The following is a 143,224-nucleotide window of genomic DNA, read 5'->3' as shown; positions in this document are numbered from 1 at the left end:
GTGTTATTATTTTCCTGGAGAAGCTTCACAGAGAAAGATTTCGGTGGAGGGAGAAAAAAAAACCAACAACTCATGTATGTGAACCGTGTGGGATAAATACGACCCTCAAAACTGAATTAAATGCGATCATTACGTCAGGTTTTAAGTAGAGTCGCACGTGTGAATCCTTTGCCATGTTTGTGTTTCATCTTTATCTGTTTGCTGCTGATGGAAACTGCCATTTTCAGCCGCTTCCTCTTTTATGACAGAGCTCACTGTGGTTAGTAATACCACCAACCGCTTTCATTTCCTGTTTGCTGACCTTAAAAGGTGACTTTGATGTGCTCAGTACAATAATCTGAAATTAATGGATGTCATTATTTACTACTTCTCAGGCTTGCTGTTAGTTTGCCTGTGACTCTCGGTTGGCTGGTGCAGGGCGTATGTCTCAGAGCGTGTTGTTCAAATTTAGACTTGTTTGTTGTTTGGCAAATACACACGGCTCTCCACTAGAGGGAATCATATCCGTGTCATGTTCTTCAGGAAAAGATAACCACAGACTATATTTAAAAATATTGAAAATTGAGGTCGATGTGGAAGCGCCTTAAGCTGCAATACCACCGAGTGCCACTAGAGGTTGGCTCCAATAAGCCTCCATAGACTCCTATTCAACTTCTCATCAAATTCTAAGTCAATGAAATTTCTCCACCAGTTATCTCTGTTGTTAGCTAAAGTCGCTCCTTCTTATTAGTTTTCTGGCGGTCCATCTGAAAACAATCCGTCATTAATTCGAAAATAGGCCTCAAAGACGTGTCTGTTTGATTGACAGGCCTGTGGTGCAGTCAGTTTACGGCTATCGGTGGGCGGGACGTCGTATTGTCAGGTTTCCCATCGGATCGAGTCAGATCCCCCGCTCGCCCCTCCCCCCAGCTCGCCCAAATATGGTCACTTCCTGCTCCAAACCGCTCCGAGCGGACATATTCTGAATTTGAGGCTTCACAACGGCTGTTCACAAACCAACCGGCGACGTCGCTGCTGGTTGCCGCTCGGTTCCCAATCAGATCGAGTCAGATTCAGCGCTCGGTTCTCAAAAAAACAAGATGGCGGCGGCTGAAATGACAAAACTCGGGCTTCAAAACGGGAACTTACAAACCAAACGGCGACATCACAGTTGGTCGGACTTCCACCCTCTCAGGTGGAAGTCCATGAGTTATGACACCCCTCCTTACTCCTAATGTGCACTTCAACAGCCTTTCTCTAATGCCGACGGTCACGTGACCTACCTCTGTTTACATACGCGTTCTTCTTACGTGTACGACACCTTCTCCTTCGCGGACGGTTGTGATGCTAACAAACAGCTGGATTCTGTTTATTTCTCTCCCTGTTCCTCTGTGTTTAATAACTAATCTGCATCAGGATGAAGATATTTCACATTAAAATTTCTATCATAACGTCCACGATGTGTGAAATATTTCCGCGTTGCTTCTCTTGCACCCGTGTTTCACAATCACTGAATAAATCTGCAGGCATGAATGTTTGATGTTTGAAACACAAGCAGACTAGAACGGAGCGCAGCAGATTTAACTCCCGAGGCTTCTTCCCGCCAACTTCACTCATTTCTGCCTCTTTTGGACAGACGGGCCGAAAACGAAGCGGAGAGAATGACGACCGACCAGCTGAAAAAGTGCCTGAACATCCAGAGAAATCTCCAGAGAAAGTGAGGAAGCAAAAGCGCGACTCCGTGACCCGGGGAACTGCGGCGTCGGCATAAAAGCATTTCACACAGATCGCTCGGTTTCAACCAGCAGCAGAGCCGCGTGACTATCTGTAACTCTTGAGCTCTCTGCGAGCCGCCACTGAAATCAATTACCCGCCGCTCGAGCCGCTGAACGGCCCTCCAGGTTCACACTCCAACACACACTGTAGCCAATTCTCTGTACGCTGGGGCACTGCAGCTGCTCCACACCGACGGTTTATTTAACACCTGAAATCGGTGGCCAGAATTAAATTGGCCACCGGCCACCAATCTTGCAAATTGCAAGATATTTCTAAGAAACTTACGGTGGTACTAATTATAGGGAAAATGGAGACAACTGCTAGCTGCTACTCTTCCCTACAAAGATGAAATGTTTTAAACTACAAACAAAACAAACAAAAAACAAAATACCAGAATTTGCCTTTTTTTTTTTTTTTTTATCTTTTGGACTTGTAAACATGAATTCTTCGTAACTGAGTGTTTTATGCCCCACGAAAAAGGGCATTAAGTCAATTTTAAATAATACTGGAGAGAGAAAAAAAAAAGGGTTAGGGTTTGCTGCTACATGCTAACTTGCCTAGTATACGAATGGAGAAAGCTGCTGCACTGCCTGATAAAGGCAGAGAACTACGCTGCTGTAATTGCTGTAAATAATAGATCATCCAAAAAAAATTTTATATTTTGGCTACTGGGCCGGTAAAACACTGATCTACTGGCAAAATAGACCAGTGGGGGAAAACCATTACAATGGACAATGGTGTGTGTGTGTGTGTGTGTGTGTGTGTGTGTGTGTGTGTGTGTGTGTGTGTGTGTGCGTGCGTGCGTGCATGTGTGTGTTCGTTCTCATCCTATTAGTCTTTGCAGAGATGGAGTCTGACATTTAACCATGTCACAGCAAACCCCCGAGCACAACGGCTACTTTCTAACAGGATAACATCCTTATTTGTTTGAACCCAATAGAATTGGATTATTACACACACACAAACACACACAAACACACACACACACACACACACACACACACACACACAACTGTCTCCATCTGGTCGGTCCTTTTCTATCTCTTATTCGTTGTTGTTTTTTTCACACTCGTCTTTATATTCGGCTCATAAAGAGAAACAGGGTACTAGAAGATAATGGCGAGCGGCGTCAGGACCCACACTTGTTAGTTTTAGCCACACACTTGATATAAAGATGGACGACATGACTGTTCTAGCAGAAATGAAATCACAATATCTACATCGCCCCCATCTGGCTGGTGTAGGTGATAAGCCCCGCCCCCTTTATGTGAAAAAATGGAGCATGATCAAAAGTTTCAAAACTAAAAGAAATGAAATTTACTGTCAAAGCAAACACTTATTATCAGTTGATGTTTATTTAGTTTCAAGATCAGTTTATTATCGTTCAGTGATTTGAGGCTATAGAAAGAGTGTGTGTGTGGTCATGATTGACAGGGAGGAAGCGGTGACGTGGCGGCCATCTTTATATACTGTGTACGTACCCAATCATGTTGGACAACGAACAACGATTTGCCTGTCCAATTTATTTAAAAAAAAAAAAAAAAAAAAAAATCCAATAAGACATGGATTGTTATATTGGGTTTCAAGTACTAAACTACAATGTAAAATAAAAATGGTGATAAAAATTAATTACTACTTATATATATATATATATATATATATATATATTTCAACTCCTGATTGTGGTAATATTTATAATTAATTATAATTTGTAATATATATATTTATATCTTCTTTTATTGTCCTGTATTTTTACGGTGTGTCATTTTACTGGTGTTTTGCATCACATTTGCCATTAAAACAAGTAAAATGATATTTAAAAGCATGAAAGTGCTTTTTTTAATTTTTTTTTTAATTGATTTTGCAGTTACATGCAACTAGATAAATAGAAACAGTGAGTCAGATGTTTGCAAAGCACAGAATAAAAACAGTGAACCAAAAAAAAAAAAACCCTCAGGAAATTCATATACCGTGTGTTATTCCTGCCGCAGCTCCGTGTCGGTGAACTGTGTCCAATAAATCCCGGCGCGTCACTCTGGATCTCGCCCGTCCACTTACATCCACCACACGTCGGCTCGGCCTCCTCTCCCTCGGCCGCCCCTCCGCCGACACGTGTCATTTATCCCGACGAGCTGTCCAACACGGAAACAGCGGAAGCTGTTGCCCGAGGTGGTGGCAGCCGGCGCGAGGCGAGGAGGTATCGGAGAGCCCCGCACTGAAAACATCACACATAAATGAAGAAAAGGCCACTGTGTAACTGCGTCTCTGTTTCTTCTCTGCAGAGGCTGCCGTGTATCCAGAGGCCACGTGTCGCTGCTGACCTCTGACGCACGAACAGGTATGTTTTTTGAAGATTTTGCCGAGAAGTCGGGGCAGCAGAAATCACGCAAACGGCCTTAAAGTTACAGTTCAGCTCTTGTGGAAGAGTAAAAGTTACAGTACGGTCCATAAGAAGCTGTTACTGAATACCAAACCATCAGGATTAGTCGTTAGATATTGATTAGTAATAAATAGAAATTTCTTGATCATTTTTATGGGGATATACTATTTTTACGTTTCTTGCTCAATACATTTGACCATTTTATTATAATCTATTTATTGGGTGTTGTGTTTTGAATTTAGGTGCTTTTTTTTTTCTTTGCGTCTTTTAGTGTCGATATTTTTAAGCTGAAGGCAATATATTTCTGGGTTATTCGTACATTTATTCCATTATTGTGAGCGCAATATTTCAGTAACGCCTTGGTAAAACTTCTTCAAATTTGGTACAAATCTTCTGTTGGACTCAACCATGAACTGATTAAAGTTTGGGGTTCAGAGGTCACTCTGAACTCCCGTCCGTCCCATTCTTGTAAACACAACTTTATAACCGATTAACAGAAGGGGAGACTGTGACCATATTCCACATGTGGTCAGATCCTGAACGTGTGACACTAATCTTTGGTGTCCACCTTGAAACTGTGCTGATTGTAGAGATTTTCTGTGTCGGGTTGAACGTGTTAGAAGCATCAACCTTTTGGAACCTGTAGCTTCTTTGCAGCAACATCCAGATTTGAAGCATCGTCTGCTGTCATGGCAAAAAACTTAGTGTTCTATCAGAATCAGATTTATTGGACAAATTTCTTCAAAGTCTTGACTACATACAGTGGGTACGGAAAGTATTCAGACCCCTTTAAATTGTTCACTCTTTGTTTCATTGCAGCCATTTGCTAAAATCAAAAAAGTTCATTTTATTTCTCATTAATGTACACTCAGCACCCCATCTTGACAGAAAAAAACAGAAATGTAGAAATTTGTGCAAATTTATTAAAAAAGAAAAACTGAAATATCACATGGTCATAAGTATTCAGACCCTTTGCTCAGTATTGAGTAGAAGCACCCTTTTGAGCTAGTACAGCCATGAGTCTTCTTGGGAATGATGCAACAAGCTTTTCACACCTGGATTTGGGGATCCTCTGCCATTCTTCCTTGCAGATCCTCTCCAGTTCCGTCAGGTTGGATGGTGAACGTTGGTGGACAGCCATTTTCAGGTCTCTCCAGAGATGCTCAATTGGGTTTAGGTCAGGGCTCTGGCTGGGCCAGTCAAGAATGGTCACAGAGTTGTTCCAAAGCCACTCCTTTGTTATTTTAGCTGTGTGCTTAGGGTCATTGTCTTGTTGGAAGGTGAACCTTCGGCCCAGTCTGAGGTCCAGAGCACTCTGGAAGAGGTTTTCTTCCAGGATATCTCTGTACTTGGCCGCATTCATCTTTCCTTCAATTGCAACCGGTCGTCCTGTCCCTGCAGCTGAAAAACACCCCCATAGCATGATGCTGCCACCACCATGTTTCACTGTTGGGATTGTATTGGGCAGGTGATGAGCAGTGCCTGGTTTTCTCCACACATATCGCTTAGAATTAACGCCAAAAAGTTCAATCTTGGTCTCATCAGACCAGAGAATCTTATTTCTCATAGTCTGGGAGTCCTTCATGTGTTTTTTGGCAAACTCTATGCGGGCTTTCATATGTCTTGCACAGAGGAGAGGCTTCCGTCGGGCCACTCTGCCATAAAGCCCCGACTGGTGGAGGGCTGCAGTGATGGTTGACTTTGTGGAACTTTCTCCCATCTCCCTACTGCATCTCTGGAGCTCAGCCACAGTGATCTTTGGGTTCTTCTTTACCTCTCTCACCAAGGCTCTTCTCCCACGATTGCTCAGTTTGTCTGGACGGCCAGGTCTAGGAAGAGTTCTGGTCGTCCCAAACTTCTTCCATTTAAGGATTATGGAGGCCACTGTGCTCTTAGGAACCTTGAGTGCTGCAGAAATTATTTTGTAACCATCGCCAGATCTGTGCCTTGCCACAATTCTGTCTCTGAGCTCCTTGGACAGTTCCTTCGACCTCATGATTCTCATTTGCTCTGACATGCACTGTGAGCTGTAAGGTCTTATATAGACAGGTGTGTGCCTTTCCTAATCAAGTCCAATCAGTTTAATTAAACACAGCTGGACTCCAATGAAGGAATAGAACCATCTCAAGGAGGATCAGAAGAAATGGACAGCATGTGAGTTAAATATGAGTGTCACAGCAAAGGGTCTGAATACTTATGACCATGTGATATTTCAGTTTTTCTTTTTTAATAAATTTACACAAATTTCTACATTTCTGTTTTTTTCTGTCAACATGGGGTGCTTAGTGTACATTAATGAGAAATAAAATGAACTTTTTTGATTTTAGCAAATGGCTGCAATGAAACAAAGAGTGAAAAATTTAAAGGGGTCTGAATACTTTCCGTACCCACTGTATATTATACTAGTCTGGACAGACATGGAGGGAAACTGACACCTGACTGGTTGGAGGAGGGAAACAACCACCAGGTGCTAGTTCTTGTTTTTTACTAGTATTTAGCGGCTCTCAAACCATTTTTATTGTATTGTATTATATGTATTTGTATTTTTCGGGTTCTGTATTCTTTCCATAATGTTGTCAGACAATTATTTGAAGAATCTGAGCTTGTCAGTGGCAAAAAAACAAGTAGTTATAGTGGATGTACATTAACGGGAACCAATTGCCCCCAAAGTACATTGCTGCCTGTTTCGTGGCTGCCGACTGCAGCGCTCTCGGTTAATTCTGCACCGTTTTCAAATATTTTCATCCTCATAAGTCAATTAGAACCAGAATGACGGGAAATGATGGGTGTCCAGGTCGAAATAAAACTCACCAAACTTTCCCTTTACAACTGGCTCGGTGTTTATGAAAATGGGACAAAAATTACACCATTACACCAGATGTTTAATTGGGATCCATTTACAGGCTCCGTCTGTCTGCTAATATTTGTGTCGGAGCCTTCACTTAACGCCTTACTGGAACATCACCGTGCCAACCGCACATTCATGCCATTATTGTGCCCTCTGTATATGCGTGTCAAGTGGCACAACGCTTCGGTCACTGTACATCACATCTGAGTGAACTGCTCATCACCTGGGAGGCAAAGTGCTGTGAATAATTCAGCGAGATTACATATTGATGCTGCCCGGCCATAAAGTTATAAACGGGTGTATGGGCATTATTTAAAATTATGTAATGGAAAACATTCTAAACAGTCCTTCATGTAAGTCCCAGGAGGTGAGCCGCAGTCAGCGTGTGTCACAACAACACAGCAAGTACATGTTTGCTGACCTGCCGCTACACTTTCGTGCATTTCATAAAAAAAAAAAACCAAGATGCACATGAACACACGGGGGGGGGGGGGGGGGGGGGGTTAATGTTTGCAAAGACGGTAATACACCCATCAGTAAACTACAGGAAACTGTGTCGGTGTCACGTTTTTCCTGACCTCGGCGTGAAAAGTACACGCAGACGTTACCGAAGAAGATTCGAAGAAGGAGGTCATGTGATGTGTGCTTAAGTGTGGAGGCATGGTTAGGGGTGGACAAGTCGATCAAACCCGTAACTTTCACCCAGAGTTCAAGTCCGTAAGAGAGCAACACAGATTTCTTTTAAGTTAGGTAAATACGTTGCTTCCATAACGTAGCGTATTTCTAAGTTGTGTAACGTGTATTAAGTAATTTACATGACGTACGTAATGTTGCTTCCGTAAAAGGACTTTTCCTAAAGCTAACTATCTGGCTTTCATTGACGAAACCTTCTGGACCTTACTTTTCAAACCAAACGTGACACTGACACGATTTCCTCTAGCGGACTGAAAGGTGTACTACACGCTTTTACACGCAGATTTTCCGGCTGTTTGGTTTGTTACAAAAACCAGAGATAAATTAATGATAAGAAATTGGTCGTTGGTGAAAACTGCAGGTTTTCATACCAAAGTACTTTTTACAGGAGAGACAGCATTGATGAAATAGTGACCAGAATCAGATGTGAGATTTTAATTGGCTTCAATCTTCAACAACTAAAAGGTGCTTAAAAAGGCTCACAGGAACAAATAATACTACTGGTTTAAATGCTCGTGTAACATGTGAATTTAATATCACATTAATCTCGTTTCAATTCACCACCTCACCATTTACGATATCAATTTCCCCAAAATGCCTCACAGGAGTGCAGTCTCCCGTCAAGTTCCTGACTTGACGACTAGGTCTATTTTTTTGTATTTACAGTCTATGATAAATGGCCACAAACTTCTTTCAGCCTTCAAGTCTTAATAATGCAGGAAATATGACCACCAGTACACTTGTCGGAGAACCTTGAAAAAAAAAATTAAAAAAAATTGACATTTTATTTCCTGTGAAAAGTTGGTGCTTATTTTAATGGGAGTCAGTTGGAGCCTGGATCTGGCAGCTGTCTGCTGTGGTTTCAGCCTAGAGCGGTGGTAGCGCCTGATTGGTTGTGACCCGGGCGGGGAGGCAGAGACCAACCGAGGTGACTGGTATGTCAACACCATTGGTGCCTCTGATCGGACTCCCGACATTTCACTGAAAATGTTCAAACATCATAAAGTCCACTCGGGCGTCAAACGACCTCATGCTGCGCTGGAGACAGAAATATTACCTTCATTTCTTCATATTTAGCATGACAGTTTTACAGCTCCGAGGCATTCTGGTATTCGATTTTGAATGTCTTTTTTATGATGCCATATTAAGCCTCAGCCATGTGACAGCTTCTATTTCTGTCAGTCATGATGTCCATCATCAATCTGTTTGACTGGACAACAGCTCAGTGCCATCAAAGGGGACATGTTGAGGACACATCATCATAGTCAGACATTTACACAAATGAAAAACTGACTTTTATTCTAGTTGTACTGTAATGTCACACCCTGAAATATAATGTCAGATTTCTTTCTTTTCTACAATATCTGCACAGATTACAACAGCTGCAATTAATATTTTTTATAACAATGTTTGGGATGAAGTGTGAATGCCAGCTTTTTGTCTAAATATATGTCATTTTGGGCAAAAAAAAAATAAGAAAAAAAAATAAATAATCAACTGTATAAGAAATGTCTGCAGTCTCCAGGTCTAAAAAGTGAGGCCAATGCCGAAGTGTAATACCTCTGAGGGTCACTGGCTCCAAAAAGGCTCTGGCTCCAATAGACTCCCATTAAAAAAGCATCAACTTCTCTCCTGAAATACAAAGTCCGTAAATGTTTTCCAAAAGTCATTATGGTGTCATTAGATAAATTCCCTCCTTCCGATCAGCATTCTGGTGGTTCTTTCAGAAAATAATTTCAGCATTCATTAGATATTAGGCTTCAAACATAGCTACGTCTGTCTGATTTGATTGACATGCCTTGGGTGGATGCCTTTGCGTTTAATCTAATAATTCCAAAGATTTTCATGCAAATTAAGTAACCCAGTGGTGATTTAGCTTGTGCTCCACTGATTAAAGTCCTTAAATAATCCATATATCCAATTGAGCAATCTCTGTGTCATTGGCAACATTACTGGGAAAACAAATCACCAGTTGTTCCTGAGAAAGGGGAGGCGGAGCTAACGCAACAGGCTCACTCTTCAATTATCGACTGACCGAAGTCACCATTTGGTAAAAACTAATGAACCATTTAGCAGCTAACGTCTCATTCTCGAGACGGTGGAGACCAAAGGCGGGGACAAAATTAATTGCCATATTTGACATGATTGATCCTATTGCGGGTTGTGGAACTATGCAACTGTATGTAAACAAGTCCACCATATTAGTGTAAAAGGTGATGGAAAAAAATAATTTATTGTAGTTTTAATGTATAGCTACATAAAAATATCTCCCCGGCTGCTGGGGACTGAATGTCCTCATCCGTAATTACACCAAATTACACCTCTTTAACACCTGTCATTATCTTTGAGTCATCTGTGTGTTTCCACTGCCAGAAGTAAACAACACATTTTTCCTTTTGGCTCTCTGACAGCTTGTAGTTCACAGGTTTTAAACAGCAGCTAATATTGTTAAATCAATTATCACCTTTTATATCGCCCTTACACTGTTTTTCTTTTGGTAAATGAGTTGGTGTAAAGGTGATAACGGGATGCCGACACCACCGCTAGCGACACCAAAAGATTTTCCTCTTTTACCTTCTTCTTCATATCCATATTGTATCTTATGTTGTGGTCAAAGGTCGTCGAAACAGACTGAGATAATTGCCCTAAAACACTCGGACAGAAAGCAGCGATGTTAAATTGTCTGATTCCATTATTCTTTGCTCTGTAAGTGCTCACAGTCAATCCCACCCACTCTCCTCTGAAACAACAAGCCAGCGCCGGCAGTGCTTCGATTCAGTCGTCTCAGCATGTCCTTTATTCAACCCTTGATATGCAGCATATTTCAAAAATAAAAGCATAACACAACAACACAGGAGCAGAGTTAGAGGAGGAAGAAGAAGATACAAGGCAATACAGAGAGGTACTTTGATCACTACTCCAAACGTAAAGTCCAACTGAAATCACAAAAATCATCAAGTAAAAATGTTATACTCAACGTGTCTGAAATTGGTATTCAATTTTAGCTTTAGCTACAACAAAATGTCACGAAGAAATCAATCACGGCAACTTTCGGTGCAAATTTGTGGTTTTCATTTACTGCAAACCACCTTTTACGACATCATTTTAAACCCCTTTCTATAGCGCCCCCTGGTGTGTGGACGCTGGCATCTTCAGTTTGTCTACATGTGAAAGAAGTTGCCTGATAAACAAAACTAAGATCTGTATCACACAAATTGAGCTCACAGAATTATTTGTGAAATTAGAGGTTTAGGTGCCTCTGGGTTTAGGTTGTATTTAGTTAAAATATCCTCCAAATCCCTTTTTTATTTTTATCGCAACTGAGTGCACTACGTGTACTTTAAAGGCCATTTAAAGACCCTTAAAAACAATTATTTTACCCCTAAAAATAATTTACTATCATATCGCAACAGGAAAAATCATTTAGTTAAGAAATTAAATGTTTTTATAATTTTTGTTTCTCAAATAAATTGTGCAAGAAATGTCTTATATTTTCAAGCAGACAGATCATTTAAGAAAGATTTTTGAGAAAGTGACAACTGTTGTGTGGACCACAACGTTTAGCATCTAAAGTGACCAGTGTTGACATTAGCAGGTCAGTTTTTAAGCCCTTAAGCTCATTTAGACGGCAAACTTCAGCACTATTCTGCGTGTGGTCGTCCTGTTTCTTACGTATAATATTTTTACAGGAAGGTGTCAAAAATTAAGAATATTCTATTAACTCAGATTCTGAATTTTTCGGGGCAGTGTTGATTTCCCAGAGCAGAAATCTGCACACTCAGCGCAAAAACAACATGCATTATAATTTCAGTTGGACTTTAAAACGACAAGCAAGAGCACTGCTTTACGTCGAAGCGAATACTGTACAAAAGCTCGACTGCGGCACCAGTCTTATCTTACACGTGTACACGGCGGCCGGATGCTTCAGTCAGGCCAATTTCTCTCGGCTTTCGAAAAGAAAGAAGAGTATTTGTACAAAAAAAAAAAAAAAAACATGCAGCTGCAAACTCAGGCACCCTCGCAGTATTCACACAGACACAGTCAGATCAGTCCAGAGTGAGGACGGAGGCTCTTCATCAGGGATTCTGCTCATTGTCGGGGTCAGAGCCGAGTTCACTTTCACTCTGGATATTGCTTTGGCAGGGGAGCACACCGAGTAGCATACGAAACTCTCTGCCCCACCGCCTCCGTTAAATATGGCAAATAAATCACAGTCGAGGTTAAAACGGGTAACTGCAAGTTTAGAAAATGCATATTGAATTCCCTTAAATAACAGCCTCAAAGGGTGTTTAAAAAAAAGTCTCCTGTTGGGAGGTTCATCCATCGATTTTGGCATCAATTTAATGGATTTTTTTTTTTCTTTTTTCTTAAATTGGTTAATCCAGCCATCAATTTTCCGATGTTTATCTGAGTCATGGCCCGGATGCATTGTGAATAAGTGAAATAAAAGATCCCCTACAAGAGACACGAAACATTTGCAGTCATTTTGATTGAGTATGTGGTGGTTTTTAGAGTCTTTGCAGTCATTTGGAGCCCCTTTAAGGCAAATTTGAGTCTCTTTTGTGGTGGGCTTCTGTTTCTGGGATCATTTTGAGTACCTCTGTGGTGGTTTTGCGCTTTGTTGTCATGGTTGTGCATGTCTTTTTGTGGTAATTTAGCATTTCCCTGACCCGTCAGCTCCCAGTTCTGTGCCTTGCAGACATGTTCTGGGTATTATCGTCCTAAGCAGCTACAAAATACTAATAAAAATGTGACATAAATGTCCATAAATTAATACATAATTTTAGCTAAATGTTTGCAGGCCTTGTCGTTGTTTCCTGCCGATCTTTGGCTATAAAAACATCCCAGTGCATTCTCTGCCGTATTTTAAATGCTTTTTAAAAGTCTTGAATTTAATTAGTGAACACTGCAGAAAACACAACTTGAGCTAAAACCCGAACAACATGCACTGACTCCCTGCATCATACTTAGTTTAGAGGAGGAGAAAAAAAAAAAAATCAACATTAAAGGAGAAGAAAGATTAAAGGCAGTATAGGGGGAAAGTGAACGGCTCCAAGTATCTCATTCACATGTAGTGTCTCCATCTTTCATGCAACCTCGGCTGATTTAAAAAAAAAAAAAAAAAAAAAAAAAAATCTTTCCTGCTCTAGTTTTCCCCCCATTAAAGCCTCCCCTTTAATGAGCAATCCCAGGCAGAGGTGTAACATCCAACGGTTCACAGAGACTCAAATACACAATGGGGGGGGGAATGAACCCCTATCCATCGTACACGTCCCCGGGTCTCAGCTTTATATGGAGGAAGAGCTAAAGAGAGGAAAGGAGGCAGAGGCACAGAGACGAGGACGTTCACGTTTTGCCTGATCTCGTGTTCCTTCGGTGCCCATTTCATCTCCGATAAAGGACACTTAGTGATATTTGTTCTGTTCCGGTAAAACCCTCGGGCAACTGTCCTCTACTCCCATGCATTCACACCGACTGCACGCACAAACATACACCAATCGCAGTCATGTCTGTACTTTAAATTACTGAACATGGACCTCTTGACATCCGTTTCAAAATACAATCAAATCATTCGTCTTCGGAGTCACTGAATACACAATTACACTGTATTCTTAAATAAAATTAAAGATAATTGATTCAGCCACTTGACTGTGGCTTTCTGAAATCTCTTTTGTATGTCGGTGCGGCTCTGACTCAGCTATCAGAGGCACCGGATGCAATTTCCCCCCTTAATGTACAAGTGTTCATATCGATGCCGCAGAAGGCCAATCCTGGTCAAATTGCAGAAAGTACACAAATAAGGAAATCAGTTCTGGTAAAGATGTTTCTGTCCGCCGGCAGTTCAAAAACATGACATGTGTTTCCACCTCTAGAAGAACGTACCCTTTGTGTCCCTGCACAGTATCCTCTTGAAGGCCTTCCGGAAGTCGTTGTTGAAGATGGTGTATATGACCGGGTTGAGGCAGGAGTTGCAGTAGCCGATCCAGAAGAAGAATTTGAACAAAGGATTGGGGATGCTGCAAGTCTCGGGGCACACCGCCTGGAGGGAGTAAGAGAAGAAGAATGGGAACCAGCAGATCACGAACACTCCCATCACCACAGCCAAGACGAAGGTGAACCTCTTCTCCCTGTTCACCATGGCCTTGCGCCGGGATGTGGGCGTCCCCTGAGCCCTGGGCGTTTCCTCTGGTACCAGTTTGGTGCCAGATGGCGTGGCCACAGTGTTCTTGTATCTGCAGGCCAGATTCATCACCTGAACTTTGAACCTTTTGCTTTGGGACAATCCCAAAGTTTGCTCGTCAGGCTCGTTTCCTTTCTCCCTGCCGTCCTCTGCCAGAACACCTTCCTCGCCGGTGTCCAGGTCGGCGTCAGAGCCCAAGCTGGAGGTGTTGTCGGGAAGCGCTTCCCACTCTTTGTCGGGATGTTTCTGGGACTCTGAGTGGGGAGCGGCTGGGAGGATCTGGCTGTCGCTCTGCGGGACTGAAGGGGATTTTTCGACGGTGCCCGAATGAGGAGGGTGCTCAGCGGTGTTCTCAGCTGGTTTTCGAAGTGATGACAGCGTGGAATCGGATCCAGACTTTGTGGTGAGGACTTTTTTTTGCTGGCTGGCACTCACACCTCCTTGGTCCCCGTTCTGTTGCGACTGCTCGGATAGTTTCGCGGCGGGATCGGCGGTCGCCACGTTGGCGTTTCCTCCTGCCACCGCTTTCTGCTTTTGTCCAGACGGGCCACGAGTGTGATGCTTCGCGATCTGATAAATCCTCACGTACACCAGAATCATTATAACACAGGGGGCGAAGAATGAGCCGATGGTGGAGTAGAGAATATACCAGCGCTCGTTGTTCAGTTCGCACGTCTCTTCGCCTCCTTCGCTCTTGTCGAGGGTGAGAAGAGGAGGGAAGGAGATGACCGCGGAAATTAGCCAGACTATGATGATGGCCGTCTTGATGCGTACGGGAGTACGTTTGGCCCCGTAGGACACGGGCCGGGAGATGGACAGGTAGCGATCCAGTGCTATCGCGCACAGGTGCACGATGGAGGAGGTGCAGAAGAGAACATCCAGCGCCAGGTAGATTTCGCACCAGATGGAGCTGAACGCCCAGTAGCCCTGCAGCTCGTTCGCCAACGAGAAGGGAATAATCAGAGTGGCGACTAAAATGTCGGCGGCAGCCAGCGACACCAGGAAGAGGTTCTGAGCCCCCTTGAGGGAGCGGGACGTCAGGACGGCAATGATGACCAGGATGTTCCCGACGATGGTGACGATCATCATGCAGGTGATGGCGATGGCGAAGGCTGCGGTGGCTTGAGGGGTGTAGGGCGAGGTCCTCGCGGTGCTCCGGTTGCAGGGTCGGGTGCCGTAGACGAGGGTGATGTTCCTGTTGGGGAGTCCGCCGAGCTCCGACAGGCAGGGAGCGTCTGGAGCCGCTGCCATGGTGGTGACCGGAGGAAACTTTCTTGAAAGGTCTCTTACAGGACGTGAGACAGCAGAGGGATGTTTCTGCGGTAAACCATCGAGAAACTGACCGAGGGGCTGGATGGTCCCAGTCAAGGTGGCGCCATGTGATCTTTACATGGAGAGGGAGATTTACAAGAAAAAAGACACCTTTTAAGACACTGAAATATCAGTGCAACCAATCGCAGTTAAACATCTGACCTGATCCGTAAAGAGTATACTTTATGTCCATTTATCTTTTTTATCTATTTCCGACACTGTAGAACAATACTAATGACATCACAACTATAAGATAACACATATGGATTTATAGTGAACAAAAAAGGAAATTAAGTTTTAGATTCTCATTCTTTTGCTTTGTTAACAGCTTTTGCACTCTCTGGTACTGAAATTTACTTGAGTATTTTATTTTTTCTGCCACAATTTACCACATTAATCTGAGAAACTTATGAAATACTACACATTGTCAAAGATCGAAGCAGTGCTGGTGAACCTCTTTGGCTTGTTATAGTAAGTAGTGTGTAGTTGTCTCGTTTCCAACCCGGTATTTTTCAAAGGCAATGCAATGCACCTGTTAGGTCTATGCAGTGGCGATTGTTTTCCTCAGACTTAACTATAAAAATACTCAATTTTAAACAGCCACTAAGGCACCAAGGAACGCACTTCAAGCAGGGAAAAAGGTCCATCGTCCATCTAAGCGTTTATTTGACCATTTCTGCAAGCAAACATACAGAAACAAAAGCATCTGCTGCCTCTCTTACCCTGCTGAAAAAGCCTTCGCTGTGCCACACCAGCCAACCAATTAATGTAGATTCACCTGAAGTGCCTAAGCTTCCCAGTGCCTTCAAAATAAAAGTATAAAAATTACTCAAACTAAACTAAAATAATGGTACTAATAATGTAGTCAAACAAATTCATCTATCCTCTTCAAACAAAAAAGCCACAAAATAAATAGATATGGGTTTAATCACTAAACACAACTAACAGCTGCAACGCTAAGACGAATATCTCCAACAGTCCACTAGAGGGCTCAAGATTAGCTACCAAAAATCACATAGTTTGGTTTTGGAAAATATTGTAGTTTGTGTTCAAATAAGTAATTTTACGCTAAAAAAAAAAAACGTTTCGTACATCATGTTATGTAAAATAAATACGTTTGCTGTGTAAGTAAAAAAAACAAAAACACGAGGCTTCCTCGCGGACTCGAATCCGGATCTCCTCTCTGATAATCTCAGTTTTGATACTTGGACTTTATCACGATTTGTATCATGTCGTATGATCTCGTTCTTTGACCGTGGTCATACATACGTAGGTAACGCTGACATGGTGCCCCCTAGTGGACGGACGGCTGTATTACACATTACACGTTTCATTTGTCTCGAGAGTTGTTCGCAGTTCCTCCAAAGGCATGTTTTCCCTCTAAACTTCTCTAATGGAAATAAGAAAAAATTATCCAACATTTCACAAAAAATAGAAACAGATTTGTGTATCCGAACTTTGCTGTTTTCTCATTTCCTCTCAGATTAACCATCTCACGACCATTCGGATTTATGGAACTATCCATTCACACGTAAATGATTCCGTTTTTATTAAGACAACAGCAAACAAACTCAGTTTGTCTTTTGCCAATTTGCTGGAAATTCATATTAACCTCTAAATTTAGGTGGCAAATAAAATATGAATAAAACAGCTATTTAACGTTTACAGGATTCTTTAAGGGAGGTTTTACCTCATCCAAATGGATGATTTATGAAGATAATGTTACGTAACATAAAGCTCCTTGAGAATAATCCTTGGTGTTAGGCTAATAAATTAAAAATTATTTCGCTTGTTATTTTCTGCTGAGTCAGCTCACAGATTATCTGGTTTGCAGGAGGAGACAGAGAGGCAAATTAAAGTGTATTTCTGCTTTAATAACCACAAAGTTTGAGCTGATTTTTTTTTTTTTGTGTGTGTGTGTGTGTGACAATTGTGTGGTTTTGTTGCTTTATGGCTGTCAGATGGGCAACCTGTTCTTCCTCCTATAAGAAAATCTTACAAGTCAGAGTCTGCAGCTCTTTCTCATTATTTAGTCGTTAGGTTTGTGCACTTTCTTCATTTTATCCAGTGGGATTTATTAAAACAGACTTTATTTTCTGTATTCATTTCATTAAGTGCAGCACAAATCCAGATGTTTTCTCTGCAAACATGTGTATTTAACATGACAGTAAAGAGAACCTCTCCAACACCTCACCATAAATGTAAATTAATATCAAATACTTACATGTAAGATCTTCACCTCAGTAGCGTCATTCGAAATAAATAACTTTAAAAGTTTTAAAACATGAACAGGGAGAATTTCAAAAAGAAAGTATCCGGTAATGCGCCGCTGGATGTCCGCCAGACGGAGGCAGAAAAGTCCGCTGTGGACGCGTCGATCTCCACACTATAAAGATCCAGTTACATCTGAGTGGAGGATGTTCAGAAATAAAGGAGATGGCTGTTAAAGTTATTTCTCCAACAACAGTAGAATATATCGGCTGATGTTATCCGCGTGCAGAGGTCTGTATAGTGCATCCCGGTGTCGGTTCGGACCCGCCTGGACTCGGTCTGCTTGCAGTGGGAGATGTGGAAGGAACTAATGCGGATGTTTCTGCGACGCGCTTCTTTACGCGCAGGGACTCCACAAACTGTCCACACACCGGCTGTGCGCTTCATTTGCGCGCTGGGAACCAGGTTAAAGGTTAAATTTGTGTGTGGAGCAGGAGGACGCGTGATGTAACCTTTGACCGTGTCAAAAACATCAGATAAAAACTCCTTTTAAAGGCGTTTTTATTTCATTTTACTGATGAATCTGGAGCTGAATAAAAAAAAAAAAAGAAGAAGCATGTGACAGTAACAGTCCTGTTGTTACTCCTTCAAATATGGTGTAAGGACTGGCATTGTGGATTTATATATCAAGGATTTGTTAAATGTGAGAAGCTGAACTATGTTTGAGCAGCCAAAGTGTATAATTCACAAGAGGAGGCAGTGTCAATGTCACGCTTCGCCTCCTACAGGCGTGAAAAGTGCAGCATGTATCCAACTTCTTTTTTTTGCAGCCATAAGTGACAGTAAATGGACACTATGCCCCACCCACCTTTAATGGAAACCTGACTGCACCACAGGCAGTTTATGAATCAAATCCAGGAATTTCGGGACGATTACACACCTGGAGTCTGAGAGTTTATTTCATATGTACATAGAATGATTACAGATAAAACTCATTTGACCGAATGTTTTTCTTTAATTCTGCTTCACAGCAGCTAAAAGACTCTTTGTAATAACTTTCCTTTAGTAGTTTAGTTTATTAAAAACCTGACTTTTATTTTATTTTTTATTTTTTTACCATTTTAATGCCTGAAAGCGATGCCAGCATAGTCCTGCATATGTAATATAATGGAAATGTATGCATATGCGGGCTGGAGGCGCCTCTCTGTGGGCGGAGACACTCAGTCAGGATTAATGCTCTGGTGGCGACTGTGTGGGAAGTTTGTGATTTGTTTGTGTGTGTGGCAGTCAGTCATTTACGTACGTCTGAACTCATCACATCTGCTCGCAATAAACTGGAATTAGAGAAATAATCGGACTCCCGCAGCTCTTTTTCTCGCATTCTGGTCGTTTTCTTGTTGCTTTCACGCAGAATTTAAAAGTCACCTTTGGTATACGACGCCTTATGCACGACCTCAGATGCACGTGTCTCAACTATGTATGAAATTACTGTTCAGCGATTTAGGAATTTAAAAAGAGTGGAAAATTGCAAAGAGCCGAGCTGCATGTTGTATTCTATTTTTTTAGATGTTCATACGCTTACTCGTACTCTTGGCTGCACCTGGCTGATCTTTGGTGGATTTCTGGATCGATTAGGAGAAAATGTGAAGTGTTCAGACTGTCAAATCATTTTCTTAACAAGTAAGCAAACAAGGTCGATGAGAAGGTTTTTTCAGGAGGTTAAATTATTTACCACACACGTATAGCAATAATTTATCCTGCAGAATTAGAATTAGATTTGAGGAAAAAAAATTGTTGATGGATATCCTACTGAAACCCCAAATTACAAACCTATATTTAAATCAAGCCTTATTTTGACCTTGAAGCTGATGTTACAACAGACCTATGAAAAAAAATCAAAGATCTTTAGTTGCACAGATGGGAACTGGAGTCCTTCCTCTGACCCTTAAAGTTGGTAGATTTGAAACGTACAGGATTATTACATTACGACGAGTTAAGAACATCCATGTTGTACGTTTAAAATCCAGAAATGTTCCGCTGCCTACAGAATAATAATGACGGGTTTATGCGGTTTAGTTTTAATATTTATAAGTCAGCGACCTTTGTAGCTAAAGCTTGGAGAAAAAAAAGGCAGGAAGGTTTATTTTGTAAAATCACATTTTTGAAGTTACTTTGGCTCTTTTTGTTACTGTTGTTATTGTTAATAATGGTGTCTTGTAAACCTCTTTTGGCTGGTCATATTGTTTATGCATATATGTTAATCAAATCAAGACTCAATCAGTACAAATTTAGCATGTTGGTTGTAGAACGATGCTGGTTTTGATCAATCGAACACGTGCTGAAGTGAGCAGCACGAGTTGCAACCCGGTAAACGTGAAACAGCCACGCTTTGGCATGTCTAAAGCGTGACATTTACACGTTTTCCTGTGGTCAAAAAAAATGAAACCTACTGCGTGCGTAGAGTCGTGTGATTTACAGGAAAATGAAACTTAGAGAGGGAAGATAAAACATCGTTGCGGTTAGGAAACAAAAAACAACTCAACAAAACCGTTGTCACCTGACTAATGCCACCAAGCCAACCCTACTGCCTCTTAATACCGACAAAAAAAAAGTTATTTGTTGCCTCTGTTGCGGGACCTTGGTCACATGATCCCGCGTCACATGACATTTTACGTGCTTGTAAGTTTCACGCTTTCAAAACGTATAACTGTCCCGCTTTAGACAGGCCAAAGCGTGGCCAGTTCAAGTTTTTTTCTGTAGTGTCTATTTCACGCTTTGCCGTGATACCGGATTGGAGGGTTTGATGGCAGTGATGTGGAGCGGATCACTGGATCTGAAAGCAGAGCTCCTCGCAAGCGCTGCATGAAGGCGTCTCAGCATCACTCTCTGTCTCTTCTGTGTGTGCCGAGGAGGATGAAGGATGAATAGTTTAGTACAATCCAGCAGGGTCAGCTTATCTCCGAAGATACTCATCTCCAGAGGGGTCGGTGTGAAACCTCGATCTCGCTGTGCTGACTTCAGACACCGAAGCAGCACTGGGTCCAGTTTTTAACTTCAGATTCTTTAAGACTGCTCTGAAGGAGAGGTTCGACATCGCCTCTCGGACCGACGGACACATATTCGTCTGCGGTTGCAGTTCACTGAGGGCTGCTGGGAAATCGCTCTGACATTTACACCTGACATCAAGCGTCAAACAAAAGTCAAAACCGTGAGGCTGAGAGAACAGAGACGTCCGTTACTGTCGAGGTGAGTTGACAGAATGAGGACGTGGTGTTATAGCCACCTCTCTGACGGACGGAGACGCGATGTCAATCCTCCAGAAAACTGCTTGACCAGACACCAGAGATAAACTCTCCCTCCGAGCTTTAATCATTCCTTTTGTTGTCTGCAATGTGTACATTTTATTTTCCAACGTAAAAGTCAGGCCGGTCACTTTACGAAACTCCATTTGCCACGTGTTGTAGATCCAATTTTCAACGTGTAAAATTATCGTTTTTCTGTCCATCAATCTGCACTCCCAAGTTTTCGATTTTTTTTTTTTTTTTTGGTGCAAATTGATTGAAAATCTAAAGCTGAACTCTTTCATTATTCACACTAGTTCAGTACTTTGTAGAAGTGTCCTTGGCAGCACTTCCAGCTTCCAGTCTTCTTGGTCTCCGCAAGTTTTGCTCACCAGGATTTGGGCTGTTTATCTCCTTCTTCCTGCGGATCCTTTCACCCGCCATCTGATTGTATGGGAAGAATCTGGACTGCCATCTTCAGGTTTAAGTCTGGTCTTTGCCTGGTCCACTCAAAGATATGTCAGAGACTCGTCCTGAAACCTTTCCCACCCCTCGGCTTTCGCTTTGGGTCATTGCGGTGCTGAACGATGAACCATCGTCTCAGTTTCAGGTTTCTGGAGCAGCTTTTCTTCAAGGACCTCTATGTATTTGGTTGAATTCATCCTTCCCTCAGTTCTGAGCAGCCTCCCTGTCCTTATCGTGATGCTACCGCCTCCGTGCTTCTCTGTATGATTTGGTGTCAGCAGGTGATGATGCTGGAGCTATCTTTGGGCTCTTGGCCTCCTCCTTCATGCTCAGTTTGGTCCGATGTCATGAAGAGTCCTGCTCGTTCCAAACTTCTTCAATTTTACATTTGAGGCCTCTGGGGACACTCGGAGCTTTAGATCTGGCTTAGGTCTGGTTTTATACCCTGGATCTAAGAGTCACCACAGTTTTATCCTGCAGGTCTGCAAAGCATTCGACTGTTCGACCTTTTGATACACAGATTTGTGCCTTTGTAAACTCTCTCCAGTCCCTTCAGTTTGCCTCCAGTTACATTCTAGACTTATCTCAAGGATTATTAAAGTAGACTGGATGAACCTGATGACAGTTTGCAATCACAACAAAGAGACTTTTGTAAATGAGAGATTTGAGTTTTTCATTTTTAATAAATTGACAAAACCTTCAATAAAAGATAAAACATTTTTACTTTTACATTATAACTGACACTTCAAATCGTTTCAACCTAGTTTAACTTTGAACTTAAAAAAACACAAGTTCCTCTGTTGCATGAAAAATGTGAGCTTTCTGAACAGAGTTTTGAAAATATAAAAGTTCAGTAACAAGTAGAGTTTTGTTGAACTGACGTGTAGATAACGTGTAGTTATCTTTTTATTTTGAATAGTTGTACTGCTTTATTGAGTCCCTGTTGAGCTCGTTCACATGGAGTCGTCTTTGGCCCGTTTAAAGAGACTCATTAAACCGCCTTCACTTTGTGAAAGTCGCTGCTCTATAACTGCCACAAACATGCAGTTCATTTCTGGTAATGAAGGCTCCGTGTGAGACAACCGTCCCGCGGGACAGACAAGTGTATCGTGATTAATTTCACCTGTCACTGCAGTCAGTTAATGAGGGACAGAAATAGCATAGTTTCAGCTGCTTGAACAGTGAAGACGACTCCATCAGAATTGGGTCTGTACATGTTGGTTTATTGACGAATGGGTCACTCTTAGTTCAGTGTAGGTCTGCTGTGTGCTGGTGTTACAGAGCCCTCTGGTGGTGGTGTTCAGGTGCTGCAAAGGAGCCAGGTGGCGCTGCAGTGGTGGGGGGCTGAGAAACGAGGCTCTTGTGGCCCCCTTGGGCGTTGCTTTGGTCAAACAGAAGATGGGCCACGTTAATATCGTACTCTGTTAGAACGGTTGTCTTCCTTCTCGTTCGGATGTTTCAGGTAATCTAGAAAAGAAGGAAAGAGAAGATTATCTATCTTTAGCTTTCAGGTGCAATATATACAGGACATATGGGGCATATTAAGATACAGTGAGTCTGAGTACAGAAGTTAAAAGGCCTCCCATCCCTCCTTTTGAAGACAAGACTTCAAACTAGAAAAAAAAAAAAAAAAAAGAAAAACGACGATAAACCCATGTTTAGGTTCGTCCTGTGGCGTGGCGTCGTCCACCTTGAGGTTCGTCCGATCCCGTTGCATCTGGTACCATTTGGTGCCGTTGTGGTGGTTTTGTGCCTTTTAATTGAGTTCTTTACTCCGGCCCCCTTTGTAATGTACCCAGTAGACTTGTTCAGTAATCTATCCATGGCTGTACTGTACGTTCAGTACACAAACAAATCTGCCACACTAGCAGCTTGGCTCCGTTTCTGTCCACATTAATTGTGGTCACATTTATGAAGTCGTGAACCTGTTTGCTTAAGTAATTCTTTTTAAATGGGTGTTGGAGCCCGAACGTACCACAGTTGTAGAGATGTCGAACTTTCTTGATGTCCATCTTTGTCATTTTAGCCCTCTGTCCCATTTCTTTCTCATGTTTCTTTGAGACGATGGTGGGAAAGCCGTTTGATGAGAAAAACCCACTGACACAGGAATGAAAAACATTAAAAAAAAAACCATCAAGAACCTTTATAGGAAAAAAGAAAAAGCCTTGTATGTTTTTTTATTTGGGACTCTACCTTCCATAGTGCAGGATGGAAGTAATGTCGTACGGCAGATTGAAGGTTTCGCCTCCATGTTTTGCGAAGTTTTTCTCCATTCCTGAAACAGCTGACATTTTCACTGACTCAAACAATATCTGATGGAGTTATTTTCAGGAGGGAATTTATTTAATGAAATCATAATGACTTGTTGAAAACATTTACTGACTTTGTATTTCAGGAGAGAACTTGATGTTTTTTTTGAATGGGAGTCTATTGGAGCAAAATTTTTTGTTGTTGTTGTTGTTGTTGTTGTTGTTGTTTTTTTTAGCCCTAGTGGCCCTCGGTAGTATTGCACTTTAAAGCACTTCAGCATTGACATCACTTTACAGACTCTAAGACTACGAACATTTATATATACAGTCTCTGGTTTTATTACTTCTGCTTGGTCAGTGATTATTTTTATTCCCTCCCCAATTAATTTAGAATTTGAAATCAATGACAAATATTTGTTAGTGACCCCTTTTTTGTTCGCGCTGAAAACTAAATTACAAAAAGCATAACAATTCAAAACGAGAACAATGACAAAGTGTTTGTCAAATCAAAGTGACCTGCAGTCAAAGTTTAAATGTTGAGTTAAATAACTAAGAAGCACTGAGTATTTTATCCCAACCTCTCCTTGAACATTACATTACATGATTGTTTTGTTTGTTTTGTTTTTTTAAACAAAAGATTTCAGCATATTCATATATTCTAAAAAGGGATTTTATTTTCTAACTATTATGGCTCCGAGCATTAATATAATTTCTCCTGTGTGACTTCAAGCAGACTGTACACACGACCACAGAAACTTTACCTGGCATGATGTTATGGGACAGAACGGTGATGTACTGCTCGCGGTCGGTCCTCGTGTGTTCGTGGTGGAAGCCCACAGCGTGAAGGATCTCGTGGATGATGTTACCCACGGTGCACGAGGGCCCGATAAACATGGGCTGCTTGCCGCCTATGATGCCCACATATGACGCACAGCTGGAACAAGACAGTTGAAGCACGCTGAGACTACAGAGGGCGGCAGCTTCATTTTACAAACCACCATTGTTGGAACTTCATTTAGAAACAAACCGTTCAATGTTGTTGCACTTAGCCACGCCCACTGGTCACTGATTGGTCTGCCCTTCACAGTGGCCTAGCAAACCTTAATGCGAACAGGGTTTCTAGACTATAATTACAGCAAAGACGGAAGTTGTGAGCGATAGGGGTGGGGGGGGGGGGGGGGGGGAGCAAGCCTACTAACAGGCGGTAAAAAAAAAAAAAAAAAAAAAACCCCGCTTTCGTTCGCAGGTCTCAAGCTGGCAGATTCTGGTTTCTCAAAACTTGCGTAAAGAGGGATACCAGTTTCTGAAATCTGATGTCAAAAAGCTTTGAGGGATGGTTTGTTTTCAAGTTATCCCACCATTGTGCATCCAGCTTTAGATCTAAAAACCTAAACCCACCCTTCAACCTCTACGTACCCTCTGCTGACTTGGAAGATCACGTAGTCTCTCTCAGAGGTTCGCTCGTGGAAGGACAAACAGGTGTGTTTGGACACCGTTGCCATGGCAGAGAGGATGTCGTCCATCCGACTGGCTGGAAAACACGCCAAGTAAAATACAGATCCCCCGTCAGCGGGAACATGGGCCGGCGCCTACAAGTTTTTAATCTAAACGCAGACTTCTTACCTAAACTGGAGCTGATGACGTACGGTATGTCCAGTGTTGGCCACGTGTTGCCCATGGTGTTCCTGTCACTCTGCAGAGGAAATAAGCACGTCATTTAGTCAAAATTTCTGCCGTGAACAAGGTTCACGAAGGCAGTTCTGAAAGGTAAAAGACGTCCCAACCCCGGTAATAGCAAGGTGTTCGTAATAAAGTGGCCAATAAGTGTATAAATGTCTCCAAACGGACTCCCACGAGTCTCCGACGAATAAAACCTCATTAGTTCAAATTGAACGAGTGTGGCTCACCGGCAGCAACAAGTCTCCCTCCGACACCGTGTGGTCCTTCGACATCAGCTCTGTTAGAAAAAGGAAGAAAATATTAAATGCACTAAACTGCTGGACTCTCACTGTGGTTACCGAAGGTGGCAGACTTAAATACTTTATTGGAAGTGGAAAGTGATTACGGTAAAAGTTTATTTTCCAGAAAACGACCTCAACAAAATTGAAAGACTCCGGTGTTCAGATGGTTGTTTGATTCTACGCGTTTAAGTTTGTTACTTTTACCTTGGAAGTTAAAATGCATCATTTTATTGGCGTCCACTTTAACTTTTCAAGGCAAGATGGTTTTATTCATTTGCACAATAAATGTACAGCTGCGAACCAACAAATATTTCCAATACATCTGACAACTACTTTTATTTAATAATTAATTGTTTAGGGGTTAAAATGACACAAAATATTGAAAAATACCCAGAATTTAACCCCGATTTCCCTTTTTTTTTCTCTAACCAGCAAACAAAGACACACAAATTCTGAGTTTATCATCACACAAAACTAGAAAAATGACAAAGTCATCTTTAAACATCTGGAAGGAGGACATTTTTTACATTACAGAAATAATATTCAAATCCATTATCACAGCTGTTGCCAGTCATTTTTTTTCTCTCCATGTCAGCTCCAGAGTGCCGGTGAGTTTCTAAGTAAATATTGATGCCGACATGAACGCTCAGTGAGCACTTTATTAGGAACACCTGTGCAAACCGAAACAGCAGTTCTGCCATAAATTCTACAATTAAGAGCCTTCTTACGTTATATTTTATGTTTATTTTAACAAGCGATTTATGGATTTTTGTTGGAGACGAGAACAATTCTGAGGAAGGTCGTGAGAAAGTTGCTTCACTGTTTTCAGATGTAGACGCAGTACGATTTAATACTCGGTGACCCGATGAACCTCCAGGAATCTTTTTGTTGACCTCCTAACGTGCCGAGCGCTTCTTTAGTGTTAATTTATTAAATGTAATTTCTCGTGTAAATTTTTTTTTTATAATTTTTGTACTATAATTTTTTTCATTCTCCTGTTGAAGAATATTTGCTACTCGGGCAGCAAAAACAGTTTGGCCCTGCAATGGTCCAAATTCAACAGGCCACAAGGATTCATTTATCCCAGGTACAGAATAAGTGACGCCCCAGAACCGACCCAATCTCTTGCAGAAATTCAGGTCACCACACAACGTCCACTGTCGGTCCGACTGCGAGTCTGTGTGTCAATTTTGCCTGAAGTTCACACACTGGAAAAACTAAATCTGGCAACCATTACTGGACCAGAGCTACTGCCAGAACAGAGCAGAGTGTGCCGACACTCAGCCTACAATCTGCACCAATCACCTGTGTACCTGGTAGATTTAAAGTTTCCCGTGATTGGTCAGAGAAATCAGGACATAATGATTGACATATTTCACTATTTCTGACAATTCAAACACAAAATCAATCATTTGTAAAATAAATAAATAAATAAATAAATTAAAAAAAAGTAAAAGTAACCGTCAGGTGTATTAATAATGAAAATAATTGTTTGGTTGCCGCTTCACAGCAATTCTGTGATGAATTATTACAACCCTGCTTGAAATTTTCTGTGAGATAACTTCACGACAAACAGAATATGTAAAACAAAACAATCAGGTCAAAAAACCAGAGTCCCTCCACAGAACAGGATGAAACGAGGGAGAACATGATATTCCTGGAAATTGCAAAGACTAAAGTGAGACTTTGGGAGGTTTTTGTTTAGGGGGGGGTGGGGGATCCCTGAATGTCCTCCAGCTGGAGCTCCAGTCTCATTTAAGGTGTTTTATAGTCCGTACAGGGAGGGCGCAGCTGTATGTCTGACAGAATAATAAACAGTCTGAGCTCACCTTCCAGAGTCTCTGGGTTGGACTCTATGTAATGCACCGCCTTGATGAGCGCTTCCTCCAGAAGTGCTGTGGAAAAAAAAACCCACACACATTTATCAGATTCAAATGCTTGTGAATGTCCACATATTCATCGATGCAGGTTCCAGTCAGAACAAAACCGTACCCGAGTTGTCTTCGTGCAGCGGACCGGGCGCCACTGAAACACAACAGGAGAAAAACGTGGTGTGTGTGTGTGTGTTTTATTTTGTTTTCCACAGACTGAAAATGTGTGAGATTCTGACTCCTTACCATCTTTGAAGCCTCCAGCAAACACGAGGAGCGCCACAAAGACCAGATGCAGCATGTTTGTCGGAGGTCAGGAGCGACTGAGGGGCCTCGCATTAAGTGAAATCAGCTGTGAGCCGCTGCAGTCTTTTTTTTAAAAATTCAGCTCAGACGAAGCTGTCACCCTGATAGATATTTACACATATAAATAGACTCTTTACATGATATAATCTAATAATTTATCTTTATTAATACAGATTATTTTTAATAATTCAGAGTGATAAAATATTCTCATAAATCTCAGTTTTTCTTTTCCGTTTTGTTTTTCTGCAGCTCGTCTTCCGGCCTCCAGGGGCAGTGTGCAGCAGTGAAGAAGAAGAAGAAGAAGAAGAAGAAGAAAAAACGAAGAAGACGGAACACTTCCGGGGAAAACACAAACACACGGGATAAAAACGTCTTAAGGTAACGCTGTTTTATTTGCTTTTTGATTCTTTTCAAACGACACTTTCACGAAGTGGTTTCTTCTCTCCTCTACTTTTTCTTCTTCGTGCTCCCTGACGTCACTGACCTGCTGTATTTTAATAAAACGACGCGTCACGTGTGGCGTCCCCAGGCAGCAGCTAACGACGCTAACAGTGACCCGCTGAAGAAACTCTGTGGTTTTAAACAACTCAGACTAGTTTAAAACGTGTGGTTTAATTTGAATTTAATGGACATTAAATGTACTGTTAGATCAAAGACGTAGGACAGAAAACTCACCGACTGTTGGACTCTTTCAGCTCAGTTTAACATTTCATATGAAAAGTTTTATGTTTAAAATCAACGCAGCTTCAACAAACTAGAACTAAAACAGTGAAACAAAGAGTCCTGTTCATTTAAAACACTGTTTAAAACCTCACGTCAGGTTTATGAAGCATTTATTCAAATGCAGAACAGTTTTTAATATGTTGATTTAGCTCACCGGACCAGGTCTACATTAGAAACCACTGGACTTCTCAAATCCGGATTAGATTAACAACGACCATAATGTCACTTAGATTTATTCTTTTACCCAAAAAAAAAAAAAAAAAAAAAAAAAGAAGCAGATTTCCATGATTTTCCCATCCAGACAGCATCAGACCAGGTCCAGATCCAAAAACCACTTCACCTGGACCCAGGTTGTTCTAAAAAAAATGTCATCTGGATCATAATTTTCCAAATTTGGTAATCCCGCGATTTACAGATGCTGGAGCGAGCAATCTGTATTAAAATTGACGAAGAACCCCGAAAGTTTCCTTCTGACGGTCGTTTTTCTTCTTCAGTCGTTTGTTTGCAGCCATGACGAGGTGGGCGAGAGCCAACAACATCCACAAACACAAACCATCAGAGGCCACGCCCTGGAACCAGCTCAGAGGAAGAGGAGGAGGAGGAAGAGGAGGAGGGGGCCCCCCCGAGAGGGACTACCTGAGGAGGACTCAGCCCGGCGACTCCGCCGTGAAGAAGCCGAACCGTAAGAAGAAGGAGTACGTCGGCGAGGACGTGAACGGCTTCATGGAGTTCCTGCAGCAGAGCGGACGGGCGCCGCCCAGAGGCGGCGGAGGAGGGCGGAGGGAGGACGAGCGGCAGCTCCGGGAGGAGGTGGAGGTCGCCCTGAAGAAAGACCAGAGGAGGGAGGACCGCAGGGTGAAGAGGCAGACGGACAAGAAGAGCAACATGGTGAGAGACTGCAGCTTCTGTCCTGATGTCACGAGCGGGAGGGAGATAGTTCTCTGACTGACGTTCTCTGATGTTTTTTGGACGTTCTGTGATTATTTATTTTTTACGTTCTCCAATTTTTGTTTTTATGTTCTCTGATGTTCTCTGATATTTTTTGATGTTCTCCGATATTTTTGGACGTTCTCTGATTATTTATTTTTGACGTTCCCCAATTTTTTTTGATGTTCTCTGACGTTCTCTGATATTCTGTGATATATTTTTGTTCTCTATATTCTCAGATATTTTTTTATGTTCTCCGATATTTTTGGACGTTCTCTGATTATTTATTTTTGACGTTCTCCAATTTTTTTTTTATGTTCTCCAATTTTTTTATGTTCTCTGATATTCTGTGATGTATTTTTGTTCTCTATATCCTCAGATTTTTTTTATGTTCTCCGATATTTTTGGACGTTCTCTGATTTATTTTTTACGTTCTCCCAATTTTTTTGGACGTTCACTGATATTCTCTGATATTTTTTTATGTTCTCTGACATTCACTGATTTTTTTTTTTATGTTCTCTGACATTCTCTGATATTCTTTGATATTTTTTTTATGTTCTCTGATGTTCGCTGATATTTTTTGATATTTTTTTATGTTCTCTGACGTTCTCTGATATTTTCGACGTTGTCTGACGTTCTCCCCCGTTTCTCTCCTCAGCTGTGTTTTAACTGCAGGAAGCCCGGTCACGGTCTGACTGACTGTCCGGAGGCCGACAGAGACGAGGAGATGGGTCGAGGGATCTGTTACCGCTGCGGCTCCACGGAACACGAAATCCACAAATGCAGAGCCAAAGTGGACCCGGCCCTCGGTAAGAAACCTTGACTGGACTCGCATCTGGACTCGCATCTGGAATCGCATCTGGATTCACATCTGGACGTCTCTGATCCGGTCTTTAATTCTCCTGTTTTGTCTCTCAGGCGATTTTCCGTACGCGAAGTGCTTCATCTGCAGCCAGACGGGACATCTGTCTCGCTCCTGTCCCGACAACCCAAAAGGACTTTACGCACAAGGTAAAAAAAAACAAAAAACCTCAAGACAGCCGTGACATCATCACATCACGACGTCATCGATAATCAGGGATGCATTAATCCGACGAGGGGTTTGGTCCGTCATTAATTACTGACGACTCGGCTGATTCCAGATCTGATCTGCTTCTGTGATGTCTTTAAAAAAAAAATAAAAAAATTTAAAACTGCGTTCCTCTCAGACGGTTCTGATCCGCCGACCCGTTCTCCGCGTTCCTGACCACTTTTCTTCTGTGTTCTCAGGAGGTTCCTGTCGGGTTTGTGGATCAGTGGAACATTTTCAGAAGGACTGTCCGGAGCACCAGGCCGCAAGTGAGTGACAGAATAACGTTAGCTTTATTTAGCAGCGATGCCACATAAAAACAACAACAACAGCAGCAGCATCATCATCAGCTTGTATTTTAAAGAGAGAAGAACTTGGGGGAGGGGGGGGACCGGCAGTTTTTTCTGGTGAAACTCCACCTTTGCATCTCTCAACATTTAGTCGCAACTTCTTCACTACAAATCTGTACAAATTTAACCGTCTTCTAGGAGGCCAGTTTCCACCTCCTTTTTAAAATAGTTGTTCATGTAACCGGTTTAGTATTTTTTTTCTGGTCATCTTCCCATCAATTTGTCTCCAAAGCGCTTTTCTTTTTTTTTTTTAAATTATTATCCAAAAACATTTTATTCCTCATTTAAAGTCTCAGCAGCAAGAAAACGCAGTTTTCACCCTGAATTTATGGCGGAAGAATGTTTAATTAGATCATAAAGATTTTCATAAATGTTCTATATTCGCATGCAGGTGAATAAATGAAGTGATTTATTGTTCATAGATTTAAAGTTACGAGTGTGCCTGTGATTTACAGACGCTTTTTGAGCAGTTTATAGAGTCGGATTTGATCATCTGTCCGAGATCATCTTCTTCCTCCTCCTCCTCCGACCGTCTTCTTTAACGTTTCTCCGTCCCCTCCAGCGAACTCGGTGACGGTCGGCTGGTTGTCCAACAACATGAGCGCCGACCACGAGGAGGTCCACGTTCCGGTGAAGAAAGCCAAACCCAAGCAGACCAAAGTGGTGACGTTCTGATCCGGAAGAGGGGGAGGAGGGGGGTTAAGGGGGGGGGGGGGTATCCTGCTGGTCTTTGGAGGACCTGAACCTGGACTCCGATCAACGGACTGATTCCTCCTATTCCTCAGCTGCTTCCTCTGAGTTTTTTTTTTTTTCCACAAAGACTTTCTCACAGCTGTTTCATCTGCTGCTGTTTCAAGAGAATTTTCATGTAAAAAGAAAAGAAAGGAAAAAAAAAAAAAAAGATTAAAATGTGTTTTTCTGGCACGAACGTGCTGACGGAACCAAAAGTCACAGTCACTATAATGTCACAGTAAAGCCGCTTTAGTTTGTGAAGTCTGTCATTACCACGGAGCTTCGTGGGAAACTGCAGGATTGTAACGACGTCAAACGTCTTCATGCAGCTGTAACGTGGACGCTCGACCACCAGGTGGCAGCGCTGGTTCAGGCTGAGCTCGGAGCTGCTGCTGCTGCAGCAGTGCAGTGGTTCTCGAGAGGAGGGCGCAGCCGTGAAGGTCGGGTGGCGTCGAGCGGAGACGATTGCTCGCGATGCCGAACGTGAGAACCTGAGAAAAGCGATTATCAAATCCGTAATTTATAAAAGTCGACTTGGATTTCTTTTATGTAACCCGAACCAGGACCTTTTGCGAACGATAACCGCGTGGTTTTTGTGTCTACACGTAAATCACCTCGTGCGTATTATACGAGATGGAAACGGCTTTGGTAAAACATCAGTGTTCGACGTTTTGGGAATGAGGACGCGTTGAAACGTCTGAGCTGCAGACCGTTAATTATATATATGTATACATATATATACATATATATATTTTTTTATAAGAGTCAGAAAACGGATACAAAAAGATGCAAAGTGACCCAAAAAACGATATAAACGACTACAGAGAAGCAAAAAAAAACCCGACTAAGAGACAAAAATATCCACAAAGAGACACAAGACGGCAAAAAACAACGACTAACGGCGTAGAGATGCAAAAACGACCAAGAAAAGGATGTTCACGACTAGTCTGGTGTCACCAGACCTAAATTCACTGTGATTTATACTGGACGGGTCCGAGTCGATCGTCGGCGAGTCGTTACAGCCTGCCGGGCGTCGACCTCGGGGTAAAGTTGGGAATCGATTGGAGCGGCTTTAACCAATCGGCAGCCACTAACATTTGGAAAGAATCACGATTGAATCACAGCAGACGCTGATCCTCAATTGGTCCGTCCTTCAGAGTAAACGCAAACAAGAGTTTCCAGACTACAAAAAAAAAAAACGACGGTCTGCGAACAGGTGGAGCAAAAAGTCCACAAACGGACTCGAAGTTTCTACTAAGAGACGCAAAAAAACCCGACCAAGAACAGGATGCTAACGACTAGCCTGGTGCCACCAGACCTAAATTCACTGTGTGGGTCTGAGTGCGCTTCGTGAGGGCATCGTTTTGCATCCCCAGGTTAAATATTTAAACTGTTGAACTCGGCGCCACCGCGAGCCGACTGGTCCGTCCTTCAGAGCGGCCCGGCGGAAGTTAACGCGAGCGGAGTTTTCCAGACTGCGATTGCGATCGTCCGGTGACGGCTACGAAGAGACTCGAAGCTCGAACACAACAGGAAGGCGAACAACTTCGCCGACGCGCGAAACCACGGCGAGACGGAGAACAACTGCGAAGAGGCTCTGGATGACGACAACGGAAATGCGTCGACCGATTAGACGTGTGCAGGAAACGGCAGCGACGGGTGAGACTTTCAGCCTTCGATTCTGCTGCATCATCAATTTAACGCACTTTCAACCACTGAATTCGTGCAGGTTTCATCTACAGTTCAGGCTCACGTTGCTTTTCCCAGATGTTTTATTTTGCCTTGTTACTTCCTCTGTAATCAACACCTGTCATTTCCTGGAATTTTCTTAAAACAAGATGCTCGCCTCCTCTTCTGTGAACAATTCTCTCCCCCGGAAAAAAAACAACAACCACTGAAACATAGTTTTTCTGTTCCGCATTAAAACCTGATGACAGCAGCAGAAACATCTTTTTTCTGTTTTAAAGGCAGGATTGAAGTCTGTTTCCCGGACGTGAAGGAAAAAAGTGATAATATGGAGGTCTGTTTGTATTTTTCCACAGCAGGTGTGAGGGGGCGGGGGAGGGGAGGGACGGGCATTGATCAGAGTTATGTAACCGATCAATAAGGTTGTCACCAGCCCCGATTTCATTATAAACTGAATGTGATGCGTCAGCAGCTGAAGACTCTCGCCGCAGGAAACCTTCGTAAACGGGACGACCTCGTTTTTTCAGGCGACGGGAGATTTATTTATTTATTAATACAAGAGATCCCTTTGTTTATAATGAGAGTGTGTGTGTTTGTGTGTTCCCCCGGAGAGCTTGAAGAAAGCTCTTGCGTCACTGATGATGCAAACGGTTTCTTTAGAAACCCTGTTCAGTCGACAGCAGACGAAACACAGGCTGTCAGCGGCGATCCGACCTGGAACGTAGAATTAAACTTCCCTCCTGCGAAGGCCCGAGTTTCCGAAGTCGTGCCACGTCATCTCCAGGGTAGTTTCTTATTTCTGCTCCTGACGTGATTTAACATGCGTACAAGTTGGTAGATTTGTATTTACTTTTTTTTATTTTATTGTTTTTGTGGCGCCACCTGTGGTGATAAGCGGTAACAGCAGCTACGTGTCGCCAGCGTGACATCCAGCTAGTTGGCAGTTAAAGAGTGAGCCTTTTGCGGTTTAGCTCATGGACTGGACTGGACTGGCTGGGGGAGGCGCGACTGGTGGACCTGACTCTATGCCCCGCCCACCTTTAGCTGAAAACTGACTACAAAACAGACCTGTCAATCAAACGGACACGCCTCCAAAAACGCTGCTTGGAAATGTTGGAATTAGTATTTTAGTGTCTCTAAACAAACAGCATAAAGAAATTGTAAAAAAATGTTTTGACTTTGTATTTAATGAGAAGTTGAAGGGGAGTCTATCGCCAGCCCCCAGTGGCCGCCCGGTGGTGTTGCAGTTTAAAGGGCTTCACTTTTACGACCTGGAAAATGTTTTTTACATCCAGTCTATCGTCATTCGGGGATAGAGAGCAACTTCACGGACAATCATTTCCATGAAAATGTTCAGGACTATGACTTCATGCGTTTTCCTTTCGGTTACAGACTTGTTGCCGCGTTCAAGCTGAGTTTACTTTCGACTTCACATTTCGTTTGTTTCAGTTGAACCCTGCCAGGTTATGTTGGAGTTTTTACGTGCTGCTAATCACACAAACTACAAGCAGAGGAAACGCCGTGGGATGTGCGTTTTGTTTTCTTCACCGCTTGTCTTTGTCACTTTGCTGCCGACTCGTATGCAGAACTCCCTGGTATAACATAAAAAGCGGGGGGTGGGGGGGGAGAGGTCGGGGGGGCGGGAGGGGAGGTGTGTGTGTGGGGGGGTGTCTACCTCCTGGACCGCCTGGTTTCCACAGATCTGATACGTGTTCTCATGGAGGCGAAGTGAAACTGGCTGCCAGCTCAGCCTGCTGAGGCCGATTACACAATTTACCCAAAAGTTTCATCCATCGGAGGAAGAGGAGTGTGTGTGTGTGTGTCTGCGTCTGTGTGTCTGCGTCTGTCTGTGTGTGTGTGTGCGTCTGTGCGTGTCTGTCTGTGTGTGTGTGTGTGTGTGTGTGTGTGTGCGTCTGTGTGTGTGTGTGTGTGTGTGTGTCTGCGTCTGTCTGTGTGTGTGTGTGTGTCTGCGTCTGTGTGTGTGTGTGTGTGTGTGTCTGCGTCTGTGTGTGTGTGTGCGTCTGTGCGTGTCTGTCTGTGTGTGTGTGTGCGTCTGTGGGTGTGTGTGCGTCTGTGGGTGTGTGTGCGTGTGCCTGCGCGCCTCATAAACACACAGAGGCTTCATTCACTGATATCGCCTGGTTCTAATTTAAGAGAAACTGAGCGAGTCTCTTCTCCAACTATTGTCTTGTTGTCAACATCCCGCCTCCGTCCTGGCCTCCTGCTCTGAGTTGTGACTGTACGAGGACACACACACACACACACACACACACCCCTTTGGAGGGGGTCATCACCTCCATCATCGATGACTCTTGAATCCCTTCGTACACGGCAAATTCACATCTTTGGAATAAACTCTCTGAATTCAAATCAACTCTTTTTGCTTGCACATGTGAGACCGTCGGACTCTCAAGCAGAGTGAAAGTTCTCGGAGTCGATTTTCAACACTTTTCAGGAGTTGAACCTTGAACTCTTTGGGAGTTAAAACTCGACCCCCCCCCCCCCCCCCCCCCCCCACGAAGAGTAAATTTTGCTTTCACCTCGAGTTGTTTGAATGTGAAACTCTTTCGCAGTGTTAACAGTCAACACTTAAAAGTGTGTATTGGAAATGCTAATACAGCAGAAGAGCTGTGCAGTCAACACCGGGAGTAGCGTTGGATCGTGGTCCTCAACACTCGGCGAATGAGCCCCGAAATATTACCCCACCAAAGAGTAACACTGAACAAGAGCTGTAGTCTAACTTAGAAAATAAACTCCCGAAATCAAAGTCTTTGTTTAACTCCAGGATATTTCACTCCAGAAATTTGCTGTGGTAGTAGTAGCAGTGACCCTTTAGACCTCTGGACCTTTTTTATATACCGTAAAGTTGATTCACTGTGTTGATCTCGCACACCAGACAGACTTCAGGAAGGAGGACCTGAAGTTATTGCTTTCGCAGAACTGCTGCTGGGGTTTCTGGGCCGTCTTGACAGCAGCTCATCTCCGAAACCGTAAATATCCAGAGTCCCCCGCCATGTTCCAAGACCCCCCGCTGACTCGAAGTCGGGCTCCTCGGCCCCTCTCCGTGGGCCCCTGCTTCCGAAACTAGGCCAGCTCTAATGAACTCCGCTGCGTGCCTTTATGGGCCGCGTTTTAAAGCGGCCTCCCTGCGAGAGACGGTGCCGACGCTGAGAGCGCAGCGAAGACGGACTCCTCTGCTTCTTTTATTTTTTTTTTGCTAATGTAGCAAAACTTCACAGCAACATCGCGGGGTTAATCGTCTTCGACCTTGACACCCACCGTCCAAACCTACTGCACGCCGCCGTTAACGGAAACCTCATTTCTCTCAGCTCATTGACGGCGGGGTAGAAAGAAAATCGCCAAAGTCTGAGAGCGCACTTTACAAGAAGACGGTAAACCCATAAAACTCAGTCCAATAAACAGTATATGATATTAATAATAAACAGGAGCTGTGCTGTCAACAGTTGGTAAGTGAAAACAGGTTTTAAGTCTTGTTGATTCTCTGAATCGGATGACAGATTTTTATTTATTTTTTTGGTCATGGTAAGTGGAGAATCAAAGATTTGTAGGTGAGGAAGAGAGTTTGTAATTGGACTTGATGCTTTTTTTCAAATACAAGTTCAAATGAAAAACGACAGCGAGCGTTTTTAGGACGCACGTTGGTAAGAAAGCTTCATTTATGTAGGAATATGGAGGGGGTTGGGAGGGGGGGGGGGTTCCTGGTATTTTTTTTTGGCTTGACGACCAATTTTATTTCTGTTTTGTCTTTGCTCAGATGTAAAAAAAAAAAAAAAAAATTCCCAGAAAACCAAAAGCTAAAAGGAATTAGAGGTGATTAGATGATGGAGCTCCTTCTGGCTGAACCGGGATAAAGATCTGAGCGTCATCTGCGTACAGACGGTAATTAACATATAATTCCTTCAGGTCTGTCGTAAGACTCGCTCACCGGTGGATCGTTGGTATGAACCGGCTGTTGTAGGTGACTTCTCTTTCTTTTCTGCTATCTTTGATTTGCTGTTTTCAAACTTCCCGTTTCATCAGGAAACGACAACAACAACAACCGCGAGGACCGACGATGAAAATGGCGAATTTTGACAAAGATTTTTTAATGACGTCGTGTTGAAGATTTTCTGTTCCCAGTAAATTCGACCCAAAATCTGTTTCTCTGCTGAAGAGAAATAGTGAAATCACTTAATTTTATTTTTTTCCTTTTGGACTCTGGCATCTGATTAGAGAAATATCACGGTTTAGTTTAATACAGAAAGAGTTCAAAACGGCTCGAAGAATGACATTTAACCGTAACCGCTGTCTCTCCGCACGATGAATCGAATCGGTGAACCTCTGCCGGCTCGGTTCGAGAGATTTAATCGTCGCTGCTGAAACTTTTCGTACGGCATGGAAAGGCAGAAGAAATGTATAAAGTGACGTCCTTGTCGCGAAGAAGTAGAAGCGCTATTTACTGATGGATAGAACAACAAAAGTAGAATCCAAGCTGAAACCCCCCCCCAAAAAAAACCTTCAGAGTTATCTCCTTTTTTTTTTTTCTTTTTTTTTTTTGCCTCGTCTCTTTTCCGATTTATTTATGAATTCTATATGATCGAACAAACTGCGAGTACCTCCACTGCGCTGTACAGGGAACAAAAAAAACCCAACCCTGCTGATCAGATAAACAGAAACACACGTTTCCTGGTGGCGTCGCCGGAGGCCAGGACCAGACTTATTAGCGCCAATAGACTCCCGATAGATCCACACGGGGGCCTTCGGTTTCTGATCTCCTCTCCGACGTCATTAACTGTAAGTCACTTTCATCTCCGCCTCCTCCTCCGGGGATCCTTCCTTCCGCCCGTCTTCGACGTCGCCTGCGCCTAAATGGCCTTCAAGCCGACATGCGTGTCGCGAACGTGCGCGCGGGTCCCGCTCCTTTAGGCTCGATCCCGCAGTAATGACTTCCAGCTCAGTCTTTAGGTGACGGGCATTTCCTGGCGTCTGCCTTCAGGACAACTCCTGACCCAACGTACTGCGGCCCGCTGCGGCCCGCTGGTGCTTCGACGCAATGCATTCGATACGTACGAGGTGCGATCGAGAAAAAAAAAAAAAAAAAAGTTTACGCGAGTGTTCCTGTCGAACGGAAGCAGGGGGAAGCGACGACCTTCGCGGGGGAAGTGTTCCCCGAGTGTCGTCTCTCGATCGACATTGGCGCCCGAAGTTCCGCGCGTTAACGTGACCGCCGGTACGTGAACGTTCCGAGGTTCTGCTCCGGTTCGGACTACTTTTCTGCTTTGTAGTCTTCAGGTCAGTCTGGGTTTTGTACTTCCTGTTTTGATTTTTTTTTTTTTTTTTTAAATGACTCACCTCTTGTGTCTTGTCTTGTTTCACTTCCTGTCCTTTGTATGATTGGTGGCCCCGCCCCCAGATTAGTTTCACCTGTCCATCATTGTCCTTCCCCCCCTCGGCCCCCTATTGTATTTAGAATCAAATTTGGACTTCTTTTTTAATAACTTTAATAACTTTAATATCAAGACAAACTTTCAACATCTTTCAAGACAATATATTCTAGTTAAATATGTGCAAGCATTGTCCTTGTTTTTAAATGTTCACCGTGAAATTGTCGTCTGAATAAGGGCTTTTTAAATTTTGCAAGAAGAGAGCTTTGGAGTTTTTCTCGCTTTTTAACCAAGTTATTCCAAATTGAACCTGCTTGAAATGTACAGTCACAAGTGATGAGACAAAAAGGCAAAATAATATAGTATAATAGTTTTTTATTATTTATTTGCTAGGGATAGGGATGGGATTAGGGGTAGGGATTAGGAATTAGGGATTAGGGTTAGGGGTAATGGTTAGGATTATGGCGTCTTCTTTGCAGGAGTGGAATCTGCTGCTTCGTTTTTTGCTTGAATGCCTCTCGTTCAGCCTTCAGCCTCTGGATCTCCTGCTGGTGCGCTGATACAGTTTCACAGTGAGACCTCCTTTCTGCCTCAAATTGCTGTTGAGGGCTGTGACCCTTTGTTCTTTCGGCGTCATATCTCTGGTTGCCACGGTGTAAAAACTCTCATGTTTTCAACCTCCTGCCTCATTTCATTTTGCTTATTCACCAGCAGCTTCACCCGTCTCCTCTCATCAGCCAGCTGGCTCTGGGTTTCTTCTAGTTCTCTGCTGAATGTGATCCTCAGTCTCTGCTGCTCCAAACACTTGGCTCTCTCGTTGCGATACAGATCGCGCTGTTCCTTTGCCGAGGTCTTTTCTTTGTGGAGCTCGACGGTCAAATATTCAATCTGGTTCCCGAGGTCTTTGTTGTGTTGCGCTTCAGACTTCATGGTTGTTGGAGAGCTCTGGGAGGCTCTTCTCCTGAGAGACGCGGTGCTCCTCAGCCCTTTGCGGCTCAGCCTTCAGCTCCTCCCCCTGTTGGAGTAGAGCTTCCTTTTCTCTCAGCAAGGCTTCTTTCTCTTGGCGTTTCCTTCCCTTTCCTTTTTCGTTCCTGAGAACGTGTTGAAAATCTGCTGCCAGGCGCTGTTGTTGGTGCCTTGAGCAGATTGACTCGCTTTCGAACTCATCTTGTATTACTGACTTCTTTGTTTGTCTATGTAAATTTCCTTGCAAGATTAATAAAATATCTATCTATCTATCTATCTATCTATCTATCTATCTATCTATCTATCTATCTATCTATCTAAACAGTCACTCACGGTATCGTGTCGGCAGATGCAAGGTTTGGAACGGAATGACCTCACTTTCCAAGAGGTCTAAGTATACACCTGGTGATGTCATAATGGAAGGGAATTGTGGTCGTCAGGGCAACGGGGTTCCACAACAAGACAAACTGGCGTGTCTCTCACCCTCAACATGTGTTGCTGAGGGTGAGAGACACGTCCTAATGACCGGAACTGTCTCCCTGCGACTTCTTTCTCTTCCCCCCCAAACATTGGACCCAAAATCTGACGTTTCTCTTCTCCAGTTTCGGGTCCACGGTTAAATAACAAATGTTCACGTACCAGCGGTCACAAAAACTTGCGGCAAAGCCTACATTTCGCCGCCATGACACTTTGGTTTGGCAGGTGTCAGGAGACGGATAGACATCTGACAATAACAAACAAAATGGGTTCATGTTTTACTGAACCCGAATTGTCCTTCTGTGTAGACTCGAGCCCTCCTTCCAAACACTGCGTGTCATTATTCAGCTGCCGACTTCAGCCCGTTCTCAACAACCACAGCAGAGACGGGAGTCTCATCCTTTCAGCGCCAGTTTAAATAAATAACCCAGGTCCCGGAGAGAGCGCTGCTCCGTTGACCTTTTCTATCTGCAGTTCCCTCGGAGGTCTGTAACGATCAACCGGGCTCGGAGCTGAATGAACTCTTTGTTCGGAACAGCTGAGTCTGTGTTACGCAGAGGCGGATGGATAATCTGGACGATCTGCAGGAGGTCTGACGGACCGAAGGCGGTCAGCGCCGAGGCCGCCAGCTGCTGCCCCAAAATATACTAATCAGCATCTATTTCCACTTTAATCCGGGAACAATCAGGAAAGTTCCAGGCTTCGCAAACACTCCAAAAGTTCAGATTCTGCGCCGTTTTCAGGCTCATCAGTCAAACCCGAGGCAGGTCAGTGGCACCGCTCGCCGTGCTAAAGGTCAGATGTCTTTTATCGACAACACTTTGAGCAGACAAACAACTCGTCCATGTGATGAGAGGAAGCGAGTCAAAGACAAATAATAAGGAGCCTCCGTCTGTCCGTCACCGGTGTTTGGGTTTCCTCGTCAGAGGGGCTAAGGCAACAAGCCGAGTGCCACATGTTTGTCAGGCGGGAAATGAAGGGGATTACAGCGGGAGTAGCGATTTGAGGATTTGAGTTCTGCAAACAGACACTCATTCCCAGGAATAATTGCTTTAAGAGGCTGCTCGGGCATTAAAGTGCTTTCTGCGGAGGTAAAAACACAGAAACTCTCGCTGAGGCCCGCATCAGCTGATTTTCTACAGGGGATTTACTACTTGTGTGTGTGTGTGTGTTTTTGCAGGAGTTCATGCATGATTGGAGGTCACTTTGGAGGAACCTGTCCAGTTCTCCCAGGTGGCCTCCGAGTGCCTCATCACATGTGTGTGTGTGTGTGTTGAACTATGGGAAATATTGAGTTTCAGAGGAGTCATTTATGGCTTGTTGGTAAAAGACGAGGAAAAACACGGTCGGAAAAACCCCCCCAAAAAACAAGCGTTCGATCAAAGCTTAGCAACCATCGCTAGGCAACAATCCAAAAGTCCAACACCCACAATACTCAGTTTTTAGTACCATCAACTATCACAATTGTGGTGTTTTCTCTTTTGCAGTTGGCGATTTCCTTTCGATCGACTGATGGTTGCAGAGTTGATCTTCGCACCTTTTTCACATGTCTGGGATCTGTATCCGTTTCTAGTCTGGAGGCTTTGGCGTCTCCAGGACAGAAAACGAAGACATCAGGGAAAAAAAAAAAAAACCCGTCGTCAGTTCGGTACCGTCCGGCTCTCTCGGCCTCGGTGAAGTCTGGCTCGGACTCTTTCTTGGCTGCACTTCCTGCCCCGAATTAGCCGAGGCTGCTCGGGATAAACAGGTCGACCCCGACAGTAAAGTCCTTCCTGTTTATTTTTCGTGCGTTTCCCATCAAGCACCTCCTGTAAAAAATTAAAACAAAAAAAAAAAATCTCTGGGTAACAAAGGATCCCAGTTTGGCCCCGACGCAGAACTGGATCGACTTTAAACAGTTTCTAGATCTATATCTATTCGTAGCTCTGCATTTTGTTCACGTCTTTTAAACACTCTGATACGGTGAATTAAAACCACACAGCTGCTTCGTCTGTATTTAATTAAAGGTTCTGATACAGTCAGATTTTGGACACGACCTCCTCCGTCCTCCCCGCCGGCCCTTCATAATCCGGCCTCCATCGGTTCACCCCACGGGCTCCTAGACGTCTCTGTAAACACATCTGCTGCTTCTCTGTGTTGTTTCTGTTAGCGAGGTGAACGGTTGATGAATGGTTGCTGTTTTGAACAGCATTTGATGATCGTGTTAATTCGGCTGTGCTGTTACGTCGTATTGTGCAGCATCGACGTGTGCGGCATCGATGTGAAGCGCCGCTCTTTCCCCAGGTTTTGTGTTGATTTTGTTGGTCGCTGGATTTGTGGTCGAAACATATCCGGGCTTCTTTGTTATTCCTAGAAATGCTCTTTTTATTGGCTGCGTGGAGCTGGGTTATTCAAGACCCGATGACTTACTCTATTACGATGTTTGTGGTTTCCTGCTGTGAAAACTGTGCTGAATGATAACCAGTCATTGTTCAGCGAGATGTTTTTAGGTGATGCCTGATGAAACCTTGAGGGAACAGTGATGATTACACACCCCTGCATCAGCTGCCAATCCAGTTATTTTCAGCTACGTGTAATACAAATAAAAGTTATGGCAGACCCACAAAATCAACGATTAAAATACAGTTCCTCAAGGTGTTTGCGTCCCCCCGTCATACCCACAGAATAAAACATGAATGTAAAACACAAAATCTGCATTTTCCCCTTTAATCCACACTCAACAAGCCGTAATGACAATTTAAAAAAAAAAACAAAAAAAAAACTGGCTTTTTAAAACTGTAAATTTATTAAAGACTCAACATTTTAAATGTCACACTTTATTTATTTGCTTACGTATTTGTTCATTCACTCTTCTATTACGCGTTTACCGTCACAGTGTTTAAGGATAAGATTGTGACGTTTTTCCTCCGGACTTCTGAGTCAGACAGAACCCGGCTCGATCAGCTGTTCGGCCGTGTCGCTTGATGATGACGACGTCGTAGCCAAAGTTCCCCGGGCACGGCTCCTCTCGAGCCGTTTGACAAAACCAAAGACTTTTCTGCACCGAACAAGCCTCCGGGCCGCACGCGCGGACGCCGCAGGTAAGACGGGACACCACCTGTCCTCGCGCGTGTCTCCAGCCCGTGTTTACAAACAAGCTACGCGCGTGTCTCCAGCCCGTGTTTACAAACAAGCTACGCGCCTCTCGGTGAGGGTTTAGATAACCGGCTCGTAAGCCTCAGTAATGAGCGCAAATGAGCCACGAAAGGTAACCAGCGGTTTTGCCTGAACGTTAAACTATCGGTACATTTAGATAAACCGGGATTTTTTTTTTTTTCAACCCGTTTGTTTTGTAGCTGCGACTCTTGTTTTTCTGTCAGTTTAGCCGCCGCCGCCATCTTTGTTTTGATTCGGAGACAAGAGGCGCGACTTTGGAAACGAGTCCAAAAAAACCCAAAACAACGTTATTTCTCTTTCCATTGACGGGACATTGTCCGTGCCGATAGTTAGAGGAGACTATGAGGATTTAAAAAAAAAAAAAAAAAAAAAAAAAAAAAAAACATGAACAAAAATCCTGCGTGGATTTAACCCAGCAGTAGAAAACACATTAATGCTGCAGTGATATTAATCCAAAAACATCTTGTATAACAGTAAAACACTCACAGGGAGCGTTTACTGCCTTGTCTGCACTTTAACTTTTGATATTCACACTTTTTAACTTCAGTAATGGGATATTTTGAATGCAGGACTTGAAGTCCTTGTTCTTGAATATTTTCACTGAGTAGCCCACTTTTAGTGAAGTAAAGGACCGGGATAATTATTTCACTACTGACTGTTGTACTTAATGTTTCTCGATTCGTTTTAATGTGCATTTTACTGCCGTAAAGTTGTGTTTATTTGAACTACTTGATGTCCTGTTGGCTTGTTTAATCTACAGTAATGCATCATGTGCTATGAGATTAAATATATGTTTGTACCGTTAATGTTCTGTGAGAACCGCGTATCTCAGGAAAACCATGCATTCAAGTCCAAGTGGGTTTTGAAACGGTTTACTCGCTTTAAAAAGTAGGATGATTTTCTGAGCACATTAAGGGATCCTTCAGTTTATGTGAAAGTGTAAAATTTTAAATGAATACATTTGGATTTACATCGTTTTCACTCGACAGGAAGAGTATGGAAAACTGTAATCTTTAAAGTAACTAAAGCTGTCAGACAAATATAGTGAAGTACAAATTTAATATTTACCTTTTAGTGGAAGGAAAAAGCTGCATAAAACAGAAATACTCAAAGTCCAAATAGCCTACCTCGAATTTCTACTTGAGTAAATATACTTAGTTACATTACATCACTGCGTTTGAGGTGAAAATAAAGTCACATTAATCCCCTTTAAACTTGTAGAAACTAAAAAGCAGCAGATGATGAACCATTCAGAGACTTAACCAGCGTTTCTTAAAGTTATCTGGCCGCCATTAGAACCACGAACATAATAATTAAGTTAATTAAAAAGGTATTCTGTCTGAAAATATTTAAATAGGGGCAGGAAACATTGATATTTTATGTTTTTTCATAATAACTATAATTAAATTAAGGCTCTACAATACAAACACAGTGCAGTGAGTTTGGATATTGTTTTGAGTTTTCTACCAACTCAGAGCTGCAACGATAATTAAATCATCATTTTAGTAATATTTTCAAACAAAAAACAATTATTTTGTGGTTTTAGCTTCTTTTTTTTTTTTTTTTTTTTTGCCATGCACGACTGAAAACTGATTATTTGTTTAGGAAAGAAGACATTTCAATGTTTTAACAGGCCTTTTCTTAACATTTTAAAGACCCCCGCACCCTAAAATAAGCAAACAAAACGAAAAAAGAAAACAGATGAGGCATTCGTCATGTGTTCACTGAAACATGCACAGCAGCCCTCGTGAAGAATGACGATTACGTGATCGCTAAACACCGGTTCTCCTCGCTGTCCTTCGGTCGCGCGACGACCCGAAGTGAGGGGGACTGTTGGGAAATGATTAGCCCGGCTTCGTGCAACCGTGTCGTCGCCGCTCCGTGAGCGCTGCAATGCGCTGATGCGCCGCCTTCCCATCAGGGCCTTTAAGGACAGGCTGAGGAAGAGAGCGGCGGGGGAAACTCGCCGCTCTCGTCCGAAAATAAGATTAAACATTTTTCTTCCAGGCCCGGAAATAGTTTGGAAAGTCTTGAACATGCATACATTAAAATCTGTTCATTAAATTTTTTTTTTTTTTTTAAAAAGTGCCTCTTTCAGCGAAATACATTCTTTACATTATGACGTTACTTTAAAGTACGCGTGACCTTGAGAGAAGGCCGCATTTATGCCTGCATATACTCAAAACTCTTCTTTCTTACTGGTGATTGGTTGCGTTGCTGTCAGTCGTACGCTCCCTAACTTTAACCCCCGATAAAGTCACAGAAATTCTGGTTTTGTAACCAGAAACGTTTTGAGAATGTATTGTTAAAAACAATACTTTTTTTTTTTTTTTTTAATTTGTAAGAAATTCAACAATTTTGTTTGCAGTAGAACGCAGAACGATGAAAATCTCAGAAGAAAAATTCGACACCCCCAAAGGTTCACAAGTGTTACTGATATTGTAAAAAAAAAAAAAAAAGTGGGCGGGGCTCCAGCTGAAATTCATATTGAAGTGTTTTCGTGTTTCCCCGCCCTTACTCACCTCTCCATCCTCTCTCCTCGTAGCTCCAGCTGCACGTTCGGTGCATATCATTAGTTAAAGGACCGTCGGAAATTTGAAAACCCGATAATACGTTTTTATTTGCACACTTTACAGCTGATAAATGGGGAATTTTTTTTTTTTTTTTTTTTTTTTTTTTTAAAGAAACCCGAGAAACTTCCTGCGTCGTCGAGGAAGATGGTCAAGAAGTTGTCGATTGCGGCTACGGAGGCGCTCTTGTGTGATACACTCCGTCCTCGTCCATCTGTCTGACTGCAGCTCCCGAACAACAGGCCTCCTCGCGGTTATAAGCCGCGATCGGATGGTCGCTTGGGCAATCAGTTTTAAGCGCTTTAATAGTTTGGGGCTTTTTTTTTTTTTTCTCTGATGCAAGCTGGAGTTCGTTCTTTCTTTCTTTCTTTCTTTCTTTCTTCTTCTTCTTCCTGCGGGCCTCGCGGAGGCTTTCGGCTCTCTCCGGTTCCAAGCCTCATGGGGTCTCCGATGGTTTACAGATCCACTTTCTCCATTCGGCTCTCCTCAGCGCGTCTTCTGTTCTCTCTCTCTCTCTCTCTCTCTGTAAAACATGAAGCTCGGCCTCCCGCGAAAAGGCCGCCGGCCCCGGGTAAATTCTCGTCGCGTCGGATCGGCTGCTGTAAAATCACAGTCACGTTCAGCCGGGGGGGTTTAGGGGAGGTGAACGGCCGCGGCGGATGCCAAGGAGAATGATATGAAACCAGCTGTGGGAGTTTAGGGCTGAACCTCCAGCAGTTTCCGACACACCTCCCGGTTGTCAGGACCGTCGGGCACGGGGCGCCGGAGCGCCGGAGCTTTAGTGTTTGGGTTTAAATATGACGAAAAGCTTACGTGGGAATTGTTGAATTGTCGGGTTTCTCTGTATGTAATATTGTAAAGTTCTGCTGGAAGGACTTTGATGAAATAACCTGTGTTGTGATTTTGGTTTGTGATGTAAATAAAATTGAATTGAATTGAAATTACTTCAATTTTTTTTAAACCGGATCTAATTGAAATTGAAACTATGATAACGTTCCTTTGCTTTAAAGGTGCATTCCAGTGTTTTTATGTCCCGTTCGTTCTCGTGACGCCTCGGAATCACCTCGAAGGGAATTTCTTTCAACTTTGGCACAAACGTTCGCTCGGCACCAAAGGATGAACTCTTTGAATTTTCGTGGTCAGAGGTCACTCTGACCCCACGCGTTCCCACGTCCCATCTCCCGAACGCGATGGCTCACGGAGCGCCTCGAGGGAATTCCTTCAAATTTGCCACCGACTCGCTCCCGAGGGACAAAATGATTCGAACCTGGTGCCGAAAGGTCACTCGCGAAACGCGTTTTATGGCCGTAACACAAAACTCCGTACGCTAAATTACGACAACATTTCACACAATTTTACACAGTTTTGAAATTGAAAATAATCACCTTGCCGTGTCTTAAAGGTGGATTCCTGTGCTTTGTCCTGTTCTCGTGAACGCAATATCTCGGGAACGCCTTCAAGGGATTTCTTCAAATTTGACCCAAACGTTCGCTTGGTCCCAAGGACGACTGGATTGGTATTTGGTGGTCAAAGGTCACCGCGAACTCGCGAAACGCGTTGGTGGCCGTAACTTAATTCACATGCGGGTTAAAATGATGAGGTAATGACGTTTTATAATCAAAAGGTCAAAGGTCAATTTTACGGCGACATCATGTTCTGTAAAAAAAAAAAAAAAAAAAACTTTTCTGTCCATTATTTCAGCTCTTACTGAGGAACAAAAGGGGAGTCCGTTACCACATTTCACACTTGGTCAGATACTGAATTGCTGACACTCGTTTTGATGAGATTGCTTTAAATTTGTCACAAAAATTCACTTATCCAAAAGATGAACTCGGTTTTGAAGCTATACGGTTACAGTTACTTCATGGCCTTTTTCACATTTTGAATGAGGCAGTTCATACAAATTTGGCACAAACGTCGTTCACTCGGATTGGAGGACAGACCGATTCCATTTTGGTGGTCAAAGGTCGCTGTGACCTCATGTCCGTCCCATTCTTGTGACTGTGACCATGTCTTTCCATGTAGTGGTCAAGAAGGAACATTTTAAGTCTTGAGACATTGTGCTTTGTGTGTCTGCAGGGATGCAAACGTCGGTGCGTGAAATCCACATCTCTTCGGAGCCTGACTCCTCCTACTTCCTGCGGGTGGACTGGGAGGGGCGGGGCTTAGGTTCAGGCTTCCAGTTGTTGCTGACTGACGGGCAGGACGCATGGAGAGGAGAAGGTAAAAAGTTTTTTTTTTATTTTTTATTTTTTTAACTCTCACCCGGCGTGACCTCTCGGCGTGTTGCCTCGCATTTTACGCGACAGATTTATGCTCCTCCTGACGCCCGACCGGCCTCACCTGCCTGACCGCGCACACCTCTCACCTGTGGGGCGTCGTTGACCTTTTCAGAGATTCGCTCAGCCGAAGATTTATTAGGACCACCGCTCGGCTCGGGATCCGACGAGACGCTGGAAACTTTCCTGACGGGCCCTCGAATGCATCGCGTAGATCCTTGCGGGTTTTTCCAGCTCGTGTCAAAGGTCGGCGTCGGTGTGAAATGTGGGAATGTGCGGGCTGTTATAGAGTGGAAAATAACAGCACATAGAACATGAAGGTTTAAAAAAAAAAAAAAAAAAATACAGATCAGGCTTTGAATTCAATCGAATATGAAGAGAATAATCACAGAATGCATATCGTTGTTTTGCATCTTTGTCCCCGCGCAGCCGGCGAAGCGGCGGTGCGCGGCGAGGCCGAGGAGCTGGAGATGCAGATGGAGAGGTACGTCCGGGACCTCCAGAGTGCGCTGACGGGGGCCGAAAACTCCGCCTCCTACAGCTTCAACCTGACGCCGCACCCGCCGAACCGCGGCGCCGCCGCGACGCTGACGTACGAAAAGATGCAGAAGGACATCTCGGTGAGTGACGATCAATCTGTGACGAACAGATAGACTTTTTAAAAAATTTTTTTTATCACAGCTGGTAATATTTAAATTTTCCCGCAAAATTTCCTCATAATTTCATAAAACGCACCACTTTTTCGATTCGAGAATTCACGGAAATCTTAATCATCCCCGGGAGCAATTTGTTGTACTTTTGTGCCCACTGGTATGCGGACATTTGTGATTTCACCGTGGACCTGAAACATCCGATTTTGGGTCAAACTCTTCAGTTTCACCTGTCCCTCGTTGTCCTTCTCTCCCTGCTGCGTTTAGTCTGTGCTTTTCTTCTTCCCTCTTTGTCAGGTTGTTTCAGTTACCTGTCCGTGGTGCCACGGCAAACGGGTTCCCCAACATGAAAACACAATAATAATAATAATGATAATTGGATAATTATTTGTGCAAAAATTAAAAACCAAATTTTGGTGTCCGTTTTTAAAATGTGAATATTTTCTTGTTTTTAATCCTCAATGATGACCGTAAGATGAATATTCTAGAGTTATCGGCTGCTGGTGAAAATAAAAACAGTCATAACAAATTTTACGGATCAAAAAGAAAATAATTGTTAGATAATGATTGCAAATAGTAGTAAAGTAGAGTGAAGTAGACTCTGCCTAATAAGAAGCATTTTTGCCATTGATAAATAAAGACTCTGATTTTGTTGCTTGGATTGGAGTCAAACAGCTCGATGGTGTTGAATGCTCCCACTTCAAAGGTCATCGGTGTGAAGATTTGTGATTCAGAAACAAACGTTGGTTGCCACGGTCGTTGTGACAGAGTTTCATAAGAAGGGAAATTAACCGACGATTCTTTGGAAAAACGAGAGTCAGATTTAGAGAAGTGTGCGACAGTGTGTCATCGAAGGTAAGGTTTCCTAGCTTTCACTTCCTCAACATAAAAAACAAAAATAACAGTCCTTTAATATTCATGTTGGTTTATGGATGTTTCCAAATATCGAGTTTAGTAGATTTAACGTGGAACTTAAGTGGGTTTTTTTTGTTTTTTGCTTCATTTCTGTTCGTTTTTAGAGTTTAAGAACAGGAGCACCATCAGTGGCGCTGACTCGCTGTTATTAGGCGGTTATTAACTCTCAAAACTAATCACGTGTAACATCGCGGTAGAGTTGCAAAGTCGGTGGAGCTGGTTTTGTTTTGTAGTACCTTTTAAGTAAAAATCACATTTTTCCAATAGAAAATTTTTTGTAAACACTGAATCATTAATCCAAACCAGGCGGCAGTCTACCGTCACGTCACCTGTCGGTTTGCGAGTTTGACTTTTCGACCATCGCCGTCTTGTTGTTTGGAGCCAGAAGTGGCAATATTTGGACATGCTTAGGGAGAGCGGGGCGGGGGGGGTGAGGGGGGGGCGGGGGATCCCAACGAGAACCCGAGGACACTGTGCCCCGCCCACCTATAGCAGAAACCTGACTCCACCACAGGCCTGTCAGTCAAACACACGCGCCCCCCCCCCAAAAAAAATGCGGCTTTTTGAGGCCTTAAGAAGGAGGGAATTTAGCTAATGACACCAAATTGCCTCGTGGAAAAATGTATTGACTTCGTATTTCATGACAGAAGTTGAATGGGAGTCTATGGAGCCTCGAGTGTTTTTTTTTTTTTTTTTGAGCCAGCCCCTAGTGGCCCTCGGTGGTATTGCATTTTAAGACACCCATTTTTCAGAGCTGGAGGCTACGTCCACTTTTGTGTACAGTATGTTTATTGAGCTGCCTGAAAACCAGAGGACACCCTGCCCTGCCCACCTGTACAAGAAACCGTACTGCCTTACAGGCCTGTCAATCAAACATAACACACCCCCCCCCCCCCCCCCAAAGATATCTGCGTTCGAGTCCTAATATTTAATGAATCCTGGAGTTATTTCCAGAAGGAACAACCAGAACACTGATCAGGAGGGAATTTATCTCATGACACCATAATGAATCGTGGAAATTTTTTTACTGACTTTGTATTTCAGGAGAGAAGTTGGTGCTTTTTGAATGGGAGTATATTGTAGCCAGCCCCTAGTGGCCCTCAGTGGTATTACACTTTAAAGCACTTCTGCATTGGCTTCACTTTTCATTATGAGGAAACCAGCTGTTACTTGTCCTTTTTTTTTTTTTTTTTGCATTAAATTGACAAAACAAAAAAGCAAAGTAAAAAAAAAAAAAAAATTCTTTTTCTTTTTTCCATTTTCTGATTTGTGGCTCGTTCAACAATTCCACCTTCTATCGAAGTCATTAGCAGAGAAACTGACAGTTAGTCCTCTCCCACGTCTTCACACACTCTGCGTTGCTTCTCGGCGTCTTGATATTTGCCAGCTATGACTTCACCACCTCTTAGAAAATGTTAAATAAATAAGCTTTCCACTGAAATGGAAATACCTCGGCTGAGCCGCTCTGGCAAACACGTCCAGTTGTTGCCTCATCGTGTTCGGGCGGCATTAAGCGCTTGGCGGTTTTAACTCTACCGTCCAGCCGTCACCTGAGCCGCTCGTCTCTGCTGCTCAGACTGGACGCCGCTGCCCGGCCCGAGGCGGCGGCGGCGGCAGCAGCAGGCAGCAGCGGGACGGCTGGACCGACGATGTTGATGTGGGCACGGGGGGAAGGGGGTTTTCTCATGTCGTCATGGAAACCCGGCCATTTCAAAAAGCCGTCTCTCGACTCGCTGATTCAAACTAATTAACTGCTCGACACTTTTATTTGGGGAGAAACCTCCGCGAGAGCCGCTCCACCTATTCCAGATTTCCTGCCAAAGAGGGGAGGAGGGAGGGGGGTGTTTTTCTCCTGATTTTTCTTTTACGTACATCCCGCTAAAAGAACATAAAACACCCGCATATAAAAAAAACAAAAAACTTAAACCTCAGCGGTGTTCCTCTGAACAATAATTTATATGAAGCACGTTTCAGAGGGCGTCCAGTAAAGTTTTCTCAGCGCTCTCGGCAACCGGACGAGCTGTTTACAACAAAGCTAACAGGGTAGCACAAACTGTATACAAACCGGTGCAACATATTTTCGAGAATAAAGTCGAGATGTTTCGATCTAACAGAGTGGAAATGTCCAAAAATATATAGTCAAAATATCGAGAACGTCGAAGAAATTCGTCAATGCAGAGGAAATGTCGAGAATAACGTTGAAATGTCGAGAAAAAAAGCAGAAAATTACATTTAAAGTTAACTTTTTGAGAATAAATGGGACTCGACTTAATTTGCGCCTGTGATTGGACAAGACGACCACAACGGAGGTCAAAACGTGATTCATTCGTTTCTCGAAATTTAGACTTTATTCACAAAGTCGAACTTCAACTTTATTCAAGATATTTAGACTTTTTTTTTTCCCACGACATTTCCACTTTAATGTCCAAACGCTAAATAAAACAAAATTTCCCTTCTTATGTGTGTTTTTTTCTTCGACGTGGCCGTAACGCTCCGTGGCGAACTGAAGGAGAAGGCAGGAATGTCTTTCCGACACCGTGCACGACAAAAGAGATTTTAAACTCTCAGTTGAACATGAAATAAAACACCGTTGTCCTTTCTGCCTTTCTGTCGACACAATCTGAAGATCCAGAGCTGCAACTTTTAGTCAGTCGACAGGAAATGAACCAGCAGCTACTTTGATAGTCAAATAACTCTTCTGAAGTATTTGCGGGCGCGTAAAGCTTGGTTATTTAGGGGAGCTGTCGGTCGCAGAGGTCAGAGGTCACGATGACAGTGCTGCTTTCTTATCTGTGTGTAAACATGTCTGAGGGAAAACTTAAGTTTACCGGGGCGATGACCTCCCCCCCCTTTTTTTGGGGGGGAGGGGGGGCTGTCGAGTAAAAAACATTTTTTTATCGTTTCCAGTTGTGTAGTTGTTGGTTAAAGTGTCTAAAACTGAAAGCTGAAACGATTAATTAACTCAGGAAAGTAATCAGCAACTGTTTATTGATTTTCATATTCAATGAATTTTCTTCCGTAAATTTTTTTTTTAAAAATAAAGAGAAAATTTCAAATCACTTCAGATTTCAGCTTCTCTGAAGAAACTACTTTTCGTGTTTCGCAGTTAACTGAATAATTTGGAGATTTTTGGACCAACAAAACATCTTACCTCCATTTATTTTATTTTTTTTTTAACACCAAACAGTTCATTCACTAGTTGATAAGTCAAATTGATGTCCGGCTACGAAAGATGTTCCGCTTTAAAGCGCCGTTCGCGTCTGATGTTTTCCCCGCCTCATCAGTTCAGGTTGGGCTGCGTTCGTTTGTCGGCCGTCTCCGAGCCGACGGAGGCCGTGAGGGAGTTACTGACCTACGGCCTGCAGAGAGGGAGCAGCCTGGAGCGACACAACCTGAAGCTGCAGGAGGAGAACCGGAGGCTGAGAGGGGAACAGCGACGCATCGGCGCAGAGTAAACGCACAACGAACGCACAACGAACACGCACATGAATCACAAAACATCTACAGATGTACAAAGAACTTTTTTCATACGCGTTCATATCTGCCGTTTGACCTCAACACGACTACTTCGACCTGAAAATCTTGAGACATTTCAAGAGGGAATATTTCTTTTATACGTCTTAAATCTGACAGGTTTCAGTTACTTTACAAAATAACATAAAAAATACAGATCTTCTCTTCTCTCTCTTTTTTTTTTTTTTTTTTTTTTTCCCTCCTAAAAAGGTCATGATTTTTTTTAGCTGCAAAATATAATTTTACCATTTGCTATAAATTCTGCGCGGGGGCCCTAAAATCTGATCCCCCATCACATGTAAAAGGTCTGAGAGCTGCGTGAGAAAAATCACGTTCACGCTCCAAAAACTCCCACATTTATAAATCAGTGAACCGCAGACGGGACGTTTCTGTGACGACGGTAAAATGTGAAATCAAGATGATTTGGGTTCGACGCCCAGCTGCCGTGAAGTCTGAGAACCCTTTCACGCACAAAGGTTAAAATCACAAGTTTTAGTTCCCCTAACATCCATCACGGCTTCCTCTGACTCACGACCCGACTCGTGTAACACCGGGAGAGGAGGGGTCGTCTTCCTGCAGCCGTACGTCACCCGGAGCCCTGAGCTGATGTCATGGCGGGTGGTGGTGGGAGTCCGTCACACCAGGCGGAGTCGGAGGGGCCCCGCGTGATTCACGGGGTCCACCTCGGGGTCATCGTGCAGTTAACGATGGAAAAGGAAAAACATCACAAAAAAAAAAAAAAAAAAAGAAAGTCTCATTTTAAAAGCAGTCGATCGTCAAAACGAACAGGAGGAGCCTGTGCCTTTGTTGGGGGACTATTTTCAGTGGCGGATTAACACAACGTATCAAATGTTGAAACTGAGAAATGTTGTTGTTTTACGTAAAAATGTAAGAATGATGTTCCTCAACGTAAAACTTCAAAGAATTTTGGGGATTTCAATCTACGTTTCACAATATCATAAAAAGATTCAGAGAATCTGGAGAAATGTCTGTACGCAAGGGACGAGGCTGGAAAAACAATATTGGACGGCCGTGGTCTTCGGGCCCTCAGGCGGCACCGCATCAAAAACGGACACGGTTCTGTGTTGGAAATCACTGCGTGGGCTCAGGAACACTTGTTCACACATATTTAAACACTTCAAACAGTTTTTAAAAAGATGAACCTGCTTTGAAGTCGATACTCGGAGCCGCTCGGTTTGATTCATGACTTCGTAATCCGCCTCTCGACTCCACGGTCCGTCACCGATCAGCAGCGGGGGTGTTACGTTGCCACCGCATGTGTGTGAGTGGTGATGGTGACGATGAGGAAGGACGTTTGACCTGTGTGTGTGTTTTAAGGGTCATGCGTAACGCCGGCGTGTGTGTGTGTGTGTGAGATGATGATGATGATGATGATGATGATGATGAAGGAGGACGTTTGACCCGTGTGTGTGTGTTTTAAGGATGAAGCGTTACGCCGGCGGTAAAGAGGCCCTGGAGGTGGAGCTCTACTCTCGGTTCGTCCTGGTCCTGAATGAGAAGAAAGCCAAGATCCGCAGTCTGCAGGAAACCGTCAGCAGCCTGCAGGACACGAGGTGCGCTCGACATTTTAAAATAGTTTAAAAACTACAGCTGCTCAATTCACGGCGCAAAGGTCTTTGTTTCCTTAATCACAGCAATCCTGAGTCATCTCCTTCATTAGGAAAGTAACGTGATATTTGAATGCCTGTTTTTATGTTTTGTTCTCGTGAAAGTTTGTCGACGACTTTGAGGCCGCTGTTTTCTTATCGTGAATGAATCCTGTTCGCGGTGCGGTCTGTGTTGTAGGAGTTCTGACGGACCGAAGAAGAAGGATTCGGCGAAGCCGGACGAGACGGAGGACGATGAATATGGAGGCAGCACTGACGAGGAGCCGGAGGAGGTGCAGACGAAGGCGGCCTCCAATCCACCGACGCGCGGTGAGAGTTACTAGTTGACGCCAAACGACTCCCTGAGCCTGGGTTTGTCTATTTAATCGGTGACGGGTGTAGTTTTTGTCGTCCTCAGAAATGTGGACGATGTTTTTCGAGAATATAAAGAATGTCTGGCTGCTGCAGAAGAAGGTCTCTCATGGCAATGTTGTGTTTTATTAAAAACTTTTTTTTTTTAAATTGCTCAGATATCTACTGTAATGTTCACAGGCAGCAGATGTCAATCTAAAAAAAAAAAATCACTTCCTGTGAAGACAGGAGGTAAAAAGACAAGATGATGGAGTCGGATCACTCGGTTGAGCCTGGATTGGATCAGCTGGAGGGACGCCCAGTTTAAAATCGAACCTCACTGCTGTGTCCTTAACCCTGTCCTTAAAACTAATTAAAGAGACATGCAGCAACCAAACAGTCACAAAACAACCACAGAGATGCAAAACAACCACAGAGATGCAAAACAACCACAGAGATGCAAAACAACCACATAGAAACACAAAACAACCAAAAAGACACAAACAACCACAAAGAGACGCAAAACAACCACAAAGAGACAAACAACCACAAAGAGACGCAAAACAACCAAAAAGACACAAAACAACCGCAGAGACACAAAACAACCACAAAGAGACGCAAAACAACCAAAAAGACACAAACAACCACAAAAAGACACAAACAAACACACAGACACCAAACAACCAAAAAGACACAAACAACCACAAAGAGACCCAAAACAACCAAAAAGACACAAACAACCACAAAGAGATGCAAAACAACCACAAAGAGACAAACAACCACAAAGAGACGCAAAACAACCACAAAGAGACAAACAACCACAAAGAGACACAAAACAACCAAAAAGACACAAACAACCACAAAGAGACGCAAAACAACCACAAAGAGACAAACAACCACAAAGAGATGCAAAACAACCAAAAAGACACAAAACAACCGCAGAGACGCAAAACAACCAAAAAGACACAAACAACCACAAAGAGACACAAAACAACCAAAAAGACACAAACAACCACAAAGAGAGGCAAAACAACCAAAAAGACACAAAACAACCGCAGAGACACAAAACAACCACAAAGAGACGGGTTGAGTCTCTTTCAATAAGTCTTTTTGGGGATCTTATTGCTGTGTCTGTGTCCAGGGGCCTGTTGCCTCCTTCCATATTGTTTCTGTGTTTGAGTTGAGTGTGATTAATTACATTTTCAGACGAGACCTTTTAACGGACCGGCTCCAGAAAAAAAAAAACCCCAAAAAAGCTACTTTTTTTGTCAAGTGAGTGGACATGTCAACATTAAATGTCCTAATGAGACAGAAACTTGCAGCTGCAGGTGCTCGGATTGATGGAAAACTCCCGTTGAGACGTCCCTCAATCGCTGGTCGTATCCTGATATTTATGACTGTAAAGTTTGGCGGAACGTATTTTCACGAGGACTTTTTCAGATTTGGTAAAAAATATGACGGTGTTTTTGGGAGCTGTTGTCATGGCAGCTGAGGTTTGCACCGTCGCTGAGACTCTCTCCGTGCCCAGAGCCTTAACCATGACATCACTGAGGAGTTATGTAACTCAGAGCGGCGGGCCTCTCCGCGACCTGACATCCCAAAACACCTTTAAACACGAGCGGCCTCTCACATTGACGTTTCACTTCATCAAACTCCAGACGTCTGTGCTCCCAAGACGGCCCCGCTCGTGATTAATGTGCCATCGGCAGGGAGGGTTTAGACGTATGTTGTGTAGAACATGATTTACTTATCGAGGAGCTGTTTTTTAGGGGAGGTTTTTTTTTCTTCTTTTTTTTCTCAGCTGTTCATTTCCCTGATTTTTCCACTTTCTAATGGTCCTCAGCCAGGAAGGGGTTCTGGGTTGATACGTCAAGGCTTTTTGGGCGACGTACGTGTCCTCGTTGGGGTTTCCCGCTCCTACCGATCAGGGAAAGCTTCTAGAAATCTCTGTTTCTGTTTCTGTTTCCACGACAATGACTCAGATGGCCGGCAGATAGATAGAGGGAGGGGAGGAGGCAGGGGCAACAGGAGTTTTGGGAAATAAGTCGTTTTGTTATGTGTCCATGGATCTGTTTTCTGTATTGTGGATAGAAACTGCTGCTACGGGTGAAAAGGGATTAATTATAGATCAGATGTGTCTGTATATAAATCTTTAATGCTTTGGATTTCTTTAGTTTTGTTTTTGGCAGCGTGATGGTGAAACTGATCTCTTGGATGAGCTGTGCGGATGGATGGATGGATGGATGGATATTTTGTTGGATGGATAGATTGATGGATGGATGGATGGATGGATGGTTTTTGGGATGGATGGATGGATGGATGGTTATTGATGAATGGATATTCGGATGGATATTCGGTCGGACGGATGGATGGATGGTTATTGGATGGATGGATGTATGGTTTTTGGGATGGATGGATGGTTATTGATTGATTGATGGATGGATATTCGGTCGGACGGATGGATGGATGGATGGTTATTGGATAAATGGATACATGGAATGTATATTTAATAATGAACCGGTTCCCTAAATGAACGTCTAAACGTGTTAAACACACTGACTTGTCTTCTCCTCAGAATCCTCTACTCCGAGCCCATTGGACGACAGCCTGAGTGACATCACGGACGTGGCCCCGTGTCGGAAGCGGCGTTTCCGTCATCTCAGGCCCCCGGAGCCGGAGATTAAACGGCCGAACCCCGAGACGTCGCAGAGGAAGAGGTACGAGTGCGTTGCACCCAAACACACGAATCTGCTGGGAGTTTTTCACAAAGTGTGAAAAGTTAGTCCCTCCTACGTAACGTCACTCGGCTTTATAGCGTCTTTTTCCGAGGCCGTTTTTTTTACTGCCTGTGCAGCCCATAAACATCTCGCGCACTTATCCTTGAGTGTGTTAATGTAATCAGGGCGGGACATCTCGAAGCTAAAATAGCGCATCGTCTTATTTTAAGGCACTTTATTGTTAGAAGTTGAACACACCTCCCTCCTTTTTTACTGTGGAACAAAAATCGGAGGACACGCACAGTAATAAACCTGCTTCCTGTCTGCGATGACCCCCCCTCCCCTCCCCCCGCCCCTTTATCCCCCGATCCCTTACCCTAGGTGTGAATGGGAAAATCAAACATCATAAAAGTTTCCTGTCAGGGTTTCTTCTTTATGTCGGGTAATTACGTCGAACCTGCGGTGGCTCTCTTCGGCCAAGCTGAACTTTCGGACCCGGGGGGGGGGGGGGTTACACAAACACTCATAGTGTGTGTGGGACACACCTTCAGCTCCAATTGACAATCATTTCCATCATTTTATCGGATAAAATGTTAAAATATGAAGCGGAAAAATTTCGTTTTTTCCCCCTGAAAAAGTTTCTTTAGTTTTATTTTGCATTTTTGTGTTATTTTAGTTTTCTTTGAATGTTTCAATGCATCATTCAAATCAACTCAGATCTACCGATTAAAGATGAAGTTAGTTTAGTGGTAAATTTTTGTCTGGACCTTGAAGCTGTGTCCAGACTTAAATCAATAGTTTTGTATGAAAAAAAAAATGTCAATCCCACCCATTTTATTTGAATTTGTCTTTGAGCAGATTTGATTTGTGTCCATTTGTGTCTTTGCATCGTGCCTCCACGCCACCGATGGTTTGCAGGTTGCCCTCGAGAGAATTTCTTCGAACTTGGCAAAAACATTCACTTGATACCGAGGATGAGCTGATTCGAGTTTGGTGGTCGAAGGTCAAAGTTCAAGATGACCTCATGTCCCTCTCACCCAACTGTCCCGTTCTTGTGAACGAAGTAGCTCAAGAACACTTCGAGAGAATTTCTTTCAACTTGGCAAAAACCTTCAGTTGGTTCCAACGATTAAACTGGTAAGATTCTGATGGTCAAAGGTCAAAGGTCAAGGTCACCGCCTCCATCATATTGGCCCATGCCCAAGAAGGTGATATTTCAGGAACGTCTGAAGGGGATTTATTTAAATTTGGCACAAATGTTGAATTTAACTCAAGGATGAACTGATAGGATTTCAGTGGTCGAAGGTTAAAGGTCAGGGTCACCATGAGTTCACATCCATTTCCCACATATGAACGCGATATCTCAGGAACGCCTTGAGAAAATCTCTATAAATATGCAAATAGATGAACTGGCTGAACACTACAACTTTAAAGAAATGTTTGAGCCACACTTTGACCTCCTTCCAGTGTCGGAGCTCCCGAAGCAGCAGTTTCCACTCCCGTCCACACTGAAAGCCCAGCTGAACAGCTCGAGGGCGTGATCACGTTTACGGCCTTCTTCTGGGAAGGAATATCAAATTCAGCTCTGGGAGTTTATTGGCGATAAAAGAGCAACGTTGTCCGGCGGGTTTATGATTTCTGCTGCCGGGCTTCAACCACCGCTTCAAGATTCGGACCTCTCCGTCCGACTGTCTGTTTTTATCTCTTTAACGGCACGAACTCGCGCTGCCGTGGCCTCGGGCGGGCCAGCTGGTGATCAGCAGACCTTTCCCTCTCTGGGCTTTATGTGAACACTCGGCTCCACTAATGAGGGCGTCGAAAACACCAGCGTTCACGAGACGATTCGCTGTCCGCCAAGTGTGTCCCCACCGGGTCCGTGAGCTTCCCTTTTCCCCCACTCGGGCCTGGTGGAGTTTTGCTTGAATCTCTTCTTTAGCCTTCTCTGGAGCTGCTTTATTTATTGACAATTTTAAATTCATATTTATGAGTCCTGGAAAGTCTTCACCTACGACAGGTCTGTATAAATATCTTGTGCTACCGTTGTGCATTTCAAAACAAATTGAAGATAACAGGAAGTGTTCTGTTTGTTAGAGTGAGATCAGGTGATAAACACTGTTGGGAAAATGGTAAAAGAAGACATCTTTTTAAAATCTATTTCTCTGCTTGCGGTGATAAGACATCCACTTTGAAAATAATGCTGACTACTGTCGCCATTTTGAAGCAGAAATAATCAATATTTGACATCCGAATCTGCACTTTTTGTTTCTGTGTTTTCACGAATGCAGCCAGGTAGCTGTGTAGAAAGATTGGTTTTAACAAAATTAAGTCGTGCTACTCCTCCAACGGAGCTTGATTGCTAATAGAACGTAGCATTTCATTGTAATTGTCTGTCAGCTCATGTTTAACTCGCCATTTTCTTTGGTCGCACAATATTTAAGACAAAATTAAACGATTTAGGGTTTATAAACCATGCGTGGCTCTATAGATTAGCCAAATGTTACTAGACCAGATTTTTCCACCGTGCACGGTGGTGACGGTCTCACACTCGTTTGCATGTAGTTTTGCAGGTCCCTGACTCTGCCACACCTCCCTACTGCCCCTACAGGTCAGCTGTATATATGTCGTCTTGCAGACGTGTTAACTTCTGAGCACGTGAACAACCAACGCTCCAAGCAAGTAAATCTCCGATCTTAGCCACGCCCACTGGTCTGTGATTGGTCCGCCCTTGAGAGTGGTTGAGCAAACCGTAATGCTAAAACAGGGTTTCCAGACTGTAATCACGGTGAAGGCTGAAAGCTGGGAGCAACAGGTGGGCGGAGCCAAGCTATAAAACAAGTGGATGGAAACACACTCGATAGATAAGATACATACATTTGTTAGTTGTACAAGACTAAAGGTTTCAGTAATGAGAGATCATCGATGCATTCACGGTGCAAGAAAACTATCCGTGTTATGAATTTAAAATCAACTCCTGATCCAGAATCTGGGTGGTGATTCAGATATGTGGAAACAAATCAAGCAGATCAACGAAGGAGGTCTTGAGATTTTGTTTTCTTCTGTAAATTGGGCAAACCAACCTTTTAATTTCTTGGATATCAGTGAATGCTTTTATTCTCCGGTGCAGTCTGGGGAGGGGGGATTCTAAGGGAGGTCTAGGACATGAACCGGGGGAGCCAAAGTCAATCACTGGTCTCAAAGACACAATTATGCAACTTTCTTCTATTCTGCCGTCGGTTGTTTCTAAAGCCGTTGTGTCCACACTCAGTCGGACCATCACACGGCTCCGAGGCCCGTGGCTGAAACATCCAAAAACCCTCACAAAACTACTGCTCTTGAGCTAGAGGCCGTTTGCCAGCTTCTTTTTTGGCCTTTTCCAAAGACATGTCTCAATTTGACTTTGTTTCTGTCGCAATCCTTCGAAACGCGTCCAACAGAAGGGTGAATATAACCGATCCAAACCCCCCATCCGAGTGCCAGCCACTGTAAGCTGTGCCACATGCAGATGGCCCCGAGTGCTGCCATCCATCCCCAGCTGCTGTCAGGAGCCTGTAGTGGTTGCCCATTACCGGAGCTGATTAGCAGCTCCAACAAGAAGCAGCAGTGGGCTGATGAGCAGCTGCGGCTGGCAAAGCTGCGGCTGCAGAGCAGAGGTGGCCGCGAACGTGGGGGGTTCAGGCCCGTTGGCAGTCCTACAACCACCGATAGTGTTTTCCATTTCCATCAACCCTTCCTGTTACCTCCATGTCTCCCTGCATGTAGGTCGTCCACAGAGAGGAGGAGGAGGGGGAGGAGGAGGGAGTGAAATGAAGGCCACATGACAACAACAGCAAAGAGACACAAAACGACCACAGAGACTCAAATCGACCACAAAGAGACACAAAACGACCACAAAGAGACTCAAAACGACCACAAAGAGACACAAAATGACCACAAAGAGACTTAAAACGACCAAAAAGAGACTCAAAACGACCACAAAGAGACACAAAACGACCACATAGAGACTCAAAACGACCACAAAGAGACTCAAAACGACCACAAAGAGACTCAAAACGACCACAAAGAGACACAAAATGACCACAAAGAGACTTAAAATGACCAAAAAGAGACTCAAAACGACCACAGAGACTCAAACCGATCAGAGACTCAAAACGACCACAAAGAGACACAAAACGACCACAAAGAGACTCAAAACGACCACAGAGACACAAAACGACCAGAGACTCAAAACGATCAGAGACTCAAAACGACCACAAAGAGACACAAAACGACCACAAAGAGACAAAGAGACACAAAATGACCATAAAGAGACGCAAAAAAACAAAAAGACACAAAACAGCAAAGAGGTACAAAATTACAAGTGTCTCTGCATTCAGGTCATCCATAGAGAGGATAGAGAGGAGGAGGAGGAGGGAGTGAAATGAAGACCACATGAACACAAGAAGAAGAAGGATGACTAATTAAATGCATTGCTCAACATCTTTGGAAATAGCTGCTCTTCTCTTTTTTTTTTCTCTCTCTCTGAGTGAGATGAAAAGATCGTCTGCTTCTGGAAGTAAACCATTCGTTTCCCCATGTGACTCAAAGTTGAAGCATTTTGGCTGCAGATGCAGACGAAACTCCCCCGATTTAATCACCAGGACGAAACAAAAAATGATCCACTGAGTGTCGAGAAACATCCGGTAGAAAGTTAAACATGGGATGACGTGTCCGTAAACAGATAAAAGGGCAGAAGTTAGGATCCTAAAATTCTCTGTAACGGAGAGCAAAACTTAAAATACAAACTGCGCGGTTTTGCTTTTCAGATTTGGGGTCAACTCGAAGGCACATTTTGTTGGCAAAGGAATCGACCAAACGCTGCTTTCGAAATTGCCCATTTCACCCACAGCACCCTTCTCTTCGTGGCCTCCCGGAGATCCGACGAGAGCGAATGAATGAGCTTCAGATGCGTTTGCAAGCGAGTCCTCCTTTCTGACTCATTATAGGTTCCTGTTAGTGTGTCGATGGAAGCGTTTGTGTACTCGAAGAACTTTTTTCCCATGAAAAGAAACTCCGTGAAACAGTCTCTCTCACTTCTTCTCTCACACACACACACACACAGACCGACCGGCCGGCTGGCCGGCTCTGTAAACTATCAAACATCGCTCGCAGCCATCGCAAGATAATCACTACAAGACACAAGGCTCTGCTGGGGTCTCTTGTGCGTTTGGAGTTTTTTTACAGTCCCGTTGTAGGAGCTGTGTCGCTCTGATATCATCCGACTCTGCTTTTAAATATATACATGGATATCGTTCGTGAAAAGTTCCCCTGGGGGTTGTGGATGATTGCTTCACAAATATGACGTTTCTCCGCTGTTTTTATTGCAAAATATTGGATGGATTCGCCAAAAACACGTCGGTTCGCCCGACTTATGAAACCAGGTTTTCCATCCAAATACATCGCAAATACGAAAAAAAAAATTTTTTAACGACCTTTCTCGTCGATATTCTTCGTTACTTTCTCAAGAGAAACAGCAGGTGGCGCTAATCCTCCAGTGGCAGAAAATGGAAACGCAAAGGCTGTGTCTCCATATTAGACTGTATGTAAAAGTGGGCGTGGCTTCCGGGTCTGGAAAAGCAACGCCAAACGCAGGAAGTGCCTTAACTTGCAATACTGCCGGGGACCACTCGGGGCTGGTGGGGTAGACTCGCGGCTCTGAATTAGCTTTGTGTTTTTTTATGTTTCATATCATTCAGCTTCGAATTAAGACATTTTTTTTGTTTTTGCTGCTACCTTTTAATTAAATTAAATTTAGGACCATTTATTCATATTTTTCCCTGCGGCGTATTTTTATACTCCCGTTTCTAACTTTAGTCAAATTTTAACTCGTCTTTACGTTCTTTTTCATTCGCATTTTTAAACCCGTTATTTTTCCTCATTCGAGGCGTTTCGACCGCTCCCGTCGACTCGCCTTCGACACGTGCGCCGCTTCTGGAGACGTTTCCCCCCCCCCCCGTTGATTTTTTTTTTTTTTTAAACGCGCCGAAAAATGAAGCCGTTTTAACCCTATTGAACCGTGACGGAGGAGGAAACGAAGCCAACGTGATCGGCACGTACGCGGAAAGGAAAAAAAACAAAAACCCAGCAGAGCTTGGCTTCAGTCGTTTCCATTTAGTCCGACTAATCCTCCGGCTCTGCCCGCTCCAAACTCTGAAAACCCTCCGCTTTGTTCCTGAATCCACAAACGAGCACGTAATTGGCGTTCGGGCTGCGGCTCCGGTCTGACACCGGACCAGCTGCCTGTGTGTGTGTGTGCGTGCGTGCGTGCGTATGTGTGTGTGTGTGTGTGTGTGTGTGTGTGTGTGTGCGCGCGTGTGCATGTGCATGTGTGTGTGTGGGTGGGGGGGCCGTGGGCCCACCACCCGAGCTTCACCTCACCTCCTCCGGGTTGCAACGTCACGTACCCCCCCTTCCCCCCCCACACACACACCACCACCACCACCACCTCCTCTCCTCAGTCCTCCCCTCCCCCCTCCACCTCCCCAACAGACCTCCGGTGGTCCGCCGTGGCAGCGCTCAAACAGCTCCCCTCTGCACTGAAACACGTCTCCTGTTTCCTCTTAACTGGTTCCAGCAGCGCGGCAGCGTTTTGTCAACCAGTTGGTAATGATTTCAAAAAAAAAAAAAAAAACGAGCTCGTGGCCTCCCTCCCTTCACGGCTCCTCGTCTCACGCCGGTTCTTTTCTTCTCTGCACCGTTCGCCCGTCACGGCGAGGCCGGATCGGAGGGAGCAACTTTAGGTTCTCGTTTTTAACGTGTAACATCTTGTTTTGTTTTTTTTTTCTTCAAGAAAGCGGCTCGCGACTCGAAGCACGAAAGATGCTTCCTTCGGGTCTCGTCGTACGTTCGCAGGTGGAGGAAGGCGAAAGGTGAAGGCGCTAAATGTTGGATGATTTGAAATGGAAGAGAGGCAGTTTATTGACTTTTTTTCTTTTTTGGGGGGGGGGGCCGCTTCGCGATCTCTTTTGCCTCTCGACGTCGGATCGGCGTCGCAAACGCAACTCGGCATAAAGTCTGTTAACTTCTCGGAAGCGGGAAGTCGACCGAAAGTCGTTGCTTGGGAGCTCTCGGCGAAACAACCGTGAAGAGAAACAAAACAAACGCAGAGAGAAACAACAAACGCAAAGAGTAACAAAACAAACGCAGAGAGAAACAAAACAAACGCAGAGAGAAACAAAACAAATGCAAAGAGAAACAAAACAAACGCAAAGAGTAACAAAAGAAACGCAGAGAAACAAAACAAACGCAGAGAAACAAAACAAACGCAAAGAGTAACAAAACAAACGCAGAGAAACAAAACAAACGCAAAGAGTAACAAAACAAACGCAGAGAAACAAAACAAACGCAGAGTAACAAAACAAACGCAAAGAGAAACAAAACAAACGCAAAGAGAAACAAAACAAACGCAAAGAGAAACAAAACAAACGCAAAGAGTAACAAAACAAACGCAAAGAGAAACAAAACAAACGCAAAGAGAAACAAAACAAACGCAAAGAGTAACAAAACAAAGAGTAACAAAACAAACGCAGAGAGAAACAAAACAAACGCAGAGAGAAACAAAACAAATGCAAAGAGAAACAAAACAAACGCAAAGAGAAACAAAACAAACGCAAAGAGAAACAAAACAAACGCAAAGAGTAACAAAACAAACGCAAAGAGAAACAAAACAAACGCAAAGAGAAACAAAACAAACGCAAAGAGAAACAAAACAAACGCAAAGAGAAACAAAACAAACGCAAAGAGAAACAAAACAAACGCAAAGAGTAACAAAACAAACGCAAAGAGAAACAAAACAAACGCAAAGAGAAACAAAACAAACGCAAAGAGTAACAAAACAAACGCAAAGAGAAACAAAACAAACGCAGAGAGAAACAAAACAAACGCAGAGAGAAACAAAACAAACGCAGAGAAACAAAACGGTTAAAAAATAATTAAAATTTATAATTAAAAACATTTTAAAGATCTGTTCAGATACTTTGTGTTACATCTGTGAAGGAAAAATATTCAAGCTTTAGCAGAGCTGCAGAACAAGAGCCTCTACGAGGACGCGCGCGCACACGCACACACACACACACACACACACACACACACACACACACAGTTAGTCAGGACTATTTGATGTAGACCATTAAAGGTGAGGGAGCTGCTGGGCCACAATTAAACACACACACACACACAAACACACAAACACACACACACACAAGCACACATGCACACACACACACACACACACCTCTGCCTATCTACGCAGGTATAAAAGCTGCCCATGTGTTTCTGGTCTCGCTCCTTATGGGCCTCATGATACACTTCCCGTCTCAACAGGAAAACTCTCCTGTAAACCAGCCTCATTAGCCCACTGACCTGCTCTCCCTCTCTTTCTTCTGCGTGTGTGTGCTTGTTTGTGTGTGTGTGTGTGTGTGTGTGTGTGTGTGTGTGTGTGTGTGTGTGTGTGTGTGTGTGTGTGTGTGTGTGTGTGTGTGTGTGTGTGTGTGTGTGTGTGTGTGTGCGTGCGTGCGTGCGTGCGTGCACATGCGCAGGAGCGACTCCCCTGCAGGATCCAGTAAGCTGCAGACTCCCCAGCGCTCTGCAGATGCTGCAGCAGCAAGTTCGGCGGCCGAGGACATGTTTGAGGACTTCTGACTCGGCGCTGTGCGACGAAACACGACGGCAGCGCCGATTTACGTCAAATGTGTCGGGTTTTTTTTTAATGTTTGGTGAAGGGATTAAGGGTCGTAGATTGCAGCGTATGTGAGGAACTCGTCGACTGACGCTGATCATGAGTGATCAAAGACACTTATAATCAATATTTGGAACCGAAAAATCAAAATGTTTATGGCTAAATTTACAGAAACACAAAACTCCCTTTGAATACATGTTAATTTAAACACTCTAAAATGGACTGTAACGTACGGGGAGCTCCGAACAGAGGGTTTTTAAAAAGTTTTTAAATGGATAAAAAGAAAGAAAGAAAGAAAAATCAATGTATTTTAAACACTGGAAACCTTTTGCTTTTGTACTGTGCCTCATGAAATGATTTCTACATGTTTATAATCTTTTGTTTTTAATATTTGTACCAATAAATGGAAACAGCCGGGTATTTTCTGTAAAAAAATTCCTTTTTTTTTTTGTTGTTATTATAAAATAATCTTCAAAAGGGAAACTCCAGTTTACTTAGATTCAGCGTCTTCAGTGGGTCTTAAGGGTTTGTGACGAGTAAACGAAACGAAAATGCAAAATACTCGTCTTTTTGAGACCTAATATCTAATCAATGCTGGGATTATTTTCAGATGGACCGCCAGAAAATGAATGAGAAGGAGCGATTTTAGCTAACAACACCGAGATAACTCGTAGAAAAAAAATTATTAACTTTGTATTTAATGAGAGAAATTGAATGGGAGTCTACGGAGCTGGAGAATTCTTGGAGCCAGCCTCTAGTGGCCATCGGTGGTATTGCACTTGAAGGCCCTTCAGCATCTGCCTCACTTTTCAGACCCAAGAAGCTACGTCCACTTTAAAATACAGTCGGTTTAAAGGCACTCAATAGAAGGTGACACTCTGTTGCATTGTGGGAAAATAAGTGACTGCGGCGTTTCGTCCTTATTTTCTAAATCACCTCTCTCACAAGTCGACCAAACGTCATGTCAAAGAGATATTAAATCTGCAGAGTGGCCGTCTAATGTCTCTACCACTCAAGCTTTCTCTGTTCCCGAGAAAAGGAAGAGGAAGAGTGGGAGGTGATTCCACTCTTCCTCTTTTTGTCATACCTCCTCCTCCTCCTCCTCCTCTCAGCGCTGCGTGGGCCTCCTCCTCCTCCTCCTCCTCCTTTCGGCGCTGCATGTGCGCTCCTCCTCCCCCTCACGTCTGGATAATAGCGGGTGTAAAGTGGATTTGAACTTGCAGCCAGTGGTGAGAACGAGGAGGAGGAGGACGTGTGCGTTTGAGAGGACCCGCAGGAAGAAGAGCGTCAGACACAGTTTTGTGGACCTGCTGGAGTTCACTTTGGAAAAAGTTTGAAATCTGACGCAGGACATCTGGATCTTTGGACCTTTTTTAAAAAAATTTTTTTTTTTTTTTTTAAAGCATCTGTAAGGTAGGATATATATATATATTAAAATTATATATCTCTCTCCTGCACAGAACATATCTTTTAAGTTTGGTTTAAATCTCGTGAGATTTAAAGATAATCTTTCCGGATGTATGCGGGATTATTTGCGGACTTTCTACTTGAATGTCTCACCCCACCGGAGGAGCTGCTTCACTGGTGGTCAGGAATGTTCCCACACTGATAAATCACAGTGATTAGAGGGTCATTGATAAAGCAGACGCTCGGGATCAATTAGGTCCGTTTGAGTCCACTGACATCTGATCTGATTATCTGTAGCGGTGCAGCTGGCTGAGAGGGTGCAGAGACAGCTGTGATCAAACATCTGCTCACGCTCTCTCACTTTAGCGCTTAACTAACTAAAACAAACAATCAGGAGCTCGTAAAGAAATTGAATTCAAATTTGAATCCACTTTACAGGACAGTTTTTAAGCCAAAATGTTCATTCTGTCTATAAAATATAGCTAGGAGTTACTTAAACTAGGCAAGAAATTGTTTTTATTCATCGTTAAAATGAAAGAAAAACGCCTTTTTAATGTCAGTAGGTGAATAAATTCCTTAAAAACGCTTTAGTAAAAACTCTGCAGTCTTTCTGAACTGGAAATGTGGTCAAAATCAGTTTAACAGTGTGTTTGGGCGCAGAGAAAGTTGGGAAGTACTGTATGGATAATAGCTATAAGTTGATTTATGTGCACAGTGGGTTGCATGCGTTGGTGGAAGAAGCAGTGCTACTGATCTACTGCACAGCTGTGATAATTCTGGATTATAGATTAATTGTGTTTCTATTTTTCAAGCAAAAAAAAAAAAAGAAATATTTGCAGGTTGCAGCTTTTTCACTTCAGTGGTTGAATGTGATTTTGTGCTTTTGCATTGTGCTTCTATACAGCTACTTAACAATTACTTGCCAGCTTCAGATCCGATTAAATGCTCATAATTTTTTTTTTTTAAACTGTTGAAAATAGCTTCATATAGTGATTATTTGGTCAAAATATGGCTAATTGGCAAAAGATAGCTACTTAAAAGTTTTTTTTTTGTTTTTTTTTTTAAATACAGCACACTAATTCCAGACTTAAACTGTCAAGATTTACTGCCTTTTTTTTAGTTTTTTTTTAAATCATTTAAAAGCACTGTATCAAGTGGAAGTTCGCTGCTGAGATAGCCGCAGCGAACCTCAGCTAAAACTGAAGTTCAATTTAGTTATTCCGTTTCCCGTACTTGTTTGAAGTTGTATGAAAAAACATCTCCATTTTAATGTTGTCCGTTTTTTGTTTTTTTTTCCCACTTACTAAAACAACACGGCATGACAAAGAAGAAGAAGAAAAAAGAACTCGAATAAACTCTATCCTGCTAAAGCTGGCTAGCCTTACACATCTCACTAGCCCAGGTGCCCTCCCAGTTTCGGACTCGCGAGTTTCACGCGGTTCGGTGGTCGAGCTGCATTTGAATCACATTTAATGTATTAAATGGCAAAATAATGAATTAGCCCACTGAGTCGGCTACGACGAAGAATGCAGTAAACTCCTGCTGAAGCCGGTTATCTTAGCAGCAGATCTCACGAGCAGTTTAGCCGCTTTTGGTCCTACTTGATGAATTTAATTGTACATTTTTTTGTTCTATTATTCATTTCAAAGTAAACAGTCATTTTTTTTCTAGGAGAGATAGAAACTTTGCCAAACACAAACACTGATTTCCTACAAGCTTCAGATAACAATGTGGATTTCATCACCCTGGCAGTAACTATGAGTACATTTGAGTAGGTGTTTAAATTTTTTTTTTTTTTTTTAAATCAAACACCTTAAAATGTTAAAACAGGAAATTAAAGTTGGTGTTTTCCATCTTTTTTTTTATGAGGTATACCGCTGATCTCAGCTTTTTTCCTTCTTCTTCTTTTTTTTTTTTTTTTTTCTCTCTTTTGTCTTACAGATCGGATCGAGATGGTTGGCTTCATCCTCGCACACCTGCTCTGCCTGGTGTGTGCGTGTTCGGCTCGCCCTCAACCAGGTGAGTCGAGTCCCGGCAGGAAATGATGTCACCGTCGCCTCGATTCCAAACCCTCCCCCTCCTCCCCCCTTCCCTCCTCCCTCCCCTCCTCTCGCTCCGTCACTGAAGTGCATGTGATAACACGCGTGTGCCCGGATATTTGCAGGTCCGGCTCTTGACAAAGTGGAAAGCGTTTATTTACTCCGGCACGACACTCGAGCTCCGCGGTTAGACGCTGTTCAGCTTCTTCCATCTTTTTGTTGCAGCTGGAAGCTCCCACGCTGGCTTTGTTCATCGAGGGGGTAGTCGTCACGGTGTTTCCCCACCGGGGAGGGAAATACTTGCAGAAATATTACGGCTCGGTTGAGCATTGCTTCTTTTTTTTCTTTTTTTTTTTTGGTTTTATTCAGGGTCCAGATTAGTTGGCAGCGCTTTTGTTTTCGTGACGTAACGCGGAGACAAAGAATCCTAGAAACCATCCAAGAAATTGAGTCGACCCTTTTACTTTGAGATCCGAGCACACGGACGACGAATGAAGAGAGACGCTTAAAGATTGAAGGTGTAAGGTGGAGTGCAACTTCATGGTTTGTTCTCTGACTTGGGATTTCGTAAAGGTGTTTTTTTTTTTTTTTTTCCTCAAGAGAGCGACAGGTTTTTAGAGCTGATCGGAAACCCGTCTGACGTAGTTACAACATGAGGAACGTGACGTGTTACAGAAAACTCCCCTGGGATCCATTTAAAACCGCCTCTTGCAAACTATTTGTTAGTCACGCTACACGTGTGTTTCCGCCAAATTTCTTGCTTATTCAGCAGAATATTTTGTGGGTTTTTTTTCAGCGTCTCCACAAACGACGATGAAGATGGAGAAGAACTCGCCTTCGGCCGGGTCTCTGGCGGGCCGGGTGGTGCTGCCCTGCCACTTCTCCATGACGCCGGCGTCTCCCGCGCAGATCCCCGCGCTGCCGGCGCCTCTCGGCACCCGGAGCCCGGACGAGCAGCTCCGGATCAAGTGGGCGAAGCTGGACGGGTCCGGCGAGACGGTGGTGCTGGTGGCCCAGGGCGGCGTGGTGAAGGTGGGGCAGGAGTTCCGGGGCCGGGTGTCGGTGCCGAGCCACCCGCTGTCCGGCGGGGACGCGTCTCTGATGATCGTGAAGCTCAGGGCGAGCGACGCCGGCACGTTCCGCTGCGAAGTGATGCACGGGATGGAGGACACTCAGGACACCGTCAGCCTCAGTGTCACCGGTGAGCAAAACAAACGCACACACAAACGCACACACACGCTCCCGGCTCCACACTTCACAGTCAAATTAACAGTCTTCATCCGAGTCTACAAACCAGATCAGTGACTGCATCCAGATGTGTTCTGCTGGCACCGAGACTTCAAAGCTGAAGGTGCCTGCGGAAAACACTCTAGTGGCACTCGGTGGTATTGCAGTTCGAGGTATTTCGGCATCGGCCTCATTTTTCGGAGTCGAAAGCTACGAACACGTTTATATACAGTCTGTGTGTAGAAGACATCGTATATCCTGTAGTTGCATCAAAAAGTGGTGGTTTTAGAGGTGGATGAAGCGAGGCAAATAGTTGTCGCAAAGTTAATAAACCGCTCGGTGTTTTTGTTCCTCTTCGGTGTTGCCGGATGAGACGCACTTTGTCTCTGCATGAAAGTCCGTATGAGATTTCGGAGGTGCTTCGATCAGACTTCCTCCTCGTCCTCCTCCTCCGCCGACGAGCCGAGACACATTAGCACAGATTCCACATTAGCAGTTGAACAGGAGTCTTTGTCGAGCAGCTCGGCACAAAGACGCTCCCTATGAGTGACACACAAACTCTCCATTTAACAGCTCAGACTTCCTATTCACGTCCCGCCGCGGCTCTGCCAGGACGATGAGACACGATCCTCCCGTCCAGGAAAAAAAAAAAAAACGGCCGGACAACGGCGGCGCGTCGTCTGTAGGGCGATGGCTGAAAGGGCCGACGGGGTTTCGTGTTTCTCCACGTATCCTGCGGAGCGATCCGATCTGTCAGCGGCGAAGTTCTGCCGTGATCGTTTTTGAAATCACTGGGGACGAAACTGAGTCACTGAAACGTAACGTCGGATCGGACAAATGTTCCGCCGTCCTTCGTCACTTCTGATCGGCGGCTTCTTCGTCCGCAGAACTATGAAAAGTTGTAAATCGGAACGTCTGCTATTTAGATAAAAGGATTTCTGAGAAAACAGCTGTAAATGTCGAGTTTTTATGGAGAAATGCATTATTTTCTTTCTCTGACACTCGAGTCATTTATTTTGACATTTAAATCACAAATTTCTGACATTTTTCAAAAACTTTATTTGCTATTTTGGAAAATAATTCTGACATTTTAGTCATTTTTTTGGGTAATTTTTTGGACATTTTATAAATATTTTTGAAATTTTTCAATTTTTTTTGGTCTGTAAAAATATATATTGATCCCACAAGGGGAAATTTAAAACATAAAACGTTTTTTTTTACGTTATTCAGAAAGGTTTTTAAGATTTAATTATTATAATTTATATTTTTTATTTTAAACTACATTTTTTTTAAATTTCTTTTATAAATATTTATAAAAGATTTTTCAAGATTTTATTCTCTATAATAATAATAATAATAATAATAATAATAATAGTATTCTCTATATATTAGATTTTTCTGACATGTTTCAGGCATTTTATGAAAAAGTTTTGTTTTTATTTTATTAAAATTTTTCATTTGTTTTATTGATATTTTTGGGACATTTTATTTGTATTTTTAGGAATTTTATTCCCACATATTTTTGGGGGATTTTCAGCCATTTCCCCCGCTTTGTTTTTCATATTTCATTATCATCTGCTGCTCGGCTCACGTTCGGGTCGGAGCAGCACGTCTTCAACATGAATTTAGTCTTCACTAATGATAATGTGATTCAGTAGCTGACACTGACACCTGCTATTTGTTGGCCGTCACCAACAACAGCTGATCGCAGACCTGAAGTGAATCGATGATCTCCCTGCAGGTGTGGTCTTCCACTACAGAGCGAACACCAGCCGCTACACTCTGGACTTCCCCGCAGCGGAGGAGGCGTGTCGCACCACGGACGCCTCCATCGCCACGCCCGAGCAGCTGGCCGCCGCGTTCGAGGACGGCTTGGACCAATGTGACGCCGGCTGGCTCGCCGACCAGTCGGTCAGGTACGTCCTCGCTAAATCTCCGCCACGTCTTTGTTCTTGCAGTTTTTTGTTTTTTTTATACATAACTTTCATTACAAATACATTTATTTCTAGAAAATGCTTCAGATGAGTCGATTTGTGTTGGAAGCAGGTTGAAATATTGTCTGCACTCGCAGATTTTTTTTTTTTCACTTGTTTAAAGACTATAAGGTTGTTTTTTTTATCACTGAGGTATTCCCAGAAATTATTTGATTATCTTGAAATGAAAGTGATAAATACGAAATTCTCCAAGACTTTTATTTATTTATCTTGTTTATCTGGTCCTGAAACCTCCGTTTATTGGAGAGCCTTAACTATAATTTAAATCTATTTATTTAGTCTTCTAAGCCATTAACCTGCAATCCTTCCTATCTCCCGAAATATAGTCGACTTTACTTCTGAATCTTCTTCATAGCAAACTAAATTGTGTCAGTGATGAAAGCAATAATAAAACCTACAATTAACATACAGATGAACAGGTTTGCAATCAATTAAAAAACTAAGACCGTAAATAAATAAAATTAATGAAAAGTAAAATAAGATTTTAGAGTCTTCCTTGAATGGGTTTTACCAGCTTTAAAATATTTTCACAGTTTTAATTTCCTAGTGTGAAGCACTTTAAAAAGTCCTCCATAAATACGATCATTACTATTTCATTTCCAGATATCCAATCAGAAATCCCCGTCCTGGCTGCGGAGGTGACCTGATGGGCCGAGCGGGAGTGAGATCGTACGGCCTCCGCGACCCCTCGGAGACGTACGACGTGTACTGCTACGTAGATAAACTGCACGGTAAGGACACGAACACATGCGGGGGTGGGTGGGTGGGTGGGTGGGGCCGTTTTGAGAATAATGATAGTCGGGGTATCGTTAGCTTAGCTTAGCATAAAGACTGGAAACGGGGGGAAACAGTTAGCCTCGCTTTACAGTTCGAATGTTACACCTACAAACAGCTCAACTTTTTAGTTCCAGCTCGTACGCAGCTGATCAGGTTAACGCCGCATCGATCGGCTGACGCCATAAAACGGCCGCAGCAAGTTTTTCTCGACTTCACACGCCCCCGCCTCCTCCGTCTTCCGTCCTCAGGCGACGTCTTCTACCCTCCGTCCATGAGCGACAAGCTCACCTGGCAGCAGGCGGCGGACGAGTGCGAGAAACACGACGCCGCGTTGGCGTCCACCGGTCAGCTGTTCGCAGCCTGGAGGGCGGGGCTCAACCGCTGCGACTACGGCTGGCTGTCCGACGGCAGCGTCCGCTACCCCATCACCCTCCCCAGGGCCCAGTGCGGCGGAGGCCTGCTGGGCGTCCGCACGCTCTACAAGCACGCCAACCAGACCGGCTACCCGGACCGCACCGACAGGCACGGAGCTTACTGCTTCAAGGGTAAGACGGTCGCGCCGACGCGACCCGCTTCTCATGTTTTTTAAACCGAAAATCCGCCTTCCGGCTGGCGGAGCGGTTTCTCCAAAGTATGACTTTCGAATCGTACTCTCACCTCAGTTTGTACAGTTTCTTTGATACTTTAAGTAACCGCCCCGAAGCTTCTTCTCCCGCTGTCGGTTGTCAAAAGGCCCACGGATCGCTGCCGGAGTTTAAAGAATTGCTCCGGGCATATTTTCCTTAGTTTCTCACGTCTACAGCGTCGTTATGGGTTCGGGGTAACTTTGCACTCTCCGCCTCCGTTGTAGAGATTCAGGAAAACAAAGGGGTCACGCGGAACGGCGGATATCGGCACAAAAAGCTCGAACCTCTCTGCAAGCTTTCCGCAAAACAAAACTAAAGCGATTTTCACACGAACCCGTTTAGTTTTGGAGTCCGACCTCTTCCGAAGTCAAAGACGGTTGTGATGCCGCTCGTTGTTGTGCCCTCAAATGTTCGCGCAAGTTCAAGAAGCTGCGAACGTAAACACGCCGCCTGCGTTATGGACGTATAATCAGCCTCTACGGGATTTCACTGAGGTTTTTTTTTTTCTTGTTTTTGTGATGGTTGCGATCAAAGATGTTTGATTTTTTTGCAGCGGCTTTCCTTAAAAATGTGAAAAAGAATTGCAGGAATTAGCAAAAATTGCAACTCGAGGAAAAACAAAATCGAGTATGTGATGACTTCCTTTGATAATAGTCGTGATGCACATCACAGAAATATTACTTCTAATCTGTTTTTAATTTATTTTTTGAACTTTTAATTACATACAGCAGATGTAGCCTTCCGGTTTTGCCATTGGTTCTGTTTTTTTCCTGTTACGTTTTTTTTCTGGTTAGCTAGCAGTAGTTTGTTTTGATAAAAAAAAAAAAAAAAGCTTATTTTTATTATTTTTAATTACGCAAGTTATGTTTACAAAGGTAACTTTATGCCGTAATACTTTCAGCAGAGCTTCCGTTCACGACCGTTTTTACGGAAAAATCGTGGGAATTTTGAGAAATTTGCATGAAATATCGCAGAAATTGCTCGATTTCGCGTGAATTACCTTGATTGCAAAATCGCAATTCCCTGGAGGGACTGTATAATCTCCGGCTGCTTTTTAATGAACATGAACGCGATACCGTATTTTCCCAGATGCGGAGGAACTGGAGACAGACTGTTGTTCCACAGGGAAGCGTCTTGGATTGTTTGCGTGCTCTTGAGATGCTTTATTAAATGATAATAACAAAAATAATAACCTTTCGAAGCACTTTTCAAAACTCTCCTTACAAAACGCTTCACGTCAGGCAGCGTAAAAAAACCCCAAAACAACCAAACAACTCTCCGGTGGAAGTAAGTGGTTGAGGTCAGGGCTGCACCTCCAGGCCGACCTTCCTTCAAAACCACCGACGGGAGAAAACCGAACCTCGCCACATAAACGCTGAGCTCTGTCGCAGCGCAAACAAACCGCAATCTGCGGCCGCTTAGAAGCGGCGGAGTGTAAAGAAGTGCTAACAGAGAGGGACGAGAAGGAACAAAACCCAAACAGGAGAAGAATAAACTCCCACTGCACTGTTTATGGAGGGGCACGTTTCGGGTTTTTTTTTTTTTTTTTTTTTTTCCTTTATGAGGGGAAAACCCAACATATGCACTCCAACACAGATAGAGCAGAAACGGGACAGGTCCCTAATGTTTCACAGCTGGACCCTGCCCAAACACCGACAGACAGACAGACGGAGGGAGGAGGAGGTGGAAAAGAGGGGGGGCGGAGGGCGGGGGCGGGGGGGCTTCTCCCAAAATAGTCGTTAAAGAAAACACAACGGAGAGAGGTCGGCCCGGTCAGCACCGTCCGCTTCGACCGCCCTGGTACGGTAGCGGCACTTTCTGAAAGCCGCAGTTGTCGGTGGGGCTTCCGCCGAGCGTTTAAGCGAAGGTGGCAGTGAAGCGACGGCGTGGGATGACAGACCCCAGCCCAGGCCAGATGGCTGCAGGCTCGCCAGACACATGACATCATGTAGTCGGGGCGGGGCCGAACGCGCAAGCCAAGGGTCTCCTTCGCGGCGCGAAACACCAGACCGGACCGGACCGGACCGGAGCCGACCGCAGCTCAATGCCCGGAGCCTGCAAGGCGGTAAAACACCTTCAGAGTGTGCAGAGGAGGAAGGAGAAAGTAAAAAAGGTCTCACCAAAACCAGCTAAAAAACCGTGGTACAAGTATTCATGCCTTAGAAGTTTGAAGAAACTTAGAAGTCTGTGAATTGCACTTAGAAAAGTGTCAACACGCAGGCGGTTTTTGTCCTCTGGGTTTTAAAAGATGCAGTAACGGACAGGTGACTGAGACAAACTCACAGAGAGGGAAGAAGAGGGGAGGGAAACAGCAGGGAGGGAAGGACAACGAGGGACAGGTGAAACTAATCAAGGGGCGGGGCCAACAATCATGCAAAGGACAGGAAGTGAAACAAGACAAGACATACGAGGTGAGACATTTAAAAAAAAAAAATCAAACAGGAAGCACAAAACCCAGACTGACCTGAAGACTACGAAGCAGAAAAAGAAGTCCGAACCAGAGCAGAGCCTCAGAAGGTCCCAGTGGAACTCGGTGTTGACAGTCTGACCCTGGGGGGGACGAATTCACGGTGACACAACCACCGCCGACGTAAAAGAAAACCCACCCGGTGTCTCCTGACCCGACGCGTCTCCTTCGGACTTGGGACGGTGAAGCTCCGCCTCCTCTTGAAACGTTGAACGTCTCTCGGGACACCTCGCCCGGCTCGTCGCTTCATCGCCGCCGTAGACTTTCTGAAGCGTTTCGAGGGGTCTCCGTTGACCGTTTCCAGAAGTTTGACCCCAAAATCTTGATGTTCCTCTGCTCCGGTTTCAGGTGCGCGTTGAAATCACAAAACGTTCACGTACCGGCGGTCACGTTGACGTGGGGAACTCTGGAGCTGACGTCGATCGAGAGCCGACAGTCGGAACACGTCCTCGTGGAGGTCGTCGCTTCCTCCTGGTCCGCGTGCAGGTCTCCGTGCCGCGCTCGGTTCGTACGCAATTAACGCGGTCGAACGCGACGTATCGAATGAATTCTCTTCAGAACAATTCGTCGATCGATCACACATTGTTTTCAGCAGCATAATGGAGAATAATTGTCCAGAGTTGAGGGGTTTTAATTTGAAATAATAACACGCACTTCGAGTGGTACTGCGCAGGGTAACGTCTTTTTTTGTTTTAAGGTTCCCATTGTGCAGAACTGGGGAACATGAGAATGACTCCGGAGGCAGAGTGGAAAGTTAGAAAGCAGAAAAGAGAAAAGTGGAGCTCCACCTAACTTCCCCCAGCCAGCCAGCCAGCCCTCCCTCCCTCCCTCCCTCCCTCCCCCCCCCCCCATCCCTCCCCTCCTTCCCCTCCCGTCCCCTCCATACATGGCCCCCCGACAGGGCGAGATGGAGGGGAGTCAATTACGTCCCGTTTATTAAAGCATCATGTCAGTGACGTTCAAAAGCCGCCTGCTTATTCCCGAGACGCTAACTATACGAACTCAGCACTCAGGACGTACACAAAGGAGGGCATTGTATGTGTGTTTAGGAGCCCTGTTTCCTGTCTTTTTCCTCATATGGTGTGTGTGTTCCATCATAACGAGATTATAAATCTTCGCTCGCATCGCAGGCTTGTGTTTTTCTTTAAAGAGGCCTTTACAGCAAAACTCTCACGGTCCGCGCGGAGCTGTAAATAATGCGTTTACAGAAAAAAAAAAAAAAAAAATGACAAAAAAATAAAAAGACAAAAAGACGGATTGAACAAGAGAAGCCAGTTTACCGTGAAGGTGACCGCAAGCTCAAACAAAAGAAACCGGCAAACGGCGCTCGCTGGTCGAAGCCTCTCTGCTCCGATTTACGGTAATTTCCCTAAAGATGAAGGCTTTTTTTTTTGTTTTTAACCTTTATTTTTCTGACAGGCCCGAGGCCGTTTCATTCCTGACAGATGACTTCATGTGTCCGAAATCGAAGCTGCTACATGTCCTTTTATAGCGTGCTGTAAGCTAACGGCGCGATTAGCACGTTCCAGACAGCAGTTTTCTTTTCAGTGACTCATGACAACACTGATTTCACTCTATAAATATTGTTTCTTGAACATAGCTGTTTCTCACTTGAACGGACTGTTTTTTTTTGTGTGTTTTTTTTAAAGATCAGGCTCCTAGTTTTCACCCATTGATGACAAAGTAGGTTTTATTTACAAAGCTGCAGAGCATTTTCCAAAGATTTTGTAGGCAGCGGCAATTATTATTATTAACGTGATGTTACATAATGTAGTTTTTGGCAGAAACAATTTATAAAAGCCTCACTGGTGTTGCATTTGTATCCAGTCAGACATCTGATCTGTGAGCCAGGAGCCCTTCTATGTACGTGCTATGATGGAACTGGAGGTCAGATGGGTTCATTCAAATTTCAGTCATTTAAGCGTTTATGAAATTTGTTATGGGATGAATGCTAAAAAAAAAAATTCTGTGACGCTAAACTATGGTGAACCTCCTTTGTGTCTAGCGCCATCTTCAGGTCAGAATTCCCATCAGCCTTGTACAGCCGTACTTTTGGTTTACTGCTAATTAGCAAACGTTAACATGCTAAAAATCAAGCTAAACAAAGATGGTTAACACAGAAAACATTAAACCTAGTAAACATTAAGAAGACGTTACCATTGTTATTGTAAACATGTTGGCATGCTTATGTCTCCCCCTCGACCCATAAAGTCTGAACTTTTGCACTGAGGACCCGTGATTGCACTACATTGTACTTATATATACTGCAGTTAAGCGGCACTGTGGTTGTTGTCTGTTTTATCGGGGGTTTTTTTTAAATTTTATTGTTACATATTAATGCTTTTCTTGTTTTATCTTTTTATTTTGCACACCGTGGTACTGTCAAAAACAATATTTTGATCTCTCTGTATGTCTGTATGTCATATGGTGGATTGAAGTTGAAGCCGAAGCTAAAGCTGAAGTTGAAGCCAAAGTTGGTCTGACGTCGCAGTATTTTACTGTTGTTTTAATTGGTGCATCATAAAGAAAAGTAACATGAACCTACACAGGCGGATGCACAGCGCACACATACTCTGCTTGCCCCATGTTTTGCAGCCTTGACAAAACCGGTAAAATCAAAGGTAGTTTAGAACCATCAGGAGCTGTTCAACGAGCATCAGCATGTGGAAAAAACACAATATGAATTTGGTCATTTCTCACATTAACAAGCCTGTTGTTTGGCAGCAATGCTCAGCCACCAAACTCTCTGTAGAAGACTCTTAAAAAAAAAAAAAAAAAAAATCCTCTCCTCATCTGTTTTCTCTCTTGCAGCGAAACTGCCAGAGCCGACGACTACGAGTTCGCAGACGAGTCCAGCTGTGTACAGCTCAACGTACGCTCCCCACGCAGCAGCATCCTCACAACCTGAAAGAGCTGAGATTCAAACAAGAGAACCAGATCCTGTCGTATATTCACCAACGGCGAGCCCGCACACCGACTTCACCACCCCTCACAGCGCTGCCTCGGCGACCCCCATGAACGCCTTCGACTACTTCGACGTCCAAGATTTCGATCACCTAAACAGGTTAGACGCCCGACCAGGAAGAGGAGACACCTTGATCCCCCTACAGCTCCCTGCGCTACCCACCATCCGCACGCAGTACGAACACCTCGACATCGCCCACGGGGGGGAGGAGGGAGGCCAGGCGGGGTCAGGCCGGGGAGAGAGCAGCGGGGATGGAGGCAGCAGCGATGACAGCTCCAGCGGGGCCGGCGTGGGGGCGGCGACGACCCCGGAAGCCACATCGAGACCGAGCTGGTTTCCGGACATGACCACGGGAATGGAGACCTCGTCGCCGGAAGCCACGGTCATCACTCCGGATGGTGCGACTCCAGAGATCCCTCCAGACATGACCGCGGGAATGGAGACCTCGTCGCCAGAAGCCACGGTCATCACTCCGGATGGTGCGACTCCAGAGATCCCTCCGGACATGACCACGGGAATGGAGACCTCGTCGCCAGAAGCCACGGTCATCACTCCGGATGGTGCGACTCCAGAGATCCCTCCGGACATGACCGCGGCAAAGGAGACCTCGTCGCCGGAAGCCACAGTGATCACTCCGGATGGTGCTACTCCAGAGATCCCTCCGGACATGACCGCGGGAATGGAGACCTCGTCGCCGGAAGCCACGGTCATCACTCCGGATGGTGCTACTCCAGAGATCCCTAAGGACATGACCGCGGGAATGGCGACCTCGTCGCCGGAAGCCAAGGTGATCACTCCGGATGGTGCTACTCCAGAGAGCCCTACGGACATGACCACGGCAATGGAGACCTCGTCGCCAGAAGCCACGGTCATCACTCCGGATGGTGCTACTCCAGAGATCCCTCTGGACATGACCTCGGCAATGGAGACCTCGTCGCCGGAAGCCACGGTGATCACTCCGGATGGTGCTACTCCAGAGATCCCTCCTGCCTGGACCACAGAAGCGGATCAACAACCGGCGCTGGTTTTCAAAGATGTCACACCCACGACGACACCTGGGTTCGAACTCGAGGAATCTCTGGGTGTTTCTGGAGGCGGAGAATCGACGGTCAAACCGCCTTTCCACGTCATCATCATCAATGTGCACAGCCAGAATCAGTCAGGTGAGTCGAGGTGGGGATATTTGCTCTCCGACTGTTGGGTCAGTGATGAGTATGATTTGGTTGCGACGACTTATGGGACCAATTAAGACCGGTTCTGTTGCAGTCTAGGCCAGTTGGTGTTGACAGTCGGCAGGTAACTACTACTAAATGCACGTAGCACTTATTTTGGCTGCATAAAATTTGGTGGAGTTGCTTTTGAGACTTTCTAGAACAAGGTCAGTAGCATCACTTTCTCCTGACTCATTGTTCAGGTGATCTGCAGGTCTTCAAAAGTCTTAAAAAGCAATTCAGTTTTGGTTCCCTCAAAAAAACAAAGCACCTTAGAAGGTTTTGAATAGTCTTACATTTCATATACAAAGTTCTTGAATATTTTTTTTATGGTCTGCTTTAAACAGAAACATCATTTATGATATGTTTTTGTATGAAGTGTATTATCGCTGCTTATTTTCTGCCCCTTATGTAAGTCATGTGAACGGATTAATGATGTCACTATTAATTATTGTGAAATACAGCTGGGACTTATAAAAAAAAAAATGGGATAGGAATGTCAGTAAATTATTGGACTGATTTATAAATAACTGTAGGCCTTATTATTCCTGTAAATGTTAGTTTATCCTTTGATCAGTATGATTGTGAAAGAAGTCTACATGGCAATTATTCCCACTGACTCCACCAAGTGGTATGTGAGAGCCGTTCTTGCAAGGCTTACCAATGAACTTTTTTTTTAGAAATGAAATTTGCCCGTGCTTATCGTGCGTTTAAGCAGCTGGGCAAATTCTCATCGGAGAAAGTACCACTTCCGAGTTGAGAGCGTTCACAAGCAGGAAACATGGCCGCCGCCAAAGAAAAAACCCGCTACGGCTCTGCTGTCGGAATACAAAAAAAAAAGTGACAAACAACCTCGTCATCGTCCGTATAAACCAACACCAGGACCGAATGGAGCTCAGGAGGTCGATATTATTCAAACGCGCACATTTCTACACGTTTTGATGTGCTGCCGTGTTTAACACAAGCTAGCAAAAAAAAAGGGCAGGCTGGGCTAACCGAGGCTAGTTTTCTCACCTCGGCGCGAGTTCATCTCTTCCTTTGACCACAAACGTTACCATGTCGAGTGACGTCAGACCTTCCCGCTCTCCCGATGGGAACAAGGAACCTCCCCTCTTTTCAAGGTGCTCGCGACTCCACCGTCAGGATGGCGTCGCGTCTGACGCAGCGCTAACCTCAGCTTGACAAAATCGGAAATTGGCGGCACGCGCGGCGGGAAGCGGTTCTTGGTAAATGTGGTTTGGTACGCGTCATGTGGTTTTTGGAAAGAAGAGTTTTAAATTTGAAACCCTGCAGAAACTGCAATTGTTGATTCGCTGGAAGTTTGCTCGCTGTTGGTTTTTTTTTTTAAAGTACACTCTTTCCCTGTGATGCAGACGGGGAGACTTTGTTAGATTTCAAAATTCTCCCCAAGAGATCCATAAAACCCAAGCGTGTGTTCATTCATGACCGTGTTAATGCCACCAAAACAAAGAGTGTCTGTCTTCCTGGCATGGTTTAAAGTGATATTCCACATTAACCAGCAGCCCCGCTGGCAGGTCAAACCCCGGTATGGATGTCGGTGTTTGTAAAGACAGACCTCCAGAGAGTTTCACGCCAGTATTCTGTCAGACATCATCTCCGACCTCGTCTGAACTGCAGCTCATATTAATAACTAAAACCCGGGTTTAGATATTAGGGTGTAATGTACCCTCCTGCGTGTGTTTCCCCCCCTACCCCCCCCCCCCCCAATGCTTTGATGCTTTGGGGGTTCAACAGTTGGGTCTTTCAGCGGCAACATTCATCATTTTGGGGAATGACCACATGTTTGTTGTATTACGCTGTCAGGGACTCTACAGTAATCTACCGCAGTTGATTTAGTGTTGTTTGTTGTCTCAGTAGGGATCAGATAGTGGTTCGTTACCTTTTTTTTGTGTTTGTGTGCCGACATATTCTCACACACGCATACAAACACACTCTGTTTGCAGAGCCAGATGTGGAAATTTTGAAGTCAGTCATCTCCGTTGGGCCAATTCTTTTGTCACTAAACATACTGTAAACACATCACAGCGTCTCCGCCGGGAGAGCAGCGGAGCCTCGCGAAGAGGGGGCTATATCAAAGAAAACATCCATCTCCCTTCACCTTCGTCTTTTTCTCAAAGACACAGCGGCGAGCCGATGGATTTATTGGTCCCTGTTGTCTTTAGCAGACATGTCTGCGGAGCTTTGCGTGCAACTTTCACACATAAATCTCTGTGGAGAGAGTCAACAACCGACCACAAGCAGTTGAGCTTCATTGTCTTTTTCTCAAACAGTCTAATCTTGTCTTTTCCCACATTCATTTCGACTAGTTGTTTTTACCACCAAGGATGGATTAAATTGACCAGATTTACCAAGTGCAGGCTCAGGGGGGGGGGGGGTTGTTATTAGCATTTCTTGTTGAGAAGTCCAAAAACTCCCACCAGGGACTTCCTGATGGGGTTATTTTCTCTTGATTCCTAAGTATCTTCTGATTATAGTTGGAGTATTAGACGATGGGCCCCTGGAGAACCCCCCCCCTCCTTCCCCACCCCGTCTGGAGGAATTAGGAGAATAAAAGCATCGAGCGTCACGATGAAAAATCTCTGCGGTGCCAAGTTAATTAGTCGGATTCATTCAGTCAACGCGTCTTTCTGTTTTCTAAACTCAAGTTTATGTCGTATTTTCGCTCCAGTTTCCCACGACGCAGCCTCCATGTGTACCATAAAGTCTTAATGAAGAGGCACAAGCATGCATTGTTCGAGAGCGGCCTCTGGCACCGACTGGCATTAATCATAAGCAGCACAGACCTCCGACTGTTAACCATCCAGATATGCTGTTTGGCTCGTTTTAATCAATATCAGAAATGAAATTTTACTTTTACTTTAAGGAGCAAAAACTTGACGCAAAAGTATGGGAAAGTACCAGCCCTGCTTTCAAATTCCTACTTAAGTAAAGGTTGGGAAATATTAAAAATTTTACTAAAAGAATTTTTACTGTCGTAGCTGCTTGAGATGGTGCTAGTTCATAGGTTTCCGACCTGGGGGTCGGGCCCCTTTAAAGGGTCAAAAAATAAATCACAGATGGTGAAATAATTAAAGAAAAAAAGAAAAAGCAAAGTTCAGATTGGAACATTTTTCTTTGTATATTTCTTTAATCTTTGGCTGTTTGGGCCTTGCACAATATTTTAAATGAAACCATGTGAGGAGTTTAGAGGGGAAATCTTTTCTTTGGTAAAACTATAAACAATTCATTAACATCTGAAATATGACAATGAGCTGTATTTACCAAGCCAAACTGGTTGGCAAACTTTGCTTTAATCTTTTAAAAATACCGAAAATGTTATAGACTCATTAAGCTGGAGAGAAACGACAGCTGTTACATAAATGTACTGCAGTAAAAAGTACAATATTCACCTCTGAAATGAAAAATAAAATAAGGGCTATTTGCGATTGGATGGAAACAACAATTTTGGTCCTACAATCCCGACACCGTCCCCGTGTTGACGCAGTTCTTTAAGGAAGGAATACAATCATTGCTGTTGCTTTATTGTTCTTATCTTTTTTTTTTTTTTCTTTTCTTACGTGACTTTTAAACTCGATTTCTTATGTTTCCCGTCTGTCTTTAGTCGAGCACCTCCTGGACATCTTGAACCGGCCCATGAACATCTCCAATCCCTTCATCCCCAACTTCACCGACCTCTCCAAGGGGACTGGCGAAGGTCTGCTCGGCAGCGGGGACTCCGACTCCCTCGAGCCTTCCCCCATCAACATGCCTCCAGCCATCAGCTTCGTCAATGGAAAACACGAGGTACCGTCGATACGCTGGAGTGTTTAACTAACAGATAGCTTCAGTTTGTCAATTTGGGATGAATGAAATTATGTCGGCACTAATTACATGAAGTGAACCTGGGGTATTTGAGGCACCTGGAAGTTTCGGGTCCTGCTTTGACCAGTTGGTATTCATCTCCAGCCTTTGTTGGTGTTCATGTTTTCAGGGTTTGTTCCGGCTTTTGTTACTGCTTCTCGTCTGATTTTAGCGGAACTGTAGTTAAATTTAGTCCATAAATCTGCACCTGTTTCCTTCCAACAACTGGTACTGCTAGATAAGCTTTACTAGCACAGACGTAATGTTATTGAAATTCAAGCTGCTGCAATATATTTTTTTTTTTCGTGGGTCAATTTGTTGTGAAAACGAAATTGTCATTGAATATTTTTTTGCTGATAAAATGAGCATTGATAGGAAAAATGGCCCAAAAAAATAACAATAAAAACATGTTGATTCTTCTGTAATTTCCGTCCAGGTGACGTTTGAGCCTAAGCAGCCAGAGGAGGCCAGAGGGGATCAGTTTGAGACGGCCACACCTGTCCAGGTGGAGGAGAAGGTGGAGGTGGAGGAGGAGAGGGAGGAGACCGCGAGCGTGACTTTGTTTGACTACGGTGTCATAGAAATCCACACAGAGGAGACGCCCACAGAGGAAACTCACCCTGCAGACAGCGACCTGGGTGACATCGAATTGGGCTTTGATTATTTTACGAGGTTATTTAGACCCAAAATTCCAGAACCAGATGAAACGACGACCACCACTCCATACACGCCGTCTGTCTCGTCAGCAGCCGCAGGCACCGCACCATCAGGTGCAGTCCTCCCTGGTGTTTCCCGGCCTGCCCCCGAGGACACGGACGGTCCCACAACCCGCCCCGCGGATGACGAGGTAGGTGCGACGCAGGAGGGCTCTGCGGACGGTGCTCTATCCACTACGGCTCCAGGCCGCGAGTCCGATGTGATGACCGACGAGACGGAAGTCGGATGGACGGAGCTTCCCACTTTTACCCCCGACACAGAACCGACAGAAACCACCACACGGGCCCAGACGGAGGACTTGGAAGGGTCTGCCTCTGGAGAGGACGAGGCCTCGGGGCAAGACGCCGATCCGCCGGAGACGCCCGTGCTTACCAGCACGCTACCACCGGTTTACTCCACCCTTCGCACCGAGCGGCCTCAACTTGCAGCGGGTATCCAAGTCACAGAAGGGCCTGTAGTTTCACCAGCCGTTGAACAAGTCTCGGGTGCAGAGCAGCTGTCCGGGGAGGAGGAGGCGTCCGGGCAACAGGGTGGTCTGCCCGACCTTCCCGCAGAGGTCACCGTTACTGTTTTACCAGCTGCGGCAGCTGTGACTTTCGGAGACCAAACCACGCTCACCACAGACACGAGGGACAGGACCTCCGAAATAATCAGCACGGTCGAACCTTCAACGCACCCCTCCCTCGCTGCCACAGACGATAAGAAACGCCCAGGTGTGACCACCGAGCCTCCACTGATGACCTCCGACGACGACGACGACGACGACGATGACGACACCGAGCTTTACAGAGGCCACACTGAGACGTCCACCAGGAGCGCCACGCAGAGCGTCGGCATGACCACGCTCTCCACTCCTTCGCCCTTTTATACTTTTGACCAAAGCACCCACTCCGTCCCCCAGTGGGCTCTGATCCCCGACCCGGCCGCCACCCCTCTACCAGAGGAAGACTTTGTGGACTACAACAAAGAGATCCTACCCTCGCTGCTGGAGGGCCGTCCTCAGAAACCCGAAGAGGCCGGGGCGACGGAGCAACCGGAAACCGGCACTGACTCGGCTTATTCTGTGGAGGCCAGCACCGTGAACATCAGAGGTACGTGAATGCTTTTGTTGCTGGGCGATTTCTGATCTCGACATCACTCGAAAAAGCTCAATACAGAGCTGCTAACTTTTTCTAATTTAATGTGTAACCCCGCAAAATACCACAGTTTGGCCCTGAGCCTTTCCTTGGCTAAGGAACCAGCGATCCGTTCCTCAAGCTAGTTAGCTAGCATTCTTAAGTCAGAGAAAACCAAAAACTGTTTTTTCTTGGCTAGTTTGCCTTTGTGTATTTGGCTTTGTAAAAAAAATTTAATCAAGCCAACTCTCCAAACTCTGTAAATAGCACGACTTTTATGGTACCGACCAAATTCGTACGGTACCATTTACTATCGAAAAAAGCCTCGACCTTCGGTGCCAAGTTTTGATACCTGGGCTACATCCACGCGGACATTTTTTTGTTTTTAAATGCTGCCTTCATACAGAAGTAAATGTTACACTAGAACACCAGATAGCATGTAAGGCGTTCAGAGAACTTCTGTAAATTATGGCGTCTGGTAATAACTTGCATGTGATGCGTTTACAATCTGTTAATTGTAGCTACAGAAAAAAAATAAAAAAAATAAGGTTACACTCTCCCCCTCAAAACTGCAGGAAAACCCAAAAAAATGTGTACAGTAATGTGTGATTTTCTTTTTCTGAAAATGGCTTCCATTAAATATAAAAAGTATCCTCCAGGAAGCCGTCTCAAAAGTACCCAGCCCTAACAGGGTTTCCTCTGATGGCGAACACCGACAGGCCTGCGGCGCCAAGCCGTGGCCGTAAACGTAAAGACCCAGACGGAGCTGCGGGTGTTGATTTGAATGTTTTTTTTCCCCGTTCTCGTCGTGTCGTGTGCAGATCTGCTGCCCTGCTCAGCCGCCGCGTGTCTGAATGGAGGCTCCTGCCACAAAAGAGGAGCTCAGAGCATCTGCGTCTGTGCGCCCGGATACACCGGACAGCACTGCGAAACAGGTACGGAAGCGCGCGGGGTCCCCCGTCCGGACCGACCGGCCGACCTCGTACTGACAGACGGACGATGGGTAATAACGCCGGCTTTTGTGTTGCGTGTCCGCAGATGTCGATGAGTGCCAGTCGAACCCGTGTCTGAACGGAGCCACCTGTCTGGACGGGGAGAACTACTTCACCTGTCTCTGCCTGCCCAGCTACGTGGGATCGCTCTGCGAACAAGGTCAGTCACTATAGGCAGCCCTGTCACTCAAAAAATATACAAAACGAAGCAGAAAGTTTGCAGTTTATTACAACTTGGGTCTTATTTTCATGTAGTTTTGACCATTTTTAAAAAAAAAAATTTTCCCCTCTTGTAAGTGTGACGACTGAAGCAACTGCTTCGGAACCTTAAAGTAACATCTTAAATCAGTGAGAGTTGACGTTTAATTCGTTCAGATTCAAATTCGAATACAACACGTGTATCTTGATTCTAAAATATGTCGTAGAATTTATGTGACTTATCGGTTTTTAAACATCGAAACTTCGTGTTCATTCAATTGGCAAATTTGCTTTTAAGTCCGTGTAAACTTTTCCACCTACAGTCAAACTTTAACAGATAAAGTTACACTGATAACAAGCTGTCTTCTTCTAGGTGAACAGATAAGAAACACACCAAGGAAGGGTATTAATAAACCGTATGTACGTATTAATAAATCAGGAGATAATAGACTGCGCTGATTGGCAAACTCAGCAGCAGTACCTGTGAAGTAGGTAGCCAGCATGGCGTACGTGTTGACAATTCAGGATTTAATATTTTGCGGGCATTTTCCTCATAGTTTTGTTGACTCCGTGGGCAGCACGGACCCGTGGTTTATTAATCTGTTCTCTCAGTTTATTAATTCATACATATGAATTTTTATGTGACTACGATGCTTGGGGGGGGACTCCGTACAGCTAAACCCCAAACTGGTAAAGTCCTTCTCGACAGAGAAATCATTATGAGACAGGAGTCTGTGGTCAAACGCTTTTGAATTATCTGCAGACTTTTGTTTACCTGTTAGCTGACTACTTGTTAGCCGAGCTTGTTAGCTTTGAGAGTTAACGAGGCCGCTTAGGTTAGGTTAGGTAGTTACTTTATTAATGCCCGAGGGGAAATTTTTTTCGCTACAGCAGCATACAGAAGCAATAAGATAATAATAGAATAATAGAAAAGCAATAAAATAGCCGTAAAATAGCAGTAAAAAAAATATAAAATATAAAATGCACAGTATAAACAGTACAGTATATATCTATATATATTATATACAAACAACCAAGAAACACAGTCAACAGTGTTATTGTTATTGTTATAGTTGGTATTGTTAGTGTTATGCTTAGTGCTGGCATGCTCCTGGCTGGCTGGTTCATTAGAAGTTCGCTTTCCAGCTACCGTATTTAACCAGCAACACGTCGCAAGATGTACGCTAAAGACTTCCACATTTTACTTCTCATGTGGATTGGTGTTGTATTTATCTGTTAAGTATCACTTGCTGGTTTCCACCATTTTCCGTGAGCAAGGAAAAGCTCAAAGTAAACGGTTATCCCCCTTTATCCCTTTCTAAAGTTTTAGGTTTCAGAGGGGGATCAAATATTGGCCGGTGATAATTTAAGTTCATGATCCTTGACAGGATTTTCAGCACATCGTAGCTCAAACCTGAATCAGAAATTAGGTAACTTGATGAATATTGACTTGTGACTGTTTTACTGTTCGACTTTATTTTCCCGCAATGCTGCAGGTTTTGTCGTTTCTTCCCAACCTGTCCGTCTACTTTTATTTCTCGACCTCGCGGACTTCCTCTTAAGTTTTATTGCTATTGTGAACAGGACTGTTGACAGGAACTACGAAAATAAGAGCCAAGTTGCAATAAACTGCAATAATCCTTTAAATATTTATAAACGATGTCAACAGATGTTGTAGCTCCTCGCGTGCACACTGATATACACACACGGGCGCAGGTAAATAAAGTGTCGGAACTGGGCTTGTGGTCCTCGGCTGTCCTCCATCACCGGGCGTTGGCTCCTCAGCAGATTAGTTCCAGCCTCTCCAATAGTTCTGCCATTACTCAGCAGCTTATCGAGGTTCAGGCACACAAGAGGATTCATATTTTCCAGGACAACGCACCAGTTTTCAGTGACGAGACTTAAGATGGCTCTTAAAAAAAAAAGTAAGATTAAGTTTCAAAGCTGACATGAAAAAGCCAAATTCTCTTTTTTTACATAGAGTAGTCATGACATCAGACTACAAGCAGCTCCATTAACGACTGCAGCGCAGTTCCTTTTATGAACAAATTTTACGAGCAGTATATCTTTAAACTCAATTGTGAAAACTTTGTTGCTATTTTTCTTCAGTGCGTTTAAACGCAGTTTTCGTCCAACTTTCTGCCTGCAATCATTTCCTAAACTTGTGATCAGATAATTATGTTTGGAAAGCATTAAACACATGTCTTTAATTGTGCACAACATGGGAATGAAACGGATATTTTTGCTGCTGCTATTTCAATTTGAGAACCACAACAAAACATGACACCAAGACGAAGATAGAGACTGACTTTAGCTTTTATTTCATGCTATTTATATGCAAAAAGTGTGTAAATAAACAGCTAGATGGATAGATAACACACAGACGGGGTTTCCCCGACTGTCACACGCTATCCTGTCTCCAAGGTTACATCACGTAGCTCGTCTGTGACTGAGGATGCACACTCCTATTTGCTTGCATCCGTACATGTCGATCTGATTTAAAGGCAGCCTTATTAAAAAAGGACTGTATGCGGCCTGCAGTCTGATTGTCGAATAGACCTATATTTTACACATTTATTGGAAATAATAAACAATTCGCGCAACATTAATTTGTGTAGACTTGACTTGCAAAAAGACGATTTGAGACGCAGCAAAGAAACGGAAAAGCTGTGATTTATTTAATTTCCCAGCTGCTCTGCTTCTCTTTCCGTTGTCAGTTCTTGGTAGAAGGTGGAGGGCTGGGATAGAAAGTTGATCCTCAGGGTGTAACCGCCGTGCACATGCATGTGAAGGATGTGTGCAGCGTGCACGACGTCATGTAGAAACTTAGATGTAAATTATGGGCTGTTCGCTGCGCAGTTTTCCTTCCTGATACATGCAGAAGTTTGCAGACAGTGAAGCAGAGACACAGCTGTCCTCTTGCAGCTTTCTGCCAGTGGAAAGAAGACGAAGGAGGGGGGAAAAAAAGAAAAAAAACGGAGAAAAAAAACTCAACAGATAATTGCTCTATTATTTTGCAAGAAAGCTTTTGCAGCTGTGTGGCATCGAATCAGTTCGGCTAAATACTGCCTCCGACCCATTCAGGCTCCCTCCTTCATCTCCCCGGATGAGGCTGGGGTGGGGGGAGGGGGAGGTGGGGGAGGGAGAGGTAGGGGGGAGGGGGCGTCCGAACGGTACTCCGGTAATTTCAAACTGCCGGGAGGAGAGTCGTCGCATTTACAGCGCCGCGTTTATTAGAGACCTCACCTGACCCTCCAGGTGGCTCCCCACAGCGGAGTCATTAAGACGAGGCGGCCCGAATATGCCCGACAGCAAACTTTCCATCACGGCTTTATTGGCAAACACTTTATTGTGGAGGCACTGATACAAAACAGCCATTGTTTGTTGAGCCTGACAAAGCAGAGCTGATTAAGGGACTTCAAGTCATTGTATATCAAACTAAATGTGTGTGTGGTACATTAAATGTGTGTGTGTGTGTGTTTGTTTGTTTGACCTGCAAACAACTGGATGTTTGTGCGTGTTAATGAAGTCCAACTGTGTGTGTGTGTGTGTGTGTGTGTGTGTGTGTGTGTGTGTGTGTGTGTTACTGAGCTCATTCAGCGAGGGGCTTTTATTCCCCAGCTGGACCTCAACTCGGTCCTCGACTCTCTCTGGCCAGAACAGCGGAGTCCGAGGAGAAGTAAACAAATCAAAGCTGTTGTGTAGCCGCCGTGGGTTCGTTGTTACGACAGCAGTGCGTCCAAATCAACCGGCTTTGGACAGCTTCGTGTGTATCATCCAGTTAAAGGCGTAAAAAAAAAAACGTGTTCCAGACTGTCAACTGTTATGTAGAGGAGTGACGGCCAACCAGAGGTGCATGCAGGGGTAGGTGGAAAATTTGTGGAGCCGCACGACTCCACAGAAGAAACGTGGTGATTCGTTTCGACACATTCAAGGTGCAGTCAATAAGTTCAGAGTCTGTTCCCGTTGAACGCAGCACAGCGACGCACACGGAGCAGGAGGAAGCAACATCCCGCACGAGGAAGTGTTCCGAGTGTCGTCTTTCGATCGACATCGGCGCCTTGAGTTCCACGCGTTTTTGTTTTTTTTGTGTGACCGCCGGCACGTGAACATTTTGCGATTTTACCGCGGACCTGAAACCGGAGCAGAGAAACATCCGATTTTGGGGTCAAAACTCTGGAAACGGTCAACAGAGACCCCTCGAAACGCTTTCAGAAAGTCTGCGGCGATGAAGCGACGAGCCGGGCGAGGCGCTCTGAGTGACTTTAAACGTTTCAAGAGGGGGCGGAGCTTCACCGTCCAAGACCGAAGAAGGCGCGTCGGGTCAGGAGACACCGGGTCACCGAATTTTAAAACGCAGGGAACACAAACCACCTGAACTGTGGCGCCACGGCAACGGGGTTCTCCAAGCATGACAACACGCCCCGCTGACAGCGCTTTGAAAACGGGCCGGTTTATCTCCGGATTTGACTCCGTGCGACTTCTTTCGTTCCCCCCTGAGAATTTGACCCAAAATCTTGACATTTCTCCGCTCCAGTTTCAGGTCCACGGTGAAATCACAAATGTTCAAGCACCAGCGGTCCAAATGTGCGAAACTCGGGTGCCGACGTCGATCGAAAGACGCAACTTGGGAATACTCCGAACTCTTTTAATGGCACCTCGTATTTATGTCTTTTTCACCACCCGGTTTGAAAGCTTCTTGAACTCTTCCATGTTTCTCGTCTCTGCAGACACCGAGGTTTGTGGCTTCGGTTGGCAGAAGTTTCAGTCTCACTGCTACAAGTACTTCACGCACCGCCGGACGTGGGACGCGGCTGAGAGGGAGTGTCGGCTGCACGGAGCCCACCTGGCCAGCATCCTGTCCCACGAGGAGCAAATCTACGTCAATCGTAAGTCCGCGATGTTTCGATCGTGTAGCCTCAAATGTCAGAATGGCGCTCGGTCCGTCGTCAGTGTCGGGGGTGCTCCGCTAGGAGTTGTCGGTCCAATCCCCGAGGCCCGACTGTCAGCTCGCTGATCGGTGGAAGGAGCGACATAACAAACAAGCCTTATCTTAAAGGATAATAAGAGTTGTCGGCCACGCTAGCAGCGTAGCTCTGTAGATGCTAACGTTAGTCGAAAAATATCTCAACCATTATTGGACAGATTGTGAAGGATTTTTGTTCCGATATTCCTTTAACTTGTAATAACATCCTCGGACTTTTCCTGTAATGCTTTTTATTTTTTGTCGTTTCCCCTCCGCAGATCTGGGCAGTGACTACCAGTGGATCGGCCTGAACGACAAGATGTTTGAGAGAGACTTCAGATGGACCGACGGGAAGACGTTGGTAAGACGCAGATCCGTCTAATCGATGTGTCATCTGCCGCCATCCAATAGAACAAAGCAATCCGAAGACGCTTATTCTGATTGAGAGGGAAACGAAATGTTCACCATTATTTGAAATGTCGTTAATAACGACATTAATAATTTGCTTAATGGTGAAAATACACTGATGGATTATGCAAAAACACAATATATGTACGAGGTGACTGTTAATATTTCTTCTTTTAAAATCGGAGAGCTCAAATACAAGACTGTAAAACAGACAAAAACAACCACAAAGAGACACAAAACAATAACAAAGTGACACAAAATAACCACAGAGACACAAAACAACATCAGAGACACAAAACAACCACAAAGAGACACAAAACAACGTCAAAGAGACACAAAACAACGTCAAAGAGACACAAAACAACCACAAAGAGACAAAACAACCGCAAAGAGATACAAAACAACCACAAAGAGACACAAAACAACCGCAAAGAGACACAAAACAACCATAAAGAGACACAAAACAACCGCAAAGACACAAGACAACCTCAAAGGGACACAAAAAAACCACAAAGAGACACAAAACAACCGCAAAGACACAAGACAACCTCAAAGGGACACAAAACAACCACAAAGAGACACAAAACAACCTCAAAGAGACACAAAACAAACTCAAAGGGACACAAAACAACCTCAAAGGGACACAAAACAACCACAAAGACACAAGACAACCTCAAAGGGACACAAAACAACCACAGAGACACAAAACAACCACAAAGAGACACAAAACAACTACAGAGACACAAAACAACTACAAAGAGACACAACCTCAGAGACACAAAACAACTACAAAGACACACAAACCAAAAGCTTTGACTTTTTTCTTTTTTTATTGAAGAGAGTTTATTCCGTTTTATCGTTCTAACTTACAGAAAAGAAGCGTCACCCTGCTGCGTCTCTGAAACAGAAAGTACACAAAACACTGAGCTTAACAACACGGCGCCACGTTACTCAAAATGAACCAAAAAAAACCTGCGCAGACTTATGAGCTGGAAACGTCTGTCTGACTGCGTCGTAGGTAGCGCTGCGGCTCGTTGCGTTGTATTAGTCACGATGACAGACTCACACACACACACACACACACACACACACACACACACACACACACACACACACACACACACACACGTCTGCCGGAGTCGCTCAGCTGTTGCGGCATGTGAGCCGAATGAACTGGGCCAGATGAGAGCAGAGAGACATTTGGAAACCTGAGACTGGGTGGGTGGGGGAGGGGGTGGGGGGGGGGAGGACTCTGTTGTTGTCATGTGTTATCATTCAGAGAGCAGGCACACCCTGACGAGGGGAAAAATCGGAGGGGAAAAATCGGCCCGTAGTATGTCAAAGGCCATGTTCTGCGCAGTGTGGCGTTAAACTGAAGGAACTCACTGGTGTGTGTGCGTGTGCGTGTGCGTGTGTGTGTGTGTGTGTGTGCGCGCGCGTCCTGCCGTCTACAAGCTGCAGAGCTGTGGGGTTTATTCAGGCCTGCGGGAGTCGCCCGTCTCAACAGCGCCGCTCTCTGTTGCCTTTAGGAATTACATCCAGTCGCACGTAAAGAGGAAGAAGCGTGTTCCTCGTGGGGGGATAGGTCGCGATGTCATCGCTGTTATTCGCACGTGAAAAGTGCAGCGCAAAGGTTTTCAAAAACATCCTCAACCTCAGTATGTCACAATCCTCCGGCGAACATGGACACATGTTGGTGTTGTGAAATCAGAAAAACACGAGAGAAATAACATCCAGTTAAATGTATTTCAAGCAAAGTTTGCAGCGGAGACACTGAAAACGTCAAAAGTCAACCGATTACTGACGACTTTTAACACTTTAAGTGCCGAGTCGCATTGGTAAACTGCCGCAAAGGAACGGGAACGCGGAGGAAAAAAGAGTTTTTACCGACTTGTGGTAATTGAAATTAAAAACACATTTTGTACGTGTTGCCCCATTTCGTACCATCTGTTTACAATGTAGAGCCTTAAAATGTCTTTTTTGGAGACTCACCTGGACCACATCACAAAAAAAAAAAAAACGCCGCAGACTCGTGATATTTGTTCCTTGATATTTCGTTTATAGCTCCACGGTGTCCGTGACATATGCAGACGAAGCCAAAGGCAGTTTAAAAAAAAAAAAAAAAAAACTTTTGTTTGTGTATTGATTGATTTATCACTGACTTCAAAGACCTGCTGAATTTATTTTCTATATCACCCGGCGTGTTTCTGACACCATCGCAAGAACCCCTGAGACGCATCTTTTCTGAAAAGACCTCATTTATGCTGACAGTCGGTGAGGTTAAAGAGCTGCAGACTTTCTTTTTTTTTTTTTTATCCCGGGTGTACCGTTTCTCTTTTTGCACAGCCAGTGCTGGATGTTTTTTTTTTATTTGCCGCGTTTGATAGCCGGCGTCTTGAATTTCTCAACATGAAGTAGAAGCAAAGCCGGTTTTTTGATAGATGGCCCGCCCGTGTCCTCGAGGGGAACGAAGGCTTGTAACTGAATTCCTTGTTCACCGGCAGAGTTTATTGGGTGTTTCGCAATAAAGTGAAAATAAACGTTGCGCTCCGACAGCAATACGACCAGTGGAGGCCGAACCAGCCGGACAGCTTCTTCCAGTCGGGGGAGGACTGCGTGGTGATGATCTGGCACGAGGGAGGCCAGTGGAACGACGTGCCCTGCAACTATCACCTGACCTTCACCTGCAAAAAGGGAACAGGTACGCACGGAAACACGCCGATGGGCCCGGTGAGGGTTTTCACATTTTAAAAATCCAATATACAAAAAAAAAAAAAAACTTGTCACGTCATTTGAGGCGTCTCGGTCTTAAGACAGATCTTAAAGACACAAATAGTGCGCGTGAACATTTAGCGTCCGTGCAGCGGTTAAAACTAAGTAGTAAAACTCAGGATATCTGTGCAGCGCCCCCTGCTGGGAGGGGGGGGGTTATATCATCTACAGGTACTGTAAATTGAATTAGAAGTTTAAGTGATGCCTGTTTTGTAATTAATAAAAGTATCTTTCAACCAATTCTGACCGACTGCATCGTGTCAGCATAAAAAAAAGTCATTCAAACGCATTTTTAAAAAAAAATAATAATAATAATAATTTCACCGCCAAAAATAGTGTTTTGCTGTACACGGCTTACGTTTTCTCTTTTTTTTTTTTTCTTTCTTTTACCTCTTCTTGTTTCATAGTCTTTATTGGTAGAGATCGGGGATTAATAAATCATAACGCTAATCATGTAAAGACAAAATCTGCGCAGAGCGGAATGGACGTGCCGTGTTGCACCGCCATGTTTGTACGGCAGCCCAGAAGAGACAAACCAAACCTACGGTCCTGAGGAGGAGGGCTTTTCAGTTGGTTGCAATCTGCAGTCTCACCACTAGATGCCACAAAATCCTTCACGCTGCTCCGTTAAAGGGGCGCTAATATCTGCATATTATCATCAGATCAGATATAAAAAAAAAAAAAAAAAAAAAGGTGGGGAACTTGAAAGTTGTCTGAGACTTTTTTTTTAGCGTCTTTCAGCTTGTTTTTTATTTTTTTTTTTTTACGAGCCAGGAAAAAACGTTAATGTTTTTGTTTAGCTTAGGTTTTTTATTTTTTTTATTTTTTTTTGAACCGCGCCCCGCACTCTGCCGCCAAACAGAAGACGGACACCGTTGGGGACCGGCCGGTGAACACTGTGGAGCATTTAGCTGCCGGTGGAGACCAAAAACGGAGCTGAAAGAGCGCGATGCATTGAAACTCTCTCGTTTCCTTTACCGTCCAGTGTCATGCGGGCAGCCGCCTGTGGTGAAGGACGCTCAGGTGTTCGGGGCCGCGAAGCCTCGCTACGAGATCAACTCGCTGTGCCGCTATCACTGTAAACAGGGCTTCATCCAGAGGCACGTCCCCACCATAAGCTGCCGGCCCAACGGCCAATGGGACGAGCCCAAAGTCACCTGCACGAGCCGTGAGTGTCCACGTTAGGGCGTCCAGATTGTAGGGACTGTATCAGCACTTTTGTTGTTGTTGTTGTTGTTGTTGTTGTTGTTGTGTCCCCACCCCCCCCCCCCCCCCCCCAGAATCACAAATAATGTTTTGAAATGGTTTTTTTTGTATTTTTTTTTTTTCCCCATCCGTCTTCTCAGCCGCTACCTACCACAAGTCGGTCGCTCAGCGACGCCGCGGCAACCAGAACGAGCAACAAAACGGGAACTACCACCACCACGTCCACCGCACCGAGAGCCAGGAGAAAAACAAACCGCACCAGGAGCAGCAGCAGCAGAGTGACGACATCCTGCAGAGCCTCCTGAACCCGCTCCACGGCCGGGTCGAGCAGCTCACGCGGGAGAAGAGGCAACCGAGGGTCCAAACGCACAACCGGGACGGGATGAGGCACTGATTGGGTTTTATGCTGTCGATTTGGTTTTTTTTTTTGTTTCTTTTTTTTTTTTTCTTCTTTTTTTTTTTTTTAAACGATCGAATCGCGGCGGCGGCTCTCGGCACGACGTTTCGCCGTTGTTCACGAGCGTCTGCGGCGTTAACGCCCGTGAGAGTTCAGTTCCATTTGTGAAGTCGGCTCGTCGAATACGTCGGTTCCCCCGCGACGTCACGACTCTCGGTTCGCTGACGTACTTGCTTTTTTAATCTTTTACATTTTTTTTATAACCGTTTCGAACGCGTAGAGAGCAGAAAGTTATCCACCAGGGGGCAGATTTGGGCCAAAACACTTCCATGTCTTTCTTGTAAACTTCGGTTTTTGGAAATCACGCTTCTATACAAAGTACAGGGTCTCGACTGCACATAAAAGATTGTGATGTTTAATCTGGGGACGTGCATTTCGAGCAAAAATGAACTCTTCGAAAATTGTGACTATTCGATTAAAAGTCGACCGCAATTCAGTTTTACCTGGTAGCAACGTTTTCTTCTTCTGCTTGTGTTGTTTAACGGCGGCTGGCCAACAGCTTTCGGGCGCATTGCCGCCACCTTCTGACAGGAGTAACGCATCACAACCCGGCGCCGGTAAAAACGGGAAATACAGAAGAACGGTAGTCGCGCATCGATTTTTTTTTTTTTTTTTTTTTTTTTTAATATAATAACGACTATTCAAATATTCTGAAATCGCGTCCCATCCCTATTTCAGTCTAATTAATATCATTATCAGCCTTTAAATGAACGTGGGTGTCGTTGCCGGCGTGTAACTTTGTGCGAGAATATTTCTTTTTCTTTCGGACTCTCGTCTCCGACTCAACTCCTCCTACTTACCCTCGACTCTTTTTCAGTTTCGGCCTCGACTCGAATTCGACCTCGACCCGAACTCTGAGCCCGTTTTGGCCTTCGACATTTCCCGAACTGCACCGAGGTGTTTTTGTTGTTGTTGTTGTTGTTGTTGTTGTTGTTGTTTTTTACTACGAACCCCAGGGGGCCGCTTAGTAAGACTCGGACCAAACCCGCCTTCTCCCAACCAGACAGACGGCACTCTCGGTTTTTCCTCTAAAACTTTTACTTTTCGGATTCTGCCGTCGGACACGTTCGCTTCTGAGGACGTACACGACCAACGTCTCCGGCCGCCGCGCTCGTCGACGCGAACGTAAAAAGCAAAAGTACGTCAGCGACTTAAACAGGACGACCGAAACTTAAGGCCTCACCGTGTGGAATACGCGACGGACATTTTTTTTTTTCACATTGTATTATTCCTCCGAACTAATCGGCTACCTTTTAGACCGGACGAAGATATTATAGTGATCTTTTATACAAGAAAAATGTTGAAATGGAAACATTCGACCCCTAAAGTCTTTAAAAAAAAAAGAAAAAAAAAAAAAAAAAAAAGAGAAAACGCTGCTCTATAGCACTACTAGTGGTCCAAATCTCCACAGGGGTTCCTTTAATTTCCAATGATGCGTCAAAAAAAAAACTGAGCAGTTAACTTTTATACAAGCTCGCCGCGATATTGAAATTTATGGAAAAAAAAGAAAAGAAAAAAAAAAAGAGAAATATAAAAATTCATCACTTTAAATTATTATCATAGAACGTGTCCAGTTTGTCCGGAGTCGGCTCGCGCTGCTCATTTGGACCCATTTTTACTGGTGGATTTTTCCGGGTAGATTTTTGTACAAAATGTTTTTATCTGCAAAAAAGTTTGTTTTTTTTGTTTGTTTTTTTTTAAATAAAAAAAAAAAAGGGACACTTAATGCACACAGAGGGGGACGCTAGATTATCATGAATGTGCGGTGCGTGTGCTATTAATCATAGGATATATAATATAGATACTATATGAAGCCATATGAATTTAACTTATTGTATACTTTAAAACTATGAATGGACTGTGATATCGAATAAAGGTCATTGGAACTGAAGTGATTCTGTTAATGACGACTTTCTTGCCGTTTACAGATTCTCGCCGCGTCGTTTCTTATCATTTACATTATGCAAGCGTTTTTTTTTCTTTCTTTCTTTCTTTTTTTTTTTTTTTTCAGCAACGTTTAGCTCGTCGCTCTGTTGACGCTTTTAATTTGCGCTGCGGACTCAAAATCGACCCATCGAATTCACCATTTAAAAAAAAATAAAATAATAAAAAAAAAAAAATGCTCCTGCTTATTTCCACATTATTAAGATGGGTTATAAACGTTGTTTTCAGCTGCGTACGTGTCGCTTTTAGCTGCAGATCTGGAATCTGCGTTTGTTTGTTTTTGTTTTCATTCAAGGAACAAGGGAACGTTTAAAGAGGCACGCGTTGACAACTTTTTTTTTTTCAGGCTTCACAAGATTTTATTTCATCGTTTTTTTGTTGTTTTTTTTTTTTACCTTCTTTTCATGTTCTTCACACGTTTTTCTTTTTTTATATATATTGTTCGTTGACGTATACAATGTGCATTTTTTTTCTTCCATGTTTTGCTTCAATGGTTTTTTTTACTGTATCTGTGGCACGAGCTTTTCTTTTTTTCTTTTTTTTATTTTATTTTATATGTAATCATTGTTCCATTCGATTTACTGTAAAAAAAAAAAAATGTTCATCATCCCGGTTTCCGTGTCATTGTCAGCTTGTGTGTGTGCAATAACAGAAGCCGTTATAACACAACCTGTCCTCGTCTGTGCCGTTTTATTTCACGTCGCTTCGCCGAAGAGAGGCCCCGGCGGGTTCTCTTTGCGTTTCTTGCGCCGCCGCCTCGAGCTCCGCGGCGCGTTTCAGATCTTTGAGCTCGGTCGTTTCGGTTTCGCGGCGGTGGTAAATGTCAAAAACAACAAAAAAAAACAACTTATGAAATGAAAATTTAGTCAACAGCCAACTGAAACTGAAAGTTTCAAATCGACAGGAGTTTGGGGGGGGGGGGGGGGTGGGTATGATCGCAAAGTATGCTGGGAAAAAAAAAAAAATGCCTGCATGTAGAGTTTCACCTCTGTGCTGGTGGAGAAAATATATGACCGTATTTGCAGGGTTGAACGTAGAACAATCTGAGCCCGGGGGCAGCTGTGTTGTTTCACCGAACGAACGGCCTTCTGGAAACCGTCGCCAGAATACGAGTTCAGCCCCGTCGCCGAACACGCCGTCACCGGGTTCCTCAAACGCTCCTTTATTATTTATTTTGCCTCAGTTACGGGGACCGCCGGCTGAAAGCGGCCCGTGAATGGCCTCGGTGTTTCTGTCGGGAAAACATTTACTTGTGAGGCCCCCCCCCCCCCCCCCCCCCCCGGTCCTTCCCTTTGGAAACATTACCGCATGACTCAGGAACTACACCAATGCAAACAGCCGTCCTAAAAAAAAACAAAAACAAAAACAAAAACACACACATATCACCCCCCCCCCCCCCCCCCCCGCCCGCCCCCCCCGGGGTCCCGGCCCAAACGGGAACTTTGCTGACTTTGATTTTACTTTTGCATCCGCCGGCGTGATCGCTCGTAAATTCTTCCGCTGTATTTTGGATCACGGGCGTAAAGAGACGGAGGCGGAGTCTTGTTTTACGTATTGTTTTATTGTCTTTTTTTTGTTTGTTGTTGTTTGTTGTTGTCGTCTCTGGGTCCCAATGGTTTTTTTTTTTTTTTTCTTGTGCGCTGCAGTTATTAACAAGGGTCCTGATGAACAAACCAGAAAATATACACAAAATAAAAAACCGACAGATTTTTTTTTTTTTTTTTTTTTTTTTAAACCTTTAAAGGAATACTTGACATTTTTTTTTTTTTTTTTTTGGGGGGGGTGCAGTTGTTTGTTTTCTTGCCGACAACGACGGGAGAAGATCGATACCCCGCCATGTCTGAATATGAAGCTGACAATGCAGCCGGGGCGGTGGAGGGGGAGGAGGAGGGGGGGGGGGGGTGTTAAATGTTGATTCTTTATTCCAAAATGAAACTCAAAAATGGTCAACGCAGGAAGTCAAGAACTTTATTTATCCCTCGGGGACTTTGGAAAAGTCGCGCCTTCAGTTTGCGCTCCTAAAATGTCGAAGTGTTCCTTTAAACGATCTGTCATTTTTTTTTTTTTTTTTTTTTTTTGCAAATTGTTCACAACAACTGGAGGAAGAAAAAAAAAAAAAATACAAAAGAAAGAAATGTAGTTTTGCAGCACTGCGGTGGACTCTTCACGAAGGGTTCCCTTCGTAAACACGTTTTGTTTTTTACGTTTTTTACGTTGTTTTTTTTTAACCCGGGTATCCAGGCGTCGGTTGCGTCTTTACCGCTCGTGCTCATTTTGATTTATCCTCCGGCTTAAAAACGACAGAATATTTTTCTGCCGCGATTCAGTTCATTTCGTCGTCGTCAAATTTTCCGCAACTAGATTTCGACGACCCTTCAACGGCGTCGTTTCGGGTTGTTTTTTTTTTTTTTTTTTCAAACCGGCTTATTTCTTTGAGAATAGTCGGATTAGTTCAATTTAACTTGAGTGTAACGTTTTAAAAAAAAAAAAATAAAACGGTTGTTTATTTGATTACAGTTCACTCTCGCGTTCGGATCCTCTTCGTTCGCGACCCCCGCGGCTGAATAACCGGTAAAAGATTCACTTTTTTTGTTTTTTGTTTGTTTGTTTGTTTTTTTTTTTTTTTAAAGCGCCGGAGGGACGACGTCGCCGATCGGCTCCGGCTCGAAAGTTCGAGCCGAGCGTGAGATTCGGCCGCGGACGTCCACTTCGCCGTAAAAACCGGGGAGAAGCCGTAACTGTTATTTTATTCGTTGCCAGGCATTTTGGTTTTGCTGCGAAAGGGCGAACTTACCCGTTTGGCCTCGTCCTCCCTCTTCCTCCGGGCGTCAACTTCTACGCGTTCAGTGCAAAATTCATACATATATATATATATATATCTATATATATATTTGTTGTTTTTTTTGTTTTTTTTAGGATCGTGGAGTTATTTTATTATTTGTATTTTTCATTTCCGCCGTTAATCGCATGTTTTATGGAAACCAAAGAGACTCTGGAGAGAGTTTGGCCAGAAAGACAAAAAAAAATTAAAAATAATAATAATAATAATAATAATAATGTAAATATATTCTACAAGTATATAAAAAAAAACAAAATAGTCATCGACAGAAATGCATATCTAGATTTATCACCTTCTACGTACTTAGAAACATAATCGATGCTATGGTTTCCTTTTTTTTTTTTTTTTTTTTTAATTTTTTTTCCCCTTTTTCAGTTTCGGTGAGGAGACGGGACGTTTGGTCCGACGCGTTTGTACAAAAAAAAAAAAAAAAAAAACGTCAAATACCGGACGGTAGGATGACGTAGGAAGTACCGGCCGTAGCACCTTTGTTGAGAACGGACGGCAAAGACCGGTTTCGTTGCGCCGGTCCCCAGCCCACGGGACGGTTGTTTTTTTTTTTGGGCTGTTAAAACTGTTCTCCGGTTCAGACCGTGCCTCCCCCCCCCCCCCTCCCCCCTCCCCCCCCCCCCCCACGTTGATTAAATAACACGCACCTTAAATACCTGTAAAACTATCCCTCGTAAGAGTATCGGGTCCCGTCGGGGACGGCGTGAATCTGTCTGATTTGAATCTTTTAAGGTTTCCGTTTCAAAAATAAAGCGTCACAGTTTGAATGTGTGTGTTCATACCTCCTTCCTCCTTCCTCCTTCCTCCTTCCTCCTCTGTCGCCATCTTGTTCGTAGGTGTGTGTGTGTGTGTGTGCATGCTTATGTGTGTGTGTGTGTGTGTGTGTACGCGTGTGCCCGGCGGCGCGCTCAGTCGTGGCCCTTGAAGCAGTACACCCCCGTACAGTTTGTGCTTCTTGTCGGGGAAGCCGCCGAACAGGACCGGCGGCTTCGGCGGGGCTGCAGCGCCGCCGGGGGACGGCGATGGGGGTAGCGGACGCTGCCGTCGGCCAGCCAGCCGGCGTCGCAGCGGTCGTAGCCCAGCAGCTTCCAGGCGGCGTACATCTGGCCGACCTTGGCGATCCGGCGCCGTCTTTTCGACACGCGCTGACCGCCCTCGTCGTAGGTCAGCTTGGAGGGGTGGATCAGGTAGTAGAACCGACCTGGGGGACGGGGGGGGGGGGGGGGGACGGATGAGCACAAAGACGTGTTAAAAACGTGTACAATTTTTTTCTTTTTTTTAAATGACATCATCCGCGCATCCGTTTTCTGAGCCGTCGCGGAGAAGGCGAAGCGTGTCGACCCAGAAGTCCCCCCCTCCCCCTTCTCTCTACAACAACAACAACAACAACAACAACAACAACAACAACCTTAAGTACTATTATCAGTACTACGTATTTTCGAGTTGGATTTCAGTCCCGAACGCCGCGTCTCTCGACGCCGAACGTACATTAATCGACGCGGCCGACCGGGCGGCGGACCCGTCTTAAGAAATCCCGTCTTAACGCGGCCCTTTTCACGCACGTCCTCTTCTGGACCGCGCGTGTGCTAAAAGAATCGAACCCAAATATAACCCCCGAAATATTTCTATCTACTCTACGTTGAGTCTTTCAGTCTGGTTTCAAATGAAAGCGCAACCCGGAGACGGTTGGATGTTTCGACGCGTATCAAACGCTCGAAGGTTTTTAAAAAAAAAAAAAAAAAAACTCTGTCCCGTCACCTTTGTAGTGGGACGTGAAGCAGAACACGTCGTACTGGTTCTTGTCCTTGTCCCTCAGGCCCGTAGTTGCGGACGCCCGGCACGGTGTTCTTGCCCCCGCAGGGCTCCCGGGGGACGGTGATGGGATACTGGGACCGAGCCGTCGCTCAGCCAGCCGGCGTTGCACCAGTCCATGCCCCCTCGCCACGCGTCGTACAGCTGGTCGAAGGACGCCACGATGGCGTCCTGGTCGCGGCACGCACCGCTCCGCGTCGTAGAAGTTGAGGTTGTAGCGGCCCAGGCGGGGGTAGAAGGGGAAGACCACGCCTGGGTGGAGAGAACGGTGGGGGGGGGGGGGGGGGGGTGGAGAGGGAGGGGGAGATGTGATAGATGTCCTGCAGTTAGCAGGTAAAGAAAATAATAATAATCTAGGATCCGTCCCCGCACCCCCTTTTTTTTTTTTTTGGGGCCTTTCGGGCCGTAATGGCCGCTTGTCTTCTGGCTTCTCTCAGACGTAATGACGCCGCTCTGACACCGATGGACGCTGTGCTTACAGAACACGCTCGCTTCCTGACACTCCCCCCCTCCTCCACCCTCCGCCCCTCCACCCTCCACCCTCCACCCCCTCCCCCCCCTCCCCCGCCCACCTCCCGGCGCTCCCTCCCCCTCCCCGGAGTTAAATTTAGACCGACCGCAGGCCTGTTACGGCGCAAAGACATTTTGTTAGACGTTCTATCTTTTTGTGCCACGTCGTCATTCTCTCTCCCATTTAAAAATAAATGTTAAAAAAAACAACAACAAAAAAAAAAACGAGTTCACCCAAATACGTTTTACCTTCAAGGTCGAGAGACACCACCGCCGTTCCGTCTTCGAGCCCGTCGATCACTTCGCATTTGTATTTCCCGTAATCCTCCAGGGTGAGTTCTGTGATGACCAGAGCGGCGTCCGCTGGAGACGAGCCCCGCAGGTGGACGCGTCCGTGGAAACTGCCGTAACTCCTTTTGTGGTAGTCCATGGCAACGAACACGTCCACCTGGAGCGAGATGAAGAGAGGACGCGCCGCTTTTTCAAAAACAAATGACATTCGTTTCAAAGAGGCCTCTAAACGAGTGCGCGCTTAAAAATTTCCAGAACGACACGGAGAACAATCTACGAACGAATACGGTGAAGTGTGAACCTCTTTCAGGTAGTCCGAGGTCAGCTTGGTCCATTTGATCCTCATCTTGCGGTTGGGGGCCAGCGATTGGTCCCTTTGGATCCTGCAGGACAAAGTGGCGTTTCCCCCCTCTCCTCGACACCACCCTGGATTGTTCCGCCTCCACCGAGAGTCGGGGCCCGTTTTCTGCAAAACAGCAACTTCGTTATAATCCTTAAAACGCAGGCGAACGCGTAGGAGCTGCGCATTTTTTTTTTTTTTTTTTTTGTGAATATTGTTCTCTTGCTTATTCGTTCATCAAAATTCAAAATGCGGTTTGACGAGTTAGCGTAAAGCACCGAGGTCCCGCGCCAACGAGCGTAGGCGTCTGTGCTCGCGGTTTGAGCTGAACGCCGACGTCGGCGCGTTTATCAACAATCTTAGTTGGTATTTAGTTTAATGGTATTTAGTTTAATGGTATTTAGTTTAATGGTATTTAGTTTAATGGTACTTAGTTTAATGGTATTTAGTTTAATGGTACTTAGTTTAATGGTATTTAGTTTAATGGTATTTAGTTGGTATTTAGTTTAATGGTATTTAGTTGGTATTTAGTTTAATGGTATTTAGTTTAATGGCATTTAGTTTAATGGTATTTAGTTGGTATTTAGTTTAATGGTATTTAGTTTAATGGTACTTAGTTTAATGGTATTTAGTTTAATGGTACTTAGTTTAATGGTATTTAGTTTAATGGTATTTAGTTGGTATTTAGTTTAATGGTATTTAGTTTAATGGTATTTAGTTGGTATTTAGTTTAATGGTATTTAGTTTAATGGCATTTAGTTTAATGGTATTTAGTTGGTATTTAGTTTAATGGTATTTAGTTTAATGGTATTTAGTTGGTATTTAGTTTAATGGTATTTAGTTTAATGGCATTTAGTTTAATGATATTTAGTTTAATGATATTTAGTTTAATGATATTTAGTTTAATGATATTTAGTTTAATGGTATTTAGTTGGTATTTAGTTTAATTGTATTTAGTTTAATGGTATTTAGTTTAATGGTATTTAGTTGGTATTTAGTTTAATGGTATTTAGTTTAATGGTATTTAGTTGGTATTTAGTTTAATGGTATTTAGTTTAATGGCATTTAGTTTAATGGTATTTAGTTGGTATTTAGTTTAATGGTATTTAGTTGGTATTTAGTTTAATGGTATTTAGTTTAATGGCATTTAGTTGGTATTTAGTTTAATGGTATTTAGTTTAATGGTATTTAGTTGGTATTTAGTTTAATGATATTTAGTTTAATGGTATTTAGTTTAATGGTATTTAGTTGGTATTTAGTTTAATGATATTTAGTTTAATGGTATTTAGTTTAATGGTATTTAGTTTAATGATATTTAGTTTAATGATATTTAGTTTAATGATATTTAGTTTAATGATATTTAGTTTAATGATATTTAGTTTAATGATATTTAGTTTAATGATATTTAGTTTAATGGTATTTAGTTGGTATTTAGTTGGTAATCTTAGCACCGTTAGCGTAGCCACGTGTGCTCATTAGCACGAAACGCAAAGCGCAGGCTGAGCTGACCAAAGTATTTGGACGATTTAAAGCAAACTAACGAATCGCCGCAGTAAGTAGAATAAATTCTCTGCACGTATATCATCGTTTGGACCGAAGCGGCGGACCAACTGAACGATTCACGAAGCGTTAGCGTCGTTACGAAAATGCGGAATTCCGCGAGATCTCACGGAAGTACAAAAGTGCGAAATAATGGACTGTTCTGGACGTTGGGACGCGCGTGCCGGGACTATTTCTTGGTCGAACCGCTGCGTATCCATCCGCGCAATATACTCCCGTCGGATCGCCTCCTGTCGGATCGCGACGGTCAGCGCGTCGGTTTGGTTTTCGGCCTCTCTTCGGGCACAAAACTGGGCGACTTCCTCGCGTCAATGAGACGTCGGGAAGCTTCACACGATCACTGCAATCGACCTTCGCCCGACAAGAAATACCGCCCGGCTAATCTCAGCTACGGTCGGGTTCTGCTGACCCGTTTCCCGTTTGTTCCTCTTTGCGGTGGCGGAGCAGACGACCGTCGCCGGATTGCTGAGGAAAACTGCACGATTCAAAAGATTCTCCGGTCGGGTCCTGCGGCGTATTTTTTTTACGTATGATTTCTCGGCGCTGTCTTTAGTTTTTCCTTTTGGAGCATTTTATTTTTTTTTTAATTTATTTATATATATATATATATATATATATATATATATATATATATATCTGCTGCGACCTCCAGCCTCCGTCGCCCAGTTCTCTGATTGGCTGCCTCCTCGCACAAGTCTGACCACCACAGCGTTTCACCTTGACTGCTGCGTAAGCGTGTGTGTGTGCGTGTGTGTGCGTGTGTGTGTGTGTGCGTGTGTGTGTGTGTGTGTGTGTGCATGCGTGTGCGCGTGCGTGCGTGTGCGTGTGCGCATTTGTCAGTTGACTGAGGGAACAGCTGATGGCACATTGATCCTGGTCGTTGGGAGGAGAGCTTTGCATTTCTTTGAACTCCTTCTTCAGCTCCGTTTGTTTGCCGTGTCTCCGGCGGTCCGCAGCGTCTCTGACAGTTCGAGCCGTGAACGTTTCCTTTTTCCCCTCGCTCGCGCCGAACGGTTACGGTCCTTAAACCACTTCGCGAAAACACCGGCGCACGGTCGGTTGATAAGTTGGTCGTAATCAAATTAGTTTAACTTAGAAATGTAATCGTTTTTAAAAATATATATTTTTTGAAATTATTATTAGTATCGTTGATATGCAAGTTATTTGTTGGTTTGTTTGCAATAGTTATTTTTGCAGTACTTGGCGTTTCATTATTTTTGAGTTTTTTTATGTAATCAGTTAATTATTACTCAGTTACTAGTTAGTTTGTTGTTAATTCTTTTTTTTTGGTATTTACTAGTTCTTTATCATTACTTTATTTATTTGTACCTTTTAAGTTATTCTTTGTTAGTTATTTAGTCATTACTTTACTGGTCGTTTGGGAATATTAGTTCATTCATCTTTTAGTTCGCTATCGTGCTTATTTTGGTGAAATATTTATTTGCGTTTTAGTTCGTTTTTTTTATGTACTTTTGATTAGCAGTTATTCTTCAGGTGGTCGGTAGTTCTTTGCTTGTTATTACTTCATTATCTGTTGGTTAATAGTTAGTTAGGTAGGTTAGTAAGTTGTTAGTTAATTGTCAGCTGCTAATTAGTTCATTTATTTCATCATTTCTTTGTTTTACTTAACTGGTAAATAAAGAACATGCAACAACTGCAAACATATAACGTACAAAGTCATACTTTATAGCTTTGTTTTTCATCTGGTACGTCCTGATGAAAGTCTGATGAGATATCTCAGTGAACTGACACCCCCCCCCCCCCCCTCGCCTCCCCCCTTTCCCCATCCACATAGCAGCGTTATCACCGGACCAGCATACGGACGGCGGGACGGCCCGACAAACCGAAGAAACGGGCGACAGCTGCAGGGCGGGCGTCGAAGGAACGTGTGAGTCCTGGGGACTCACCTGTGACGTAGATGGTCCTCGAGTGCTCCAGCTCGGGGTACAGGACGTCCAGGTCGGTCTCCGCCACGCCGAGTGAGATCAGAGCGCAGATCAGCACGGGAATCATCTTCAGTCACCGGACAGTGTGTGTGTGTTTTGGGAGGCGGGGGGGGAGGAGGGGAGCTGGGGGTGTTTGATCACTGCAGAGACACACAGGCAAGAGGGGTGGGGTTTACAGAACAGCCTGTACAGGTCGGAGGATGCTCACCAAACTTTTCCCGCACTTGCATCGCATTCCCGCAGGAAATAAGGGAAAGAGAGAGAGAGAGAGAGAGAGAGGCTCATTTGCGAGACCGGTCTGCAGAGGCAGCCGGGAGACCGTAGTTCTTGTCTGCAGTGCAGTTCAATGCGGGACGGTCTCGGCAAACACAGTGAAAAAAAAAAAAAGAGGAAAAAAAAAAAAAAAGAAATCTCACAGTGGCACCGGAAAGTTGTCCAAAAAAAAAAGATCAAGACGTCCTACGGCAGAGGACGACACGCACAGCACGCGCTCCGAATGAAATCACGCCGTACATACTGTGCAGGAGATATTCTGACATCCAGCAGCAGCGCGAGGAGGCAGCATGTCCCGATTACACCCGACTGTCCACAACTTCAGAGGGATACTGCCACAGTGCAGCGTCACCACACGCGCGCACGCACACGCGCACGCGCACACACACACACACACACCTCCGGCTTCATTCACACTCACGTGGTCGTGCTTCTATCTTTGCGAGGACACTCGCTCACACGACTCAGCCTTTTTTTTTTTTCTTTTTTTTTTTAAATCTGAAGTTTGATTCGGAGCCCGGAGCCGGCAGCAGCCCTGCGGAAGAGATCTGTCCCGAAGTGAGGATGTCCTCACTGTCCGGGAATATCCTCAAGCTATCAAACTGAAACTGGTCCTCACAGAGGTAGACATACGCGCGCGCACACACACACACACACACACACACACACACTGTAGCCCATCCTCTACACACTCATCCCAAACAGAGAGGGTTTCAACCGTTTCACCTCCACTTTATGGACGTTTTATGGAATTTCAGGGATGCCAGTATTATTATTATTATTTCTTTTTTTAAAACCCAATCCAACCACTGCAAACCCCGTCTCCTACAATTTATGCCTATTTATTTATTTTGCATTGTGTTACTACCCTTTGAAGTCACTGACTGCACAATGCTCTTTTTTTTTTTTTTCTTTTTTTTTTTTTTTAATGAACTGCACCAGAATGAGCAGGAGGCGGTCGGGTGGATGGAGGGTCAACAAAGCGGTCAACTCTTCGTTCGCATCCAGGCTCCCGTCTGCAGTTCAGCCATCACAACGACTCGGGTTAAAGGCTAATGAAAGATTGTGGTTTGGGTGAAATATAAACTGCGAGATTGAATATTTCGGCACCAAAAAAAAAAAATCAAAAGTCATATACATATGACTGATTCGTTCAGTTTCAGCATTAATAGGTTTTTAACTTTCCAAAAAGGTATATTAACGACATTTCATTCTTATATTATTAGAGGACATAAACTGGTCATAATTACATAATTTTTTTGGAGGTAGGGTTGATCATAAAAGCCGACGAAAAGCCCCAAAAATATATATATATATATATATATATATATATATATATATATATATATATATATATATATATATATATATATAAAACTCAATAAAAAAGACTGTATTTATTCCAAGTATATATTCATATGAACCAGCTTTGTTGGCCATGAATTTCAGACGCAAGTCCAATTTTCAAAAAGTCCTTTTTAAAAAAATATTTAGAATCAATCTTCTAACACATTTTATTAATCGTTTTAAAATGTAACTTGTAATTTGATTTACACCTAACATGACACTCAGATTTCCAATAAACTGTTGCATAATACATATATTTAGTCTTTAAACTTATTTAGCCTGAGAAGAAATGTATTTTCTTGCTTATGCCAGGAAGACAAAAAGCAAGGTGACACAAAGAAATCACAGCTGTAACGAACTCCAGACCCAAAAGAAAATGTACTTTCTGTTTTTTACCGCGTCAACAAAATAAGGACAAATCGGTTTTCTGTCGTATCCAGAATGTATTCGGATCATTTTTTTTTAAAGTTTGGACGGTCAAAAATAAAACGCGAAACATTATGAAGCCTCGAGTTCGGATTTTGTCCCGTCGCCATCTTGCTAGCTCGGAGCGGTTTGGAGCAGGAAGTGACCGTATTTGGACGAGCCGGGGGGGAGGAGCGAGCGGTGGATCTGACTCGATCTGATTAACCTGATTGCACCACAGGCCTGTCAATCAAATGGACACGCCCCCAAAAGCACTGTGAGGCTTTTTGAGGCTTATTTTCTAACTAACGAAGGGATTATTTTCAGATGTACCACCGGAAAACGAATAAGAAAGTGTGACTTTAGCCAACACCACTGAAATAATTCGTGGAAAGAAATGTATTGACTTCGTATTTCATGAGAGAAGTTGAATGGGAGTCTGTGGAGCCGGAGGCTTTTTGGAGCCGACCTCTAACGGCACTCGGTGGTACTGCAGCTTACGGCACTTCCGCGTCTGCCTCGTTTTTTAAACTTGGAAGCTAGGAACACTATTGTGTACAGTCTAGATGATAACTATTTTCAGTTTTTTTACACATAACACGTGATATCACACGGCGACATGGCCTCGAATTTGAGACATTTTACGATTTCTTTACACCCTGTGTACGTCATCCGTACAGATGAATTTAATTTTAATGCTGGCAACTCTGGACTTCTGTAATCTCTTTGACTTTTACAGCGACATCCTTCACGGCCGTGTGTGTGTGTGTGTGTGTGTGTGTGTGTGCAAGCGGAGTCATTCGGATTGATCACCCCCCCCCCCCACCCCTCCTTCCTCTGCCACCCTTATCTCCATTCACTCATTCCCAAAATGCTGATGCGCGGGCCCCATTTGCCAGGTGGAGCTCCTGCAGTCAGCAGAATAACTGCAGCACACACTCACTCACACACACACACACACACACACACACACACACACACACATACACACACACACACACACTCACTGTTCCACTTACACACACATCACTTATTACCCCCTCCCCTTCTGAAAATAGTCATTACGAGGACTGGACGACTGGAGGGGGTGCAGCGATAAGTAGGAGGAGCGTGTGTGTGTGTGTGTGTGTGTGTGTGTGTGTGTGTGTGTGTGTGTGTGTGGAGGAGAGGGATTGGGGGGTGGGGGGGGGGAGGGGTTGGGGGAGAGATATGTCCTTTTTAAAAAGGGTAAAAAAAAACTTTTGAGTCAAACCGTTCACTGCGGGACACGAGCAGAGCAGCTGATGTGTGAAATGAGAACGGAGGAAGGAGACGGAGGGAGATGAAGATACAGCGAGATACGGCAAGAAGAAATATCTGGAGGGAAGGAAGGAGGGAGGGAGAGAGGGAGGGAGGGGGTGGAGGAGGAAGAGGAAGCTGAGAGGACTCTGCAGCAGCAGAAATGATGCAGGGGGAATGAAGTTTCAAGCTCCATCGGCGCCATTAGCAGGTGGTGTTAACTGGAACCTGTCCAGTGAGCTCCGTCACCAACTCACACAACCAGCCGTTCAGTACATAAAAGACTGGATTGTTAATATATGGCTATTCTTATAATATTAGTCATATATATTCGTATAGTCGATGTTTAGTCTGTAACGTTAACAGTCGTGCTCCATACTGCCATAATTTACCAACAATTTGAGCTATTTCAACTTTTTATCCACTGCCTTGCGCTAATATTACAACATAATTCATCCATCCATCGAGCTCCCTACATGAATTATTTATCCAATATTTACCTATTGCAACCATGGTTTTATCCAAATTCAAACATTTAACCGATTACTTTCAGCCCTCTTTTTCAACCGGTTAGCCGCCAACACTTTATTGATTACTTTTGATGATAACAATTTCAACAATTTGTCGATAACTTTCAGCCAGCCATTTAATAATTTGACCCATTTTAACCATTTACATGTTACACAGCATTGCAATTAAATCTACCCATTAGTTTTAGCTGGCATTAGCTCTTTGAACATGTTATTCATTACTTTCAGCTATTTCAACAATAAATTACAGTATTACAATTATTCCAGCTATCTATATTCATCATTAAGACGTCAACCATTGGTGATTTCTAACTTAACTACTTATTTTTAGCGTTATATTTCATGCAGCAATATATACTCATCATTTATCCTATATGTAGCTAACTATATCATCCATTTAAATGCATTACTTGGATTATTTGTAGCCCACTACTACTTTTAGCTCGCAATTATTCATCTGCTAACGTTTTACCCATTATTTTCAACTATTTATTACTTTTAGCTGTTACCATTCATCCATTATAAAGCATTATAATCGATCCAGCTATTTATATTGATTATTTTTTTAAATATTGAACTATTTTACCCATTTATCCATACTTCTTGCAAGATATTTAATCCGATAATTTATTTCGGTAGCTAACGTTAAATACTTGTCAATTTTTTTTTTTTTTTTTTTTGGGAGGGGGGGGGGGCATTTTATATATAAAAAAGATCATTTCGATAATTATCAGTTCATGTTAGCTATTTATTTATTTATTAATTCTGTTTTATCTGTTATTTTGTTTTGCCTGTGTTTTTTGTTTTGTTTCGTTTGCTAATCTTTTCAATGTGCCCTCTGGTAAATACAACCCCCCTGGAGCCGCTGTGTTTTGGAAACCACTGATCCAGATGACTCTTTAATGGCGAAGACATCATCAGTGGTTGTGCGTGATCTCTTGGAAAAAGGACAAAAAAAAAAAAAACTGAAGCAAGATTGCGAAGGTGACAGCATTCCTCAGCGTCCATCTGTGTGGAGGGTAAACAAGGCCGGGTTTTTATGGGCCAGGTGTAGGTGTGCGTCACCTATTCGTCCTCGAGCAGCAACGTTGACGGTCCGGCATATGAGGACGCGTGTCAGACGCTGTTCACATCTGATGGTTTGTGTCTGCGGGGAAGGTAACGCGAGGCAGTCCGAGGGAACAAAAGCATTCAACTCCGAGTTTCCTTGTATGTGTTTTTGGCTCAACAATGCCCATCGATCTTAGACCGTTAAATTCTGTCTGTGTGGTTGTAAAAGGACTTGTAAAACGCCTAAAACGCAATTAAATGAACATCGCACAAACCCTGAACCTTAGTATGCCCTAAAGACGACTTTTTAAAAGGCCGAAACAACGCAAGAAAAAAGGAGAAAGACAATCAATGTATTGGCCGAGATGAAACACAGTGATTGGTAAAGACAGAGGTTGTTTTTGTTGTTTTTTTCCAGTTGGAGCTGATGTAATCTTTCGTCCCAGAGAGAAAAGAAGTGCGACCACTCCCGCTCTTTGATTGTTCGGACTCTCTGCAGGCGCCAAGTGAGTGATTGGGTCTGTGAACGGGCCAACGCAAACACGCGTCCTTTACACACAGCGGTGAGAACGATTTATTTTGGAAGGACGTGTATTTACACATGATTATGTGTGTGTGCTGGCATGTGTGTGATTCTGATATCTAATAGTGTAAATAGAGATTGAAGACAAAATATTGTTTTATTATCATAATTATATGGCGAACCCTACAACTATTTTCTTCAACTAAAATCATGTGCGAATCACAGCAGCCGGCAAATTTACCCGATCAGAAAGCCGCTCAGTCCTACGGATGCTCTTTTGCACCAGATAAAGAGGAATAGTCAGTCATGATGAAAACAAAATCTGCACGGCAAAGTATGCATTTTGAAATTCGGAGATAAAAACTCAAACTCAAAAAAAGTCACAATTTAGAAATTGAATTCTGAAATTTGAGTCTCATAATGAGCAAATATTAGCATTTAGGGTCAAAGCACTACTCAGCCAAAGTACAGCTGGATTTAAAGTTGTTTTTTTTAGTTTTAAGTGAATATGATTTTTCAATTGAAATACACACATATATATATATATATATATACATATATATATATAAATAATTTCTCACAGATTTAATAAAAAAAATTGTTTTACTTTTAAGATCTAATTAAGGTTAATTGTCTTGAGTAATACATTGTTGTAATTTATTTGGAGTTTTCTTGGAGAGACTAGACACACATACTGTATGCACACATCCAGACCCATGAAGCTGCAAACATCATGTCCAAACAGGACAAGAAAGTTTATTTTTTGTCCCCCCCTGTAGTTTTTTTACATCTAAAATATCTGTACTTCTGAGATTGGTTCCAAGTTGTATTTAAAATCCATGTCACAACAGTCTAACTATGGTGAAAATGTCCTCTTATTTTGGCAAAACGGAAGAGATATTGCATAATTTTTTTGGACAGAAATTAAGAAAAATAAATGTACCCATGTGTTTTCTTAACAGCAATCTCTGCTGTAAAATAAACAGGACAGGCAGCTGGGGTTCCTACCACTTTAAACCCTTTCAACATTGCTTAATAACTTGCTTATAATAATTACACTTTGCTTCTAAGTGTACTCGTGGAAGGCGTTTGAAGTACTGGACCTTCCAGGATTTCTGGCGAACTGTAAACGTTCACAATTACAAGAAAAAGAACGAACCATCACAAAGACGTGCACACACTTAAAGTTTCCATTCCTTGTTTGGTTATGCTCTTTTATTTTACAGTTTCTGTTGGCAGCTGAAAGGAAGCTCTGCGCGGTAATCTGGCTCATAGTGTTTACGTGCTCTTTAACCTCTTCTTCCAATGAAAAACTCTCTAATGGCCAAATGACTTTCTGCAAAATAACTACATTCGAGCTTGTTTTTTTTTTTTATTATTCTAAAAAAAAGGCTCTGGATAACGGGACAGAAGCCGAAGGTCAAAGTTCTAGCCTAAATATGCAAGGTAGCTATGAGTGATATCATTCTCGTGTTACTGATGTTATCTTTTGTTGTTTTGCCAGTAAAGTATGTGAGAACATTGTCCTTAACATTGATATTTACATTACATTTTTTTTTTTTTTTAGTGACATGTCAATGAACTATTGGATGGATTGCCATGAAATTTGGTTAATTTATGTTCCGAAATATCGTTGGTGATCATGTTTTATGTTACAAAGTCATTAAAGTAAGGTTTTATGGCTTTTATAGCTTCTTCTACTGTTTTTGTAGGTCTTGGTGCCTCCCTTTGGACTTCAGACAGATGTCAGTTTACAGTGCAGGGAGTTTTACTTACCAATGGTACAAAGGTTTCAGGAGCATTAGACTCATCTTTCCCTTGAGACCTCGTGTTTTACCTCGTACTTGAATTCCCAGTAATGCAAGAGACTGTCCAGATCAGAGGCTGTTTTTGCCGGATATTTATGGCGAACCCCCAAAACGGCACCGGTGACTTGACCCCCACAAACCTCCTTCATAGGGAGAAAGAAATGAGGTGTGAAACACCAAATGCCTTAAAGTTTGATAGAGAAGCTGAGGGGGCATTTACGGAGAGAAAAGAAAGTGTTTATTTTAAGAGGAAGGACTTCACTCAGGCTCAACATTATGAGATAATAGCCGACACCGAAAGACTGAAGTGCGGTTAGTTTTCCAAGCATTGAGTGTCGCGCACGCTATTCCCGACCTTAACCAACACAACCGAACACCCGACCTCAGCTCTAACCTTTATCGAAATCAGCTGCTGGGTTGATCCACTACTTTTCTAACAATTGACTTCATAATAAATTTTCGTGCTGCAGGCGCATCGTGTAGAAATATAGGAATCTACCGAATTACTGAGCAGGCTGACAGGAGCAGAGACCCAAATAAATCAGGGGGGGAAAGTCATCTGCAATATATCACTACAACAACCACAAAGAGACGCAAACAAAACCACAAAGAGACACAAAACAACAACAAAGAGACTCAAAACAACAACAAAGGGACACAAAACAAACACAAAACAACAACAAAGGGACACAAAACAACTACAAAGAGACGCAAAACAAACACAGAGACGCAAAACAACAACAAAGAGACACAAAACAAACACAGAGACACAAAACAAACACAGATGCAAAGGGGCCCATCGTTCCATAATCCCAACTGGATCCTAACCTGAACTCTAAAACGTAGTCTTTACATAGATCTCTACCATAGATAAACGTGCGCACTCACACACTCTCACACACTCACACACACACACACACACACACACACACACACACACACACACACACACGCACATGGTACACACAGTCAGCCTGCAGTGTGTGCTGTTTCACAACACTCTGCGTCTTAGTGAGATGATGCATCAGTTTATCTGACCTGAATGGCTGCTTTTCTAAAAACCTGCGGGGGCCTCCTCAGACTGAGAGCGTGACGTCAGAAGAAGCTCCTGAGACCGAGCAGCCGGTGAGATAAACGTATGGCTTCTATTACGTGCGCGTGTTCAAGCTGAATTATGTTGAAAGAAGCAGAAAGAAAATGTCAAGCTCCGCATCATGTTTCCGAGTCAGGGAGGGGAGTTCTTTTGTCAAGAAAAGCAAAAATAATTAACAATGAAACAACGCGATTGCACAACCGGACAGATCTGGCTGCTGTGGTCGGGTAAACAGCATCGCGGTGGAGATAGCGTCAGACTCTTTTAATGTGCTGCTATCTCAACAGTAAGCCTACAGATGTTAAGAGCTCTGGACAACATTCGGGTCACCAGGCTGACACTGATACTCCTGTTAAACAGATAAGAGTTCACCCCCTCGCAGCCCCTCCCCAGTGTCACATAAATAATCGACACCTTTCTTCTTAGGAAACAGGCTAAAAAAAATTTTTTTAAAAAGAGGCTCGTTCGCCAGCAGGAAAACGGAGTTCGAAATGCAAAAAATAACGGACAAAATTATGAGTCACCGTTCAAATAAATGGCTCGGAAACTCGCGGGCGCAGCGAACCCGCGGTAGAGCCGAGTGCGTGTCAAGAGTGTTTTCCAGGTTGATGGGAAACGACGCTATATTCAGCATCTCTGCACCGGAGCAGCAACAGGCTTTTCAGCGGCTGTGAGGCAACCTGCTTCTGGAAAAGTCGACCTCGCCGAGCGCCGAAGCACCGACGCTTGTTCAGGGAGCCTGTATGTATTTGCGCGTGGGTGTGGTACGGAGCGACGGGGGTGGGTTATTTACTGTACACACAGCCCAGGATATTCATAAATACCTCAGTTTAGTTTCCCCATCGCACAGCAGATATATTTTATTTTTCCTGAGCGGTTGACGTGGTGGGTTCAAACCGGTGCACTGGAGTATTTACTGTACGTCACCATCGCACCACCAAGACAGGACTACAAAGAGTCCTCAGTACGGAGCACAGTGGGGCTGTGAGGTGGGCGGCAATCAGGTTCAAGTGCCGTAATGTCCATTCAGGACGCTCCACATGGACTTTTTAAGGACACATTGGATGTCGTTTTTAAACGGCAAACTTCCTGTGCGTGGCTGACGCTTGTCCTGCAGTGGAATCAGCCTCAGAGGTGACCTTTTCGTGAGCCAGATTTGTTTTCTACGACAACGTTTTAAGTATACGCCACATTTTTACGTCATAATGTATGTATTAACTGGATACAAGACGTAAAGATGGCACCTTCCAACTTTTACAAAAAATAACACCTGTATTAAGAGAGCTGGATGCAGCTCCCACTTAGCCTTGTTGCCACCGTTTCCCAGTGGTCATAAACAGTATTGCAACTCTGGCCCAAAAATATTTTTTTTCCACAGAACACCAGTATAAAAGATTAAGGCAGTTGTCGGGACACCTCTGGTCTAACCTGACTGACCTGACTAAGTTGCGTTATGTTATACTTTAGCATTTTTTGTTTAGTGAACGTAGCTAGCGGGTTCAGCTCTGGTTGTCCGTGACTGAGTCAAATTCGGTACTTGACTAACGTGCTAGCCAGCAGGCTGAAAGAACACGAATAGGCTCATAACATTACAGTTTTCAAACTTCATAACAATTCATATCAAGTCTTGATTTCAAAATGAGCGTTGTCGCTACCAGCAGAGTAGATCTTCTCTATGGGTGTCCAGTAAATGCCATTATTGATAGTGTCACGTGGAACGAAGAAAAAGAAAAGCTTGAAAATAATTTGTATCTATAAGTAAATAAAGTTAAACTATCAAAAATATGAATACTGACAGCTGTGTCCAGGGAGAACATTTAAAGCTATGAACTTGAGGAATTTTGATTCTACGATGTAAAATAATTTTGTTGTTTAAAAACATGCTGCTATAATATGCATCATAAATGATGTAACTTTCTTATCTCTCCTCAGGATCATCACTTATGATTCTGAGAGCTGCAAAAGAGAAATATCCAAAAGCTGATGGTGAAAACTTTAAATTCAGTATTTTTTTATTCGTTATTTTTGGGAGTCAGTTGTATATGTGACCTTATAATGTGGGTTATTTCTAATGTGATAATGTCAGAATTATTTAGTTACTTATTTTGATTTTTTTTCTCTATATTCACACTTTGAAAATGAATAATCTTCATGTTCTTTTTTTATTAATATTTAGCATTTTTACTAATGTGAACAACTGAAAAATATGTTATGATGTTATATTATGTATTGTGTTTTTTTTTTTTTTGTTGGTGTCAGATTATTTATCACACAATAGTGATGATCATTGGTTGGAGGGGCCCCCTGGGAATTTTTGCCCAGGGCCCCGACAGATTCTAGACTCGCCACTGGTAGAAGTTGTTGTTGAAGAACCGAATTTCACATTAAAAGGATATAACCTCGGGGTTTTCTCCGCCGTTTACCTCAAGAAAACGCCTCCTTTGATCCGTGACAACAGACGTTTAACGAGTCTGTTTGTCTTTGAGGAGAATTGATGACAAAGGACGGAAAGAATTGAAACCAGCTCTTCACTGCAAGAACACAAATCGACGACCTCGGCTCTACCAGCTCAACACTTTAAAATATATGTGCTTGTTTTGCAGCAGTAAAATGTCCAGACTTCAAAAGCTTAAACAATGAAGCGAACCAGACGCATCTTTCCAGCATCTCAACCCTTAACCCTCCTCCTGCCTCTCGCCCCTCTCCTCACCCCCGACATCCCGCTGAGGGAATAATATTTTACAGCTCTCCCATCTCTGTTAACGGCCTGCCGCGACCTCGAGGAGAACGACACGGTGAAAAGCTAATCTGCCTCTTCATCCCAGCGTGGCACGGTTGCTTTATAGAAGGAGACAGCTGCGTATCTTAGGGTAGCATCCTCCCTTCAGATATCCGCGTCAGAGGTGAAAGTCAAAGTTCAGAGTTCAGCGCAGCGTGTGATACGAAACAGATTAATACTTCGAGTTTCAGGGTCATTTCCTGCTTTTCAAACAGTTTGAAATGAGGGTATAACTCAACCTAGTGGGAATTGCTAGAACATATTTTTGTACTTATTCATTTCATAAAGCTTTATTCTTATTTGTGTATCACCTTGCCTTGTAGTGGGAAATCCTGTCGAGATAAACTTTGTGTTTTGGAAACATTCTTGGCGATGAATCGGATTCTGATTTTAGATTTCTAGAGTTAATGAGTGAAAATGAGCCGAACAGCGTTGTCTTCAAACGGAACTCGCGAGCTCGTGATTACGACGTGGATCGGTTTCAAACTCCAAGAACGCTCGCTGCTGAGCGAATGGCGAAGTGGGCGACGTCCGGAAGCCACACAGGGGCAATGCAGGAAATGCAAAGACCTAACGTCAGAAGGGAAACGACGACAATAAAGAAAACAACGTTTGCCCACGAATACGAGAACAAAAATCTATAAAACGGGACTTAATCAGGAAGTACAATAAAACAAGAAGACGAAAAAAAAAAAAAACGAGCTACCGACGGACGCAAGCAGTTGTATTAAAATGAAATCCCATGTTGACGGTCATTCGAACGGGCTTTACTCGTTAACGGGCCGATGCAAATACCGAACCCCAGAACTCGCAAACTCGGGCCGTTTATCCGTTGCACCGACGGCAGCGCTCCGCGTTCCTTTAGACGTCACAGTGAACTCACTTCTGGCTCATCTGAATTTCATTTGTTGAATCAGTGAGTCGTCTGTAAACCATTTTCACCTTTGAACAAATGTTTTTGCTTCATTTAATGTTAAAAATAAAAAGTCTGGAGGACGTGTCCTCGGGTAGCCGTTTGCTCAAAACACACACGCACGCGCACACGCACACGCGCGCACACACACACACACACACACACACACACACACACAGGGACTATTTATAGTGGGGGGGGGGACTTTTTTTTTCCTTTCAAGCTGCAGCCAGTAGATGGCAAACACTTAGTTAGTCAACACCAAAGAAAACCGCCATTCATGAGGCACATAAGGAGCCTCATATTCCCGCACACAACAGAAATATACGCACGGCCACAAATTCATTTCACCTGTTGTTTCCTGATCACCGGCAGTTTACACAGATTGAGGTTGACCGTGCAGGAGAAGAACACCCCTCTTTTCACTGGAGTGTGTGTTCCTGTGTGTGTGTGTGTGTGTGTGTGTGTGTGTGTGTGTGTGTATATTGGGCTTGGTGGGTGGGTTCAGGGCTAATGGGTGGAGGGTGGGGGTCAGGGTGGAGCCGCCAAGTCTAAGCCAGCACACAGAGAAGGGGTTGTTGCGCTCGCGAGTCCCGATGTTTTCAGCTCTAAATCACTTTCAGCCTCCTCGCTGCACAACATCGGTCGACCACAACTATGACAAGTCTCGCAAATATGATCGCTCGCGCGCCGTCGACGGCGAGCGCACGAGCGGAGGAAGGAGGAAGCCAAGACCAAAAAAAAAAAAAAAGAGACAAGTTTATGCAGCGGCGCGAAAGCAATTTCACACTTCGGTTATCTGCTTTCTGACGGAGGTGCATTCCACTTGCAACATGCCGATAAATCAATCAGTCAAACTGGAAATACGGCAAAATAAACCGAAGACGCTGTTGTTCGCGGGAAATAAAAAGGTGAAAGCTTTACTGAGGACATTTTCAGAGCTGCTCTCTTTCTTGCCGTCTTTGTTAAGATGTTCAGGCCGGTTTCGACGTGAGGCCGCGACTGTTTAGCCTAGCTTAGCATAAAGACTGGAAACGAGGGGGTAACAGCAAGCCCGTCCGGGAGACAACATTCACCCCAATGACCAAACTCTTGTCTTTAAACCCTCGATTCGGGAAAACAACGAAAAACACCTTTGACGGGAAGACGATGGAGGAAGAGCAACGGTACACAGCAGACAACCACGCACGCCACGTAAATTGTAGATTGCAAAGGCACAAAGAACATGAACCGAGAGGACGTCAAGCGACCGGTGGTCGAAGAACTCACTGAAAGACTCGTGCGTTACCAAAATTCGAGGCCAAAACTTGTTCCTGGTTTTGCCACAATTTCTAATATTTTCCTTGGTTAGCCTGTTCGCCTGTGGATAGTTTGGTCTTTTGGTTTAGAGGCGAGTTTTAGTCCCTGTTTGCATCCATGTGTTTTGCATTCGAATTTTCCAAATACTTTTATCGTCACGTCAGCGCAATTATCACAGTAAGTTAAATAAAACACCTCTTGATTTCACAGGTTATCAGATTTATGCGGCCAACAGCGTCGAAAGATTGCGAAGCCTGTTGTATACCGTCACTCTCCATGTCATGTTAGCGCGACCTAACTGGCCAGAAAGGTGCACAACAACCAGTACTTAACCCTCGTGTTGTCCTCGGGTCAAAATGACCCGCACCTGTGTTCAACCAAGTTCTATTTTATTTTCATACTTTTTGGGATCATTGGTGACAAAGAGGCTGTGAGGGTTTCTTTAAAGAATGATCACCAATGATCCCAAAAAAAATATAAAAATATAGAAATAAAATAGAACTTGGTTGAACACAGCTGCGGGTCATTTTGACCCGAGGACAACACGAGGGTTAAAAACTCTAAATGCTCCACCGAAGAAGAAAGACTTTCCCAAAAGTTCCTCGTGCACAAAAAGCCGATAGGCAAATTAGTCCGAGATGCACAACGGTCTCAAAACCCCCTCTGAATGCTGTAACAATGCCGTAGAATCTCTCAAGCTGCTCCTTCCTGATTACTATCAGCACTCAAACCTCGAGAAAGTACCCCTGATGAAGTACTTTTTATTTCCCTATAATTGAAATCATGGTTTCTGTGGTGGAAACGTCAGGTAAGGGAACGGACTTCCTCTGAAGGTTCCTGCTCCCACAGGAAAGTTCCCGCCAGTGAAAAACATGTCCCTTTGATGTGTTTACAGGTCCAGACCGCATTCACACCGTCAACATAACATCCAAACCTCCTGGCATTAATGTGAACTATTGATGTGCAAAGTGACTTGTAACTCAGGTTAATGTAATGAAGTATAATTTAGGATAGAGAGAACATATTCAAATAAATAACAGCAAATACTGAGTAAATTTAATAAAACTATATCAGCTTTATAATTTGTTTTTAATGTCAAGAACCTGCTTTCTGGGCATGTCAAAACCTCACTGTTAGTCTTTTTTTTATTTACATTTTACAACCTTTAATATCGTTATAATGAGATAAGACGCTTTCATTTGTGTTAAATAAGAACTAAAAGTAACCATAAATGTTGCGTAGCGTTATTTCAATGAATAGAGGGACGTGATCATTGTCAACAAGCCAAATTACGATCTGAATAGTGGCTAAAAAAAAATAAAAAAGATATTGTAAATGTGCGCACATCACTTAAAGATGAACACCAGACTGAACGCTACCTTACATTTCCTCTAAAAAAATTAAAAAAAAAAAAAAAAAAAAAAAATCCTTACAGGTTGTTGGTAAAAGATGGAATAAAAACTGAAATCACTTTACCTCTCTCAGTGCGCTGCGTCGCGGTCGAAGTCTGAACTCTGCGGCGGCCAAGACGCAGACTGTAGCGCAAACCGATTACGCACGGGAAGGTACAGGAGAGGCAGGCGGCGTGCGGAGGTTTCCAGTGTCCTCTGAGGGTCCAACGGAGGCTCTCCTCTGAAACTGAGAGCGGTGTGGCGGCGAACGGGCGCCCTCCTCCCTCTGAGTGACACGGCGGGGATGAGAGGAGTCTGCGCCGTGGAGCTCAGGTGAGGTCTGCAGGTTGGAGAGACGGGACCGAGTCATGAAATCAACACAATTTGCCTCGCCGTCATCGCTCTGCGGTGGAAATCCAGCCGCCTTTTGGGGTTGTTGTTGCTTTATCACACCCATTTCAGGAAAATTCTCCAACAAAGGAGGTCCCCTGCCCCTGTTGCTCAACACACCCTGATTTAAAGACTCCTTTGTGCTGCGGTGGAGCTAAAGTTCAGTTTAATGGTGGACGAGATGAGGACGAGATTTAACATCTTACAGCTGTTGTGCTTTCTGCTTCATATCCATCTGATAACTACAGGTCCTTTGCTGATTTAAACACGTCATCGATTTATAGAATTCAAGATTGTGTTACACATTACAACTTTAAAAAAAAAAAAAAAAAAATGCTGACATTTAATGTGCAAGACATAAGCCTGAAAAACGCATATTTTTGATACGTTTTTCATGTATTTGTTGACACTTCTATCCACTTACGATTTCGTTTTTGCTCATCCGCTTAAATATAGGATGTGAAAACTTCTTCCACCTCTGGCCAGCAGTCAGCCTGAACTTTACCAAACTTGTTAAACGTCAGAAAAGGTAACATTCACCAATGGACGCAAGCAGTTATATCGAAATGAAATCCAATATTAACATTCATTCAGCAAATGTCATTCAAGTTTTGCACTGTTTGTAACTGTTTCCGTAGAAAAACTCCAGAAATTGTTTTTTTTTTTTTTAAACACCCAACAACACACTCTGTCGTGCAAAAAAAAAAAAAAAAAAAAACGGCTTCCGACCGTCACAAACGATTTACGGAAAGATAAGCCAACTTTTCTAAGATGTGCGGTTCAGTCCGGTGTGGGCACAAAACAACTCGGTCAGGTTGACGGAAAGACGGCTGTTTGCGTTAATAGGCGTACTTTGCTGAGGTTTGCGGACCTTTGTTGTCATGGTTACGTAAATGAACAGGCGGTTAACGTCGTAGAGCGGTCTTGGTTAAATGTCGTCAACCCTGTTGTTGGTTTGAAACGGGAGACGGTCCGTCCATCCGCCCCGACCTCCTCCCTATGCGCTAGCTTTCTCCTTAGTACCCTTCATAATTATCATGACCACTAGAGGGTGCTGCCATTTGAACTTAACAAAAAAAAATACCGATGCTGCCTGAAACGGCCGCTAGAGGTCACTTAACAATGAGCTGCGGCACAAGTGACGCAGGATTTTCCCGGTTTGATGTAGCAAACGTATAAATTTGTGTTACGACCTTTCAGTCCGAATGATTTCGACTTTATCTCGAAGAATTCCATGTTTTTTTGTTTTTTGTTGTTGTTTTTTTTAGACGGCAGATAATACAATAACACAATACCGATGAGCCTCAGCAGGCGTTGCCGCGGAAATCGATCTCGTCAGAGGCTCCAGTCAGAACGGTAGGGATCTCAAAACGCGACGCCGATGCTGCTTAATTCAATCAAAAGTTTATCCACAAATTACAAGTCCTCTTTGATTTCCGCTTGCGGCGTAGGTGTTTGCGTTTTCCTCTAAAGCTCACCCCGACGTGGTCCGGCGCTCCACTCTCCGCTGTCGGGACTCAGATCTTAAATCTGAATGGGACGTGTCCCGGGGAAAGGCCTTCCCTCTGTTTGTCTTCAGGCTAATGAGGAACAGTTCCTGGGTGTCTCCTTGCCGATAAACCACATGTTGCGGGGACTGTTTCACAATCGTACCCACACGAGAATTAACGACACTCTTATTATCATTCCCCGCATCCATGCCTCCATCCCTCCAATGCCTCCTTTCCTTCCTTCCTTCCTTCCTTCCTTCCTTCCTTCCTTCCTTCCTCTCTCTGTCCATCGATCTCTGCTTATCTCTCTCTCAGCTGATTTACGACTTTACCTTATTACTGACTTGACCGCTCCTTTTTAGTTTTACCGCCTTTTAAGCCAGCACATCTGTTGTTTTGTTTTTTTTTTTTTTTTTGATTTTGTGTGTGTGTGTGTGTGTGTGTGTGTGTGTGTGTTGGGGGGGTGGGGGGGGGGGGAAGATACAAAGACTCTTTTACACTAACAGACCATTAAAGACCGAAAGGGGCACGGAGCCAAGCGTCAAACAGCCCCGAGGCGAGGGCCGCAGCTGACGGCCTCTCCGGGTTACAGAGGACATGATTTAAACAATTTACAAAAGACTTCATCAAATATCCAAAACGAAATACGTTCGCTTTAATCTGTGATGAGTAGAGATTGTTTAGTTTCCCCTCTGGAGACTTTTGTCAGTATTGTGTAATAAATATGTCACTGCAGCAAACTTCAATTATCTTAAACACACACGATCAATTCTTTTTTTTTGATTAGACCACATATTCAAATGGGACTGTTTTTCTCAGCGAGGAGCGACAAATGGGAAAATATAAAAACAGCCCAGCTGCACTGTTTTGTGGAAGACGGATCTTGTTTTGAGCTGTTTTTACAGACTGACTGTTGAATTTAGGGACTTCCTTTCTTCGTATTTAAAGTACACGGCTGCTCCGACGCGGGTGGTTTTATGGCGTCGCTTCAGTCTTCAGAGCATCACTGAGCTGACAACAACAACGCTGCTACATACACACATTACTTTAAAGAAGTCTAATGATCCAAGCCTTTTTGAACAAATTGCATCTTAAAACTAGTTTTTAAAACACTAAAAAGCAACAAAGCTTCAAAATTTCGGCGAGCTGGATTACTCGTTGAACGCGAAAGTACGCGGTTGACCTTGGAAAAAGTAGTTTTGACGAGCAAATACACGTTAGCCTTAACTTTGCTTTTAAACTCTATGAAAATGAGATATTTTAAAGGACCAAAATGTCACCGCCGTCTCTTCGATCATGAGCTGTTCATCGTTTAAAATTCGCGCGCCGATCATTTTCGAAAACGGTGCTTCGTTTGGTTTGATGGTCAATTGAAGTTGAACGTCCGCTCTATTTACGGATGCCACACGCGACGTGACAGACCAGTACGTTTTGAAATACCAAGTGACACGCGATGAGTGTGTCGCTTTGTGCAGTGCAGAGCTGCGCGCTAATGCGTGCAGTAATCTGCAGCGCCCTCCTGCTAAAAAAAAAATGCACCATTAACTGCAGCGCTGTTGCGGTCAGCGAGCTTTTGCCGGCGGAAGGTCGGAGTAATGAAGAGATTAAAAGGTCAGCCGTCGGGGCTGCGAGCCGTGACGACCGGGGAGGGGGTTTCGTCGGAGAGAGTAAATCTTGGCGCGAGCTCAATGAGTTTTGGTCCGCAGAAAACTGTCGTTAACGGAGGCGGAGCTGCAGCTAAAAAAAACAAAACAACAACTGGATTTTCAAAGGGCAGAATAACAAAACCTGTTCTACAGGCGACACGAATTCATTTGGCTGTCCTGAATTTTTCGGCGCCACATGGCCCCCGAAAGTACGCGGACACCCACCAGCTAATTTATATGGACACCCGTGAATGACGGTGACATCGAGCGTTAATTTGATATTTGGCGGGAGCACTGTTTGCCTTTGTGAACAGACTTGTCCACGTACTTTTGGCCACATCATGTTATACTCAGTTCCTTAAAAAGAAAAAAAAAAAAAAAAAAATCCTTTTTTGCTTTTGGCACCATTTCGTAGCAGCTGTAAAATCCTCCAGATGAACCGAAACCTGCTGCAGCTTTAAGAGCACTGGTGTGCGGACAGGGGGTCTTTGTACTGGTTCAGGGTGGGGTTCAGGGGAATTTGGCTTAATGAGAAGAACAAACACACACACAAAAACACACTGAGACTTTAACATGATGCTGCCACACCCCGACAACTCTAATTACTCATAGTAACCATTCACCATTCATGAAGTGTAGGAACTCTACAGAAAGGAGGTATTGTGGTGGTTTTTTTTTAAAATTATTTACATCACTTTATATAATATATTCACAAATCCTGGTTAAAAAAAATACCCCGTTAGATCTCCGGCCCCCGTTATGTCCAGTGCACGTGGTGGTCTGGGATTATCTTCGTTTAGTTGTTGGTGTTTTGACAGAAGGTTTGATCCCCCCCCCCCCCCGTTTTTTTAAAAGCCAGATTGAAATGTATCCGGAAGCTGTCGTCTCCTTAAAGGATGATTCCGCTTTCTTTCAGCCTGCTGTGTTTCCCATTAATGTGTCTGCTGTGTCTCTGTAGGTCAGGCTAACTTTGCACTCTCCACTACAGGAAACGAGGAGTCTCACTTTTTTTTTTTTTTTATAGAAATAGCTCCTTCTGGTGAAAAAAATTTCAATATGATTATAATGTTAGAAATAATGTAGGTTCATTTCAACTTAATGACAAGTCAGGCTTTTAAGTCTTTTATTATTTTTTATAAATTAAAATTTACTGATGATCTAACCTGACTTGTGTTAAGAATCTAATTTTACTTCAAATTTTACTCATCTTACTTGTAATCTTTTTATTTCGAGTTGTATTTTATATTGTTTTTTATTTGTTTGTTATTGCTTGTATTTCATTATTTGAACTGTCTTTTAAGCATTTTTGTTGTATTATTTCATTAATATCTCAAATAAGTTTATTTAACCGGGTTTTTTTCAATCATCTTTAATTATCTTTCAGTTTTATGCCTCCGCGACGGCGATACCAATGTTTTATTTGGTGGTGGTCATATTTTTTTTTATTTTGACGAGCATTAATCTATTTTTAATCATAGTACTGTTCATTGGTAATCGCTTGCAAAGCCCTTGTATTCTAATTTATGAAAAGTTTTATATGGAGGAAAAGTCTGTTGCAAGTGATTTCAACTGTCAAAATAAAAATAGGTGCACTTTAAGTCACCCAGACTGGTGTCAAACCATCAGTCAGATCAAAGTAACTCAATTCTCCCCGCACGAAGAACGACGCCCTTCAGTGAGCTCCTCAGAGTGGAGTTCAAGACCCGGCAAGTCGGTCAGAGTGGAAACAGACGCTGCTTTCTAAAGGCCGAGTTTCTGCTTCGTCCTCCGTCCTCCGCCCCAAACCGAGCGGAACGAACACGCTCACATACGTGTTTTCGGGGCTGCACGTCTCTGTTTACATCACGTTGTGGCCTCCTCAGAAAGACGCCTCTGTGCAGCCTCGGGATCCTCATGGATAAGGTCAATTCGGTGCCCCAGTTAATTACCCCCCCCCCCCACACACACACACCCTCTCCTCCCCCCCGTCGTGTTCACCTCAGCGACAAGAAGTGGGTTCAAGGCCGAGAGGGGACGGCATGAAATACCAGCTCTGTCTGCGAGGTGGAGGTCTGACAGACACCACCGCAGCAGTGAGCCTCTACACCGGTTATTTTAGTTTTAATGCTCCAGCAGCTCGTGTTTCACCCGGTCCAAAATATCTTAGACAAAAGGAACACAGTTTGGCCACTTTATAGCAAAGCTCGACTCACCAGATGAGTTTGGTGTTGCAAGACCCGAGTTCACGAGTTGCGGGATTGGCAGACGCCCTAAAAGTTCAAATTCCCTTCAATGTTAAGCTAATATGTTATAGTTTTAGTCATGTAGAGTTTGCCCTCACAACTTAAATATCATCTGATATTCATCCGAGGCGAATTTTGATGTTGCAACGGCCTCATCTTCCTCTGTCATTAAGTCTTTGCATTTCCTGCATTATGTTGTCCTGCTGTTAACTCGCTCAATCGCCAGCCTAGGCGGCGTCCGTGTTGCTGTCGCGTCAGCCTCAGCTTTACAGCAAGAAAATCACATGCAGTGTTTCACGTTAAAACAGATGTTAAGGAACATTTTAAAATGTAGAAAATATAATGAGACGCATAAGAACAGATAAAATACATCAAATTAAACACAAATACAGTGAAAGTATAAAATAAGCAATGTGCACTTTAAAGGCGCGGTACTTCAAGTGCGGTCAGTGCAAGAGAGCGTCGAGAGTAACTAGTTAAAGGCTAATGTGTAGAGATATGTTTAGAGCTTTCTTTTAAAAGTATTAACTGAGCTAGCTTCCCTGATATCTACAGGTAATGTCTTCTACAACAAAAGCTTCGAGCTCCACCAACTAAACTCAATTCACTTTCATTATAATGTGCATAAATCTCAATGACAGAATCTGAGACTTGGGGAAAATATGTGTTTTTACAATCTGGATGAACCAGGCCTTTAAAAATTTAAATATGATTATTTTATCTCATCTTTCAAAAAATAAAAAGTAAGAAATAAAAGCATTTTTGTGCAGTAAACAGTCCCACCCTGCTCCTCTTCAGTAAAATGTTTTAGCACACTTGAGGGAGCTCATCCTCTGCAGCTGGGTGGGGCTCGGTGTTGTGCCGTTTTTTTGTTGTTGTTGTTTGTGACAGATTTGGGTTAGTCAGTTTGTAGTCTGTAGTATTAGTTTGTCATTTTGCATGTGTACAAAGAGAATAAGAACAATCTTCAGTGCGGTCAAACTCCCATGTGCTAACCGTTTAAAAAAAAAAAAAACACTGACGTGGTGTCTTTAAGGTGTCGCGGTGATGGAGAGACTTTGTAGATCAACCATCTCCGAGTTTTTCCTGTCGCCTTCCTCTATCAGAGCAGACACATGTGAAACAGGAGACGCTCTCCGAGATAAGCGGAGACCCGGCGGCACCTTCTTCGCACGGCTCCGCCGCTGTCGGTGAGAACTCTCTGTGGGAAATGCATGATAGTGGCAAAAAGGATGTCGCGGGCCAACAGAGGATAAAAGTCCCTGAGAAGCTGAGCCGAGGTGGATGGCTCTGGAAAATGTTTATCAGATACGTCGACAAAGGACTTCTCAATTGATGTTTGGAAGAAGCACAAAGGCCTGAAGTTAATTCACAAACAACTGACTAGATCCTAAACACGGTTTTCGCAAACCTTTCTGGAAATTTATTTTCTACACATTTCCAACTTATTTATACCCAGGGAATGTAACTAAGGACAGTTACTCTAGTGCTGCATGTATACTTATCTTTTCATGCCACTTTCTAATTCTACTTTATTTCAGAGAGAAATATTTTCTTCTCTTTTTTTTTAGATCTTTATTTCTCAATTCGCCAACTCAAGCATTGTGAAGAATTCACTTAAGGTTCGAGGTAATTATTTTAAATGTTTACAGACCCAAAAATCTATTGATTGATAGAGACAAAAAAGTCTGAATATTGTTCCATAATAAAAATAATCCTTACTTACAATTGAAATCATATCTCATGGTATCCCTAAACAAATGGGGTAATTCTCCTTGTTAGGTACTTAAAGCATATTTTTCTGATGATATTTACATACTTTACATTAGATAATACTTCTAATGTATATTTTTTTATTTGGTATTGGAGTATTTTTACAGTGTTGTATTAGTATTTGTACTTAAATTAATTATTAAATTCTTCTTACAAAGTGGTAGAAGAAGTGTGCAGGTTAGTAAAAGTACAGTAAAAAATACTCCACGACAAGTAAAAGTCCTGCATTCAAAACATTACTTAAGTAGTAGAATGTACTAAAAGTATGAAAGCTAGTAATGTGTACTTAAGTACTTAAGTAAATGTACTTCGTTACATTCCAACACTGTTCTTACATCAGCGATGATAAAGCAACTTTTAACATAAACGTCGTAATGGTGTAATTACAGTACAGGTACAGCGGGAGGCGATAGTGCTCCGTTCGGTTGCTGTTAAATTAGAAGAAGAAGAAAGAGACCGGTGACGTCGACCAATCAGCGGCCGCTTTACTGCCGGCTGGCAAACGGCGACCAATAGAAAGCCTCGATAGGAGCGCGGAGAAACGGGGTTTGTTGTTGTGTTGCGAAGTGGCGGCGATATCGGCGTCCGCAGCGACGATACGGTTTTTATTTGAAGCAAATCATCCCAAAATGAGCCTGACTCTTCGGTAAGTCGGTCCGCCCCAAGTCACTCGGTTTATTTGTTCGGTACGGTTCAATGTAATACCGCTAAAAAAAAAAGCAAAAAAAAAAACCAATAACAACAACAACAACAACAACGCTAGCTCGTTTGCGTTAGCCGCTGTTAGCACGTTTGGCTGCAGATGTCGAACTGATTTTACTCGCTCGGTTTTTTTTTAGTTTACTTTCTTTTCTCGGTTTTACGTCACACGATGCCGATAACTAACTACTTCTGCTGTTCACTGTTGAAGCTGCGACTAATTCTTTAATATTTCGCCCCGAATGAAAGTGATCGCGTGACCCCCTTCGGGATTTTTAGCCACTTTTAAAACCTTTTTTTTTTTTTTTTTATTTAATTTTTTTTATTAGAGTTAATAAAATGACGACGTAATAATTGCGACAGGCCTAAACACAAGCAGCTCAATCGGTCCACGGTGGAGAAGAAGAACAAACAGCTGTACGCTTTTAAAGGTTGCCAACTTCAAAAGACCTGAGTGCATTGTAACAACTACTTATTTTCCATTTGAATATTAATAGCAAAGGGGCAGATAGAAACTTGGGAAAACGCATGATTTATATAACCTAACTAAAGTGACTTTTTCCTCATTCAAACCCGTCTGAAAGTCGAGAGGTTCCGGTTTGTTAGTTGATGCTGCAGTAGGTGGTGTCCTTGCCATGTTTTAGCTGCTCTACGGTCTTATAATAACAATAATAATAATAATCCGCCTAAAGAAACACCACGACCAAACGTTTTGCCGGGTGAATCCCGATGAAAATGCCCGATTTCGTGGCTCCTGTCTCTCCTCAGGACCGAGATCGCAGCAGCGGACAAGACCAAGCGTAAGAAGAGGAGGGAGCTCACCGAGGATCAGAAACACGAAATCAAAGAAGCTTTCGAGCTCTTCGACACCGACAAAGACAAAAAAATCGACTACCACGAGCTGAAGGTGAGCCGCGGACCACACCGGTCAAATTATAGTCGCGTACACAGTGTATGTAGATATATATATATATATATATATATATATATCTCACTCAATATGACGTCGGACGTTAATCTGTCATTACTTACTAATAAATCTAAATTATTAGACATTTGCATGAATTACTGTTTGTATAAAAGTCAATAAATTCAAAGTACTTCATCAGTAGGCCTCATCATCCCTGCTGGTTTTCCACCATTAAAGCTATTCGATTTTCTTGTGGCATTAAAAAAAAAAACCATTTTATTTAAATGTAAATATTAATGTAAATGTATCCTGCGGGGTTTTGATTGATTTATTGTTGTTACACAAACAGTCAATTTCTGGTCTCATCCTGGTTTTAATCATATTTTTCGATGTGACATTTAAGTGGGACGTTCATATCATTTTTTTTATTTTTTATTTTTTTTTATGCGATCATAACATCGTCCAGGTTTCCGATTCTTTCCGCGCAGTCGCCCCGATCGAGAAACGTCCTAATCTGCCTCATTTTAGATTCGACGGTAAATCACGCTCCGCGTCCCGACAGGTGGCGATGCGGGCGCTCGGCTTCGAGGTGAAGAAGGTGGACGTCCTGAAGATCCTGAAGGACTACGACAGAGAGGGGAACGGCAAAATAACATTCGAGGACTTCAACGAAGTCGGTGAGTCGGAAACCTTCGGATCGGCCGCGTTCGGGGGGGGGGGGGGGAATGAACGCTCGGGCGCGAAGACATCCGCCTCTTTTTTTTTTTTTTAAATGCGTTTCGTTTCCGCAGTGACCGATCGCATCCTGGAGCGAGACCCGAAGGAGGAGGTCATGAAGGCCTTCAAGCTGTTCGACGACGACGAGTCGGGGAAGATCAGCCTGAGGAACCTGAGGCGGGTCGCCCGAGAGCTCGGCGAGAGCGTCAGCGACGAGGAGCTGCGCAGCATGATCGACGAGTTCGACGCCGACGGGGACGGAGAAAGTACGTCGGGAGGGGGGGGGGGAGGGGGGGTTGACGACGCGTGAACGGACAGACGGCGGGATGGGAAACGCCGTCGGGGAGTTTTAAACGTGGAGGGGAAGCTTTTAATTTGAAATTCAAGCGGCGACATTACGTATTCGCGGTCGGACTGAATCCTAAGCGAATCGAATGAAGGCGTTTTGCGCTTCAACGGCAACAAAACTTTCAAATCGTAACGTTCCGCTTCGCCTGCTGCCGGCAGATCATGTGGCGCATAATAATAATAATAATAATAATAATAACAAATAAAAAAAATAAAAATTACACGAGTGCGAATCGTAAAGTGTCGATACTTATCGCCAGAAGAAAAATAACAATAATTGAAGTTTATCTCTCGTCAGCTGGTAACATTTCGGCACTATATTGTTCACTCTTATTCCGTATTGAGGTTGTTTTGGACGAATAGCATCTATTGAAAAGTAATTTTCCTCCACAGGCCGTTTTAGATTTGTGTTTATTTTTTTTTTTTTTTTTTGCTGCTGCTTATTTTATTCAATCCTTTGCCATTTTTTTGGCTCATCTGCTGCTCGTCCTTTAAAATATATATGTCCAAACAACACGACGACGCCTACAAGTTAGATTAGCGACGAGTCGATAAGTTGCAGAGAAATAAATGCGGCTTTGTTTTTGTCTTCTGCGATAGTTCACGGAATAACTATCGTTTTTCTACAAAACGAGACATCGTAAGACGTCTAATTGAGCTTTAGGAAATTCTTGCTGGCAGTTTTTGTACAATTTTCCTAAAGTTTTACAAACCTACATATTAATAGACTATTAAAAAAAAAAAAAAAAAAAAAAAAAAAAAAAGAAGCAACAAGTAATCGTTAGTTGCCGCCCCAGAAATGACCTTCACAAAGAATTTTTTTGCTGACCGGACTTGTTTTCTCTTCTTCCCCTAGTAAACCAGGAGGAGTTCCTCTCCATCATGACCGGAGACTCCTGATTTAACGGACTCTCCCGCTGCTGAGGACTTTTGGGTCGAGACCGGTCGGCCGCATCGCGGAACAGCCGAGTGTCGACGCGGACGCGCGTCTTCGTCTCGAGGTTTCCGACGCGGGCCGCCGTCGTTTCGTCGGCCTCCCGAGGTTCGTGCTCGACTCGTTAATTTCAAGGGGGGGGGGGGGGGAGAAAAGGGGGAAAAGAAAAAAAAAAAAAAAAAAAGCACCGCACCGCGCGGGGAGGTTTCAACGTCGGCTCCGCCCGCTCACCGGTTCCCCGAAGATGACGTGTCTTTGAATGCAGCAAAGTGTTTGTTTGATTCGATAAAATGTGCGACGTCACCTCACGGGCGTCTCAAAGACCGTTTTCACACCTCGACGGATTCGATGTTCCTCGTTGAGGAGGTTTTTATTCTTGGATCGTGAAACGTCCCGAAAATTGACAAAGAGAAGACAGAAAGGGGGGCATTTCGTTGTTGTTCGTTCCTTCGGTGCGTGTCTGTAAAAACGCGCGTTTCCTTGGTGACCGCGTTGTGATCGGTTGTATTTGCGGTTTTACATGTAAGTGCTTGAATGTGCTGTTTGTATTTTTACACAATAAATCGGTTTCCCAGCAAAACTCTCCACGAACACGTTGATTAAGAGCTTCAGTCTGCATCCAACAAACTGCTGTGAAACACCCACATGTGATCTGCGCCATCCAGAAATACGAATGGGGAGGGGGGGAGAGGGGTGGGATGGGGGGGGGGAGGGGCAGAGGCTTGTGGGCCAAATCAGGCCCCCTCCCCCCCCCCAGCAAACATATTTGGCCCCTAATGAAGACTTTATAGTTTACGTTTAAAACCTTTTCGCGTGATGTTTAATATGTCGTTTCATTTTATTCTTTGTTTTGACAGGCGAGGAACCACGAGGCATTCAGAAAATAATAATAAAAAAAAAAGATAAGTAATTTCTTTGTGTTATTATGACTTATTGTCTTATGAGCAAAGACAAACTAAGAAAAAAAAAAAGAGGTGTTTAACGTGTTGGTTGGCGTTACACTTCCCGTGTCTCGTAAAAGAGTACACCTGTGAAAGCTTTTTACAAAATACTTAGTTGGAAAAACAAAAAGTATATTTAATTTTATTTAAAGTAATTACATACAGACCAACAACCACCAATAAAAAAAATAAATTAAAAAAAAGTCACAACATCAGTATTTGGCAACCAACTGTAAAAAAAATATTAAAAAAAATAAGGAAAACATTTTTTTTTACTATTTTGTAAATCTGAATGAATACAACCTTTTATTGAAGCAGGTTCCATGTTTGCTGTGTGTAGATAAATTATCAGTTGCACCCCGACGCTCGCACATCCGAGTTATCTTTGGCCACGTTTGTATTTTCATATGCTGCTGTAACTGTAAGGAGGGAAATGTCCCACCAGCAAATTCTGAAAACAGGTGACGTTCCTGGACGCCCGGCACTCTTCCTGTTGTACCACTACTGTCCACTAGATGGAGTCAGTTATTCATTACAGCACTTCAACGCTGAAGGGCATTAGGAACTCATTCTGAGTGCAGGCAGTCTGTTCTTTGCTTCGCTACTTATCTTTGTGAAGAACTGTGATTTAGTTACAAGTTGAAGTGAAGAGCATCTGATTATTCAACGGCAACAAAAATATGTAATAGCGTTAAATAGTAAAAGGGAAAGAATTATGACATACATGGTGAAATTATAATATAAAAAGCCATAAAACTGATTTTTTTTTTTTTTTTTTTTAAAATCCAAGAATTATGACCATCTAAAATAAGGAAAAAGTGAGGTAAAAATTCCAGATTAAGATTTTCATCTCTTAATTCTTATGTCAGATTTGAGATAAAACCAAATTTTCTGACTTGCTTCACAAAAATTGTGAGGTAAACATTAAAAAAATGCAGATACTGTTTTTTTGTGACTTTCTAAGTCAAAATAATGACAAAAAGTAAATGTATGAGACTAAAATGCTGCTGGATGTTGTTAAATAAACGACAATAAATAATGTAAAACCATCAAATGTTAAAGGCAGAGTTGTGACATAAAAAGTCTAAATTCTGACGTTATTAGTCCAAATTATAACAAACAGTCAAAAGTGGAGATTGAGGTTTTCATCTCAAACTTTTTTTTGTCAAAAGAAAAAAATTTGACTTTCGAAATTAAGATAGTGACTGGAAGTAAAATATGAGATAAAACTTTTGTTTCAAAGTTTGATAAGAGGGAAAGAATTATGTCTTAAAGAGTCTAACGTCCGACTTCATTAGGCAAAATTATGATGGAAAAAGTAAAAAAAAAAGTCCAGAAGTTAAATTTGATCTTATACATTTGTTCATGTCAAAATTTTGATTGAAACAAAAATTCAAACTTTTTGTCAAAATTATGATGTAAGAGTTAAAAGTGCAGATGTAAGGTTTTTATCTCAAACTTTTTTAAAGTCAAAATTGAGATTTAAAAAAAACCAACTAAAATTGTGCTTTCTTTCTCGAGGTAATGGCAACAAGTAAAAATCTGATATACAATTTTTGTTCAAGCGTTTGGAAAAAAATTATGCCATAAAAATTCAAAATTCTGACTTTATTAGTCAAAGTCATGACGTAAACGGTAAAAAGCCCAGATATTGATTTTTAGCTCAAACTTTTGATGCCAAAATAAACAAAAACTGGGCCTTTATATGTCAAAATAATGGCAAAAAGTAAAACTGTGGGATACAATTTGAGTTCAAGAGTTTGATAAAAGGGAAATAATTCTGATTTAAAAAAAAAAAAAAAAAATCATAGGAGGGATTAAAAACACATACAAAAATTTAGATTTTTGTAAATCCAGATTATGACAGAGTCAAAAGTATGAGATAAAAAAAAATGGAGCAATTGAAGAGCAGCGTCGCAACGATGAACCAGTTCATCGTGTTCGATGGGTGAAGGTGGGACTTTTCTTTTCTCTCGAGCAGCTTTACGGCACGTTTAAAACCGCGGACGACTCCCGACGTCCTGACTGTAAACACGGAGAGGCAGAACCCCGACCCTCCCACCTCCCCCCCCCCCCCGGACCGCAGAACCCTTTTTAGGCGGATCCCCGGGCGCTCCCTGTCATTTGCTTCCCCCGCAGGCCTTCCACATACCGGTTTTACTTTTCATCCGTCTCGGCCCACGTCTGCTGCCCCCGGATGATCAAGAGCACTGCGGTTCGCTAACCCCAATTTGCTCTGGTAATAATTTGAGCCAATTGCACAACGACAGACTGGAGGACTCGGCGGTTTGAAGTTTCTCTAAGGGGGGAGGGGGGGGGGGGTGACAAACGAAAAGTGATGCAATGAAAGGCTCGAGGTGGCGATGTCTGCATTGCGCACCGTCGGTTTGCTGACCTTCAGCAAAACGACGTCGATTATCAGAACCTGCATCTGGTCGTTCACTGCCGGGGGAGAGGGGGGAGAAGGGGGTGGTGGGGGTGGTGGGGGAGATAACGACTCGCCCTTGCTCTGGCACATGCTCAGCTGTCGGAGCGACACACGATCCAGAAATAACCCAACCCAGTTCCTCCCCAGTTACAACCTCAGAGTCGCCCCCCTGTGGTTTCCAGGGCATCACTATACACACACACACACACACACACACACACACACATATATATATATAGAAATATATATATATATATATATATGTATATATATACACAGAGTCTTTTGTATTTGCTTGTAGTAATCTGTGTTGACGAGACTTCTAAAAATACGTGCGACTGGCGGACCTGGCCGGGGTGTGATTGCTCTTCGGTTTGGGGTAATAACGTAGGTTAGCTGAAGCTCCACATTTAGATGGGCTACATTTCACCGATGCTTCGACACTGGAGTAGTTTAGACTTTTGAGGATTCGGTTTGCCGCCGCTACGACTGAAACTACGTCCCGTTCATGAATATCCAGCACGAGCACACACACACACACACACACACACACACACACACACACACACACACACCCCGCCACTACACAAACTCGCCAACAAAATGGTAAACGGATGGCTTCGTGGTTTAGCGATTTAAAACGACGATGACGAGTTTCTGCTTTTTAATAGCGAAAGGTGTCATTTTTGGGAGAAAAAAAAACGGCATGTTAAATTTGCAGTGCGGCGCTCACGACCAAATCCTAATTACGATAAGATACGGCAGTGGAAGAAATATTCAGGTCCTTCAGTTGACGGCACTAAACGCAATAATAAAGAAAACATTCTAAAAAGTATAAATGAAGGACCAAGTAAAAATACTCTGAAGAATTTTTTTTTTTTATAAAAGTTTGGATTTTAACAAAATTATTTTAAGTATAGTGTAAAATTGACTGATAACTCGGCTGAAAAGTCACACCGAAGTTGCATCCCCAAAAAAATACCCCAGTGCAGGAATGTCACGTTATCTTTAAGGTAATTTAGTGTCGCTGTTACATAGTTTGTCCACCAGGGGACAATAACAAGTTTTTTTTCTTTTTTTTTTTTCTTTCTTTGACTGAAAAAGGTCCAGCTAAGTCCTAATTCTTTGAAAAGAAAGAAAAGAAAATAGAAACAAACAAAAAACAAATTTGGACGAACCCATGTGAAAAAATGTTTCTGTTGGAGAATTATAAGCCCATATTTTTTTTCCTAAAAGTCAAAACATAAAATTCTTTCCCCTCCTCACTCCAACTCTTTTCAAACACCTCAACCATCTACAAAATTAAAAGTGCAATACTCGGCATGCATTGCACTTTTAATTTTTAATAACAACATGCCGTTAATATATTATGTAACAAGGCACGTTTTGCACAATAACTGCTGATTACCCTCCATACTCATATGTATATATATATATATATATATTTATATTTATTTATTTATTTCATTTGTATATTACGAAGTGAGGAAAGGATCCATGTAGTTGTTCGGGTCCGTATGTTTGCGTAGCGGGCGCCTCTAAACTGCCTGATCCGGTAACCGGAGTCAGAGTTCAGCTCTTGCGTCCACCTGTCAGTCATTAGGCGAGCTATGCCGACCATGTGACAACACTTACCCTCTGACCCCGACTGACACAAGGGCACATGGGAGGAAAAGACCGTTCCGCTTTTTACTGCTAGGGTAAGTTAAATCTGTGTAAAGGCCCATTTCCACCAGTAAATAAAAAATTAATAAATAAAAAAGAGTTTGTCTCGAAAACTTTTTTTATTGACCGAGTCAAAATTTTGATAAAAAAAAATTCACATTTTTCTTAAAATTTGTATCCATCTCATAATGTTGATTTACTTAATGAAATTTATGAAAGTCCAAAATATTATATCAAAAATATTTTTTTTTACTTACCAAGTCAACATTTGACATTTTATACCATAATGTTGATTATCCCAATTATATATTTTTTTTGTTATCCCATACGTTCAGACTTTCAAAAAAGATCAAACTCAAAAAGTCAATTTTGTTTATGGGATATGATTTCAAAACATTGACTAGTGGACTCAAGTGATCTAATAATTTAAACATTTGTTTTGAAAGAATCATGAAAAAAAAAAAAGTCCTGACGTTAATAAAATTCATAAAATCAAAATTATGAACTATGACAGAACGGTAAAAAGTACGAGATGAAAACTAAAAACGTTGGCTCGTCAAGTCGAAATCTTTTAATCCTTTTTTTAATGTAAAAATTGAACCACACCAAAATTCTGACTCAAGATCCAGAGATCAACATGTAAACACATATGCATTGTTAACTATTCATTTTCAGTTTAAGTTATATGAAATCATGTTTTGTTTTTTTAACTCTTATCTTTAGCTTTTACGCTAAGTTTTTGACTTTGCCTCGTTCGGATATTTTCTCTCGCTTGACGAAACTATATAAATGATGACTATGAGAATTTCTCACATGGTCACGGAGAGTTTTTGTCTCGTGTCAGCTGGGACGGGTGACACCATTGTCCAGGTGGGCCCCGTGACCTTTGACCTAAGCCCGTCAGAATGTCCTCAACCTGCTCTCCCACCGTGAGCGGAACTACGCTGTGAAATGATCGGCATCTCGGTTTTGAAAAGCACATGAACGTTTTCAAATTACATGTGGTTTTTTTTTCTTTCTTTTCCCTCTTCACATTTTAGATTATATTGTAATAGAATACGATGGAATATTTGGTTAATCGCCTAATTTAGGAGAAAATTCCTCAGCGCTCTTTTGTTTTGAGAAAGATCCTCCTATTTACTCAGTCATTTCCATGGAAATACAGAAAATGAACTCATAAATAGGGGATTTTTTTTTTTCTAATTAAGTTTATAGTTGAAATTAAAAAAATATGACAAAATTAAATTGAACTATTTTTACTGGGAACTGATGCTATAAGTTATTTTAAAATAAAGATTTAGTAAAGTTTGATAATAGTATAAATTTAGTTAAAAAAATAAGTAAACAAGTAAGTAAAATAAGTTTTTAAAAAAATGTATGCTTTTTATTATGTAGGAAGTGATTACATAATACTCATTATTAGGTACTGGTTAAATAAACTCACAATTCTTTTTCCTCGACATTATAATTTTTGCTAATTCCTGCAATTTTACTGCAGAAAACTCACTTCAAACTCCAAAAATGTCATAAAATTTTTTGCGAAAATCCGCCTGCAAAATCAAACACTTTTGATCGCAACAATCACCAAAACAAATTTTAAATCTCGGAAGGATTGCTCGATCAGAAACTAAAGTCTGCATCAAACAAATGCCGTTCTCAACAATATTAGCATCTTCTACCCCACAAATATATGAAATTATAAGTTTTACAAGTGCTGCGGTTGTTTTCCAATTAGTATCTTCCTAAACTTCCCGCTCGTTTTTTAAAAATTTGTATACATATCACAGCCGATGGCTGACATCGAAACTTTAATACATTCACATTTCAAACTGACGTTTGATCAACTTCTGTACAAGAAGCACCAGCGAATGGAAAATCTATAGAGTTTATGTGACGCACAGTTGGCCGTCCGCCCTCCATCCACCCCGAGCACCTCCTGACAACTCCCGATGCAGTTCGTCCGTGAAACGCTTTATTTACACAATTCAACCGGCGATCTCGCGTGAATGAAAAATGTACATAATCGTTTTTTGGTTGTTTTTTTTTTTTTTGGGGGGGGGTTACATAATTTCTTTATTGTGAATTACGTACGCTAGGAGATCGCGTTAAACACCGGTGGCGGAGGTGTACGAGGAGGGGGGTGGGGTAGGGGGCACCGACACGGGGCAGGAATGCCTTCGAGACATGCGGTGGATCGTGGACTATGCCCGGCAGTTGGGGTGAGGATCGGATCGGTTTACACACGCTCATGGCTTTCACGGTAACTCTATCTCTCGGACAATCCCGGGGCTTTGCCCCGGGCCCACGACGGGACCGGGGCGGGCGCGGGGCCTCCTCGACAAAACCCTTCCCGAAACAACGCCGTAGGTCCTCCGACCTTTTGCTCCGTTGTTCTAAATAAGATGCGAAGAAGGACCTTTCCGATCCAGCCGAATTATGGGGCGTTTTTAAAGGGAGTTAAAAGTTTGTTTTTTTTAGGGGGGGGGGGGGGGGGGGGGGGGATGGACAAAGACGAATCTTTGTGCCCCCCCCCCCCTCACCGGGTAATAATAATAATATTTCCAGGATGTTTCTGGGCAGAACATCTGGTTCTCTTCAGCTTTGAGCTTATTGCTTCTGTCTTTGCTTTGTTTTTGTTTCTCCAACACCTCGTCCAGACCTCGACCGCCACCTGCCTCCACGGACGGTTTCCCTCTCGTCGCTCGTATTTGTATTTTTTTTTATTGGAAACTACACGGCGATTGCAGAAACACGTTTCTCTTTGTTTTTTCTGCCTACTCACCCGCCCTCTCAAAACCGCAGCAGCCCAGACGGCCTCGGACTCACCTGCCGGACGATCGCGCTGGACACTGCAGCGCGCGATAATAACGAAAAAAGACGCAAAAGATATTACAAGAAGGGATAAAAAGAAATTGGAAATAAGACAGCATAAAGGTGTAATAAGTGTCACCCAGTCCTCAAAGACCTTTGTTCAAACCGCCATGCTTAAATCTGTTTTATGCAGATATAATGTAATGCGATTTTTTTTTTTTTTTTTTTTTTTTTTTTTTTGGGGGGGGGGGGGGACATTTTAATCAAATTTTAAAACCATCTCCAAATGTGGTTTGGATCCAATCGGATTAATACAGATGCGTCTAAAAACAAAAAGTGGCAACCAACCGTGACCCTTCGCGTTTGTTACCTGCCGTTTTGAAGTCTCAAATTCGGCATTTCAACCACCGCCATCTCGTTATTTTGGAGCCAGAAGTGACAGTATTTTAGCCCTGGATCTGACTCGATTTGATTGGGAACCCGAGGAGCACTACGTCCCGCCCACCTACAGCGGAACCTTGATTGCACCACAGCCCTGTCAATCAAGCAGACACGCCCCCAAAAATTAAAAGTCCCGCTATCTATTCAATGACACCGTAATGACTAGT

At 43.5% G+C, this 143,224-nt stretch overlaps 7 protein-coding genes across 8 annotated transcripts; 4 read left to right on the top strand and 3 right to left on the bottom strand.

Annotated features, from left to right (window-relative positions):
• Positions 1-10,458: 10,458 nt before the first annotated feature.
• Positions 10,459-17,690, bottom strand: LOC138208733 (alpha-2B adrenergic receptor). 2 transcript variants are annotated; one of them, XM_069166833.1, is made up of 3 exons: positions 17,393-17,690; positions 13,930-15,241; positions 10,459-13,716 (listed from the first exon to the last, which is right to left on the bottom strand). In XM_069166833.1, exons 2-3 carry the CDS (start codon positions 15,106-15,108, stop codon positions 13,546-13,548), a joined length of 1,350 nt encoding a protein of 449 aa, XP_069022934.1. In that variant the 5' UTR covers positions 15,109-15,241; positions 17,393-17,690; the 3' UTR covers positions 10,459-13,545. The 2 variants fall into 2 exon arrangements, with proteins under 2 accessions (XP_069022934.1, XP_069022926.1); XM_069166825.1 differs by having other exon boundaries at positions 10,459-15,241.
• A 4,710-nt stretch (positions 17,691-22,400) lies between these two features.
• Positions 22,401-27,507, bottom strand: LOC138204855 (zinc metalloproteinase nas-4). The gene is made up of 9 exons (XM_069160417.1): positions 27,453-27,507; positions 27,165-27,230; positions 25,282-25,331; positions 24,998-25,067; positions 24,791-24,905; positions 24,136-24,308; positions 23,319-23,400; positions 23,101-23,222; positions 22,401-22,546 (listed from the first exon to the last, which is right to left on the bottom strand). Exons 1-9 carry the CDS (start codon positions 27,505-27,507, stop codon positions 22,401-22,403), a joined length of 879 nt encoding a protein of 292 aa, XP_069016518.1.
• Positions 27,508-27,761: 254 nt separating this feature from the next.
• Positions 27,762-31,264, top strand: zcchc9 (zinc finger, CCHC domain containing 9). The gene is made up of 6 exons (XM_069166811.1): positions 27,762-27,890; positions 28,730-29,123; positions 29,821-29,971; positions 30,081-30,173; positions 30,432-30,500; positions 31,144-31,264. Exons 2-6 carry the CDS (start codon positions 28,746-28,748, stop codon positions 31,254-31,256), a joined length of 804 nt encoding a protein of 267 aa, XP_069022912.1. The 5' UTR covers positions 27,762-27,890; positions 28,730-28,745; the 3' UTR covers positions 31,257-31,264.
• An 11,505-nt stretch (positions 31,265-42,769) lies between these two features.
• On the top strand, positions 42,770-67,223 carry xrcc4 (X-ray repair complementing defective repair in Chinese hamster cells 4). The gene is made up of 8 exons (XM_069166801.1): positions 42,770-42,906; positions 47,632-47,775; positions 48,261-48,451; positions 52,681-52,847; positions 54,352-54,483; positions 54,716-54,846; positions 57,443-57,584; positions 66,158-67,223. Exons 2-8 carry the CDS (start codon positions 47,634-47,636, stop codon positions 66,258-66,260), a joined length of 1,008 nt encoding a protein of 335 aa, XP_069022902.1. The 5' UTR covers positions 42,770-42,906; positions 47,632-47,633; the 3' UTR covers positions 66,261-67,223.
• Positions 67,224-67,532: 309 nt separating this feature from the next.
• vcanb (versican b) lies at positions 67,533-100,315 on the top strand. Its single transcript, XM_069166789.1, has 16 exons — positions 67,533-67,710; positions 69,646-69,723; positions 70,540-70,944; positions 72,712-72,886; positions 73,568-73,695; positions 73,990-74,286; positions 79,646-80,962; positions 84,633-84,814; positions 85,308-86,679; positions 87,525-87,638; positions 87,742-87,855; positions 92,624-92,782; positions 93,138-93,220; positions 95,824-95,968; positions 97,025-97,207; positions 97,386-100,315. Exons 2-16 carry the CDS (start codon positions 69,657-69,659, stop codon positions 97,637-97,639), a joined length of 4,995 nt encoding a protein of 1,664 aa, XP_069022890.1. The 5' UTR covers positions 67,533-67,710; positions 69,646-69,656; the 3' UTR covers positions 97,640-100,315.
• Positions 100,316-103,301: 2,986 nt separating this feature from the next.
• hapln1b (hyaluronan and proteoglycan link protein 1b) lies at positions 103,302-124,079 on the bottom strand. Its single transcript, XM_069166768.1, is given in 13 exon segments — positions 103,302-103,432; positions 103,434-103,475; positions 103,477-103,521; positions 103,523-103,695; positions 104,253-104,313; positions 104,315-104,383; positions 104,385-104,492; positions 104,494-104,558; positions 105,066-105,264; positions 105,409-105,516; positions 105,518-105,573; positions 108,915-109,093; positions 123,728-124,079. Coding segments are annotated over 12 exon segments (1,062 nt in total). The 5' UTR covers positions 109,021-109,093; positions 123,728-124,079; the 3' UTR covers positions 103,302-103,402.
• Positions 124,080-131,704: 7,625 nt separating this feature from the next.
• On the top strand, positions 131,705-134,785 carry cetn3 (centrin 3). The gene is made up of 5 exons (XM_069166727.1): positions 131,705-131,809; positions 132,631-132,769; positions 133,335-133,449; positions 133,564-133,755; positions 134,694-134,785. The coding sequence occupies exons 1-5, from the start codon at positions 131,793-131,795 to the stop codon at positions 134,735-134,737; spliced, it is 507 nt and encodes a 168-aa protein (XP_069022828.1). The 5' UTR covers positions 131,705-131,792; the 3' UTR covers positions 134,738-134,785.
• Positions 134,786-143,224: the final 8,439 nt, after the last annotated feature.

This window comes from Embiotoca jacksoni, unplaced genomic scaffold (assembly GCF_022577435.1).
Source record: "Embiotoca jacksoni isolate LCO1_2020_lvr unplaced genomic scaffold, fEmbJac1.0.p SCAF_10, whole genome shotgun sequence".
NCBI classification, from domain to species: Eukaryota; Metazoa; Chordata; class Actinopteri; family Embiotocidae; genus Embiotoca; species Embiotoca jacksoni.
This window is presented reverse-complemented; position numbering and strand designations above follow the sequence as displayed.

Coding starts and splice junctions, on each gene's coding strand:
- LOC138208733 (XM_069166825.1), bottom strand. CDS start 15,108: ATGGCAGCGGCTCCAGACGCTCCCTGCCTGTCGGAGCTCGGCGGACTC.
- LOC138204855 (XM_069160417.1), bottom strand. CDS start 27,507: ATGCTGCATCTGGTCTTTGTGGCGCTCCTCGTGTTTGCTGGAGGCTTC. Junction 23,223..23,318: donor TCCATCCTGCACTATGGAAG/GTAGAGTCCCAA, acceptor TTCCTGTGTCAG/TGGGTTTTTCTCATCAAACG. Junction 22,547..23,100: donor TCGACATCTCTACAACTGTG/GTACGTTCGGGC, acceptor CCGTTCTAACAG/AGTACGATATTAACGTGGCC.
- zcchc9 (XM_069166811.1), top strand. CDS start 28,746: ATGACGAGGTGGGCGAGAGCCAACAACATCCACAAACACAAACCATCA. Junction 30,174..30,431: donor AAAAGGACTTTACGCACAAG/GTAAAAAAAAAC, acceptor CTGTGTTCTCAG/GAGGTTCCTGTCGGGTTTGT. Junction 30,501..31,143: donor TCCGGAGCACCAGGCCGCAA/GTGAGTGACAGA, acceptor CGTCCCCTCCAG/CGAACTCGGTGACGGTCGGC.
- xrcc4 (XM_069166801.1), top strand. CDS start 47,634: ATGCAAACGTCGGTGCGTGAAATCCACATCTCTTCGGAGCCTGACTCC. Junction 47,776..48,260: donor GGACGCATGGAGAGGAGAAG/GTAAAAAGTTTT, acceptor GTCCCCGCGCAG/CCGGCGAAGCGGCGGTGCGC. Junction 57,585..66,157: donor GAGACGTCGCAGAGGAAGAG/GTACGAGTGCGT, acceptor GCACATGCGCAG/GAGCGACTCCCCTGCAGGAT.
- vcanb (XM_069166789.1), top strand. CDS start 69,657: ATGGTTGGCTTCATCCTCGCACACCTGCTCTGCCTGGTGTGTGCGTGT. Junction 87,856..92,623: donor GGGATCGCTCTGCGAACAAG/GTCAGTCACTAT, acceptor TCGTCTCTGCAG/ACACCGAGGTTTGTGGCTTC. Junction 92,783..93,137: donor GGAGCAAATCTACGTCAATC/GTAAGTCCGCGA, acceptor TCCCCTCCGCAG/ATCTGGGCAGTGACTACCAG.
- cetn3 (XM_069166727.1), top strand. Junction 132,770..133,334: donor TCGACTACCACGAGCTGAAG/GTGAGCCGCGGA, acceptor GCGTCCCGACAG/GTGGCGATGCGGGCGCTCGG. Junction 133,450..133,563: donor CGAGGACTTCAACGAAGTCG/GTGAGTCGGAAA, acceptor TCGTTTCCGCAG/TGACCGATCGCATCCTGGAG.